Below are 109,245 nucleotides of genomic sequence, written 5' to 3'. Positions count from 1 at the left end.
AATAAAGGTTCAGTCTATTATCAGGGTTCAGAGGCTGATGTGACTTAAATAATAAAGGTTCAGTCCAGTATAACTTTTTAAATCTGAAGATGTTCAACTCTATGTGTGAGTGTTTTTAAATAATATAGTTGATTAAGCTAAAATTTGTCTCCTTGGACTGTAAAGTTCCGAGGTCTAGTTGAGATTGTGAGGTTGAAGCAGAAGTCTCTCAAAGGGTTAACAGCAGCAGGCGGGAGTTGAAACAGACAGTGCTTCTCACTCAGGCCTTGAGATAACAGCACCAGTCTGCAGTGTAATCGGATACCTTTCCTTTGAGTCAGTGAACACCAGCAAAGTTACGTTTTGAATTAATTAAAGGAAACCAGTGGGTTTCTCCACCTCTTTGATAAAAGTTATTATTTTCGAAAGCAATTGATTGAAATTGCCAGAATTCTTAAATTTTACTTACTTGAAATAAGGTTTATCTCATTTTATCTGGAGATTAATAGAAACTTAAAGAAGATCATGGTCACCATTTTAAAAGTGTCAATCTGGAGATGATAATTGATTTTGCTAATACTTATGATAGTTGATTTTGCTAATACTTATGTGTATGTAACAGAAAAAAAACTTGTTAAAAGATAAATTGTTAAGATAAAAGAAATAATTAAGTTGTAAATGTTATACAAGTTTGTGTTAAGCAAATTGTAAATTTAGTTCTGAGTTGAGATCAGAGCTAAGCTTGCAAGTTGCAGTAATTCAATTTGGAATTTTCAAACATTTTTAAGTTTAAAAAAAAAAAGAGAGCAAATAGAGAAAAGAAGGACACAGATCTTGAATGCGTTGAATAGCACATTTCAAAGGCCCATAAATCTTTCTGTTATCTTAGACCTAAAACCTAGGAAGATTGTCGAGCCATAGGAATGTCTGGGGCGTTTTAATGAAATCTACCGGGGGCAGTCAGGCGATTTGCGTATCAAAATGGTCAGAATTTCCCTCAATACTGTGCTATGTTAATGCATTGCTACCACTTCTGTGGTTACTGCTGTGAAATGTAATAACATGAATTGGACAGAGAACGACCCTCCCAGATGGCAAGGGCAGTCAGATTTTACTGGAAGGAGGGTGGTAGGCCAAGAAGGAGGCTCAAGTTACAAAGGTTAAGACTGAGTATGTAATGAAAAAAGGATGATCTGCGATCCCAACAAGCGGCAGAAATGGTTGTTTACCAGCAGGAGCTCCAATATAGTGACTTTGGGTGGGTGGATCAGCGAAGAGGAGGATGAGACAACAGTGCTATATTTCTATCACCCCCCAGTGGTGGACGTTAGACATTGAACAGTCACTCCATCACGTTACCCTGGCCTATGACAGAACTGGACGAAACAGGGAGTTGGAGGACAAATTACCGGCCATTACTTGAGACCGAATGGCCAGTCAAGTTACAGCCACAGTCACGGGAAAAGAAGGTACAGCCGATTTTTGATTACAATATCACCACATTTATGGCCACAGTCAGCTTCGGTAAGCCCTCATATTACACGTCAGGTCACCGATGAACCAGTACCATGCCAGGGATATGGGGCGAATGGTCAGCATCTTACCGCAGCTCGTCAGAATAGGTATGAGATATACCTTTTGAACAATCCACGTCTGACATTTAAACACTGTACCACTATCAATCCAGCCTGTTTTCTTAGTGGTCCCCCTGTCCATGAAGACGCACCTGGCCACGACTGTTTAGCCTTGATTCAGGAAACTACCACAATAAGGGGCGATTGAGTGACATTTCGTCAGAACAACCTGACATGATTATGTGTGGTCAAATATCCCACCGGGGTTTAGTAATGACCTACTGCAGGCCCTCCTTCTGCCAGCGCAGATTTCCGTTATTAAATGCGCTGCCCACACGAATGGTACAACCCCAGTTGACGTTGGTAATGAACGAGCAGATTGGTGCAGCGCGCACAGCCGCACAAATTCAGCAAGTGATTGGTGCCTAAAATGTTAAGTCAGACTAAACGATCTACTATGAATGTGTCTGCTTCTGACAAGCCAAATGCAGACGTCATAAGGTTTACAGGAGGACGCTCCTGAGAGTGATAAACAAATGTGGAAACGGTTAGGTTGTACATATGATTCTGTTTCCTCTTTATGGACCACGCCTGCACATCAGACTTGTATGTCTGATGTACTGGCTTTATGGTCATCCGAATGTGTACACTTTGCAACTCATTGTGGGGCTCGAGGGACTAGTGATTTGTTGCTGGACACTTGGTGGCACCCTAAAATGCAGGGGTTGGCCCAAAGTATCAGTAATCGGTGTTTGATTTGTCAGCAATATAACACCGGAAAAGGTATCCCTTGTGGGAAGGGGCAAACCCCGTTGCCCAGTGGTCCTTTGAGACGCTCCAAATGGATTTACATTGAGTTGGAAAGGTGTCAATGTTATAAAATATGTTTTGGTCATTGTGGATGTGTTCAGCAGATGGGTTGAGGCGTATCCGACTATCTATAGTAAAGCTGTACTGTGGTTAAAGTCTTGATGAGGGAAATCATTCCCCGGTACGGTATACCAGCTCAGTTAAGTTCTGATAATGGGCCTCATTTTATTGGACAAATTAACAAGGAGTTTTGCTCCAGTTGGGCATACGCAGCAGTTACACTGTGCTTACAGACCGCAGGCAGCCGGGGTGGTTGAGAGACACAATCAGACCTCAAAACTAAATTGGCTAAATTAAGAGCAGACACGGGACTGACATGGCCTTAAGTTGCTCACCGTTGCCCTCTTCCAGCTGCGGGTTACACCTGCGGGACCAGCCCGGCTCTCTCCCGCCGAGATTCTTTATGGCAGGCCCTCTTAGAATTCCTTGGAGCCTGCAGGTTCCCAGACGGGTTCAGTTTCATCAGATGACTGAAGAAATGACCACCTATGTTCTAGCCCTTTACGCAAGTGCTCAAGGAACTCCATGGCCCAGTCCGTGCGGCTCCACCAGCCATTGCCCAGTACCTAGCTCACTTTCAGTCCAGCCCGGTAGTTATGTCATGGTCAAAAATTGGACTAGGGAAGGGGTCGGAGCCGCGATGGGAACGGGCCCTTCCAAGTTCTTCCTTACCACCCCCACAGCAGTAAAGTGGAGGGCGAAGTGCTTGGGTCCACCTACATCACTGTAAATTGAGTCCATCTCCACTACTGTAAAGGGTCGGATACTAACCTGCCTCCCTTCTCCAGTGCTATTTTACAGGTGTGGAGCATGATGGAGTGGCTACGCATCGTCTGTCTGATATTTGGCCTCACTTCGCTTGCGTGTTATTGGCGATGGACATGGAAAAGGGGAATATTATGTATCTGTGTAGCCCCAACCAATCTACAAGGATACATCACCTATGCAAAGGTGATGTTCTTCACTGCCCTCATATACGAGGACATGGTATCGACTCATGGAAGGTCATCAAAGTTAAGGAGAATGCAGGAGTCATGAAGCAGCTGCACCGGCCCCCGGTGATGGAAGGAACATTATATGGACATTGCCTTGTTTTTGGAATACATGTAAATTGATTTTGGATGTGTTAAAAGTGGTACAATAAATGTAACATCAGGCTGTCAGAAGAGTGTAGGAAGAGACCATGAGAAAGAGAAAGGGACTAGAAGAGAGGTCGGGGCGTCTGTGAGAAGGGAAGTACAGCTAGAACGTAGGTTACCGGGTAGATGCACTTAAGTTAATTAAAGCCAAACTGAGGAAAACCCGGGTAGTATGAATCTCTTCTACCAGATTTACCACCGTCTGTATGGCCAGGGACGGGTTGTCTGCTACCCAAACCCCGCAGCGGTGGTCTAGGTTATTTTCTGTTTCACCGCTTTGGGGCACTCCCCAAACGGTGGTTCATTGTCAGCGTTCCGAGCATTTGCCCCAGCAAGTCACTCTTCCTTACGATCCGGATTCAGCACCACCGGCTATTGGCCTTCCCCTTCCTCGGATAATCCCACTCACAGTACGTAGGCTGCGACGGTGGAGGGGCGTACATACCTAGCCACTTCACTCCCCAATAGTGGATTCCCGGTCGTACGAGAATTGCTTCAGCAGTGAAGGATATGGCTGTTTGCTGGTAGAGGTGGGACACAAATATAACATGTCTGTTTCCCACCTGTACGGACAGGAGGTGGCCATATCACCCAGGCGTCTGGCCAATGCGTTTGTTACAACATCACTTGCGTTTCCATTGAACGCTGGCCTCCAGCTCCTTTTGTGGCTGGGCGAATGTCTCTCATATCACTGTTGGGAAATAGGGCTTTCTGCATTGCTGGGGCGGCCCGAATGGGCATTTCAAAATTGGATAAACTGGGCTACTGGGAGGTCCTTACGCAACCGATATGCTGATTGTGATGCTAGTCTCCACACGGAACAAGGATACTACTTTTTATTTAATGGTACGGCGACCAACGTTTTTGTCACCCCATTTCCCCGCCCGAATTGCTATAGGGGACTCTAGTCACTACCACAGTCCCCTGCCCTTCGGCGTGGAACCTGCATAATCAGTTAGCACGCCGGGCAGTCTCTGCTGAATTTTGCGAGAACTGGAAAAAACCTCAGGTTCTTGCACCCAACCGGGGCCACTCAGCCGGGTGGGGCATTCTGAGCGTATTGACACTGGGAGGTGTGGGGGGTTCCTTGGCTGTTAGTGATCGGAATTATTTTATTTGCGGCCTTACCATCTTGGGAAATGAAACCTTGGGAGCCCTCGGGGCAATAACCAAGGAGTTGCCTCAGCTACGGTTGTTTGCAATGCAGAACCGGTATGCTCTTGACTATCGTCTGGCCCGTGAGGGTGGGGTATGCGCCATAGTACAGGGCAAGTGGATCATGGGTGTTCAGGACTTGACCGCTAACATTACTAAATTTATGGATCGCATACGGGATCACTTGGACGGGATGCAGGATCCTGACTCTTGGGGTAACTGGGGATCTGGAGGATGGAAGGACTGGTTGATAAATATGGCCATGTATCTAGTGGTAGCTATCGGCTGCATCTTTGTGGGCCTGGCCATCCTTAAATGTGTGATGGGTAGAATGCGGGGTGCACTAGATCAGATCACCGCCCCAATCACCGAGAAAAAAAATTTAACTGTTAAAATCCATGAGGGTGAGGCAGATGAAGGGGGGCTAAGACAGGAATTGGAAATGCAGCGACGGATCTTTTTAGATGAGGAACCGTAGCTATAGATTGGATAGTTCGGTTATCATGGAATGATAAAAGGAGGGAATGACGAATGTGATATAAAATAGTTACTTTAGAGTTACTAGTTAATGTAATGTAGAAATAAGCCACTTTGATTCTTGCAGTTAGGGACAAAGGAATTTGAGACCGCATGGAAAAAGCAGGAAGAGGTGTGTCTATGAGAGTGATGCTTCATTGATAGGGGCCAGAGAAAGGAATTGGAAGTGAGCCAATCAGAATAGATCGAACAGGTCAGGAGGGACCTAGGCTGACCTATGTCCGTCGAGTATGTGAAACTTGATACCATTTGAACTGATTTTGCAGAGATCCCTTTGTCTTTTAGTCAGTCGTTTTCTGGAGTGTAAGAGGCTGGATGTCCTGTTACATTTCTGTAAGATGATTCAAGCTTGCAAGCTAAATAAATAACTTCTGTTTACGTGCGAATCCGTCTCAACTTTTATTGAGGCCAGACTGACAGGGAAAGAAATTTGGAGATCAACAACCACATCTGCAGCAAGTGTTGGCTGCTCGAGGAATTTTGGCTCAGAATTGATGAGCTGGAGACCGAGCTGCACACACTGCGGCACATCAGGGAGGGGGAACATTACCTGGACGCTTTGTTTCAGGAGGCAGTCACACCCGGTAGAATAAGTACTGTTAATTCGGACAGTGGTCAGGGACAGAGTGGTGTGACTGCAAGGGAGGCAGGTAGGGGGATCCTGAGTTTAGGAGTTGAGGAGCCTCAGCCCTTGACCTTGTCCAACAGGTATGAGGTACTTGCTCCCTGTGTGGATGAGGAAGAGGGCTGTAGGGAGGATGCGTTGACTGACCACTGCACCGTGGTACAGGAAGCCATTCAAGAGGGGGGAGCAAAAAGACAAGTGGTAGTTGTAGGGGATTCTATAATTAGGGGGATTGATGGCATCCTTTGTAAGCCAGATCGAGAGTCCCGCATGGTATGTTGCCTGCCCGGTGCCAGGGTGAGGGACATCTCTGATCGGCTTGAAAGGATTTTGGAGAGGGAGGTGGAGGATCCAGTTGTTGTGGTCCACGTTGGGAGTTACAACATAGGTAAGACTAGGAAAGAGGACCTGTTTGGGGATTATCAAACACTAGGGACTACATTAAAGAGCAGGTCCTCCAGGGTTATAATCTCTGGATTACTACCCGTGCCACGTGCCAATTGGCATAGGTTGAGAAAATTAGAGAAGTTAACACGTGGCTAAAGGAGTGGTGCGGGAAAGAGGGATTCCATTTCATGGGGCATTGGCATCAGTACTGGGGCAGGAGGGACCAGTACCGTTGGGACAGTCTTCACCTGAACCATTCTGGGACCAGTGTTCTAGTGAATAGGATAAATAGGTTGGTCACAAGGACTTTAAACTAGCAAGTTGGGGGGAAGGGAAGTGTAAAGCTATGAACAGTATAATGGTTAATGGAGATCAAGGCAGCAGGTTACGTGACAGGTTATTATGTAGAGATATGGGTTCAAAGACAAGGAAAATTAGGAGAAAGGGTAAGAGGAAAAATAAATTGCGAAAAGTTACTGATCAAGGTGTTAGGATTCATAACAAAGACATAAAAAACAGCATAAGTGTACTTTACCTGAATGCTGGTAGTATACGAAATAAGGTAAATGAGTTGATGGCGCAAATCATCGTGAATGACTATGATTTAGTGGCCATTACTGAAACATGGTTAAAAGATGGTCACGACTGGGAGTTAAATATCCAAGGGTATCAGACTATACGAAAGGATAGAATGGACGGTAAGGGCGGTGGTGTAGCTTTGTTGTTTAAGGATGGCATCCGGGCAATAGTAAGGGATGATATTGGTGCTATGGAGGACAAGGTTGAATCAATTTGGGTGGAAATCAGGAATAGTAAGGCGAAAAGGTCACTGATAGGAGTAGTCTATAGGCCACTAACAGGATGGTAGGGCAGGCAATAAGCAAAGAAATAACGGATGCATGTAGAAATGGTACAGCGGTTATCATGGGAGATTTTAATCTGCATATCGATTGGTTTAACCAGGTTGGTAAAGGCAGCCTTGAGGAGGAGTTTATAGAATGTGCCCAGGATAATTTCCTGGAACAGTATGTAATGGAACCTACAAGGGAACAAGCGGTCCTAGATCTGGTCCTGTGTAATGAGGCAGGATTGATTAATGATCTCATAGTTCGGGATCCTCTTGGAAGGAGTGACCACAATATGGTGGAATTTAAAATAGAGTTGGAGGATGACAAGGTAAAATCAAACACTAGTGTTTTGTGCTTAAACAAAGGCGATTACAATGGGATGAGAGAAGAACTAGCTAAGGTAGACTGGGAGCAAAGACTTCATGGTGAAGCAGTTGAGGAACAGTGGAGAACCTTCCGAGCGATCTTTCACAGTGTTCAGAAAAGGTTCATCCCGACAAAAAAGAAAGACGGTAGAAAGGGGAAAAATCGACCGTGGATATCTAAGGAGATGAGGGAGAGTATCAAATTGAAGGAAAAAACATACAAAGTGGCAAACATTAGTGGGAGACTAGAGGACTGGGAAGTCTTTAGGGGACAACAGAAAGCTACTAAAAAAGCCATAAAGAAGAGTAAGGTAGACTATGAAAGTAAACTGGCTCAGAACATAAAAGCAGATAGTAAAAGCTTCTACACATATATAAGACAAAAAAGAGTGGCTAAGGTAAATATTGGTCCTTTGGAAGATGAGAAGGGAGATTTAATAATAGGAGATGGGGAAATGGCTGAGGAGTTGAACAGGTTTTTTCACAGTGGAGGACACAAATAACATGTCAGTGACTGATGGAAATAAGGATATGATAGGTGAGGCCCTTGAGATGATTGTAATCACTAAGGAGGCAGTATTGGGCAAGCTAATGGGGCTAAAGGTAGACAAGTCTCCTGGCCCTGATGGGATGCATCCCAGAGTGTTAAAAGAGATGGCTAGGGAAATTGTAAACGCACTAGTGATAATTTATCAAAATTCACTAGACTCTGGGGTTGTCCCAGAGGATTTGAAAGTAGCAAACGTGACACCACTGTTTAAAAAAGGAGGTCGGCAGAAAGCGGGTAATTATAGGCCGGTAAGCTTAACTTCGGTTGTAGGGAAAATGCTGGAATCTATCATTAAGGGGGAAATAGTGGGGCACCTGGAGGGAAATTGTCCCATTGGGCAGACGCAGCATGGGTTCACAAAGGGTAGGTCGTGTCTGACTAATTTGGTAGAGTTTTTTGAGGACGTTACCAGTGCAGTAGATAACGGGGAGCCAATGGATGTGGTATATCTGGCTTTCCAGAAAGCTTTTGACAAGGTGCCACACAAAAGGGTGCTGCATAAACTAAAGATGCATGGCATTGAGGGTAAAGTGGTAGCATGGGTAGAGGATTGGTTAACTAACAGAAAGCAGAGAGTGGGGATAAATGGGTGTTTCTCTGGTTGGCAACCTGTAACTAGTGGGGTCCCTCAAGGATCAGTGTTGGGCCCGCAGTTGTTCACAATTTACATAGACGATTTGGAGTTGGGGACCAAGTGCAATGTGTCAAAGTTTGCAGACGACACTAAGATGAGTGGTAAAGCAAAAAGGGCAGAGGATACCAGAAGTCTGCAGAATGATTTGGATAGGTTAGGTGAATGGGCTAGGGTCTGGCAGATGTAATTCAATGTTGCCAAGTGTGAGGCTATCCATTTTGGGAGGAATAACAGCAGAATGGATTATTATTTAAACGGTAAGATGTTAAAACATGCTGCTGTGCAGAGGGACCTGGGTGTGCTGGTGCACGAGTCGCAAACCGTTGGTGTGCAGGTGCAACAGGTGATTAAGAAGGCTAATCGAGTTTTGTCTTTCATTGCTAGAGGGATGGAGTTTCAGACTAGGGAGGTTATGCTGCAATTGTATAGGGTGTTGGTGAGGCCGCATCTGGAGTATTGTGTTCAGTTTTGGTCTCCTTACCTGAGAAAGGACATATTGGCACTGGAGGGAGTGCAGAGGAGAGTCACTAGGTTGATCCCAGAGTTGAGGGGATTAGATTATGACGAGAGGTTGAGTAGACTGGGACTGTACTCATTGGAGTTTAGAAGGATGCGGGGGGATCTTATTGAGACATATAAAACTATGAAGGGAATAGATAGGATAGATGCGGGCAGGTTGTTTCCACTGGTCGGGGAAAGCAGAACTAGGGGGCATAGCCTCAAAATAAGGGGAGGTAGATTTAGGACGGAGTGTAGGAGGAGCTTCTTCATCCAAAGGGTTGTGAATCTATGGAATTCCTTGCCCAGTGAAGCAGTTGAGGCTCCTTCTTTAAACGTTTTTAAGAAAAAGATAGATGCCTTTCTAAAGAATAACGGGATTCGGGATATGGTGTACGGGCCGGAGAGTGGAGCTGAGTCCACAAAGATCAGCCATGATCTCATTAAATGGCGGAGCAGGCTCGAGGGGCCAGATGGCCTACTCCTGCTCCTAGTTCTTATGTTCTTATGTAGTTGGCATCCGGTCCAGGCTGGCAGCGCATGTGCCTGCGGCACCTTGTCCTCTGTAAAGATGGCGGCCGGTAACCCGGGCCTGTCACCGCTCAGCTCTCTCTCTATTCGGTGCTGTTTAAGACGGGACCGTTAACATTTTCCTCGGGAGTTGAAGCCTCCACGGGGTATTTATGAAGCCTCCCAGCTCACTCTGCAGCTTCTATCACTCCCCGGTCACCCATCGGCTCCAATCCTGAAAGTCGCTCAATTGTTTATATCCCGCCCCTCGCACCGTCAGCGACAACCTGAACAGCGCATGCGCGGGCACAGCCGGACTCTGTGCATGTGCGAGGACCATCTGTAATGTGGATAGAGCACATTCTCAGCTGCTATGCATGATGAGTAATACCCCAGCCATTGAAATCGATATTGCAGATAGAAACTATGCTTTGCCAACCGATTACGATTGGCACCATTTGGCCAAGGTAAGAAATTTATTACATAAATTAATAAAGCAACTAAATAGTACAGGCCGTCCACCACAGGTCTGTCCTGGGTGTGATTGACAACAGACCAAACACGAACAGGGAGTTGTTAACGTGTTGGGGTCTGAGCAGGTTCAGGTGAACAGTGATTTTTGTCTCCCTGGACAGAACAGTTAAACTGCCCCTCGCCAATAACAATGTGCTGAAATCGGATCAAATGGCCTGGGCATTTAAAGCTGGAGTGTTAACCAGTGGGAAAACTGAGGAAATCCCTTTGCACACGTGAAATGTATGAGTGAAATCCGTCTGAACTGCTCTTGAACTGCACATTCGATTAACTAATGACTAACTCCTATTTATTCTTATCCAGTGGAAACATTTTCCACTTGTCTATCATATCAAACCTTTTCATAATCTTACAGGATCAGGTCATCCTTCATTCCCTTTTCCAGTCCAAAAGGTTTTTTTTGTAATTTTCTTGAAATGAAAATTGAAAATCGCTTATTGTCACGAGTAGGCTTCAATGAAGTAACTGTGAAAAGCCCCTAGTCGCCACATTCCGGCGCCTGTTCGGGGAGGCTGGTACGGGAATTGAACCGTGCTGCTGGCCTGCCTTGGTCTGCTTTAAAAGCCAGCGATTTAGCCCAGTGAGCTAAACCAGCCCCTTTAAACATTTCTCTTCAGCGGATATAAAAATATTGAAAATGGGATAAAGGTTGTTTGGCTGACAGTCAATCACTGTCCTGCTAGCTCTCTGGAGCAATCCAGTCAGTCCCATTCTCCTGCTCTATCCCTGTATCCTCGTAGGTTTATTTCCCTCAGACGTCTATCAAATTTCCTTTTGAAATCAAATCACTCATTGTAACTATTTTCAAACTCCCTCATAGGCAGCAAGTTTCAGATCATTGCCGCTCGCTGTGTAAAAACATATCTCATATCACCTCATATCTCCTGTACCTTTTACATACAAACTAGGAACAGGCCACTTGGCCCCTCGAGCCTGCTCCACATTCAATAAGATTGCGGCTGATCTCATTCTAACCTCAACTCCACATTCCTGCCTACCCCTGATGACCTTTCACCCCCTTGCTCATCAAGAATCTATCCTGCTCTGCTTAAAAATATTCAAGGACTCTGCTTCTACTGCCTTTTAAGGACGTGAGTTCCAAAGTCTTACAACCCTCAAGAGAATAAAAAATCCTTATCTCCATCTGAAATGGGCGACCCCTTATTTTGCAACAGTGACGCCTCGTTCTCGATTCTCCCACAAGAGGAAACATCCTCTCCACATCCACCCTGTCAAAACCCCTCAGGATCTAATATAGTTCAATCCAGGTTTTACCCCAAACTTTAAATCTGTGTCCCGGCTGCTTGTACGATCAGTGAATGGAAACAGAGTTTATTTGTCCACCTGATGGAAATCTGGCATAATGTTGTGGCCCTCGATCAAATCTCCCCTCAACCTCCTTTGCTGGAACCATTCTGGTGAATCGCCTCTGCACCTTCTCAAGAACCTTCAGATCCTTCCTGAAGAGTGGTGACCAGAGCTTTATAAAGATTCAGAGAATAGAATTAGAACCATAGAGTTCCTACAGTGCAGAAGGAGGCCATTCGCCCCATCAAGTCTGCAACGATTCTCTGAAAGGGCACCTTGCCTAGGCCCACACCCCTACCCTATCCCTGTAACCCCATAGCCCCACCTAACCTGCACATCCCTGGACACTAAGCGGCAATTTATCAAGGCCAATCCACCTAACTTGCCCGTCTTTGGACTGTGGGAGGAAACCCACGCAGACTGGGAGAAAGTGCAAACTCCACACAGCCAGTCACCAAGGCCGGAATTGAACCCGGGTCCCTGGCGCTGTGAGGCAGCAGTGCTAATCACTGTGCCACCAGAAGCATAGTTTCAGTATCAATATTACTCTTGATGATGCTCAGATCGAATTTGCTTTGCCAACTGCTCTCTTAATATGTCTTGTAGATATACAAAATCCCTCTTCACCTCTTTCTCCTCCCAAAGAGGTCAATTGGGTTTTATAACAATTCAACCATTTTCATGGTCACTTTTTCCAAGTGTCGGCCCCACAAGTGACCAGATTCATTCAGTTCAATTTCACAACCTGCCTTTATGTTTTTGTGGGTTCTCTCTCACTCCCTATTTTCTGTTTTTAAATCCGTTTCACAGGGTGTTCGAAGTGGAGGCTTCAAAGTCTGGAAACTCAAACCAAGCACCAGACTCCTCAGTTTATCGTATCCTGAATATCAACGTACTTTGAACATGGAAGGAAAAAACATTGTTCACAGTGGAGGGAAACCGTACACGTGTTGTGTGTGTGGACGAGGATTTGCTCAATCATCGGGCCTCACAAGCCACAAATGCAGTCACACTGAGGAGAAACCGTGGAAATGTGCGGACTGTGGGAAAGGATTCACTTACCCATCCCAGCTGGAAACTCATCGACGCAGTCACACTGGGGAGAGACCATTCACCTGCTCCAAGTGTGGGAAGGGATTCACTCATTTAACAGCCCTGCAGAGTCACCAGCGAGTTCACACTGGGGAGAGACCGTTCACCTGCTCCAAGTGTGGGAAGGGATTCATTCAGTCATCCGACTTGCAGAGACACCAGCGAGTTCACATTGGGGAGAGACCGTTTCAATGTCCAGACTGCGGGAAGTGCTACAAAAGTTCTGGGAATCTGATGTGCCATCAACGTGTTCACACTGATGAGAGACCATTTAGGTGCTCTGATTGCGGGACTGGGTTCAGACACTCATCTCACCTCACTGTACATCAGCGAGTTCACACTGGGGAGAGACCATTCACCTGCTCCAAGTGTGGGAAGAGATTCACTCAGTTATCCCACCTGCTGAATCACCAGCGAGTTCACACTGATGAGAGACCGTTTCAATGTCCAGACTGTGGGAAGTGCTATAAAAGTTCTGGGGAACTAATGAGCCATCAACGTGTTCACACTGAGGAGAAACCGTTCAGGTGCTCTCACTGCGGGACTGGGTTCAGACGATCATCTGACCTCACTGAACACCAGCGAACTCACACTGGAGAGAGACCATTCACCTGCTCTCAGTGTGGGAAGGGATTCACTCAGTCATCCTCCCTGCTGAGACACCAACGAGGCCACAAGTAATGACAGTGATTGGATTTTGCTGTTTCTCACATTCAGGACAGAACCATGTTCATTTGGGTCTCTTTCTGCTGATAACAAACTCCAGCCCATTTACAGGGGCTAATATTCTGGCTAAAAGTCAAATAAATTAGATTTGTGTTAAATATGCAGTGTGTTAATGGTAAAAGGTGCGATTTATGAGCATGGGGAGAAGGCCAGTAGAATGCTTGCGCAGCAACTGAGGAAGAGGGAAGCGGCCATGGAAGTAGGGAGGGTTGTGGATGGGGAAGGTAATCTAGTGGGTGACCCGGCAGGGCTGAACAAGGTCTTCAGCGACTTTTATAGGAAGCTGTACACTTCGGAACCACCCGGGGGACCTGGGGGGATGAGGCGATTCCTGGACGGACTGACCTTCCCAAGAGTGGGGAGGGGGTTGGTGGATGGACTGGGGGCCCTGGTCAGGATTGAAGAGGTATTGGGGGGCCTGAGGGTCATGCAGCCGGGTAAAGCCCTGGTGCTGGACGGGTATCCGGTGGAGTTTTACAAAAGATTTGCCGGGATAGTGGGGCCGGTGCTGGTCAGGGTCTTCAACGAGACAAGAGACAGAGGGAGTTTACCCCCGACGATGTCGCAGGCCACCATCTTGCTCATTCTGAAACGGTATAAGGACCCGGAGGCTTGTGGGTCACACAGGCCGACCTCTCTGATCAACGTAGATGCCAAGTTACTGGCCAAGAGTTTGGTGACCAGAATTGAGGACTGTGTACCGGATGTAATTGTGGAGGATCAAACCGGGTTTGTAAAGGGGAGGCAGCTGGTGGCCAACATAAGAAAGCTGCTCAACGTGATTATGATGCCCCCGGAGAGTAGGGAGGTAGAGATAGTGGTAGCCATGGATGCTGAAAAGGCTTTTGACCGGGTCGATTGGGAGTGGGAGGCACTAGGACGGTTCGGGTTCGGGGTGGGGGTCATCGACTGGGTTAGGCTATTGTATCAGGCCCCGGAGGCGAGTGTAAGGATGAACAGGACGACATCGGATTACTTTAGACTGCAACGTGGGACAAGACGGGGCTGCCCTCTCTCCCCACTACTGTTTGCACTGGCCATAGAGCCGCTGGCAATTGCACTGAGAGCTTCTAGGGGCTGGAAAGGGCTGGTCCGGGGGAGAGTGGAACCAGAGTCTCGTTATACACGGATGATCTGCTGTTATATGTATCAGACCCAATGGTGGGATGACCGGTATTATGGCAACCGTTCAGGCTGGTGGGAGAGAGTTTCCGATATTTGGGGATTCAGTTGGCACGGGACTGGGGTTGGTTGCATAAGCTCAACCTGTCCCGACTGGTGGAACGAGTGAGGGAGGAGGTCCAGAGGTGGGATGCGCTTCCGCTGTCATTGGCGGGGAGGGTGCAGACTGTTAAAATGATTCTCCCGCGGTTCTTGTTTGTTTTTCAGTGTCTCTCCATCTTTATTTGTGGTCCTTCATTAAGAAACTGAATAAAATTATTCTGGGATTTGTATGGGCAGGGATGTCCCCACGGGTGAAGAGGGCGATGCTTAAAAGGAGCAGAGAAGAAGGGGGGCTGGCATTGCCGAACTTCAACTATTTATTTACGGGCAGCACGGTAGCCTTGTGGATAGCACAATTGCTTCACAGCTCCAGGGTCCCAGGTTCGATTCCAGCTTGGGTCACTGTCTGTGCGGAGTCTGCACGTCCTCCCTGTGCGTGCGTGGGTTTCCTCCGGGTGCTCCGGTTTCCTCCCACAGTCCAAAGATGTGCAGGTTAGGTGGATTGGCCATGATGAATTGCCCTTAGTGTCCAAAATTGCCCTTAGTGTTGGCTAGGGTTACTGGGTTATAGGGATAGGGTGGCGGTGTTGACCTTGGGTAGGGTGCTCTTTCCAAGAGCCAGTGCAGACTCGATGGGCCGAATGGCCTCCTTCTGCACTGTAAATTCTATGATAATCTATGAAACTCTTACTGGGCGGCCAACATAGTGATGATAAGGAAATGGATGGTGGGTGCGGGGTCGGTTTGGAATCAGATGGAGGCTGCTTCGTGAAGGGGCACTAGCTTAGCAGCCCTGGTCACGGCACCTCTGCCGCTTCCGCCGGCACGGTACTCCACCAGCCTGATAGCGGTGGTGGCTCTTCGGATCTGGGGCCACTGGAGGAGGCATGTAGGGGAGGTAAGAGCATTGGTGTGGACCCCAATCTGCGGCAACCACCGATTTGCCCCAGAGAACATGAACGGGGGGATATCGACTGTGAAGGAGGGCGGGGATTGTGAGGATGGGGGATGTGTTCCTGGAAGGGAGCTTTCCGAGCATGAGGGCGCTGGAGGAGAGGTTTGGGCTGACGAGAGGGAACGACTGTAGATACTTGCAGGTGAGGGATTTTGTACGCAGACTGGTGCCGTCCTTCCCATGTCTCCCGCCGAAGGGGAGGCAGGACAGGGTAGTTTCTAGGGGAGAGGCGGGAGAGGGTAGAGTTTCAGATGTCTACAAGGAACTAATGGGAGCTGAGGAAACGCAGACCGAGGACCTGAAACTTAAGTGGGAGGAGGAGCTTGGGGAGGGAGCTGGAGGACGGTATTTGGGCAGATGCCCTGAGCAGAGTAAACCTGACCGCAACATGCGCCAGGCTCAGCCTGATCCGGTTTAAGGTCGTGCACCGGGCCCACATGACGGTGGCCCAGGTGAGCAGATTCTACGGGCTGGAGGACAAGTGTGCTAGATGCGCCGGAGGGCCGGCTAACCATGTACACATGTTCTGATCGTGCCTTAAACGTGCGGTATTGGCAGGGATTCGCAGATGTCATGTCCCGGGTATTGAAAACTGGGGTGGTAATGAGCCCGGAGGTGGCAATCTTTGGGGTTTCGGAAGACCCAGGAGTCCAGGAAGAGAGGGAGGCCGACGTTCTGGCCTTTGCTTCCCTGGTAGCCCGGCGACGAATACTGTTAGCATGGAGGGACTCAAGGCCCCCGAGGGCTGAGGTATGGCTATCGGACATGAATAGCTTTCTTCGCCTAGAGAAAGTCAAGTTCGCCGTGAGAGGTTCGCTATTAGGGTTCGCCCGAAGGTGGCAGCCATTTATTGACTTCTTCGCAGAGGAGTAAGCGTCAGCAGGAGAGGGTGGCGGGGGGTGGCTAGGGTAGAGTAGAGTAGAGTAGGGGGATATTGAGGCAGGTCCGTGCGTGAACAGAGCCGTGGTTTGCACTATGTTTAATTTGTAATTTGTGTCTTGACTTTTTTTTTGTACTGTACAATGTCACTTTTTCTATATGCCTAAAATACCTTAATAAAAATTGTTTGTTTAAAAAAAAATAAGCAGTGTGTTGAAACATTGTTTTTAACAAACAATTTTAATTAGGTATTTTTCGGCCTTGTAAACAGAGGAATTCCAGCACGAGAAAACAAAAGGGCTGTACAGTAAACAAAGTACATAGTGCAATTGCCGTAGCCCACCCCACCCAGAGCCGCCTAAATGACCCCCTATACCACATTCCCCTAACCCCCACGCCGCCCCTGCTGATGATTAATTCTCTGCAAAGAAGTCAATGAATGGTTGCCACCTCCGGGCGAACCCTAACAACGACCCTGTCAAGGCGAACTTGATTTTCTCCAAGCCCAGGAAACTCGCCATGTCTGACAGCCAGGCTTCCGACTTCAGGGGCTTCGAGTCCCTCCAAGCTAGAAGTATCCGTCTCCGGGCGACCAGGGAAGCAAAGGCCAAGACGTCGGCCTCTTTCTCCCCCTGGACTTCCTGGGCCACTGAAACCCCAAAAATCACCACCTCTGGACTAATTGCCACCCTTGTGTTCAATACTCTAGACATGACGTCCTCGAACCCCTGATATTATCTCAGAAGTTTTGGACACGCCCAAAGCATGTGGACATGGTCTGCCGGTCCTCTCAGACACTTTACACACCTGTCCTCCACGCCGAAGAATCTGCTCATCCGGGACACTGTCATGTGGGCCCGGTGGACGACCTGAAATTGAATCAGGCCAAGCCTGGCACATGTTGCAGTCCCATTAACCCTGCTCAGCACGTCCACCACAGGCCTTCCTCAATCTTCCCTCCCAACTCCTCGTCCCATTTATGCCTCAGCTCCTCGGTCTGCATCTCCTCTGCTCCCATGAGCTCCTTGTAAATTATCCGAGACACTTCCCTCTCCCACTAGACACTACCCTATCTTGGATCCCGCTTAGTAGCAAGAGTGGAAAAGATGGATCTGGCTGTGACAATATTGAATTCTTTACCCGTCAGTCTGGCCTCAATAAAACTCGAGATGGATTTGTAGGCATAGTATTATTTATTTTTAACCAACTTGCAAGTCTGACTTGCTTCATAATGAGCCTCAGAACACAAGGTTTCTTCTGAAACCCTAGGAGCCGAGTGCTATCCGAGACAAAGGAATCTCTACAAATACATTCAAATGGCATCAAGTTTCACATACAAGATTCCTATAGGCCATCCTATACACCTCCTGACCTGGCCATATATCCTGATTGGCTCACTTCTCATTCCTTAACCCTGGGCCTCTTGTTACCCAGCATCCTTTTCCCATCCTCCACCAGACACCCCTCCCTCCTTCCTTGCCATGCTTTCTGAAATCCTTTGTCTGTGAACTCAGTACTATTAGACTGATCACATCCACATTACTGTAACTAATATTTGAACTATCTATTTTATATCACATTCGTTTGTTCAATTCCTCAATCCCTCCTTTTATCATTTCATGATGACCTATCTGTCCAACCCGTAGCTATGGCCCCTCATCTAAGAAGATTTGTTGCTGCATTTCCAATTCCTGTTGCAGCACTCCGTCATCCGCTGCACCCTCGTGGATCCTAACAGCCAAGATTCTAGGGGCGTCTATCCGTTCCAGTGCACCCTGCATTTTACCCATCACGCATTTAAGGATGGCCAGGCCCACAAAGATGCAGCCGGGTGCCACTGCTAAATACATGGCCATATTTATCAACCAGTCCTTCCAACCTCCGAATCTCCAGTTACCCAACGAGCCAGGGTCCTGCATTCCATCCAGGTGATCCCGTATGCGATCCATAAATTTAGTGATGTTAGCGGTTAGGTCTTGAACTCCCATGATACACTTGCCCTGCACTTATGGCGCATACCCCACCCTCACGGGCCAGAAGATAGTCAAGAGCATACCGGTTCTCTTTTGGGAAGTCTCATTCCAGGTGTGATTCTGGTGTACCCCATCCATACCTTTATCCAGGACTTGACATTTACTTTTTCAGCTTGCTTTGCCAACTGCTCGGCCCAAGATCGCAAGAAAGTGCAAAGTGTGATGAACTCAGCTCAATGCATTACACAAGCTTGCCACATGCATATTGATTTTGTATACAACTCCCGCTGCCTCAGGAAGGCAGACAGCATTATCAGAGACTCCTCCCACCCAGGCAGTGCCTTCTTCCAGATCCTTCCATCAGGCAGAAGGTACAGAAGTCTGAAGACCCGAACATCCAGACATATGAACAGCTTCTTCCCCACAGCTACTAGACTCCTCAACGACTCCCCCTCGGACTGATCCGTTCCCTGTAAGAACGCTATTCACGACGTCCTGTGCTGCTCTTGCTCGTGTATTTGCTTTGTTTGGCCCCATGTTCCACACTGTAACCAATCACTGTTTGTCAATATACCATTTGTCAATGTTCTCTGTCGATTATTCACTTTGTCTACTAAGTACGGACTGTGTACGTTCCCTTGGCCGCAGAAAAATACTTTTCACTGTACTTCAGAACATGTGACAAGAAATCAAATCAATCAATTATTGTTTTCCTGATGTATAACCGCTGACGTATTAACATCGTTTTCCAGGATAAATATCAAGAAAAAACAAGATTGCGTTTGTCACCTTCAATTTAGGTTTCTGGGAGAGAATATTTAACATTGTGTTTTGATGTGTATTTCAATAAACCCACTCAGTAGTTCTAAATTGGAGTGAACAAAATCCGTCAGCAGGGGGCGGCAAGCAGCAGTTTGCTAATTAGAAATTAGATCAATGCCAAAGCCAATAGGAATGGTATCCTGAGTGATGTCACAATGGGCCTGGCCCCTGCAGTGTGTGGGTGGAACAATGAGCTGAACAGAGCCCGGGTTCCCGCTCTCCTCTCAATCTCTGCCTCATCCCATTCACATTCACTGAGAGATTCAGTCAGACATGTCTCTGTTAATACTGGCGACGCTGTGGGACAGTAAGTATACGATTAGGTTCATCATTGGGGGACTAGAGGACTGGGAAATCTTTAGGGGGCAACAGAAAGCTACTAAAAAAGCTATAAAGAAGAATAAGATAGATTATGAGAGTAAACTTGCTCAGAATATAAAACAGATAGTAAAAGTTTCTACAAATACATAAAACAAAAAAGAGTGGCTAAGGTAAATATTGGTCCTTTAGAGGATGAGAAGGGAGATTTAATAATGGGAGATGAGGAAATGGCTGAGGAACTGAACAGGTTTTTTGGGTCAGTCTTCACAGTGGAAGACACAAATAACATGCCAGTGACTGATGGAAATGAGGCTATGACAGGTGAGGACCTTGAGAGGATTGATATCACCAAGGAGGTAGTGATGGGCAAGCTAATGGGGCTAAAGGTAGACAAGTCTCCTGGCCCTGATGGAATGCATCCCAGAGTGCTAAAAGAGATGGCTAGGGAAATTGCAAATGCACTAGTGATAATTTACCAAAATTCACTAGACTCTGGGGTGGTCCCGGCGGATTGGAAATTAGCAAACGTGACACCACTGTTTAAAAAAGGAGGTAGGCAGAAAGTGGGTAATTATAGGCCAATGAGCTTAACTTCGGTAGTAGGGAAGATGCTGGAATCTATCATCAAGGAAGAAATAGCGAGGCATCTGGATGGAAATTGTCCCATTGGACAGACGCAGCATGGGTTCATAAAGGGCAGGTCGTGCCTAACTAATTTACTGGAATTTCTTGAGGACATTAACAGTGCGGTAGATAACGGGGAGCCAATGGATGTGGTATATCTGGATTTCCAGAAAGCCTTTGACAAGGTGCCACACAAAAGGTTGTTGCATAAGATAAAGATGCATGGCATTAAGGGGAAAGTAGTAGCATGGATAGAGGATTGGTTAATTAATAGAAAGCAAAGAGTGGGGATTAATGGGTGTTTCTCTGGTTGGCAATCAGCAGCGAGTGGTGTCCCTCAGGGATCAGTGTTGGGCCCACAACTGTTCACAATTTACATAAATGATTTGGAGTTGGGGATCAAGGGCAATGTGTCCAAGTTTGCAGACGACACTAAGATAAGTGGTAAAGCAAAAAGTGCAGAGGATACTGGAAGTCTGCAGAGGGATTTGGATAGGCTAAGTGAATGGGCTAGGGTCTGGCAGATGGAATACAATGTTGACAAATGTGAGGTTATCCATTTTGGTAAGAATAACGGCAAAAGGGATTATTATTTAAATGATAAAATATTAAAACATGCTGCTGTGCAGAGAGACCTGGGTGTGCTAGTGCATGAGTCGCAGAAAGTTAGTTTTCAGGTGCAACAGGTGATTAAGAAGGCAAATGGAATTTTGTCCTTCATTGCTAGAGGGATGGAGTTTCAGACTAGGGAGGTTATGCTGCAATTGTATAAGGTGTTAGTGAGGCCACAGCTGGAGTATTGTGTTCAGTTTTGGTCTCCTTACTTGAGAAAGGACGTACTGGCACTGGAGGGTGTGCAGAGGAGATTCACTCGATTAATCCCAGAGCTGAAGGGGTTGGATTACGAGGAGAGGTTGAGTAGACTGGGACTGTACTCATTGGAATTTAGAAGGATGAGGGGGGATCTTATAGAAACATATAGGATTATGAAGGGAATAGATAGGATAGATGCGGGCAGGTTGTTTCCACTGGCGGGTGAAAGCAGAACTAGGGGGCATAGCCTCAAAATAAGGGGAAGTAGATTTAGGACTGAGTTTAGGAGAAACTTCTTCACCCAAAGGGTTGTGAATCTATGGAATTCCTTGCCCAGTGAAGCAGTAGAGGCTCCTTCATTAAATGTTTTTAAGATAAAGATAGATAGTTTTTTGAAGAATAAAGGGATTAAGGGTTATGGTGTTCGGGCCGGAAAGTGGAGCTGAGTCCACAAAAGATCAGCCATGATCTCATTGAATGGCGGAGCAGGCGCGAGGGGCCAGATGGCCTACTCCTGCTCCTAGTTCTTATGTTTTTATTATGTTCTTATGACAGTTTAGCATATTGATTGCAAAGTGTTTGCACTAAACTTTAATATCGTTAACGATAAGATATATCCATATTATGTGCAGCTTGGCAAATGAGAGTTTACACACTCAGGTCTCGATAGACACACGTTTCGCTTTATTCTCTTTAATCTCGTGCTCTTTTGTTCATCTACTTTCACAGGCGGATTATGTGCAGCGAATCAGTCTCCAGTGACATTAACTATTAGAAGGATGTTCAGCGCAGTTAATTTGCGAGTATACAGATCAGGTTATAAGCACTATGCAATGGTATCGGCAGAAACAGGCACAGCCTCCAATTTGCATAATTTACAAAGTAGCAGGACTGAAGAAAGATGAAATCTTAGGACGATATCTGGCGACTGATGATGAGTCGACAAAGTCTGGTTACCTGAATATAAGCGCCCTGAATGTGGCGGGCGGAGAGGTTTATTACTATACAGGGAGGCACAGTGTCAGATAAAAGACAAAAACTCGTACAACAACCTCCGCGACTATTTTTTTCTCGGCTGAGTGTTTTTGATGCCTCTAACTGCGAAATGAGTTCGTTACCGTGTTCTCAGTGAACAAAACTAACAGGTTTATATAAGACACATTTGAATTCTGTCTTTATCCTTGGCCACATGAACAGAAAGCCGGTATAGGACACGCTGAGAATTATCTCCATGATCCGAGTTATATCACCTCGGTAATTATTTCGGAGCTTACCTTGAATATTGATGTTCCAACAGAGGCGATCCAGGAGTAGTGAGTCTATTACTTGTTGCGGCAACAGAACACAGGCTGTGTCAAAGTCTGGGATGGATTCTAACACATGGAATAGACAACGTCCCTTTGAACATAGACTTACCATTATCAGAAACGGCCGTGGAGAGAACACGGTGTCTAATGTAGACTTAAGTAGAAAAAGAATAAACGGAGATCAGAAACAGATTTCACTTCGGGCGACTGAGGGACGTTTTCCAGCGACAGTGTTACAAAAAGGTCCGTCTCAGCAGCTTTTTGCAGAGCTAACCGCTGTTCCACCGCAGCCCAATGATGCTTTAGCATCTGAACCTGGGGAACTGGCTGTCAGTGAATCTAAAGAACCCGAACAGAGATCTAGTCAGTATCCTGATAAGAATACAGGTTTCATTGTTAGGCACGGGGTAGGAATGGCCCCGGTCATCTGGTTATTGTCAGGGGGAAGAATTGGACTGTGAATTGTGTCAGAAAACATTCAACCAGAAGGTAAATAAACATTGAGGTAATTCTGAGCTCCCGGCTTGTTACCAGCAAAATACTCTAGCCAAATAGACACCATGTGTCGGCTGTGGTCTGAGAGACCTACAAACTGAGAGTGTAAATGGAGAAAGGATTTCATCTTGCTTTCGAAAGACATGACAAGATCACAAAACGGCAAAACGTGAGTGAAAGCGCCATAAATTGATTTGTGAAATTGATTTACAGTATAGCTGCAAGTTTTTTAAAAAACTAACTAATAACATTCCTCAGCTGCTGCTCACCTGTTATTGTTGGGTGTTGTGTTTTTGGATTGGATTGGATTTGTTTCTTGTCACGTGTACCGAGGTACAGTGAAAAGTATTTTTCTGCAAGCAGCTCAACAGATCATTGTGGTGGTATGTATTAGGGGTCATGTGGGACCTGTGAAGCCGAGATGCTATTGGCTGACAGATCCCGGGTCCTGGTTGGATCTGCCGACTTCTGGCTCCGCCCTGAAGGCGGAGTATAAGAACCCGAGCTTCTCCCCGCAGCTTCATTCTGTTGCTGAGCTGCTGGGGACAAGCATCGCTTAATAAAGCCTGGATCGACTTCATCACTTCTCGTCTCTCGTAAGTCATTGTGCGCTACAATTTATTAAGCGAGCTTAAAACACTATGGAGCTCCGGATCGCCCCGGAATGCCTGCGGATCAGCCCCCACGCAGCGAACTCGGCAGCAGTATTCAAACACTGGCAAGCATGCTTTGAAGGCTACCTCCGAATGGCTCCCGGCCGGATCACAGAAGACCAGAAAATGCAGGTCCTGCATTCGAGGGTAAGCCCGGAAATTTACCCTCTCATAGAAGACGCAGAGGATTTCCCGACGGCGCTCGCATTGCTAAAGGGCATCTACGTTCGGCCTGTTAGCCAGGTCTACGCGCGCCACCAACTCGCAACGAGACGGCAAAGTCCCGGAGAATCGCTAGAGGAATTCTACGCCGCGCTGCTAATTTTGGGGGGGCCCGCTGCTATTTCTGCGGACAAGCAAAACACCCCCGGCAGCGCTGCTCGGCCTGCACAGCTATTTGTAAAAGCTGCGGCAAAAAGGGCCATTACGCGGCAGTGTGCCGGTCCCGGGGGGTCGCCGCAATCCCCGGAGAAGAACGAGCCCAGCACATCCCAAACACCCCCCCAACCCCCCCCCAGCGCCCCATGTGCGACCCGCGGGCGCCGCCATTTTGGGTCCCGGGCACCATGAGGGGAGGATGGGCGCCGCCATCTTGTGACCCCCCAGCCACGTGCGATTCATGGGGGTGGCCATTTTGTCCACCCCCGACCACGTGCGATCCATGGGGCGGCCATTTTGTCCACCCCAGGCCGCGTGCGATTCATGGACCACCATCTTGGTTGACATCAAAGGACCCCAGCATCGACGGCTCCACGGGGTCCGAAGAAGACGCCGCGACACTACTACCACGACTGGCTTCGGTGACACTGGATCAATCGCGGTCCCGGATGCTCCAGACGACGACAACAACGGTGCTGGTCAACGGATACGAGATGCCATGCCTGATCGACTCCGGGAGCACTGAAAGTTTTATTCACCCAGACACGGTAAGACGCTGTTTTCTGATCATCCATCCAAGCACGCAAAAGATTTCCCTAGCTGCAGGATCCCATTCCGTAGAGATCAAAGGGTTCTGCATCGCAAACCTAACGGTGCAAGGGAAGGAGTTTAAGAACTATAGGCTCTACGTCCTTCCCCAACTCTGTGCGCCCACATTACTGGGATTAGATTTCCAGTGTAACCTGCAGAGCCTAACATTCCAATTCGGCAGCCCAATACCCCCACTCACTATCTGCGGCCTCGCAACTCTCAAGGTTGAACCGCCGTCCTTGTTTGCAAACCTCACCCCGGATTGCAAACCCGTCGCCACTAGGAGCAGACGGTACAGCGCCCAGGACCGGATATTTATTCGATCTGAAGTCCAGCGGTTGCTGAAGGCATAATCCAGGCCAGCAATAGTCCCTGGAGAGCCCAGGTGGTAGTAGTAAAGACCGGGGAGAAGCAAAGGATGGTCGTAGACTATAGTCAGACCATCAACAGGTACACGCAGCTAGATGCGTACCCTTTCCCCGCATATCCGACATGGTCAATCGGATTGCCCAGTATAAGGTCTTTTCCACCGTGGACCTCAAGTCCGCCTACCACCAGCTCCCCATCCGCCCAGGTGACGGCAAGTACACCGCCTTCGAGGCAGACGGGCGTCTATACCACTTCCTAAGGGTCCCGTTTGGCATCACGAACGGGGTCTCGGTCTTCCAACGGGAGATGGACCGAATGGTTGATCAGCACGGGTTGCAGGCCACATTCCCGTATCTCGACAACGTAACCATCTGCGGCCATGATCAGCAGGACCATGACGCCAACCTCCAAAAGTTCCTCCAGACCGCTAACGCCCTGAACCTCACATATAACGAGGAAAAATGCGTTTTTAGCACAAACCGGTTGGCCATCCTGGGATACGTAGTGCGCAATGGAATAATAGGCCCTGACCCCGAACGCATGCGCCCCCTTATGGAATTCCCCCTCCCCCACTGCTACAAAGCCCTGAAACGTTGCCTGGGTTTCTTTTCATATTACGCCCAGTGGGTCCCCCAGTACGCAGACCAGGCCCGCCCGCTAATACAGTCCACTACCTTCCCCCTGTCGACAGAGGCTCGCCAGGCCTTCAGCCGCATCAAAGCGGATATCGCAAAGGCCACGATGCGCGCCATCGATGAGTCCCTCCCCTTCCAGGTCGAGAGCGACGCATCCGACGTAGCTCTGGCGGCCACCCTTAACCAAGCGGGCAGACCCGTGGCCTTTTTCTCCCGGACCCTCCATGCCTCAGAAATCCGCCACTCCTCAGTGGAAAAGGAAGCCCAAGCCATAGTGGAAACTGTGCGACATTGGAGGCATTACCTGGCCGGGAGGAGATTCACTCTCCTCACCGACCAACGGTCGGTAGCCTTCATGTTCGATAATGCACAGCGGGGTAAAATTAAGAATGACAAGATCCTAAGGTGGAGGATCGTGCTCTCCGCCTTCAACTATGAGATCTTGTATCGTCCCGGAAAGCTGAACGAGCCGTCCGATGCCCTATCCCGCGGCACATGTGCCAACGCACAAATAGACCGCCTCCAAGCCCTCCACGAGGACCTCTGCCACCCGGGGGTCACTCGATTCTACCATTTCGTAAAGTCCCGCAACCTCCCCTACTCTGTGGAGGAGGTCCGTACAGTCACCAGGAACTGCCACATCGGCGCAGAGTGCAAACCGCACATTTTCAGGCCGGATAGAGCGCCCCTGATCAAGGCTTCCCGCCCCTTTGAACGCCTCAGTTTGGATTTCAAAGGGCCCCTCCCCTCCACCGACCGCAACGCATACTTCCTGAACGTTCTGGACGAGTACTCTCGTTTCCCCTTCGCCATCCCCTGCCCCGACATGACAGCGGCCACAGTCATTAAAGCCCTTGGCACCATATTCACACTGTTCGGTTGCCCCGCGTATATCCATAGCGACAGGGGGTCCTCCTTCATGAGTGACGAGCTGCGCCAGTTCCTGCTCAGCAAGGGCATAGCCTCGAGCAGGACGACCAGCGACAACCCCCGGGGGAACGGGCAAGTAGAGAGGGAGAATGGCACGGTCTGGAAAACCGTCCTACTGGCCCTACGGTCCAGGGATCTCCCAGTTTCCCGGTGGCAGGAGGTCCTCCCGGACGCTCTGCACTCCATCCGGTCGCTGCTGTGTACCACCACTAACCAAACGCCTCATGAGCGCCTCCTTGTCTTCCCCAGGAAGTCCTCCTCCGGAACGTCGCTGCCGACCTGGCTGGTGGCCCCAGGACCCATCTTGCTCCGGAAACATGTGCGGGCGCACAAATCGGACCCGTTGGTCGAGAGGTTTCACCTTCTCCACGCGAACCCGCAGTACGCCTACGTGGCGTACCCCGACGGCCGACAGGACACGGTCTCCCTGCGGGACCTGGCGCCCACCGGAAACACACACACACCCCCGACACCGATCATCCCCTCCCTGCCACTGGCGCACCCCGCGACCGCCCCTTTCCCGGGGGGGATCGGTCCTCCTCCCGTGCCCGCCCAGGAGTAAGACAGGAATAAACAGCGAAACGCTCCCGGAGACGACAACGCCCGAGCAAGCACCTGCACCACCACCGGGGCTGAGGCGATCGACGAGGAAGACCAGACCGCCCGCTTGACTCGGGGAATCCGCATGACACCAAGAATGTTGTTGTAACAAAAAAAAAATGTTTTTTGCTCATATTGTAAATAGTTCTCACAAACTTGTACATAGCCCAGTGTAGGGCTAAAGCTGTAGTAACAGTTTCCGAAATTTGTTCCAGGGCCAGCCTTGTAAACCCCTACCACCATGCGAAGCACCACCCCGCCGGGTTCCTTTTTAACAAGGGGTGAATGTGGTGGTATGTATTAGGGGTCATTGTGCACTACAATCTTTTTTTTTTTTTGAAATATATGTTATTAAAGTTTTTCGATCAAAAAGAATTTTCCATTTTTACAACTTTGTAACAAAATGTACATTGACCGTTATTTAAACAATATATTAAACTAACAAGTGCAGAAAAAGAGCAAGAAAAGAGAAATAATAATACTGAAAAAATAAATATAAACAACTAGCATGGAAAGAAAAGAACAAGAAACCCAAACACCGAATACACCCCCCCCCCTCCCCTGGGTTGCTGCTGCTGTCTTTCCTGTTTTCCCTTATCGCTCTGCGAGATAGTCAAGAAACGGTTGCCACCGCCTGGTGAACCCTTGAGCCGAACCTCTCAGTGCGTATTTTATTCGCTCCAATTTTATGAACCCTGCCATGTCGTTTGTCCAGGCCTCCACGCCCGGGGGTTTGGCTTCTTTCCACATAAGTAGAATCCTTCGCCGGGCTACTAGGGACGCAAAGACCAAAACATCGGCCTCTCTCGCCTCCTGCACTCCCAGCTCTTCTGCAACCCCAAATATAGCTAACACCCAGCTCGGTTCGACCCAGACCCCCACCACCTTTGAGATCACTCTTGCCACACCCACCCAGAACCCATGCAATACCGGACATGACCAAAACATGTGGGTGTGGTTCGCCGGGCTTCCCGCGCACCTCCCGCACCTATCCTCCACTCCAAAAAATCTACTCAGCCTTGCTCCCGTCATATGTGCCCTGTGTAGAACCTTGAATTGGATCAGGCTAAGCCTGGCATACGAGGACGAGGAATTTACCCTACTTAGGGCATCTGCCCACAGCCCCACCTCAATCTCTTCCCCCAGCTCCTCCTCCCATTTACCCTTCAGCTCCTCTACCATCGTCTCCCCCTCGTCTCTCATTTCCCTGTATATATCGGACACTTTACCTTCACCGACCCATGCCCCCGAAATCACTCTGTCCTGGATCCCTTGCGCCGGGAGCTGCGGAAATTCCCTCACCTGTTGCCTCGCAAATGCCCTCACTTGCATATATCGGAAGGCATTCCCAGGTGGCAACCCGTATTTTTCTACCAATGCTCCCAAACTCGCGAACGACCCGTCCAAGAACAAGTCCTTCAACTTCCCAACTCCTGCTCGCTGCCAAGATTGGAATCCCCCATCTATCCTCCCCGGGACAACCTGTGATTGTTCCTTATCGGGGACCACACCGAGGCACCCGTCACTCCCCTATGTCGTCTCCACTGCCCCCAAATCTTCAAAGTCGCCACCACTACTGGGTGTGTGGTGTATTTTTTCGGGGGGAATGGTAACGGCGCCGTCGCCAGTGCTTTTAAACTTGTTCCCTTACAGGACGCCATCTCCAGCCTTTTCCACGCCGCCCCTTTTTCTTCCCTCATCCACTTACATATCATAGACACGTTGGCGGCCCAATAATAGTCACTCCGACTCGGCAGTGCCAGTCCCCCTCTGTCCCTACTGCGCTGCAGGGACCCCCTCTTTACCCTCGGGGTCTTTCCAGCCCCCACAAAGCTCATAATACTCCTGTCCACTTTCTTGAAAAAGGCCTTTGTAATCAGTATGGGGAGGCACTGAAACACGAAAAGAAACCTCGGGAGGACCACCATTTTAACCGCCTGTACTCTACCCGCCAATGACAGGGGCACCATGTCCCACCTCTTAAAGTCCTCCTCCATCTGCTCTACCAGTCGCGTCAAGTTAAGTTTATGCAAGGTTCCCCAGTTCCTGGCCACCTGGATCCCTAGATATCGAAAATCCCTTGCTGCTCTCCTCAGCGGCAGATCGTCTATCTCCCTGCCCTGTTCCCCGAGGTGCATCACAAAAAGTTCCCTCTTTCCCATATTCAATTTATATCCCGAGAACTCTCCCAACTCCCTGAGTGTCAGCATTATCTCTGGCATCCCCTCCACTGGGTCCGCCACATATAGCAGCAAATCATCCGCATATAATGACACCCGATGTTCCTCTCCTCCTCTGAGCACCCCCCTCCACTTCTTAGAGCCCCTCAGTGCTATGGCCAATGGCTCGATTGCCAACGCGAACAGTAACGGGGACAGGGGGCACCCGTGTCTTGTGCTCCTATGTAATCGGAAATAGTCGGATCGTTGCCTATTTGTAACCACGCTTGCCACCGGGGCCCCGTACAGGAGCTGAACCCATCTGATGAACCCCTCTCCAAATCCAAATCTCTTCAGTACCTCCCACAGGTAGTCCCCCTCCACTCTATCAAATGCCTTCTCTGCATCCATCGCCACCACTATCTCCGCCTCCCCCTCCGGTGGGGACATCATCATCACCCCCAGCAACCTTCGTATATTGGCATTCAATTGCCTCCCTTTAACAAACCCTGTCTGGTCGTAATGTACCACCCCTGGGACACAGTCCTCTATCCTTGTCGCCATCACTTTGGCCAGTAACTTGGCATCTACATTTAGGAGGGAGATGGGCCTGTATGACCCGCACTGCAGCGGGTCTTTGTCTCGTTTCAGGATCAACGATATCGTCGCCTCCGACATTGTCGGGGGTAGTGTCCCCCTTTCCTTAGCCTCATTGAAGGTTCTCGTCAGGAGTGGGGCCAGTAGGTCCACATATTTCCTGTAAAATTCCACCGGGAACCCATCTGGTCCCGGGGCCTTTCCTGCCTGCATGTTCCCAATTCCTTTAATCACCTCCTCCACCTCGATCTGCGCTCCCAAATCTGCCACCTCCTGCTCCTCAACCCTCGGGATCTCCAACTGGTCCAGGAAGTGTACTCAGAGAGCATTTTAAGGGTCAACCAGCTGACTGTGGATCTGGAGTCACATGTAGGCCAGACAAGGGAAGGATAGATTTCCTTCACTGAAGGACATGAGTGAACCAACAATCGACAATGGTTTCAGGGTCTTTGGTCAACTTTAAATGAATTCAAATTTTACCTTCTCCCTCATAGGCAGCAAGTTTCAGGTCATTGCCGCTCGCTGTGTAAAAACATATCGAACATAGAACAGTACAGCACAGTACAGGCCCTTCGGCCCACGATGTTGTGCCGACTATTTATCCTAATCTAAGGTCAACCAAACCTACACTCCTTCAATTTACTGCAGTCCATGTGCCTGTCCAAGAGTCGCTTAAGTGTCCCTAATGACTCAACTCCACCACCTCTGCTGGCAGTGTATTCCACGCAACCACCACTCTGTGTAAAGAACCTACCTCTGACATCTCCCCGTACCTTCCTCCAATCACCTTAAAATTATGTCCCCTCGTGACAGCCATTTCCGCCCTGGGGAAAGTCTCTGGCTCTCCACTCTATCCATGCCTCTCATCACCTTGTACACCTCTATCAAGTCACCTCTCTTCCTTCTTCGCTTCAGTGAGAAAAGCCCTAGCTCCCTTAACCTTTCTTCATAAGACATGCCCCTCCAGTCCAGGCAGCATCTTTGTTAGTCTTCTCTGTACCCTCTCCAAAGCATCCACATCCTTCCTATAATGAGGCGACCAGAACTGGACACAATATTCCAAGTTTTATAAAGCTTCAACAAAGCCTCACGGCTCTGAAACTCAATCCCCCTGTAAATGAAAGCCAACACACCATACGCCTTCTTAACAACCCTATCAACCTGGGTGGCAACTTTGCAGGATCTATGTACGTAGACAACAAGATCGCTCTGTTCCTCCACACTTCCAAGAATCCTGCCTTTAACCCTGTATTCAGCATTCAAATTCGACCTTCCAAAATGAATCACTTCACATTTATCGAGGTTGAATGCCATCTGCCACTTCTCAGCCCAGCTCTGCGTCCTGTCAATGTCCTGTTGTAACCTGCAATAGCCCTCAACACTAGCTAAAACGCCACCAACCTTAGTGTCTTCGGCAAACTTATTAACCCACCCTTCCACTTCCTCATCCAAGTCATTGAAAAACTACAAAGAGCAGAGGTCCCAGCACGGATCCCTGCGGGACACCATTGGTCACCGACCTCCAGGCGGAATACTTTCCATCCACTACCACTCGCTGTCTTCTTTCGGCCAGCCAATTCTGTATCCAGACAGCCAAATTTCCCTGTATCCCATGTCGCCTAACTTTCTGAATGAGCCTACCATGGGGAACCTTATCAAATGCCTGACTGAAATCCATATACACCACATCCACTGCCCGACCTTCATCAATGTGTCTCGTCACATCCTCAAACAATTCAATGAGGCTTGTGAGGCATAACCTACCCCTCAAAAGCCATGCTGACTATCTTTAGTCATACTATGTTTTCCTAAATAATCATCAAATCCTATTTCTCAGAATCCTTTCCAACATTTTGCTCACCACAGACGTAAGACTGATGGGTCTGTAATTCCCAGGGATTACCCTATTCCCTTTCTTGAACAAGGGAACAACATTTGCCTCCCTACAATCATCCGGTACTACTCCAGTGGAGAGTGAGGACACAAAGATCATCGCTAACGGCTCAGCAATCTCCTCCCTCGCTTCCCGTAGTAACCTTGGGTAAATCCCGTCAGGCCCAGGGAACTTATCTATCCTGATGCTTTTCAAAATTTCCAGCACATCCTCCTGTTTAATATCAACCTCTTTGAGTCTATTAACCTGGTTCACATTGTTCTCATGAGCAACAAGGTCCCTCTTGTGAATATTGAAGCAAAGTATTCATTTAGTGCCTCCCCCATCTCCTCAGACTCCAGGCACAAGTTCCCTCCACTATCCCTGATTGGCCCTACTCTAGTTCCCATTCCCCTGCCAAATTAGTTTAAACCCTCCCGAAGACTACTAGAAAATCTCCCTCCCAGGATATTGATGCCCCTCTGGTTCAGATGCAACCCGTCCTGCTTGTACAGGTCCCACCTTCCCCAGAATGCGCTCCAATTATCCAAATACCTGAAGCCCTCCCTCCTACACCATTCCTGCAGCCACGTGTTCAGCTGCACTCTCTCCCTATTCCTAGCTTCGCTATCACGTGGCACCGGCAACAAACCAGAGATGACAACTCTGTCTGTCCTGGCTTTTAACTTCCAGCCTAACTCCCTAAACTCATTTATTACCTCCACACCCCTTTTCCTACCTACGTCGTTGGTACCAATGTGCACCACGACTTCTGGCTGCTCCCGCTCCCCCTTAAGGATCCTGAAGACACGATCCGAGACATCCCTGGCCCCCGGGAGGCAACATACCTTCCGGGAGTCTCGCTCGTGACCACAGAATCTCCTATCTATTCCCCTAACCATTGAATCTCCTACAACTATTGCTGTTCTATTCTCCCCCCCTTCCCTTCTGAGCCCCAGAGCCAGACTCAGTGCCAGAGACCTGGCGCTAGGGCCTTCCCCTGGTAGGTCATCCCCCCCAACAGCATCCAAAACGGTATACTTGTTTTGAAGGGGAACGGCCATGAGGGATCCCTGCACTGTCTGCCTGTTTTTTTTTTCCCCTGACTGTAACCCAGCTATTCTTGTCCTGTACCTTGGGTGTGGTTACCTACCTGTAGCTCTTCTCTATCACCCCCTCTGCCTCCCGGATGATCCAAAGTTCATCCAGCTTCAGCTCCAGTTCCCTAACTTGGTCTTTGAGGAGCTGGAGTTGGGTGCACTTCCCGCAGGTATAGTCAGCGGGGACACCGGTGGTATCCCTCACCACCCACATCCTACAGGAGGAGCATGCAACTGGCCTAGCCTCCATCCCCTCTTACCTTACAGAATATAGCTGCCCTGTGGACCAATTGGATCTCCGCCCTCCGACTCTGCTCCCAGTCAGCTGCACTCTCTGTAAACTGCTGGCTCTCTTCTCACTCTTTGCGGAAATGTAGGAAACAAAATGAAAGGAGCACCTTACTCCCTCCTCACCTAACTCTCTGTCACCAAACTCTCACTATAGCACTCAAATGCACCAAATTCAGCACTCCCTCAGTCACCAAACTCTCACTATAGCACTCAAATGCACCAAATTCAGCACTCAGTGCAAACAAAGTCTGCACTGTAGGGGATCACTTTTATACTGTGAATCTAGCCTCTGAAAACTGGCCTAATCCAATTAACTAATTAACAAGCTCCAGCTGCAAGTGCCTACAAGTAGAAGCTTTGTTTAAAGCTGATTGAAAATTCACCTTCTTCTAAACCAAACAGCAACTTTTAAGTTAATTAACTAAAGAAAAGAAAGTCTAGACTTTAGATAAAAATGAAGCCTTATACTCCCTCAGTCACCAAACGCTCACTATAGCACTCAAATGCACCAAATTCAGCACTCAGTGCAAACTTCTCTTGTCATCCAAGGCTCCTTCATCTTACCATTCCTTCCTCGTCTCACTGGGACAAAACTATTCAGCACTCGCAGCAAGTGCTCCTTAAACATCCCCCACATTACTGTTGTGCATTTCCCCCAAGAACAAATGTTCACAATTTATGCTCCTCAGCTCCTGTCTAATAGCTGTATAATTTCCCCTCCCCCAATTAAACACCTTCCCATATTGTCTGTTCCTATCCCTCTCAATGACTCTGGTAAAGGTCAAGGAGTTGTGGTCACTGTCACCAAAATGCTCTCTTACCGAGACATCTAACACCTGGCCTGGTTCGTTGCCGAGCACCAAGTCCAATATGCCCCCCCCCCCCCCCCTAGTCGGCCTATCTACATATTGAGTCAGGAATCCTTCCTGTACATACCTGACAAAATCTGCTCCATCCAAACCATTTGCACTAAGGAGGTTCCAGTCAATATTAGGGAAGTTGAAGTCACCCATGACAACAACTCTGTTACTTCTGCACCTTTCCAAGATCTGCTGCAGTAATGTTTCCGTAATGGCCACAACATCGCCGATCAACATACTGATCCATGCTCTAAGTTCATCTCCCTTATTCCTGACACTCCTTACATTGAAACAGACGCACTTTGACCCATTCCGCTGAGTGCAACTTTGCCCTATCAACTGTCTATCCTTCCTCACCGACTCGCTGCATACGATTTCTGCCTGTTCAACAGCTACCCTGTCCTCTGATCCATAGCTCTGGTTCCCATCCTCCTGCCAAACTAGTTTAAATCCTCCTGAACAGCTCCAGAAAACCACCCACCCAAGACAGTTTATGTGCAATCCGTCCTTCATGCACAAGTCCCACCTTCCCCAGAAGCTATCCCAGTGATCCACATATCTGAAGCCTTCCCTCCTGCACCAGCCTTGTAGCCACGTGTTCAGCTGCACTCGCTCTCTGTTCCTTGCCTCACTTGCACGTGGCACCAGTAGCAATCCTGAGATCACTACTCTGCTTGTCCTGCTCTTTAGCTGTCAACCTAACTCCCTAAAATCACTTTTTAAATCCTCATCCCTTTTCTCAGCTATGTCATTGGTGCCTATGTGCACCACGACTTCTGGTTGCTCCCCCTCCCCCTTAAGAATCCTGTAGACTCGATCCAAGATATCCCTGGCCCTGGCACCCGGGAGGCAACATACCTTCCGGGAGTCTCGTTCGTGACCACAGAACCTCCTATCAGTTCCCCTAACCATTGAGTCTCCTACCACTATTGCTTTTCTATTCTCCCCCTTCCCTTCTGAGCCACAGAGGCGGGCTCAGTGGCAGAGACCTGGCTGCTAGGGCCTCCCCTGGTAGCATCCAAAACGTTATACTTGTTTTGAACGCACGAGGGATCCCTGCATTGTCTGCCCGTTCCTTTTCCTTCCCCTGACTGTAACCCAGCTACTCTTGTCCTGCACCTTGGGTGTGGCTACCTCCCTGTAACTCCTCTCTATCACCAACTCTGCCTCCCGGACGATCCGAAGTTCATCCAGCTCCAGTTCCCTAACGCAGTCTCTGAGGAGCTGGAGTTGGATGCACTTACCGCAGGTGTGCCGGTGTCCCTCACCACCCACATCCTACAGGAGGAGCAAACAACTGCCCTAGCTTCCATCCCCTCTGATCTGAATTCCCAAAGAGATTTAAAGGGGAAAAAAAAGATTAAACATGCGTTAGGCCCTTAAAAATAAAATACATATATACTGCTGCTACTCTCTCAAGTGAAGCCTCTAAAATTGGTGATTCTGCTAAACGATACAAAGATAGCTTGCTGCCCCCAAAAAACAAAACAAACACAAATAAAATAATTTAAAAAAATTAAAAACCCAAAATCAAACAACTGTTATCTTCTAGAATGTCGCTGCCCTGTGAACCAACTGGAACTCTGCCCTCCGACGCTGCTCCCAGGCAGCTGCTCTCCCAGCTCCCTTTACACATTTTGAGGAAATGTCGGAAATTAAATGAAAGGAGCACCTTGCTCCCTCCTCACCGAACTCCCTCACTCACCAAACTCTCACTTTAACTCCACATACCTGTCTACCCCTGATGCACGCGACCTGGTTCAGTGGACGAATGTAATGTCCTTCCAGCAGTTCCATGGCTTTATCATAGTTCGCCGCCCCTTCGATCAGGGGGTAGATCGCCGGGCTGACCCGCGAGCGTAGGAGGTGTATCTTCTGCCTTTCCGTGGGGGTGTCGGCAGCCGTATCGAGGTAGCTCTGGAAGCATGCCAGCCAATGCTTAAAAATCGCGGCAGAGTTTTCTGCGTGCGGGCTGAGCTGAAGGCACGCCGGCTTGATGCGGAGGTCCATCCTTCAAAAGTACTTATCTGATTAAATTGATGCACAATCAATACACTTGAGACCACGAGGAGTCATATCGATTCAGCTTTAATCAGATAGAACTGTACCCAGCAGCGATGTTACAGAAATGGAGGCTGCTGGGACGGCATCTGTTCTTATACCCCGCCTCTCAGGGCGGGGCTATGTACATTGCCCAATGGTAGACCCCGCGGTCTAGCCAATGGTCATTCCTCTCTCAGGTACTGCAATACCTGGTATTACCACAACCCCGATAACCTTTCACCCCCTTGCTCATCAAGAATCTATCCAGCTCTGCCTTAAAAATATTCAAGGTCTCTGCTTCCACTGCCTTTTAAGGACGTGAGTTCCAAAGTCTTACAACCCTCAAGAGAATAAAAAATCCTCATCTCCATCTGAAATGGATGCCCTCGTTCTAGATTCTCCCACAAGAGAAACATCCTCTCCACATCCACCCTGTCAAGACCCCTCAGGATCTTATATCGTTCAATCCAGGTTTTACCCAAAACTTTAAATCTGTGTCCCGGCTGCGTGTACGATCAGTGAATGGAAACAGAGTTTCTTTGTCCACCCGATGGAAATCTGGCATAATCTTGTGTCCCTGAATCAAATCTCCCCTCAACCTCCTTTGCTGGAACCATTCTGGTAAATCTCCTCTGCACCTTCTCCAAGAACCTTCATATTCTTCCTGAAGAGTGGTGACCAGAGCTTTATAAAGATTCATAGAATAGAATTAGAACCATAGAATTCCTACAGTGCAGAAGGCCATTTGGCCCATCGAGGCTGCACTGATTCTCTGAAAGGGCACCCTGCCTAGGCCCACACCCCTGTCCCTGTAACCCCATAGCCCCACCGAACCTGCACATCCCTGGACACTAAGGGGCAATTTATCAAGGCCAATCCACCTAACTTGCCCTTCTTTGGACTGATGGAGAAATCCTGAGCACTGGGTGGAAAGCAACGCAGACACGGGGAGAAATTGCAAACTCCACACAGACAGTCACCAAGGCCGGAATTGAACCCGGGTCCCTGGCGCTGTGAGGCAGCAGTGCTAACCACCGTGCCACCAGAAGCAACGTTTTGGTATCAAGATTACTGTTTATGAATAAAAGCAAATTACTGCAGATGCTGGAATCTGAAACCAAGAGAAAATGCTGGAAAACCTCAGCAGGTCTGGCAGCATCTGTTGGGAGAGAAAAGAGCTAACAAAGGGTCAGCGGACTCGAAACGTTAGCTCTTTTCTCTCCCTACAGATGCTGCCAGACCTGCTGAGCTTTTCTAGCATTTTCTCTTTGGTTACTGTTTATGAAACTCAAGATGAAATGAATGAATGAATGAAACAAAATGAAAATCGCTTATTGTCACAAGGAGGCTTCAAATGAAGTTACTGTGAAAAGCCCCTAGTCGCCACATTCCGGCGCCTGTTCGAGGAGGCTGGTATGGGAATTGAACCGTGCTGCTGGCCTGCCTTAGTCTGCTTTCAAAACCAGCGATTTAGCCCTGTGCTAAACAGACATTTGAATTGATGTAACTTAAAAAGCTTCAGACCACAATCTATCTCTCTCCTCCCAAAGAGGCCAGTTGGGTTTTTATGACAATCCAGCAGTTTTCATGGTTACTTTTTCCCAGTGCCGTCCCCACAAATGACCAGATTCATTCAGCTCAATTTCACAACCTGCCTTTGTGTTTTGTGGGTTCTCTCTCATTCCCTATTTTCTGTTTTAAATCAGTTTCACAGGGTGTTCGAAGGGGAAGATTCAAAGTCCGGAAACTCAAACCAAGCATCACATCAGGATCTGACAGAGTCCTCAATTTATCATATCCTGAATATCATCGTACTTTGAACATGGAAGGAAAAAGCATCGTTCACAGTGCGGGGAAACCGTACACGTGTTGTGTGTGTGGACGAGGATACAGTCAATCATCAGGTCTCACAAGCCACAAATGCAGTCGCACTGAGGAGAAACCGTGGAAATGTGGGGACTGTGGGAAAGGATTCACTGCCCCATCCCAGCTGGAAACTCATCGACGCAGTCACACTGGGGAGAGACCATTCACCTGCTCACAGTGTGGGAAGGGATTCACTGAGTCATCCGGCCTGTCCGCACACCAGCGAGTTCACACTGGGGAGAGACATTCCCCTGCTCCAAGTGTGGGATGGGATTCACTAAGTCATCCCACCTGCTGAGTCACCAGCGAATTCACACTGGGGAGAGGCTGTTCACCTGCGCCAAGTGTGGGAAGGGATTCACTCAGTCATCCAACCTGCAGAAGCACCAGCGAGTTCACACTGATGAGAGACCGTTTCAATGTACAGACTGCGGGAAGTTCTATAAAGGTTCTGGGGAACTGATGGTCCATCAACGTGTTCACACTGATGAGAGACCGTTCAGGTGCTCTCACTGCGGACTGGATTCAGACATTCATCTCAGCTCACTGTACATCAGCGAGTTCACACTGGGGAGAGGCCATTCGCCTGCTCCAAGTGTGGGAAGGGATTCACCACTTCATCCCACCTGCTGAGACACCAACGAGGCCACAAGTAACCATAGTGATTGGATTTTGCTGCTCCTCACATTCAGGACTGAACCATGTTCATTTGGGTCTCTTTCTGCTGATAACAAACTCCAGCCCATTTACAGGGGCTAATATTCTGTGTAACAGTCAAATAAATTAAACTTGTGTTAGATATGCAGTGTGCTGAAACTTTTTAATATCTCCGACATAAGTTAGTTCCTTTTGAAGTACTCTCGCTCTCCCCCGTCTCTTCCATCCTCACCTCCAACAAGAAGTGTGAGGAGCTTGTGGAGCTTCTTTGTAACTGAGATTGAGTAAATCCGATCAGCTGCCTCTGCTGCTTCCCTCCCTCCCACGAGCCTTTAATTTTCCTGATATTGAGTGGAGATCCATTAGGGCGAGGGGTCTGGATGGTGAGGAATTTGTTAAGTGTGTCCAAGATGGTTTTTTGGAGCAATATGTGGGTAGTCCGACTGGAGAGGGGGCTGTATTGGACCTAGTACTAGGGATCGAGCCTGGCCATGTCATCAAAGTTGTAGTGGGAGAACATGTGGCGAACAGTGACCACAATTCCGTAAGCTTTCAGATATTCATGGAAAAGGATGAGTGCTGTCCTCGGGTTAAGGTGCTAAATTGGGATCAGCCTAACTACAACCAGATTAGGCAGGATTTGGATGCTGTTGTTTGGGAGAGGCTGTTTGAGGGTAAATCCACATTTGACATGTGTGAGTCTCTTAAGGAGCAGTAGATGGGAGTGCAGGACAGGCATGTGCCGGTAAAAATGAAGGACAGGAAAGGCAGGGGGCGCGATTCTCCACTCCCGCGCCGGTTGGGAGAATCGCCTGGGCCGCCAAAATTTCCCGCGACGCCGGTCCGACGCCCACCCACGATTCTCCCAAGTGGCGGGAACGGCCCCGTTGAGTTCCGTGGGCCGCAGAATCGCCCGAGACACCCAAAATGGCGATTCTCCGGCACCCCTGCTATTCTTAGGCCCGGATGGGCCGAGTGGCCAGCCCAAAACGGCGGGTTCCCCGCGGCGCCGTCCACACCTGGTCGCTGCCGTAGGGAACAGCGCGGGAACGCTGGGGGGTGGGGAGGGGGGGGCGGCGGCCTGCGGGGGGGGGGGGGGGTGGATCCTGCACCGGGGGGTACCTCAAATGTGGGGTGGCCTGCGATCGGTGCCCACTGATTGCCGGGCCATCCTCTCTGAAGGAGAACCTCCTTCCTTCCGCAGTCCCACAAGATCCGTCCGCCATCTTCTTGCGGGGCGGACTCGGGGAGGACGGCAACCACGCATGCGCGGGTGACGCCAGTTATGCGGCGCCGGCCGCGTCAGGTATGCGGTGCCGCCTTTACGCGATGACAAGGCCCGGCGCGTGTAGATGACGCGGCCCCGCTCCTAGCCCATTATCGGGCCCTGAATCGGTCTGGATAGGGGCCGTTTCGCGCCGGCGTGAACCTCGACGCCGTTCACGAGGGCGTGGGCACTTCGGCGCGGGAGTGGAGAATCCCGCCCACGATTCGGGAACCATGGATGACCAGGGAAATTGAGAATCTTGTCAAAATGAAAAAAATGCATATGTGAGGTAAAGGCAACTAAAAACAGATGAAGCACTTAAGGAATACAAGGAAAGTAGAAAAGAGCTCAAGCAGGGAGTTAGGAGGGGAAAAAGGGGTCACCAAATGTCCTTGGCCAATAGGATTAAGGAGAATCCCAAGGCATTTATACATATATTAGGAACAAGAGGGTAGGTAGAGAAAGAGTTGGTCCACTCAAGGACAAAGGAGGGAAATTATGTGTAGAATCAGAGGAAGTAGGTGTGGTCCTTAATGAGTATTTTGCATCGGTATTCACAAAGGAGAGGGACATGCTGATTGGTGGTGTCTCAGAGATGTGTAAACACTTTAGAACAGGTCGTTATCATGATTGAGGAAGTGTTACGTATGTTAAAAAGCATTAAAGTGGACTTCCGGGTGCGGCGATGACCAGCTAAGTCGCACGTTTCGGCAGCTCCCGGTGGAACGGACCTTTGGGCTCTTGATAGGAGCCCCAACGGCAATTTTAACGGCTAAAAACACTGTGCGGTAAACCAGAAGGGAATCCCCCCTGGATACGGATGGAAAAAGGAGGGGAAAGTGGCCAGATTGCGGTGGATCCTCTAGAGCAGCGGCAAGTAAGGCAAGCAAAAACCAAGATGGCGTCGGAAGGTGGTAGTTTAACATGGGGCCCTGAACAACAAGAGTTCTTGAAATGTTGTGTGGAAGAACTTAAAAAGGAAATGAAGAAAGAGCTGTTGGCCCCGATATTACAGGCGATCGAAGGGCTAAAGGAGGAGCAAAAGACCCAGGAGCGGGAGCTTCAGGTCGTGAAGGCAAAGGCTGCCGAGAATGAGGACGACATACAGGGCCTGGTGGTGAAGACGGAGATGCACGAGGCACACCATAAACGATGTGTGGAAAGACTGGAGATGCTGGAGAACAACGCGAGGAGGAATAACTTAAGGATTCTTGGTCTTCCTGAAGGTGCGGAGGGAGCGGACGTCGGGGCATATGTGAGCACGATGCTGCACTCGTTAATGGGAGCGGAGGCCCCGGCGGGTTCGCTGGAGGTGGAGGGAGCATACCGAGTGATGGCGCGAGGACCGAGAGCAGGAGAAATTCCTAGAGCCATAGTGGTGAGATTCCTCCGTTTTAAGGATAGAGAGATGGTCCTTAGATGGGCAAAGAAAACTCGGAGCAGTAAGTGGGAGAACGCGGTGATCCGCGTATACCAAGACTGGAGTGCGGAGGTGGCGAGAAGGAGGGCGAGCTTTAATCGGGCCAAGGCGGTGCTTCACAAAAAGAAGATAAAATTCGGAATGCTGCAACCGGCAAGACTGTGGGTCACATATCAAGGGAGGCACCACTACTTTGAGACGGCGGATGAGGCGTGGACTTTTATTGTAGAAGAAAAATTGGAATGAGCGGGATATTAAAAAAGAACGTTTGAAACAAAGTGGTGGGGCGAGTATGGGGGGCGAAGAGGGGGGTAAAAAGGGGGGAAAGAGGAGTTTTATGTCATTACTCCTGCGATGTGGTAACTTTTCTCTCTTCCACAGGTGGTGATGGGGGGAGGAGGGGAGGTGGAGGAGATGGGGCGTTGGCCATTGGGGGCGGGGCCAAGGGGGAAGCGCAGGCTTAGTTCCCGCGCTAGGATAATCATGGCGGGAATAGGGAAGCAGGAAGGAGGGGGCGTCGCACGGTGCGAGCCGAGGTCACGGGGGGAAGCCGAGGTCGGCCAGAGTTTGCTGACTTCTGGGAGCAACATGGGGGTGTAACTACGCTAGTGGGGGATCTAGCAGGGGGGGGGCACCGCCTGGGGGGGACACAGCTGCGTGGGAACCGGGTGAGGAGCTGGAAAAAGGGGATGGCTAATCGACGAGGGGGGGGGGGGGGTAAAAAGCCCCCTAACCCGGCTGATCACGTGGAATGTGAGAGGGCTGAACGGGCCGATAAAGAGGGCACGGGTACTCGCACACCTTAAGAAACTTAAGGCAGACGTGGTTATGTTACAGGAGACGCACTTGAAACTGATAGACCAGGTTAGACTACGCAAAGGATGGGTGGGGCAGGTGTTTCATTCGGGGCTAGATGCGAAAAACAGGGGGGTGGCTATATTAGTGGGGAAGCGGGTAATGTTTGAGGCAAAGACTATAGTGGTGGATAGCGGGGGCAGATACGTGATGGTGAGTGGCAAACTGCAGGGGGAGACGGTGGTTTTGGTAAACGTATATGCCCCGAACTGGGATGATGCCAATTTTATGAGGCGTATGCTAGGACGCATCCCGGACCTAGAGGTGGGAAAGTTGGTAATGGGGGGAGATTTCAATACGGTGCTGGAACCAGGGCTGGACAGGTCGAGGTCCAGGACTGGAAGGAGGTCGGCAGCAGCTAAGGTGCTTAAAGATTTTATGGAGCAGATGGGAGGAGTAGACCCGTGGAGATTTAGCAGACCTAGGAGTAAGGAGTTTTCGTTTTTCTCCTATGTCCACAAAGTCTATTCGCAAATAGACTTTTTTGTTTTGGGAAGGGCGTTGATCCCGAAGGTGAGGGGAACGGAGTATACGGCTATAGCCATTTCGGATCACGCTCCACATTGGGTGGACTTGGAGATAGGGGAGGAAACAGAAGGGCGCCCACCCTGGAGAATGGACATGGGACTAATGGCAGATGAGGGGGTGTGTCTAAGGGTGAGGGGGTGCATTGAAAAGTACTTGGAACTCAATGATAATGGGGAGGTCCAGGTGGGACTGGTCTGGGAGGCGCTGAAGGCAGTGGTTAGAGGGGAGCTGATATCAATAAGGGCACATAAAGGAAAGCAGGAGAGTAGGGAACGGGAGCGGTTGCTGCAAGAACTTCTGAGGGTGGACAGGCAATATGCGGAGGCACCGGAGGAGGGACTGTACAGGGAAAGGCAAAGGCTACACGTAGAATTTGACTTGCTGACAACGGGTACTGCAGAGGCACAGTGGAGGAAGGCACAGGGTGTACAGTACGAATATGGGGAGAAGGCGAGCAAGTTGCTGGCCCACCAATTGAGGAAAAGGGGAGCAGCGAGGGAAATAGGGGGAGTGAGGGATGAGGAAGGAGAGATGGAGCGGGGAGCGGAGAGAGTGAATGGAGTGTTCAAGGCATTCTATAAAAGATTATACGAAGCTCAACCCCCGGATGGGAGGGAGAGAATGATGGGCTTTCTGGACCGGCTGGAATTTCCTAAGGTGGAGGAGCAGGAGAGGGTGGGACTGGGAGCACAGATCGAAATAGAGGAAGTAGTGAAAGGAATTAGGAGCATGCAGGCGGGGAAGGCTCCGGGACCGGATGGATTTCCAGTTGAATTTTATAGGAAATATGTGGACTTGCTCGCCCCGCTACTGATGAGGACCTTTAATGAGGCAAAGGAAAGGGGACAGCTGCCCCCGACTATGTCTGAGGCAACGATATCGCTTCTCCTAAAGAAGGAAAAAGACCCGCTGCAATGCAGGTCCTATAAACCTATTTTCCTCCTAAATGTAGACGCTAAGATTCTGGCTAAGGTAATGGCAATGAGGATAGAGGTTTGTGTCCCGGGGGTGGTCCACAAGGACCAAACTGGGTTTGTGATGGGGAGACAGCTGAATACGAATATACGGAGGCTGCTAGGGGTAATGATGATGCCCCCACCAGAGGGGGAAGCGGAGATAGTGGTGGCGATGGATGCCGAGAAAGCATTTGATAGAGTGGAGTGGGATTATTTGTGGGAGGTGCTGAGGAGATTTGGTTTTGGAGATGAGTATGTTAGATGGGTACAGCTGTTCTATAGGGCCCCGATGGCGAGTGTGGTCACGAATGGACGGGGATCTGCATACTTTCGGCTCCATAGAGGGACAAGGCAGGGATGCCCTCTGTCCCCATTATTGTTTGCGCTGGCGATTGAGCCTCTGGCAATAGCATTGAGGGGTTCCAGGAAGTGGAGGGGAGTACTCAGAGGAGAAGAACACCGGGTATCTCTGTATGCGGACGATTTGCTGCTATATGTAGCGGACCTGGCGGAGGGGATGCCAGAGATAATGCGGACACTTCGTGAGTTTGGAGAATTCTCAGGATATAAACTGAACATGGGGAAAAGTGAGTTGTTTGTGGTGCATCCAGGGGAGCAGAGCAGAGAAATAGACGACTTACCGCTGAGGAAGGTAACAAGGGACTTTCGTTACTTGGGGATCCAGATAGCCAAGAATTGGGGCACATTGCATAGGTTAAATTTAACGCGGTTGGTGGAACAGATGGAGGAGGACTTCAAGAGATGGGACATGGTATCCCTGTCATTGGCAGGGAGGGTGCAGGCGGTTAAAATGGTAGTCCTCCCGAGATTCCTTTTTGTGTTTCAGTGCCTCCCGGTGGTGATCACAAAGGCTTTTTTCAAAAGGATTGAAAAGAGTATCATGAGTTTTGTGTGGGCCGGGAAGACCCAGAGAGTGAGGAAGGGATTTTTACAGCGCAGTAGGGATAGGGGGGTGGGGGGCTGGCACTACCGAGCCTAAGTGAGTACTACTGGGCCGCCAATATCTCAATGGTGAGTAAGTGGATGGGAGAAGTGGAGAGAGCAGCGTGGAAGAGATTGGAGAGGGCGTCCTGTAGGGGGACTAGCCTACAAGCTATGGTGACGGCCCCATTGCCGTTCTCACTGAAGAAATACACAAGCCCGGTGGTGGTGGCTACTTTGAAAATTTGGGGGCAGTGGAGACGGCATAGGGGAAAGACGGGAGCCTTGGTGGGGTCCCCGATAAGAAATAATCATAGGTTTGCTCCAGGGAGAATGGATGGGGGATTTGGAATATGGCAAAGAGCAGGAGTAACACAATTGAAAGATCTGTTTGTGGATGGGAAGTTTGCAAGTCTGGGAGCGCTGACCGAGAAATATGGGTTGCCCCAAGGGAATGCATTCCGGTATATGCAACTGAGGGCTTTTGCGAGGCAACAGGTGAGGGAATTCCCGCAGCTCCCGACGCAGGAGGTGCAGGACAGAGTGATCTCAAAGACATGGGTGGGGGACGGTAAGGTATCAGACATATATAGGGAAATGAGGGACGAGGGGGAGATTATGGTAGATGAGCTGAAAGGGAAATGGGAAGAAGAGCTGGGGGAGGAGATTGAGGAGGGGCTGTGGGCTGATGCCCTACGTAGGGTAAACTCATCGTCCTCTTGTGCCAGGCTAAGCCTGATACAATTTAAGGTGTTACACAGGGCGCATATGACTGGAGCATGGCTCAGTAAATCTTTGGGGGTAGACGATAGGTGTGCGAGATGCTCGAGAAGCCCAGCGAATCAATGTTCTGGTCATGTCCGGCACTACAGGGGTTTTGGGTGGGGGTGACAAAGGTGCTTTCGAAAGTAGTGGGGGTCCAGGTCGAACCAAGCTGGGGGTTGGCTATATTTGGGGTTGCAGAAGAGCCGGGAGTGCAGGAGGCGAGAGAGGCTGATGTTTTGGCCTTTGCGTCCCTAGTAGCCCGGCGCAGGATACTGTTGATGTGGAAGGAAGCCAAGCCCCCGGGGGTGGAGACCTGGCTAAATGACATGGCAGGGTTTATAAAGCTGGAAAGGATTAAGTTCGTCCTAAGGGGATCGGCTCAAGGGTTCACCAGGCGGTGGCAACCGTTCGTCGAATACCTCAGAGAAAGATAGAGGGAATGGAAAAGAAGAAGACAGCAGCAGCAGCCCGGTGGGGGGGGGGAAGAGAGGGGGAGGGGGGGAAAGAGAGGGGGAGGGGGGGGAAGAGAGGGGGAGGGGGGGGAAAGAGAGGGGGAGGGGGGGAAAGAGAGGGGGGGAAGAGAGGGGGGGAAGAGAGGGGGGAAGAGAGGGGGAGGGGGGGAAGAGAGGGGGAGGGGGGGGAAGAGAGGGGGAGGGGGGGAAGAGAGGGGGAGGGGGGGAAGAGAGGGGGAGGGGGGGAAGAGAGGGGGGGAAGAGAGGGGGAGGGGGGGAAGAGAGGGGGAGGGGGGGGAAGAGAGGGGGAGGGGGGGAAGAGATGGGGAGGGGGGGAAGAGAGGGGGAGGGGGGGGAAGAGAGGGGGAGGGGGGGGAAGAGAGGGGGAGGGGGGGGAAGAGAGGGGGAGGGGGGGGAAGAGAGGGGGAGGGGGGGAAGAGAGGGGGAGGGGGGGAAGAGAGGGGGAGGGGGGGAAGAGAGGGGGAGGGGGGGAAGAGAGGGGGGGAAGAGAGGGGGAGGGGGGGGAAGAGAGGGGGAGGGGGGAAGAGAGGGGGAGGGGGGGGAAGAGAGGGGGAGGGGGGGAAGGGAGGGGGGGGAAGAGAGGGGGGGGGGGAGAACCAGAAGGACTCTCAGGGTTGTTAATATATATGTATAATATGTATAGGTTGTTGTTATAGATAATTGTATATTGGACCGTTAAATCATATTTTTGGAGAGTGTTTATCTGAGACAAGGCAGTTGCCATTTAGTTTTAGTTTTTGTTATATATTATTTATTTTTTGTTTATAAAACAGGCCATTGTTATTTGTACTGTTATATTACTGTGTAAAGGATACACAATGTACGGTGATGTTTGGCCAAACATTTTCAATAAAATATCTTTTTTTTTTAAAAAGCATTAAAGTAGACAAATCCCCATGGCCAGATGGCATCTATCCCAGATTACTGAGGGACATAAGAGATGAAATCGCTGGGTCTCGAACATAAATCTTTGTGTCCTCATTGGTCACTGGTGAGATCCTAGAGGATTGGAGGATAGCCAATGTTGTACCGTTATTTAAGAAGAGTTGCAAGGATAATCCGGGTAATTATGGGCCAGTGAGCTTGACTTCAGTGATAGTGAAATTGTTGGAAAAGATTCTCAGAGATAGGATCAATGCACATTTGGATGCGAATGGTTTTATTAGCGACAGACAGCATGGTTTTGTGCGAGGGAGATCATGTCTCACTAATTTAATTGGGTTTTTTGAGGTGACAAAAATGATTGACGAGGGAAGTCTACATGGACTTTAGTAAAGCATTTGATAAGGTCCCTCATGACAGGCTGGTGCAAAAACATAGATCACATGGGGTCGGGGTGAACTAGCTGGATGGATCCAGAAATGGTTTGGCCATAAAGGGTAGCAGCAAAAGGGTGTTTTTCCGAATGGAGGTCTGTAACTAGTGGTGTTCCACAGGGATCAGTACTGGGACCTCTGCTCTTTGTAATATATATATAAACGACTTGGAAGAAAACATAGCGGGTCTGATTAGCAAGTTTGCGGATGATACTAAGATTGCAGGAGTTGCGGATAGTGATGAAGATTGTCAGAGAATAGAACTGCAGAGATAGGCTGCAAAATTAGCTAGAGAAATGGCAGATAAAATTTAACCCGGACAAATGCAAGGTGATGCAGTTTGGTAGATCCAATTCAGGTGGGACCTATAAAATAAATGGCAGAACCATCAGGAGCAGAAACACCGAGAGATCTGGGCATGTAGGTCCACAGATTCTTAAAAGTGGCAGCACAGGTGGAAATGGTGGTAAAGAAAGCATATGGCATGCTTGCCTTCATAGGACGAGTATCGAGTAAAAGCTCGAAAATTATGTTAGTTATATAGAACTCTCGCCCACACAGAACACATGTAGGGTTTCTCTCCGCTGTAAATGATGTGATGGTTTTTCTGTCTGTGTAACTGCTTAAAGCTCTTTCCACACTCAGTTTACTGGAACACTCACTGTGTATGTGTGTCTCTGTGCTTTTCCAGTTACACTGATGTTTGAAATCTTTTCCAACAAACAGAACAGACATAGAACATGGAACGATACAGCGCAGTACAGGCCCTTCGGCCCACGATGTTGCACCGAAACAAAAGCCATCTAACCTACACTATGCCATTATCATCCATATGCTTATCCAATAAACTTTTAAATGCCCTCAATGTTGGCGAGTTCACTACTGTTGCAGGTAGGGCATTCCACGGCCTCACCACTCTTTGCGTAAAGAACCTACCTCTGACCTCTGTCCTATATCTATTACCCCTCAGTTTAAAGCTATGTTCCCTCGTGCCAGCCATTTCCATCCACGGGAGAAGGCTCTCACTGTCCACCCTAGCTAACCCCCTGATCATTTTGTATGCCTCTATTAAGTCTCCTCTTAACCTTCTCTCCAACGAAAACAACCTCAAGTCCATCAGCCTTTCCTCATAAGATTTTCCCTCCATACCAGGCAACATCACGGTAAATCTCCTCTGCTCCCGCTCCAAAGCCTCCACGTCCTTCCTATAATGCGGTGACCAGAACTGTACGCAATACTCCAAATGCGGCCGTACCAGAGTTTTGTACAGCTGCAACATGACCTCCTGACTCCGGAACTCAATCCCTCTACCAATAAAGGCCAACACTCCATAGGTCTTCTTCACAACCCTATCAACCTGGGTGGCAACTTTCAGGGATCTATGTACATGGACGCCTAGATCCCTCTGCTCATCCACACTTCCAAGAACTTTACCATTAGCCAAATATTCCGCATTCCTGTTATTCCTTCCAAAGTGAATCACCTCACACTTCTCTACATTAAACTCCATTTGCCATCTCTCAGCCCAGCTCTGCAGCTTATCTATGTCCCTCTGTAACCTGCTTCATCCTTCCACACTGTCGACAACACCACCGACTTTAGTGTTGTCTGCAAATTTACTCACCCACCCTTCTGCGCCTTCCTCTAGGTCATTGATAAAAATGACAAACAGCAACGGCCCCAGAACAGATCCTTGTGGTACACCACTTGTAACTGAACTCCATTCTGAACATTTCCCATCAACCACCACCCTCTGTCTTCTTTCAGCTAGCCAATTTCTGATCCACATCTCTAACTCACCCTCAATCCCCAGCCTCCGTATTTTCTGCAATAGCCTACAGTGGGGAACCTTATCAAACGCTTTACTGAAATCCATATACACCACATCAACTGCTCTACCCTCGTCTACCTGTTCAGTCACCTTCTCAAAGAACTCAATAAGGTTTGTGAGGCATGACCTACCCTTCACAAAGCCATGCTGACTATCCCTGATCATATTATTCCTATCTAGATGATTATAAATCTTGTCTCTTATAATCCCCTCCAAGACTTGACCCACTACAGACGTGAGGCTCACCGGTCTATAGTTGCCGGGGTTGTCTCTGCTCCCCTTTTTGAACAAAGGGACCACATTTGCTATCCTCCAGTCCTCTGGCACTATTCCTGCAGCCAATGATGACATAAAAATCAAAGCCAAAGGCTCAGCAATCTCTTCCCTGGCTTCCCAGAGAATCCTAGGATAAATCCCATCGGGCCCCGGGGACTTCTCTATTTTCAGCCTGTCCAGAATTGCCAACACCTCTTCTCTACGTACCTCCATGCCATCTATTCTAATAGCCTGGGTCTCAGCATTCTCCTCCACAACATTATCTTTTTCCTGAGACAAACAGTACTCCTTCCACATTCAAATACCGATGATATTCAGCTTAAAAAAATTGAGTGACTCTGTCAGACCTTGATGTTTGGTTTGAATTTTCTGTCAGCCAATTCTCCACTTCCAATATCCTGTAAAAGGAGTTTATAAAAGTCATCACTGTAAGTCCAGGATAGCAATTCTGAACAGACAATTCTAGTTTCTCTGGAACATTTTTTCCTCTCTTGTTCCCCCAAAGCTGTAAATCCCAGTCCCACACACTCTCCCTGGGCTGAAATCCAAACCCATCTCACCATCTGCACCATTTCTTTCCTCCACTCCCAGTTTTCTCCCTCCCTCTCCTCTGCCTGGGTTCAGTTCTCCAGCTCCTGGCTGCAGACTGACAACAAATCAATGGGTCTTATTGGGGGGATTTGGGGCCTCTACTCACCCGCCTGAGTCCAGCTTCACACCCGCACTGTGTCTGCTCCAACTCATAATGGCTGGGGAGTGATTGACGCCGATAGGAAGAAAGTAATCCGGGTCTGGATTTTCCCTGCAACCGGTCGCCATCTTGGGAAAGGACGTCGGGTCTTTTGTTCTTGGAGCGGAGCGCTGGGGCGGCCATCTTAGTATGGGAAGAGGGTATGGGCAGGGCTTCCTCCACTGTGACAGGCGCGGGTCAACCGGCGACCACCACCATCTTGGGAATGGAAGTCGGGTCTTTTCTTGGCGCGGAGCGCTGGGATAGCCATCTTGGTTAGGGAAGACGGGGTGGGCGGGACTTCCTCCCCGGTGACAGGCCCCGGATCAACCGGCGAACGCCGCCATCTTGGGAATGGAAGTCGGGTCTTTTGTCCTTAGAGCAGTGCGCTTGGGCGGCCATCTTAGTACGGGAAGAGGGAGTGGGCGGGACTTCGAGGGAGTGGGCGGGACTTCCTCCCCGGTGACATCACCCAGCGGCCGCCGCCATCTTGTGGCGGGATTTTCTACCCGGGTCTTTAGTGAAGGACAATGAGCTGGAGCTGAGGTTGAAAAGTGTTCAGAGGAAGGTCTGAAATCAGATTTACAGCCAGATATCTGTAAGAACCACAAAGTTCACATTCAGTATGTTTGGCAAATGAAATCACAATGCTGCAAACACTCAGTTCTGAAGAAGAATCAGGTTGCATTGGAAATGTTAACTCTCTTTCTCTCTCTTCACAGAAGCTGCCAAACCTGCTGAGGATTTCCACAACTTTCTGTTTTCACTTCACATTTCCAGCTTCTGCAGTGTTTTACTCAAATTATCATTATGGTTTTGAAATTGTGTTACATTACCAGTTCAGAGTAATATAATTGTCACTATTTAAATGTCCAAATCAATAATTATTTGTTTAACTGAGACTGGGCTGTTCAGCAGCAATGTCAGAAATCACTTCACAAAATATAGTGAAATCTGGAATTCTGTTCAGATTCAGTCAACAGAAACTATAAAAACTGAGATTGATAGAAGTTTGTGACATGAAAGTATTAATGGTTATAGAATCAAGGGAGATGGATGGATTTAACAAACAGATCAGGCATCTGCAAACTGGAGCTCAATGTTTGCGGTTGAACCGATTCTGTTTTTGTTTTGAAGGTGGTGTTCGGTTCCTGTCCTGTCGATTATCTCCACACCCATGGGTAATTTGCTGGAGGTGGGATAATAACCTTTATTGGTGTCACAAGTAAGCTTTCATTAAGTAACCTTGCAGACCAAGGCAGGCCAGCAGCACGGGTCAAATCCCGTACCAGCCACCCCGAACAGGCGCCGGAATGTGGCGACTAGGGGCTTTTCACAGTAACTTCATTTGAAGCCTACTTGTGACAATAAACGATTTTCATTTTCATCCATTTCATTTCAAGTAACTTTCAAGCTTGAAGGGCCAAAAGGCCTCCTCCTGCTGCTATCTTCTATGTATCTTCTATGTAACACTGCAATCAAGTTATTGTGAAAATCCCCCAATTGCCACACTCCAGCGCCTGTTGGGGTAAATTGAGGGAAAATTCAGAATAATAATGAATGTCCAATTCAATTTACAATTCACCTCACGTCTTTTGGGACTTGTGGGAGACCCAGACAGACACGGGGAGAACGTGCAGACTCCGCACAGACAGTGACCCAAAGTCCCTGGTGCTGTGAAGCAACAATGCTAACCACTGTGCTACCGTGAAGGGGGAGAGGGTTTCTGCAGTGACACAGTCTTGTCTGATCCCAGTCTTCATTGAGATAGTGTCTGGGGTGTTTCCATTGATGAGAATATGGCTTGTGTGTCATCGTGGTGGAGGATGGTGGACAAGTTCTGAGGACAGCCACATTTGAGGAACATACTGAATGAAAGATCACTTTGACAGTGTGAAGTGTTTTTGTGATGTCAGAAAAGACCTGTGAGGGGCAGCATGTGGCACAGCGGTTAGCACTGGGACTGCTGCGCTGAGGACCCAGGTTCGCATCCCGGCCCTGGGTCACTGTCCGTGTGGAGTTTGCACATTCTCCCCATGTCTGCGTGGGTTTCACCCCCACAACCCAAAGATATGCAGGGTAGGTGGATTGGCCACGCTAAATTGCCCCTCAATTGGAAAAAAAAAAGAATTGGGTACTCTAAATTTATTTCAAAAAAGGAAAAGACCTGTGATTGGTGCTGTTCCTTGTATTTTGCTTGAGTTTGTCACATATTGTAGAATGTCTTTGGTGCCTCACGAAGTGAGAAAACCTAACTGTGACTCTTTGCCGCTAAGATGAGATCATTGAGGAGGATCCTGGCAATGTTCTCTTTTAAAAAAAAATAGATTTTGTGTACACAATTCATTTTTTCCAATTTAAGGGGCAATTTAGCGTGGCCAATCCAGCTAACCGGCACTTCTTTGTGGTTGTGGGGGCGAAACCCACGCAAACACAAGGAGAATGTCCAAACTCTTCATGGACAGTGACCCAGAGCCTGGATCGATTCTGGGACCCCGGTGCCATGAGACAGCAATGCTAACCAATGCGCCACCGTGCTGCCCTGGCAATGATCTTCTCTGGCAGACAGCAGCGAGTCCCCTGTGTAATTACCACAATCTGACCTGACTTGTCTGACTTCAATACAGTCACAGTGTCTGAGATCCCCGGCATGCATCCTTCTTCCCAGGTGAGGAATATGAGATTGTGTAGCTATGCCAGGAGTGTAACCCTGCATGCTTTAGAATTTCAGCAGGGATTCATTCTGCTCCAGAGGCCGTGGTGTTTTCCAGCTGTTGAATGGCTTTTTCACTCACGGGGTACCACGGGGACAGGATACTGAGGAATTGACTTGAGGACGTTGAAGTCAAAGACTTCAAAGTCTCGGTCGAGGGATTCTTCAGAATGTTCCCTCCAGTGAGCACTGACTGACTGTCTGTCCTTGATGAGTTCCCCTCCACACTTTGCTCTCAGTGGGGTGGGCCATTGACTGCTTAGGTCATCAATTGTATTGGCAGCGCTGATAAAACCATGCATGCCATTGCTTTCCATGAGCTGTTGGCTATCCCTCACTCTACCCTCTAAAGGCTTTAGAATCATGAAAAACCTGGAGCAAACAGCTCAAAAGCACTGGAGCGGAACTTCTAGCAGTGCCTTCACAAGATGCTCCAAATCCAGGGGCAGGAGGGCAGTTCAACAGAGGAAAGGGAAAACTGGGAGTGGGGGAAAGAAAGTCGGGGGCAGAGGTGAGTTGAATCACTAAGGAGAAGGTGCTGGGGAAGCTGAAAGGTCTGAAGGTGGATAAATCACCCAGACTGGATTGAGTACACTGCAGGGTACCGAAGGAGATAACTGCAGAGGTTGTGGAGCCATTGGTGATGATCCTTCAGGGATCACTGTAGTGAAGGGCCTCACAGAGGACAAGGAAATGACTAATGTAACACCCCAATTTAAGAAGGGAAGGAGGTAGAAGATGAGAAATTATAGGGTTGCGGACAGATGATGGATTCCCCTTTCCGCCTGCACCCAATGAGGGATACAGTGCCGGAGCGTCTGCCACTTTAACTGGCGCACGTTCAACTTTCTTTTCCGCATAGGATTTTACGTCATCTCTTTTCGCGAAACTAAACACGTATTTTGGAAATTTGAGACAAATGGAAAGTAGAAAGTTCGAAGCAAAGATTAGATTGTAGTTGTATTAAGGAGAAGGTTGGGAGGATGGTGCATTAAAAAAATGTAGAAGTTGTTGGGTTAGGGTTTTAAAATTTTAAAAATTTATTAACTAACATCCCAAGTGAAAAAACATATATAGTTTATTAAGTTAAAATATTTATTAAGTTATTTGAATTTTTGAACAGATTCAATGTCCGAACGTGTAGCTGGGAAGATTTTGCAGCGAGGAGACCACCCTTTATGGGGTTAAGTAGCACCAAGTAAGCGTTCCTTGCACCAGTTCACTCCACACATTGCCGTTCATACAGATATATCTGTTAGTTTATTCACTTCAGAGAATTTTTTTTCTAATATGGGATAGTAGTGAGCTAGGGTTAAGTTGTAGTGTTGTGGGTTTCTGAGGGTAAGACAGTGGTTAATATTTAGGGGTATGGTCCTGGAAAATGTTTTGATGCGCGATCAATTACACTCAAGACGAAGTGATTTCATAACCGAAGGCTTTAATCTACTAGAACTTGTTCCCCAGCAGCTTCGATACAGAAATTGAAGGCTGCTGGGAGGGCACCATCTCTTATACTCCGCCTGTCAGGGTGGAGCTACGTACAACAGCCAATGGTAGACCCCTGGGTCTAACCAATGGTCATCAGCTTCTTGGGTACCGCAATACCTGGTACTACCACATTCACCCCCTGTTAAAAAAGAGTCCGGCGGGGGTGGTGGCCAGTGGTAACAGTCGCCTTTAGCATGGTATGACCAGGTATGGAGGTACCGTGGTGTCGAGGATATTTACAAAGTGTTCACAGTGAAGCAATCAGTCGATCGGGTGGCCTGGTCGTCCTTTTGGAGCGTCTGTGCTTCGGTGGTGATTCTGGTGGGCGTCCCGGTGGTTGCGACTCCGGGACCATGGTTTTGGCCTCCCGGGCAGCTTCGTCAACCCTAGGCGGCGCTGTTGGGGCAAACTGTTGACACGCGGGGGGGGGGGGGGGGGGGTGCCTGTAGGGGGCATTGGTGGGTGGGCGGGCCTAGGCAGGAGTGGTGGGGGTAATGGTTCGGGTGCGTGTGGGGTTCCGGCGGGCGCCAGGTCCCGAAGGGAGACTGTATCTTGCCGGCCGTCAGGGAATGCCACGTAGGCGTACTGGGGGTTAGCGTGCAGCAGGTGGACCCTCACGTGCTTCTGAAGCAGGATGGGTCCGGGTGTCGCTAGCCAGGTTGGGAGCGAGGTCCCGGAGGAGGACATCCTGGGGAAAACAAGGAGACGTTCATGAGGTGTCTGATTTGTGGTTGTACAGAGCAGCGACCGGATGGCGTGGAGGGCCATCGGGAGGACTTCTTGCCAGCGGGAAACTGGGAGATTCCTGGTCCGTAGGGCCAGTAGGACAGTCTTCCAGGCCGTTCCGTTCTCCCTCTCTACCTGTCCGTTTGCCCGGGGGTTGTAACTGGTCGTCCTGCTCGAGGCGATGCCCTTGCTGAGCAGGAATTGACGCAGTTCGTCGCTCATAAAGGAGGACCCCCTATCACTGTGTATGTACGCGGGGAAACCGAACAGTGTAAAGATACCCCGGAGGGCCTTGATGACGGTGGTTGTGGTCATGTCTGGGCAGGGGATGACGAATGGGTTTGCAATCCGGGGTGAGGTTCGCAAACAGGGAAGGCGGGTCGACCTTAAGGGTCGCGAGGCCGCAGACAGTAAGGGGAGGTATAGGGCCGCCGAATTTAAAGGTCAGGCTTTGCAAATGGCATTGGAAGTCCAGCCCCAGGAGGGTAGCCGCGCAGAGGTGCGGCAGGACATACAGGCGGAAATTGTCGAATTTCCTGCCTTGGACAGTGAGGTTTGCGAGGCAAAACTCCTTTATCTCCACCGAGTGTGACCCGGAGGCCAGGGAGATCCTTTGGTTTACAGGGTGGGTTACAAGTGAACAGCTCCGTGTCGGGGTGAACAAAGCTTTCCGTGTTCCCAGAGTCAATCAGGCAAGACGTCTCATGGCCGCTGATGAAGTCCGTCGTTGTAGCTGTTGCGAGTGTCCGGGGTCGACTTTGGTCCAGTGTCACCGAGGCCAGATGAAGCAGTTGCGAGTTCTGATCGGGCAGCCTGTAGTCGGCCGTGCTGGGGACCTGGGGCCCCATCCAAGATGGCGTCACCCATGGGTCGCACATGGTGTCCGTGGATGAACAAGATGGCGGCGGCAATGGACAAAATGGCGGCGCCCACCTGTCCAGCGTGGTGTCCAGGGGGCAAGATGGCCGCGTCCGTGGGTCGCACGTGGCCCTAGGATAGGGGGGTGGCGGTGAGCGCTGGCCGGTCGGGGCCTGAAGGGGGGTTGCCGCGGCACTCTGGAGTCGCTGGAGACCGCGACCACGGCGCGGGCCAAGCAGACCCCCACAAAGTGGCCTTCTTGCCGCACCCTTTGCAGGTGGCGGTGTGGGCCGGGCAGTGCGGGCGGGGATGATTCGCCTGCCCGCAGAAGAAACCGGGGCCCGGCGGCGATAGCGGGCCGTCTCGTAGTGCAGGCCTGCGGGGTCAGGGAGAAGGTCTGCAGGGTGCTACGCAGCCCAGGGGGCCGTCGCGTGGTCGGGCGCATAGGACTGCGCGTTTTTGTAGGCAACGTCCATGGACCCTGCCAGGGCCCGTGCCTCTCTAAGTCCCAGGGTGTCCCTTTCTAGAAGTCTTCGGCGGATATCTGAGGAGCTCATACCTGCTACGAAAGCATCTCTGATTTAAAGTTCCGTGTGCTCGCCCCCCAAAACGTGCGGGCAGCCACAGTTTCGGCCCAGCACCAGTAGCGCCCGGTAGAAATCTTCCAACGATTCCCTGGGGCATTGCCGTCTAGTTGCAAGCAGGTGACGTGCGTAGACCTGATTTACAGGGCGGATATAATGTCCTTCTAGCAGTTCGATCGCGGCATCATAGTTCTCCGCCTCCTCGATAAGTGGGTAGATCCCAGGGCTGACCTTTGAGCGCAGGAGATGCATTTTCTGTCCAGTGGGGGTGCCTCCGGCCGTCTCGAGGTAGCCGTTAAAGCACGCCAGCCAGCGTTTAAATATTGCAGCCGAGTTCTCCGCGTGGGGGCTGAGTTGAAGGCACTCCGGTTTGGTTCGGAGATCCATCCTGCCAGCTTAAGTCTAGTAGATTAAATTGATGCGCGATCAATTACACTCAAGACGAAGTGATTTCATAACTGAAGGCTTTAATCTACTAGACCTTGTTCCCCAGCAGCTTTGATACAGAAAGTGAAGGCTGCTGGGACGGCACCGTTTGACAGGCGGAGCTACGTACAACTGCCAATGGTAGACTCCTGGGTCTAACCAATGGACATCAGCCTCTTAGGTACCGCAATACCTGGTACTACCACAGTTCCCATTAAGGGACTTGGGGTTAGGGTGTAGGGTGTGGATTGATGGTCTAAAAGTTGTAATTGAAGCACCAGGTTAGGATCCGAATAGATGTTCCCCTCAAGGGACTTGGGGTTAGGTTTTAGGGTGTGGATAGGTGATGTAAAAGTTGTAGTAATTTTAGGATGAGGGAAGAAATTACGGTTAGGGTTAGCCAAGAATTGGGGTTAGGTTAGGTTAGGGTTATGGTTCGGGTGATTATGGTCAGGTTCGGGTGGGTTAGGGTCAGGTCTTAGGGTGTGGATAGGTAATGTAAAGGTTGTTGTAATCCAGGGTTAGGCTCAGTGTCTGGATAAATGTATCCCTCAAGGGGCTTCGGGTTAGATTTTAGGGTGTGGATAGGTGATGTAAAGGTTGTTGTAATTTAGGGTTCGAGTCTGGATAAATCTACCCCTCCAGGGACTTAGGGTTGTGTTTTAGGGTGTGGATAGGTGATGTATAAGTTATTGTTGTATTGGGGTTAGGGTTTGCGTATGTCATATAACATACATATGAACATATATTTTGGTGTTATGAAAAGATCATAATTTACCTTGTTTTTGTTCCCTGTCCCTTACCTGGGGCTACAACTTCAAGCGACCAGGTTTTTGGGGGGGGGATTGGGGGGGGGGGCGGTGGTTTAGGGATAGATTTGTGTTTACTATACCCTAGTTAGGGTTAAGATTAGGGATAGAGTTAGGGTTAAGATTAGGGTGAGGTCCAAGATACAAAGCTCAAGGCCCAAGGTGTTCGGGTGGGGATCAAGGGCCGGGGTCAGGGTTTAAGGTTAAGGTCGAGACTCGGGGTCAGGGTATGATGAAAGACTGAATAAGCGTTGTTATCAAGGGAATATGTATTCATGTTTGAAAATTCTGTTCAATTTTCATTTAGACTGTTCGGGGACTTTGTTCTAAGATTTAGAATCCAATGTCTTTCACGTCTTTTTCTTTGTGGAGTTGACCATTTGCTATTTGCTTCTTAGCCTATAATTTGTAATGCATCAAGGCCAAGCTCTACAAAATGTATGTTAATTAATTGATGTATTTTCTAAGTACGGATCTCACTGCAATGTCCTGTCAGTCTGTTTCGCCGATGTACAAAATATTACACCTTTTACACCGTATAGCATAGACCAAATTTTTATGTTGGCATGTTATTTTTTGTTTTATTGAGGTACTTTTCCTACTCTGGGATTGTGAATTATAGATGTGATTTTAAAATATTTACAGCTTGTGCAGTTGGCACGTCCACAATTGTAGGTCTTTTCCAAGGGTAGTTTGCTCTTGACCTAAAGGTCTTTTAGGTTCTTGCTTCTCTTGTCGGCAGAGACTATATCCCAATGGGCTAATGGAACAATGTCCTGTTTAAATTTCTCAAATGTTTTTTGATGAGTTTATTTATTTGTGTGGTTTTACTGTTGTACTGTATTACAAAAGGTATTTTTGAGGACAAAGTTTTATTGCTGGAGGGATTATGTAATTCTGCGAGAAAGTTTGACTTAAAATATCTAAGAAATCTTTTTGTGTATCCTCTATGTTGTAAAGCTGTAAATAAAGTATGTACTGCAGTCTCAAAATCTGAGTTTTCTGAGCAAATGCGGTGGAACCTTGTCAATGGCGATTTGATGAGGCCCCGAAAAACGTGTTTCGGGTGATGGTTGTTCGTGTGCAGAAGTGCATGAGTGTCTGTCGGTTTAAAGAAAACGTTAGGAGCTAATTTGTATTCACCATTTGCCTTTATATACAGTGGTGTCCAAAACATCAATTGTGTGTTCATGTGTAATGACTTTGATTTTAATAGATGGGTGATGATTGTTCAGGATATGTACAAATTGGTCAAATTCCAGTTGTGTGTGTGTCCAAATGCCCCACATATCATCTAGATATCTGCAGCAGCATCATGGTGTCTTGGGGCACTTTTTGAAGACAGTTTCTTCCCATTCGGCCATGTAGATATTGGCATAAACCGGTGCAGATTTTTTGCCCATTGCTGTACCCTTAATCTGTAGATAATGTTTGTTATTAAATTGAAAGTCATTTGTTGTCAGTCCGAAGTGTAATAGTTGAACAAGGATTGCATCCGGTCTATCAGGTTGCCACTATTTCTTGAAAATATTTCTCACCGCCTCAATTCCTCTATCCGTCTCAATGTTGGTGTAGAGGTTATCGACGTCCATGGTGAATAGTATTGTGTTAGAAGTGATAGTTAGGGATCTAACAATTTCAATGAAATGATGTGTGTCTTTAATGTAACTCGGATGTTTTGGGGCTAAGGGATTTAAAAATGAGTCAATGTATTCCGCAATCCAATAGGACTCGCTCCCACAGTCTGAAACTGTGGGTCTACCTGGGGGAATTTTATGTGGTACAGTCCATGTTTCCGGATTTTTATGTATTTTTGGGAGGAGGTAAAATATTCGTGGTAAAGGTTGAAATTGTTTAAAATAGTCCATTTGTTTCTCAGTAATACAGTGTAAATTGTATAATTGTACTAACAAGTCTGTGATCTGCTCATATGTTTGGTGGTATATTGGTGCTGGTAATTTAGTATAATATTTAGTGTTGTTGAGTTGCCGATAAGCTTCAAAAAGGTATTGTTGCCGATTCATAATAATAATATTATTCCCTTTGCTAGTTTTATAATGATATCTTGAGTTAGATTTAAGCTGCATGATTGCTTGCCTCTATTCTTGTTAAGTTTTGTTTATCGTTTACTTGTTTGATCTTTGTAATGTCTGAGTTAATGTTTTGGATAAAACTTTGCATTTTCGGGTCGATTTTCTGTTCCGGTGGGTTCCAATCCGATTGGGGTAGGAAGGGTTGTTCATCCTCTGATGTTGAGTATTCAAAGAAACTCAGAATTTTAATTCTTCTGTAAAATCTTTCAAGATCTATTTGAATTTGTGTATTGTCTGGCTTTTGTACTGGGACGAAGGTTAAACCTTTATTTAAAATCTTTTCTTGTATGGTGGTGAGTTTGAATGTGTTTGATATGTTAACTATTGTATTGTCGAGATTAAGTGGTTCTTTTTGCAGGCTTGTTTTGTTATTGTGTAAATAGAACAAAGAACAAAGAAAAGTACAGCACAGGAACAGGCCCTTTGGCCCTACAAGCCCATGCCGACCATGCTGCCTGACTAAACTACAATCTTCTACACTTCCTGGGTCCATATCCCTCTATTCCTATTCATGTATTTGTCAAGATGCCCCTTAAATGTCACTATCGTCCCTGCTTCCACCACCTCCTCTGCCAGCGAGTTCCAGGCACCCACTACCCTCTGTGTAAAAAAACTTGCCTCGTACATCTCCTCTAAACCTTGCCCCTCGCACCTTAAACCTATGCCCCCGAGTAATGATCTATGAGGTGGTTAGTTTTACCGTGTCCTGTAGATCAGTGGCCCCGTTTTCCAGCAGTCGCTGCCGAACGTAGTTCGACCGGACCCCAGCCACGTAGGTGTCCCGGATCATCAACTTCATGTGCCCATCGGCCTTCACATCCCTGTAGTTGCAGTTGCAGGCGAGTAGTGTCAGGTTCTCTAGATACTCGTCCAGCGATTCCCCGGCGCATTGACAGCGGGCAGTGAGGAGGAGCCGCGCGAACACTTCGTTCTCGGGCTTCACAAAATGTCTCTTTAGAATCGCGACCGCCGCTTCGTGTGTGACTGCGTCCTCAATCATACCCGAGATTCGGTGGCTCACCCGGGCGTGGGGGAGGCACAGCTTGAGGGCGTCGGACGGAGGCGTTTCAGAGGAGTCGAGGTAGGCCTCAAAACAGTGGAGCCAGTGGGTGAAGATTTCTTTAGCTTCTGCTGCTCGTGCGACGAGTTCATCAGGCTTCAGAGCGGCTTCCATCGTGATGTCTTTGGATAATAAATTGAGGTACCATCAATTCACTACAAGACGATGAGAACGAGTGAACATAGGCTTTATTAGCCAAGAACTTTCCTGCCTGTGACTGCTGTAACAATGAGCACCGCCCACAGGCGGCAGGTCTATATACCTCCCTGGGGGGAGGGGGGAGCGGAGCCAGAGGCAGAGCCCACCAGGGTTCCATAACAATACGTGGAAGGAGATCATATTACCATTCCCTGGCCAGAGGCCACTGTACGATACAGACAATTTATATTATGGTGAATACATTCACCACATTTGATATACGTGGGATAAAACATTTTTTTCTAATAAATTCTTTGAGGGTGATAATTGTATTTGTTTTTTTGGAAGACTCTGGCTATAATTAATTTCCGTGATAAAGATTTTAGTTTTGGGGAATTTTTGTGTGGCTACTTTTAAAAGAATTTGTAATTGTTTGATTGCAGTGGTAGCTCTGCGTACGGTTAAAATGCCAATTGAAAATATAATTGTGTTTACTATGGGTGGAATTTTAATTTATTTAGAATGGAAGTAATGTGGATGAATTTAGCTCGGGGAAAACTGTCAAATTGAATGTTAGGGATTGGACAACTCTTAATTGTGGACAGATTGGAGTCTCCTATGATTAGAATGGATTTTTTTGGGACTAAGCCACTTTTAATATGTATGAGATATCTGTGGTTGTGTTATTTGTGGTAGTGGGTAAAGTCCTTTTTTTGGTGTTTGTGTAGCATTGATTTTCTTTTCAATTGGGCTATCAATTGTGTCGACCCATGATTGTGCCTGGACCGGAGCTGTTAATGGGTTGAGATATGCGGGGTTGAGATATGCGGTACAAGTTGGAACTACTGGTGAGGGTGAAATCCTGTTGTTGTGACGAGGCATTGTATGATGGAAATCTGAATCCATGTCCTGTGTCTTAGGTGAATCAATGATGTCAGTATCCTTGGGTGATACATTTATTTTTGAGTTGAAAATGAAGTTTTTAAAAAAAATTATATTGAATTTAGCATTTTCCTTAAAGTTTTTCTTGTACCATCTTTTTGCTGTGCAGAATGCTTCTTGTGATCTATCCTTATTATCAATTCTTTCTAAATTTATTAAGTATTATTTTTAAATTTGTTATATAATGGTCCATTAGAATTATTTGAGTATTTTGGGCCCAATTGTTTGCATTAGTAATCAATTTTGTACTTATTTCAGGGGTGTCTCCTATGGGTCGGATTGAATTAATTAATGTTTTTGACAATTTTTTGATACTTTTGGGGATATCTCCTATTATTGTAAGATGATGCATAGATTGTAGCATTTTATATATAATTTTGGTTGTTGAACCAATATTTTCTTCAGTAGGAAGACTGGTGGTATTCATCCTTAAAAGAAAACAGAAAAAATTAAATTCTTATATAATTTTAAACGTTTTATATGTGAGTAATAATTACCTATAAATTATTTTTGAAAAAACCGAGAATGAATGCAATCTAAAATCAGAACAATTTTTTGAGAAAGATAAATGAAAAATGATTTGTTTTAAAAAATATATCAAAATATTAATGCAATTATTATTACACTTTAACCTATTTTAATGTGATAAAGATAGAGAGCCTGAGATCAATCAGATGTGAGACTGTAAAGGAACTTTAAGAAACAAATTAATAAATATAAGATGATCAAAGAGGAGTTTTTCTCTAACAAATTGCGACAGACCTGGAAAGTGGTCCTGTTGAAATTTTGGATCAGATGGTAGTCTAACACTCGACTGTCTAGCGGAAGGAATCATTTTTTGTTTTAGACTTTATTTTTAGTTTTATTAAAAATATTTGAATTGAAAAATGCTACCTGAAGAGTTGTCCTATTGAAATTTTGAATCGGATGGTAGACTAACCCTCGATTGTTTAGCGATGGGAATCGTCCTTTGTAAATATTCAAGTTTTTTTTATATTAAAAAAACGACAGAATTTAAAAATGTGCTATCTGCATCAAAGTAGAGAGTACAGTTCTTTATGTGGGCTACTAAAACCTGTTTTTTAGGCAAACATTGGTCCCTACATGTTTCGCAGACAGTACTGCTCCTCAGGGGACTGTTTTTCGTCCACTAAGAGCCTTCCTCTCACTAAGTGTGCAGCACCAATTTCCAAATTAAAAAAATCCTTATAAAAAATCAAATTAAGTGAGTAAATCTTACAACTATGAAAAAATATTCAATTATTGAAATGGTTTTACCTCAAAAAAGTCAAAAATAGCAAAGCTGTTCTGAGAAATGTCTCAAATTGTGGACAACTTGACAACGCCAGTGGCTCCTGATTGTGTCTGGAACCTGCTGGCAAACTGCCAATCAGCAGCTGCAGAAAACCGCTTGTTACAACTGTCTTTGCCAATGGTTACTGTAAAAGCCTCCTATACCTTTGTGCTATATTGCCACCCTGGAAAACTATGTATATCCCATGGAAAGTAATAGGTTAAAAATTCAAAACAAAAAATTAAAATTTGACATTTTTTTTTTAGCATTAAGCCAACTAAACTGTAGAGATATATTAAATAAGGGGTTAAACTAAATTAGGACAAAGGTAGGAGTCATTGAGGTTTGGGATAGGGTCGGAACCACAAAAACCATCAGGGGACTGAGGGCTAGTCCCTGGGTCAGGTTAGGGTTAAAAATAATTTAATTGTTGTTTGTTTTCTGGTTGTATGTTATTTTATCCAGTTGTTTAGGATTGTAATGGCAGTGTCACTTGTCCAATGTATGTTGTTATGTGACACTCTGAAAAGCTCATTTGGTATACTTGGGATGAACATTTTACTCCTGATGAATTGATTTGGGCGACAATTGTCTCCATTTGTTTTTTGGGGAGACTGGCTGTAATTAAATTCAGTGATGAAGATTTCTGTTTTGGGGAATTTCTCTTTTGCTACTTTTAATAGTATTTGGAGTTGTTTAATCGCAGTAGTAGCTCTCTGTGTCCGGTTAAAAATACCAATTGAAAATATTATCCTCTCTATTTTGGGATAATGTTTTAGTTTATTTAAAATGAATATAATATGGATAAATTTGGCTCTAGGGAAACAGTCGAATTGGATGTTGGGGACTGGGCAACTGTTAATTTTGGAGAGATTGGAGTCCCCTATGGCCAGTGTGGATTTTTTGGAACTAATAACAATTTTTTATTTTTGTAGTATGTTTGAGGGTGTTGAGACATCATCAATGTGGTTTTTCTGTGTGGTAGAAGATACGTCCATTTTGGGTGTTTGTACAGGACTGTTTTTATTTTCAACTGGGCTGTCAGCAGTGTGGAACCATGGGCGGAATTCTTCCCCCCCCCCACGACAGGTGGGAGAATCGCCGGGGCACCGCGCGAGTCCCGCCACACCGCCCCGACACCTGCACGCGATTCTCCCACCCACCCACACCCCCAAACCAGCGCCGCGGGAATCATGCCTGGCCGCTCGGAGAATCGCCGCTCGCCTAGCGGTGATTCTCCGGCCCGATGGGCTGAGCGGCCGGCCCAACACGACAGGTTCCCGCTGGCGCTGGCCACACCTGGTCGCTGCCGGTGGGAACTGCGCGGGAACGCTGGGGGGGGGGGCCTGTGGCGGGGGAGGGGTGTTCCTGCACCGGGGGAGGCCTCCGATGGCGCCGGCCAACCCGCGCAAGCGCGGGTGATGTCATTTGCACAGCGCCAAGGCCCAGCGCGCGTAAAATACTCGACGCCTCTCCTAGCCCCCCGGGGGTGGGTGAATAGGGGGCTGGGAGCGGGCGCTGACGCCGGAGTGAAACACTCCGGTTTTCACTCCGGCGTCGGCACTTAGACTCCCGTTGGGAGAATCGCGCCCCATGTTTGTGCCTGGACCGGGGCTGCCAGTCGGGTCATATCTGCGGTACAGGTTGGTGCACCTGATGGTGGTGAAACTATGTGACTGTGACCAGTAATTGAATTCAAAGAATTAAATGAGGCCATCACATTTGGTATTAAATGTATTGGTGTTTTGTTCGCCATTTTCAATGATGTTGCTGAATTCTTAGGAATTATGTTTTTTGAGGAATTGTTGTGAAATCCTCAAATTCTGAGCTACTGTAGAACATAGAACATTACAGCGCAGTACAGGCCCTTCGATCCTCGATATTGTGCCGACCTGTGAAACCACTCGAAAGCTCTTCTACACTATTCCCTTATCATCCATATGTCTATCCAATGACCATTTGAATGCCCTTAGTGTTGGCGAGTCCACTACTGTTGCAGGCAGGGCATTCCACGCCCTTACTACTCTCTGAGTAAAGAACCTACCTCTGACATCTGTCTTATATCTATCTCCCCTCAATTTAAAGCTGTGTCCCCTCGTGCTAGACATTACCATCCGAGGAAAAAGGCTCCCACTGTCCACCCTATCCAATCCTCTGATCATCTTGTATGCCTCAATTAAGTCACCTCTTAACCTTCTTCTCTCTAACGAAAACAGCCTCAAGTCCCTCAGCCTTTCCTCATAAGATCTTCCCTCCATACCAGGCAACATTCTGGTAAATCTCCTCTGCACCCTTTCCAATGCTTCCACATCCTTCCTATAATGCAGCGACCAGAATTGCACGCAATACTCCAAATGCGGCCGCACCAGAATTTTGTACAGTTGCAACATGACCTCATGACTCCGAAACTCAATCCCTCTACCAATAAAAGCTAACACACCGTACGCCTTCTTAACAACCCTCTCAACCTGGGTGGCAATTTTCAGGGATCTATGTACATGGACACCGAGATCTCTCTGCTCATCCACACTGCCAAGAATCTTACCATTAGCCCAGTACTCAGTCTTCCTGTTATTCCTTCCAAAATGAATCACCTCACGCTTTTCTGCATTAAACTCCATTTGCCACCTCTCAGCCCAGCGCTGCAGCTTATCTATGTCCCTCTGTACCTTGTAACATCCTTCCGCACTGTCCACAGCTCCACCGACTTTAGTGTCATCCGCAAATTTACTCACCAATCCTTCTACGCCCTCCAGGTCATTTATAAAAATGACAAACAACAGTGGCCCCAAAACAGATCCTTGTGGTACACCACTAGTAACTGGACTCCAGTCTGAACACTTCCCATCAACCACCACCCTTTGTCTTCTTCCAGCTAGCCAATTTCTGATCCAAACTGCTAAATCTCCCTGAATCCCATGCCTCTGTATTTTCTGCAGTAGCCTACCGTGGGGAACCTGTTGGAATCTTTAATTGAAGGATCTTAACCTGCCGAACTACGCCAAGTTGGGGGAAGCTTAGTTGATGAATTAAAGTCTTGGCGCACTACGACAAGTTGAAAGATCTGTAATATTTCTGGGCTATGCCAAGTTGATGGATTCCTAGTATTATTTGACTGTGTAAAGTTGAAGGAATTTATATTATTTCTACTATTCGGTTACCAGTAGCACTTTGCGATTACTGGGACTGAGCAGAAATTTGCAGTTAAAACTTCTCAGGTGCCAAAAGGAATTCTTTTATTTTGTCTTCTATTGATTACAATTTGAAAGTCATTTAAAAGGCAATTCGTAGACAATTTGAAGCTTTCAGAGAATTACAGACATTATCTTTCTTTGCTTAGGCAGACAGCACGAAAGTAACTTTTAAAAGGTCAAAGTCTGGAAATGAAACATGAAGAGAGAGAGAGAGATAATCTTCAACTAAACTCAAACTCAAAGTACGAAACAGACTAACAGACTGACAGAATCAAAGACAGAACCCCCAAAATTAAAGAAAACTAAAGACAAACTATTAAGGACAGATTATTAAGGACAGACAATTAAGGACAGACCAACACACTGACAGACTACATCACTGACAGAGACTAACACCCCGAAAAAAGACTAAAATGGCGGGCGGAAACTTTTCAGTTAAACACTTTCATATCTGTCTTAAGTCATCTAATCACACCCCAATATAATCCTAATTGGTTTGGGTTAGACACAAACACATTTGATTTGATGGCAAGCCGTCCATCTTCAATGTGCAACATTAGCTTTTAATTGTTTCATGTCTGCATGTTATGGAATGCGATATTCTGCTAATCTTTACCAGCAGTAAACTGGTTTTAAGCTAGCTTGGCTAATGTAACAATGGAGACTTCATATCGAGATTGATTGAGTAAAATATATATTTGATTCAATGCTCTACAAGCTGCACTGGACTCCTGCCACCTCGTTGCCATGGAACTCAGCCCTTGTCCTTGACAATTAGCACAAGCAGTGTCAAATCATCTTGCAACTGTGCTGTTTTAATCTATGATGGAATTTTATGCTGTTTCATGTATCTATTGAAGACCTGAATTTATGGGTGCTGAAATTCTCATTTTTAAATGAGTATTTAAAACTGGGGCTTAATATTTATGCTTAAACAGCTATCTTTTACCTATACGAGTTGTATTCGAAATACCTGGCTTCTACAGTCGGCCCTTTGATAAATCGAAAAATTAAGTGAGATATATCACCATAAGATAAAATACATCATTAATGCGATAGGATAGGTAAAAGCGCAAAGAATAACTCATTCATATTGTCATTGCAGTTTTAAACAATAGAATGGACACTGAGCATTGCAACAGGCATTTTCAAAATAATTATTATAATTAATAAATTAATCAAATTTGATCCTACTGATTCTGTATTAATAAATTATACAATATGTTAATACAGTCAACAGGCATTTCAAAATAAGTATTATAATTAATAAATTAATCAAATGTGATCCTACTGATTCAGTATTAATAAATTATACAATATGTTAATAATACAGTCAAATAGTTGATTGATCAGTAACATTTCAATAATAGTATTTCAGCTCAAGTTCATCAATTGGGGGTGCAGTTGGGTTAGTTTGAATCATTCTGATAGTTGGTCCCCTGCGTTTAGCGAATAGTTTTTTTATGCACTTAGCACATTAGTATGTTATGTAAATGATGAATACAGCTACACAGGAGAATAAGATTATTCTTATTGTGGACATTCCAGTGTGTCCAAGCCACCCGCAATTTTATCCCAGAGAGAGATAAATTGGGGTGTATCAAGTTTTTTGATTTCTTTTTGGATATGTAATGCCAAATCTTTAACTTCTTTAAAGTTATTGGGAATGAAAGTGCAACACTCTGCACCAATCAGGGTGCAGGTGCCACCTTTTTCAGCTAGCACATAGTCAGGTGCCATTCGATTTTGTAATACTACGGTTAATCATTTTACAGATCTTAACATTGATATACTGATTGAAAATTGATATCATGATTACATAATTCAGCAATAAACAATTAATAATAATTTCATGTATACAAATAAAATGATTATACAATAAAAGTTGAACATATGATCTCGTAATAAATGGTAAAATGATTATCAAAATTGATGTCAAGTCTTTGACATCTTCTGGATTATACACAAAAGCTTGTTGAAAGGGTTAATTTTCTTGCAGAGACAAAAAGAGGCGTATAGCTTGGAATGATGCCACTCGCATCTCTAAACTTAAAAAAAAATATTTGTCACTCAAATGGACTGGGAATAAAAGTTGGATTGCTGCCAAATTCCCGTTATCGAATGTCAGTGAACGATCTGTTCTTTTGGAATATAGATTTGCTTTTAATCAAAGTTGTTGTTTTTTTTTTTTAAAAACCAGCTTCCACATTGTTTGAAGTTTTAATTTCCAGGCTAATTTTAAACATTTATTTTAAAATATCAAATACAATAACTTATTAAATATATAACTGAACCAATCTTGTGCTGTATCTTGATTTTCTGTAGATGAATTTGTCGATTTTGTTAAAGGAAACACAGCTAACAAGATATGTTAATTTCTTTAAATTAATAAAGCAACGTTCAGAATAATGAGTTTTCTTAAGTTGACAGTTCTTGGCAATTTTTTAGTGATACTTTGAGGGTTCTTTAGCTGCTTTGATGGCAGCCCTTCTGTTCTGAGTAAGTTCCCTTTTTCGTTTGGAAATTTTCTGTCTCAAGTAAACATCTTTCTGGGCAATTTGTGCTTTGTGAAAGCTAGCTTTGTGACTATTAATACTGAGGTGGTTCAAGACCACCCTTAAGTCTTTGTCATGATCATCTTTATTGATGGAGGTTATCAGAACATCATCTTCATATTGGATAATGGTGGAAGGCCGAACAGGCAGTTGCCTGAGATGATTCTGTAAAGCCATGTGGTAAACAGTTGGGCTATTGTGATACTGTTGCTGATTAACTGTGAAAGCAAACCATGGTTGTAGTTGCTTAGCCAGTGATGCTGACCAGAAGCCATACTGGGTGTGTCTTGTTGGTACGTGTTACATGGTTGACCACGAAGTGGAAATTTATTGTAGTGAACATTGTCTACTTCATTATCATCTCTCGAATCCATCCGTTGTTTTTGATAGCATTTTGCCATCCAGTGTCCTACTCTACCACAGAAAAGACATTGTGGTATTTTCTTACATGATTTTAATGGAGCAAGGGTACATGTTTGCCCTGGCGTTGGTGGTGAAATTGTAGCTACTGCTGATATTCCTGCAGGTGCTGCAACAGCCCCCGCTGGAGCATCAGGTAACATGGGCTGGATTTGAGCAATAGGCTGCATTTGTGCAGCTGCAGTGTTAAAAGTTGCCTGATTGTGCAAACCACGATCTATCTGAATGCATCGGTCAACTATGTCTCGGTATGTGCCAGCTGTGGCCCAAGCTGGTAAAACCCAAATTCAAGGCAGCAGAAACTTCAGGTTTAACACCGGCTATAAAAGCCGTTTTTAATGGACTTAAAGTGCTTGCATCCCATGTGTCATTTTCCTGGTCGAGTGTCATCCCTGAATATTCCATCCAAGTATGTAAAAAATCTTTCCTCAAAATCCTGAATACCTTCATTATTATTTTGAATGCAAGATGTGATCTTAGACCAATTGGTCCTCAGGGGGCGAAATTTTAACAGCCAACTCTTGACTGCTAGCCAAGCAGCTTCTAAATTTTGCAAATCGTCTCCAAGGGCAACTTCTACTTCATTTCTAAGGGTTGAAATTACACGAGTACCTAGCATGATCATCAGAATTTGTACTCCATCAAATGGGTGGATACTGTAAATGGATTGTAATCTGTGAATTCCATCCCATGTGGTCATACCACCCTTTTTAGGGTGTGGAAGATCTTTGGACCATTCGTCAATTTTTGAAGGATCAATTTGTTCATGAACCCATTGGTGGTCAAATATGTTTCTAGTGATAGCTTCACCGTCTTCTATTTTTTTGCTTCCAACTCTAACCCGTTTGCGTTTTAAAGGGGCTAGTCGAATTACTTTAGTATTTTGCATTGTAGGAACACTATCTTCGTCTGATTCATCTGACAAAGGAACTGATTTATTCTTGACAATTGATTTTGGCTGTGTAATTGCTGATTGTGCCACTAGGTGGGATGCTTGGGCTGCTTTCTGAGTTTGTTCAAATTTCTGCACAGAAAGCCTGTTTGTCAAACAATTGCAGTGTTCAGTTTACGTTGTTTATATCTCTTTCTAAAACACATCTTTCTTCCATTAACTTGCAATTTTCAAGTTCAATTCGCTCAGTTTTTAATTGCAATTGTCGGTATTTTGACTCCACTTCAAAAACTTGATTTTGGAATTCTGTTATTTGAAAAGATAACTGCTGGAGTTCAGAGGTTTTGTTTTGCAAATCTGTTTTAATTTCATCATAATGCTCAAATTTAGATTTTGCAACTCATGATCACTTTTATTTTTAATAATGATCTCTTGCTGACTGTATCTGTCCCGTAATTACCAGGGACCATTTTACACGTTCTGCACCGTGTAATCGTGTGCATTTTCCCCATGCTCTGTTGATATTATTGGAGGACCACTGTTTTAATTTCATCATAATGCTCAAGTTTGGATTTTGTATCTTGCATTTCTTAAACAACTGCAATTAGTTGGTTTTTGGTGGACCTATACTCATCATCACTTCGCTCAGTATTTAATTGCAACTGTTGGTATTTTGACTCCACTTTAAAAACTTGAATTTGGAATTCTGCGATTTGAACAGATAACTGCTGGAGTTCAGAGGTTTTATTTTGCAAATCTGTTCTAATTTCATCATAATGCTCAAGTTTGGATTTTGCATCTCGCAAATCTTCAACAACTGCAATTAGTTGGTCTTTAGTGGACTGAAGCTGATGATCACTTTTATTTTTAATAATGATCTCTTGCTGACTGTATCTGTCCCGTAATTACCAGGGACCATTTTACACGTTCTGCACCGTGTAATCGTGTGCATTTTCCCCATGCTCTGTTGATATTATTGGAGGACCACTGTTCTCTGGGGATATCATACTTTGATTCAATTTTTTTAAAAGTTTCACATAGGTCAAATTTTCTACTAGTGAAAGATCGACAATCCCCCAACATATCTTCAACAGAAACATCTGGTATTCCAACACCCCCCTTGGATGTAGTGGGGAGTAATTTTCTGCCTGCTAAAGGCTCTGAATCTACACTTTGATTTGGATCAACCATAAATTTTCTTGATCACTGACTGCCGTGACTATTTTTTTTCAGTCCCGTTTTATTTTAGTTTCAACGACCGGCACCTGATTGATTTAACACAGTCTATAAAAATGTTCTTTTCAGGGGTCGAAGTACTGATTGATGCGGCTTTAAGACTTTTAATGGGTGAAAAAGATATTTCTTACCCTAGTCTAGCCGTGGGTTCCGGCTGTCTTCTGGGCCTCCTCCGATTATTTCCGAAGCTTCCCGGAGGTTCCGGACCTCCTCCGGTTATCTTCGAATCTTTCCGTCGTCACCTGGGCCTCCGAAGGTCGTTCTCAGTACTCCCCCCAGCTGCCAACTACGCCAAGTGTTGGAATCTTTAATTTGAAAGGATCTTAACCTGCCAAACTACGCCAAGTTGAGGGAAGCTTCGTTGATGAATTAAAGTCCTGGCGCACTACGACAAGTTGAAAGATCTGTAATATTTCTGGGCTATGCCAAGTTGATGGATTCCTACTATTATTTGACTGTGTAAAGTTGAAGGAATTTATATTATTTCTACTATTCGGTTACCAGTAGCACTTTGCGAATACTGGGACTCAGCAGAAATTTGCAGTTAAAACTTCTCAGGTGCCAAAAGGAATTATTTTATTTGTCTTCTATTGATTACAATTTGAAAGTCATTTAAAAGGCAATTCGTAGACAATTTGAAGCTTTCAGAGTATTACAGACATTATCTTTTTGCTTAGGCAGACAGCTCAAAAGTAACTTTTAAAAGATCAAAGTCGGGAAATGAAACATGAAGAGAGAGAGAGAGCTAATCTTCATCTAAACTCAAACTCAAAGTACTAAACAGACTAACAGACTGACAGAATCAAAGACAGAACCCCCAAAATTAACGAAAACTAAAGACAAACTATTAAGGACAGACTGTTAAGGACAGACTGTTAAGGACAAACTATTAAGGACAGACTGTTCAGGACAGACAATTAAAGACCGACAGACTAACACACTGACAGACTACATCACTGACACAGACTAACAACCGAAAAAAGACTGAAATGGCGGGGGGAAACTTTTCAGTTATACACTTTCATATCTGTCTTAAGTCATCTAATCACACCCCAATATAATCCTAATTGGTTTGGGTTAGACTCAAACACATTTGATTTGATGGCAAGCCATCCATCTTCAATGTGCAACATTAGCTTTTAATTGTTTCATGCCTGCATGTTATGGAATGTGATATTCTGCTAATCTTTACCAGCAATAAACTGGTTTTAAGCTAGCTTGGCTAATGTAACAATGGAGACTTCATATCGAGAAAGATTGAGTAAAATGTATATTTGATTCAATGCTCTACAAGCTGCACTGGACTCCTGCCACCTCGTTGCCATGGAACTCAGCCCTTGTCCTTGACAATTAGCACAAGCAGTGTCAAACCATCTTGCAACTGTGCTGTTTTAATCTATGATGGAATTTTATGCTGTTTCGTGTATCTATTGACCTGAATTTATGGGTGCTGAAATTCTCATTTTTAAATGAGTATTTAAAACTGGGGCTTAATATTTATGCTTAAACAGCTATCTTTTACCTATACGAGTTGTATTCGAAATACCTGGCTTCTACAGAACCTTATCAAACGCTTTACTGAAATCCATTTCCACCACATCAACTGCTTTACCCTCATCCCCCTGTTTGGTCACCTTCTCAAAGAACTCAATAAGGTTTGTGAGGCACGACCTACCCTTCACAAAACCGTGTTGACTATCTCTAATCAAATTATTCCTTTCCAGATGATTATACACCCAATCTCTGATAAACCGTTCCAAGATTTCTCCCACAACAGAAGTAAGGCTCACTGGTCTATAGTTACCGGGGTTGTCTCTACTCTCCTTGAACAATGGGACAACATTTGCTATCCTCCACTCTTCTGGCACTATTCCTGTAGACAAAGATGACTTAAAGATCAAAGCCAAAGGCTCAGCTATCTCCTTTCTAGCTTCCCAAAGAATCCTCGGATAAATTCCATCCGGCCCAGGTGACTTATCTATTTTCACACTATCCAGAATTGCTAATACCGCCTCCTTATGAACCTCAAGCCCTTCCAGTCTAGTAGCCTGAATCTCAGTATTCTCCTCGACAACATTGTCTTTTTCCTGTGTGAATAGTGACGAAAAATATTCATTTAGCACCTCTCCTATCTCCTCAGACTCCAAGCACAACTTCCCACTACTGTCCTTGACTGGCCCTACTCTTACCCTAGTCACTCTTTTATTCCTGACATATCTATAGAAAGCTTTAGGGTTATCCTTGATCCTACCTGCCAAAGACTTCTCATGTCCCCTCCTGGCTCTTCTTAGCTCTCTTTTTAGGTCCTTCCTAGCTAACTTCCTAGCTACTGTGTTGTGTCATAGGAGAAGTCATGGTGTTTGTGTTTGTCTACTGAGGTGGTAGGTCCAATTTTGAATTGAAAATGTATTTTTGGGTTTTTAAAATTATTTTGAATTTTGAATTCTCTTTAATGTTTATTTTATACCAGTTTTTTGCTCTGCAGAATGCTTCTTCTAATTTGTCCCTATTGTCAATTTTTTCTAATTTATCGAGCAATATTTTTAAATTTGTTGTGTCATGAACAATTAGAATCATTTTAGTGTTTTGGGCCCAATTGTTTGCGTTAATAATTCGAACATAGAACAGTCCAGGCCCTTCAGCCCACGATGTTGTGCCGACCATTTATCGTAATCTCAGATCAACCTAACCTACACCCCTTCAATTTACTGCTGTCCATGTGCCTGTCGAAGAGTCGCTTAAATGTCCCTAATGACTCTGACTCCACCACCTCTGCTGGCAGTTGATTCCACACACCCATCACTCTCTGTGTAAAGAACTTACCTCTGACATCTCCCCTATACCTTCCTCCAATTGCCTTAAAATTATGTCCCCTCGTGATCGTCATTTCCACCCTGGGGAAAAGTCTCTGGCTATCCACTCTATCCATGCCTCTCATCACCTTATACACCTTTCCCAAGTAACCTCGCTGCCTTCTTCGCTCCAGTGAGAAAAGCCCTAGCTCTCTCAACCTTTCTTCATAAGACATGCCCTCCAGTCCAGGCAGCATCCTGGTAAATCTCCTCTGTACCCTCTCCAAAGCATCCACATCCTTCCAATAATGAGGCGACCAGAACTGGACAAACTATTCCAAATGTGGTCGAACTAGAGTTTTATAAAGCTGCAGCAAAACCTCGTGGCTCTTAAACTCAATCCCCCTGTTAATGAAAGCTAACACCCCATACGCCTTCTTAACAACCCTATCAACCTGGGTGGCAACTTTTGAGGGATCTATAAGTACCCAAGATCCCTCTGTTCCTCCACACTTCCAAGAATCCTGCCTTTAATCCTGTATTCAGCATTCAAGTTCGACCTTTCAAAATGAATCACTTCACATTTATCAAGGTTGAACTCCACCTGCCACTTCTCAGCCCAGCTCTGCATCCTGTCAATGTCCTGTTGTAACCTGCAACAACCCTCAACACTAACTACAACTCCACCAACCTGTGTGTCTTCGGCAAACCTACTAACGCACCCTTCCACTTCCTCATCCAAGTCATTGAAAAAAACCACAAAGAGCAGAGGTCCCAGAACAGATCCTTGCGGGACACCACTGGTCACAGACCTCCAGGCGGAATACTTTCCATCCACTACCACTCGCTGTCTTCTTTCGGCCAGCCAATCCTGTATCCAGACAGCCAAATTTCCCTGTATCCCATGCCCCCTAACTTTCTGAATGAGCCTACCATGGGGAACCTTATTAAATGCCTTTCTGAAAACCATAAACACCACATCCACTGCCCGACCTTCATCAATGTGTCTCGTCACATCCTCAAAGAATTCAATGAGGCTTGTGAGGCATGACCTACCCCTCACAAAGCCATACTGTCTATCTTTAATCAAACTATGTTTTTCTAAATAATCAGAAATCCTATCTCTCAGAATCCTTTCCAGTATTTTGCTCACCACAACCGTAAGACTGATGGGTCTGTAATTCCCAGCGATTTCCCTGTTCCCTTTCTTGAACAGGGGAACAACATTCACCTCCCGACAATCATCCGGTACTACTCCAGTGGAGAGTGAGGAAACAAAGATCATCACCAACGGGCTGCAATCTTCTCCCTCGCTTCCCGTAGTAACCTTGGGTATATCCGGTCAGGCCCAGGGGACTTATCTATCCTGATGTTTTTCAAAATTTCCAGCACATCCTCCTTTTTAATATCAACCTGTTTGAGTCTATTAACCTGTTTCATGCTGTTCTCATGGGCAACAAGGTCCTTCTCTCTCGTGAATACTGAAGCAAAATATTCATTTGGGGCCTCCCCCATCTCCTCTGTCTCAAGGCCCAAGTTCCCGCCACTATCCCTGATTGGCCCTGCTCTCACTCTGATCATCCTCTTATTTCTCACGTAAGTGTAGAACGCCTTGGGGTTTTCCCTAATCCTTCCCGCCAGGGCTTTTTCATGCCCCCTTCTTGCTCTCCTCAGTCCATTTTTGAGTTGCTTCCTGGCTACCTTGTAACCCTCTAGAGCCGAGTCAGATCCTTGCTTCCTCAACCTTATGTAAGCTTCCTTCTTCCTCTTGATTAGAATCTCCACTACTCTTGTCATCCAAGGCACCTTCACCTAACCATTCCTTCCTCGCCTCAGTGGGACAAAACTATCCAGCACTCGCAGCAAGTGAACATAAACATAAGAACTAGGAGCAGGAGTAGGCCATCTGGCCCCTCGAGCCTGCTCCACCATTCAATGAGATCATGGCTGATCTTTTGTGGACTCAGCTCCACTTTCCGGTCCGAACACCATAACCCTTAATCCCTTTATTCTTCAAAAAACTAGCTATCTTTATCTTAAAGACATTTAATGAAGGAGCCTCTACTGCTTCACTGGGCAAGGAATTCCATAGATTCACAACCCTTTGGGTGAAGAAGTTTCTCCTAAACTCAGTCCTAAATCTACTTCCCCTTATTTTGAGGCTATGCCCCCTAGTTCTGCTTTCACCCGCCAGTGGAAACAACCTGCCCGCATCTATCCTGTCTATTCCCTTCATAATCTGATATGTTTCTATAAGATCCCCCCTCATCCTTCTAAATTCCAACGAGTACAGTCCCAGTCTACTCAACCTCTCCTCGTAATCCAACCCCTTCAGCTCTGGGATTAACCTAGTGAATCTCCTGCACACCCTCCAGTGCCAGTACGTCCTTTCTCAAGTAAGGAGACCAAAACTGAACACAATACTCCAGGTGTGGCCTCACTAACACCTTATACAATTGCAGCAGAACCTCCCTAGTCTTAAACTGCATCCCTCTAGCAGTGAAGGACAAAATTCCATTTGCCTTCTTAATCACCTGTTGCACCTGTAAACCAACTTTTTGCGACTCATGCACTAGCACACCCAGATCTATCTGCACAGCAGCATGTTTTAATATTTTATCATTTAAATAATAATCCCTTTTGCTGTTATTCCTACCAAAATGGATAACCTCACATTTGTCAACATTGTATTCCATCTGCCAGACCCTAGCCCATTCACTTAGCCTATCCAAATCCCTCTGCAGACTTCCGTTATCCTCTGCACTTTTTGCTTTACCACTCACCTTAGTGTCGTCTGCAAACTTGGACACATTGCCCTTGGTCCCCAACTCCAAATCGTCTATGTAAATTGTGAACAGTTGTGGGCCCAACACTGATCCCTGAGGGACACCACTAGCTACTGATTGCCAACCAGAGAAACACCCATTAATCCCCACTCTTTGCATTCTATTAATTAACCAATCCTCTATCCATGCTACTACTTTCCCCTTAATGCCATGCATCTTTATCTTATGCAGCAACCTTTTGTGTGGCACCTTGTCAAAGGCTTTCTGGAAATCCAGATATACCACATCCATTGGCTCCCCGTTATCTACCGCACTGTTAATGTCCTCAAAAAATTCCACTAAATTAGTTAGGCATGACCTGCCCTTTATGAACCCATGCTGCGTCTGCCCAATGGGACAATTTCCATCCAGATGCCTCGCTATTTCTTCCTTGATGATAGATTCCAGCATCTTCCCTACTACCGAAGTTAAGCTCACTGGCCTATAATTTCCCGCTTTTTGCCTACCTCCTTTTTTAAACAGTGGTGTCACGTTTGCTAATTTCCAATCCGCCGGGACCACCCCAGAGTCTAGTGAATTTTGGTAAATTATCACTGGTGCATTTGCAATTTCCCTAGCCATCTCTTTTAGCACTCTGGGATGCATTCCATCAGGTCCAGGAGACTTGTCTACCTTTAGCCCCATTAGCTTGCCCATCACTACCTCCTTGGTGATAACAATCCTCTCAAGGTCCTCACTTGTCATAGCCTCATTTCCATCCTGAAGTGCTCCTTAAACAATCCCCACATTACTGTTGTGCATTTCCCCAAGAACAAATGTTCACAATTTATGCTCCTCAGCTCCTGTCTAATAGCTGTATAATTTCCCCTCCCCCAATTAAATACCTTCCCATATTGTCTGTTCCTATCCCTCTCAATGACTCTGGTAAAGGTCAAGGAATTGTGGTCACTGTCACCGAAATGCTCTCCTATCGAGACATCTAACACCTGGCCTGGTTCGTTGCCGAGCACCAAGTCCAATATGCCCCCCACCCTCCCTGCCCCTCCCTCCCGAGTCGGCCTATCTACATGTTGAGTCAGGAATCCTTCCTGTGCACACCTGACAAAATCTGCTCCGTCCAAACCATTTGCACTAAGAATGATTCCAGTCAATATTCGGGAAATTGAAGTCACCCATGACAACAACTCTGTTACTTCTGCACTTTTCCAAGATCTGACGCCCAATCTGTTCCTCTATCTCTCTGCTGCTTTTGGGGATCTATAGAAAACACCCAATACAGTGACTGCTCCTTTCTTGTTTCTGACTTCCACCCATACTGACTCAGTAGACAAACCTCCTCAACTACCTCCTTTTCTGCAGCTGTGATGCACTCCCTAATTAACAGTTTTGTAATTATTTCAATGGTCACCCCTATGGGTCGAATTGAATCAATTGATATCTTTGATAATTTTTAAAACACTTTGAGTGTTGTTCGGTGATGCATGGCTTATATCATTTCAGAGATAATTTTGACTGTTGAGGAGAAAATGTTTTTTCGATTAGAAAGTGGATTAATGGTGATATTCATCCTGATGAGAAAACAGAAAAAATTTAATTCTTATATACGTTTAAAAGCTTCATATATTGGGGGGGGGGCGATTCTCCGATATGGAGGCCAAGTGTTCGCGCCGTCATGAACGCCCGGGCACGACCTGGGCCAGCACGGCGCTGGAGCGGTTCACGTCACTCCAGTGTCCTTACGCGACGCCACATGGGCGCCGCGCCAACATGCGCAGTTGGGGCAGCCCTATCCTGTGCATGCACAGTTGGGCCGCGCCATCCTGCACATGCGCGGGGAACGTCTTACGCATGCCAGCCCCTCACCAAGTTGGTGCTGGTATTCTGGGGCTGCGCGCGGAAGGAGGTAGGCCCGGGGGGGGGGGGGGGGAGAGGCCCGCCCGCCGATCTGTGGGCCCCGATCCACCTTCAAGGAGCTATGAACCTGTACCCCTAGATCTCTTTGTCCTCTAACTTTCCCCAACTCCCTACCATTAACTGAGTAGTCCTGCCATGATTTGATCTACCAAAATGTATCACCTCACATTTCTCCAAATTAAACTCCATCTGCCATTCATCGGCCCACTGGCCCAATTGATCAAGATCCTGTTGTAATCTTATAGAACCTTCTTCCCTATCCACCATGCTACCAATCTTGGTGTCACCTGCAAACTTACTAACCATGCCACCTACATTCTCATCCAAATCATTAATAACAGATCAATAACAGTGGACCCAGCACCGATCCCTGAGGCACACCACTGGCCACAGGCCTCCATTTTGAAAAACAACCCTCCACAACCACCCTTTAGCTTCGGTCGCCAAGCCAATTTTGTATCCAATTGGCAACCTCACCCTGGATCCCGTGAGATTTAACCTTTTGCAACTACCAACAGTACCGTGTCAATATTGGTGCTGGTCATTTATAATCTTCAGTATTGTTGAGTTGCCGATAAGCTTCAAAAAGGTATGGTTGCCGATCCATAGTAACAATATTATTCCCTTTGCTGGTTTTGTAACAAAATGTGAGTTTGATTTTAGCTGCGTGATTGCTTAGCTCTCTGTTCTTGTTAGGTTTTGTTTATCTCTTACTTGTTTGATCTTAGTAATGGGTCTGCCTGGGGGAATTTCATGTGGGACAGTCCATGTTTTGAGATTTTGATGTATTTCTGGGAGGGGGTAAAATTTTCTGGGTGAAGGTTGAAATTCAGTAAAATAGTTCATTTGTTTTTCATTAATGTGGTGTGAATTGTATAATTGTATTAATAACTCTGAGATTTGTTCATGTGTTTGTAGGAATATTGGTGCTGGTAATTTAATATAATATTCAGTATTGTTGCCGATCCATAATGACAATATTATTCCCTTTGTCTGCTGGTTTTATGATGATATGTGAATTTGATTTAACTGCGTGATTGCTTGTCTTCCTGTTCTTGTGAAGTTTGGCTTATCCTTTATTTGTTTGATTTGAAGAGTGTCTGAGTCAATTTGGATGAAATTTAGTATTTTTGGGTGTATTTTCTCTTCCGGTCGGGTCCAATCGGATTGGGGTAGGAATGGTTGTTTGCCTGATGTCGTATATTCAAAGAAACTCAAAATTTCAATTCTTCTATAAAATTGATCAAGATCTATTTGGATCTGTGTTGTTTGGTTTTTGTACTGGGACGAATGTTAAACCTTTATTTGAAATTGTTTAGCAGCTGTCTTGCGTTTAGAAGACTTTTCTTGGAGATGTCTTAGGTTTTAAATCTCTGCCGTTGTTTAATCGTCCTAGTCCCCGGCTTCTGAGTGCTTTGAAGCCAATTTACTGCGCTAACAGTTGACTGGAAAGAATCCACCAAAAAACCTCCAAATAATCCTTATTAAAAAATGATGAAGAAATCTTTTAACTATAACAAAAACTCTTTAACTGTGGGAAAAAAAAGAAACAGAAACCATCTCTGTTTCTTCGTAGAACAGGAAAACCCGCAAGAACTCGGAGACCAGGGGCTGAATTCGGAGTGAATCCCACCCCCGCCAGCCATCGAATTCTCCGGCGGGGGCGGGAATCGTACCGCGCCGGTCGACGCCCCCCCCCTCCCCCCGGCGATTCTCCGGCCCGCGATGGGCCGAAGTCCTGCTGCTGTAATGCCGGTTCCGCCGGCGTGAATTAAACCACCTCCCTTAATGGCGGGACCAGGCGGCGAGAGCGGGCTCCACGGTCCTGGGGGGTGCCCCCACGGTGGCCTGGCCCGCGATTGGGGCCCATCGATCCGTGGGCGAGCCTGTGCCGTGGGGGTACTCTTTTACTACGCGTCGGCCGTGTAGGTCTCCGCGATGGCCGACGTGTAGGTGACCCCCCCCCCCCGCGCATGCGCGGGGATGACGTCAGCAGCCGCTGATGCGCAGACTTCCGCCAGCCGGCGGAGTCCCTTCGGCCCCGGCTGGCGTGGCGCCAAAGGCCTTCCACGCCAGCCCGCGGGACGGCAACTATTCCGGCGTGGGCCTAGCCCCTAAAGGTGAGGGCTTGGCCCCTAAAGGTGCGGAGTCAATGGATGGGAGGCAGGGTTGTGTGATGGACTGGGCTGTGATTACGACTCTCTGAAGTTTCTTGCGGTCTTGGGCCGAGCAGTTGCCATACCAGGCTGTGATGCAGCCCGATAGGATGCTTTCTATGGAGCATCTGTAAATGTTGTTAAGAGTCAATGTGGACATACCGAATTCCATAGTTTCCTGAGGAAGTATAGACGCTGTTGTGCTTTCTTGGTGGTAGCGTCGACGTGGGTGGACCAGGACAGATTTTTGGTAATGTACACTCCTCCGAATTTGAAGCTGTTAACCATCTCCACCTCAGCTCTATTGATGCAGTCAGAGGTCTGTACAGTACTTTGCTTCCTGAAGTCAGTGACCAGCTCTTTAGTTCTGCTGGCATTGAGGGAGAGATTGTTGTCACGACACCACTCCACTAGGTTCTCTGTCTCCCACCTGTATTCTGACTCTTCGTTATTCGAGATCCGACCCACTATGGTCGTATTGTCAGCAAACGTGTAGATGGAGTTGAACCAAGTTTTGCTACGCAGTCATGTATGTACAGGTAGTAGAGTAGGGGGCTAAGTATGCAGCCTTGTGGGGTCCTGGTATTGAGGACTATTGTGGAGGAGGTGTTGTTGTTGTTCATAAATAAGAACATAAGAACTAGGAGCAGGAGTAGACCATCTGGCCCCTCGAGCCTGCTCCGCCATTCAATGAGATCATGGCTGATCTTTTGTGGACTCAGCTCCACTTTCCGGCCCGAACACCATAACCCTTAATCCCTTTATTCTTCAAAAAACTAGCTATCTTTATCTTAAAGACATTTAATGAAGGAGCCTCAACTGCTTCACTGGGCAAGGAATTCCATAGATTCACAACCCTTTGGGTGAAGAAGTTCCTCCTAAACTCAGTCCTAAATCTACTTCCCCTTATTTTGAGGCTATGCCCTCTAGTTCTGCTTTCACCCGCCAGTGGAAACAACCTGCCCGCATCTATCCTATCTATTCCCTTCATAATTTTATATGTTTCTATAAGATCCCCCCTCATCCTTCTAAATTCCAACGAATACAGTCCCAGTCTACTCAACCTCTCCTCATAATCCAACCCCTTCAGCTCTGGGATTAACCTAGTGAATCTCCTCTGCACACGCTCCAGTGCCAGTATGTCCTTTCTCTGGTAAGGAGATCAAAACTGAACACACTACTCCAGGTGTGGCCTCACTAACACCTTACTCAATTGCAGCATAACCTCCCTAGTCTTAAACTCCATCCCTCTAGCAATGAAGGACAACATTCCATTTGCCTTCTTAATCACCTGTTGCACGTGTAAACCAACATTTTGCAACTCATGCACTAGCACACCCAGGTCTCTTTGCACAGCAGCATGTTTTAATACTTTATCATTTAAATAATAATCCCTTTTGCTGTTATTCCTACCAAAATGGATAACCTCGCATTTGTCAACATTGTATTCCATTTGCCAGACCCTAGCCCATTCACTTAACCTATCCAAATCCCTCTGCAGATTTCCAGTATCCTCTGCACTTTTTGCTTTACCACTCATCTTCGTGTCGTCTGCAAACTTGGACACATTGCCCTTGGTCCCCAACTCCAAATCAACTATATAAATTGTGAACAATTGCGGGCCCAACACTGATCCCTGAGGGACACCACTAGCTACTGATTGCCAACCAGAGAAACACCCATTAATCCCCACTCTTTGCTTTCTATTAATTAACCAATCCTCTATCCATGCTACTACTTTACCCTTAAAGCCATGTTTGGCGATATGTAGGTTCCGGTAATTTTGTGTAATATTCGTTATTGTTCAATTATCGGTAAGTCTCAAAATGATATTGTTGTTGATCCATTAGAACAATATTGTTGCCTTTTGCCGATGAGTTTATTATGATATTCAAATTTGATTTGAATTGTCTGATTGCCTGTCTTTCTGCTCGTGTGAGAGTTTGTTTGTCCCGTATTTGTTTAATCTTACCAGTGTCTAAATCGATCGTTTGGATAAAGTTCAGTATTTTTGGATCAATTTTCTTTTCGGGTGGAAGCCAATTTGATTGGGGTGTGAACGGTTCCTTGTTTGATGTCTTATACTCAAAGAAACTCGAGAGTTTGATTTTTCTGTGAAATTTATCGAGCTCCATTTGGATCTGTTTATTATCTTGCTTTTGCACTGGGATAAATCTCAAGCCCCTATTTAAAACCCTTTCCTGAATGGGAGTGAGTTTAAAGGTAGTCGAGATGTTGACTATTGTCTTAGCTAATTTTAACGGCTCCTTTTCTAGGGTTTCCATGTCTCTCAGATTAAATAGTTCATCCAATTGTTTATAATAGATGTAGCCGTGTCATTTGTCCAGTGTATGTTATCCGGTTCCACTTGGAAAAATAGGTCTGTTTGCCAGAATAAAAGTCTGTTGTTTGATATATTGGTTTAAGTCAGAATTGTTTCCTTCTGTTGTTGTGAAAGACTTTCTTCATAATTTAGTTCAGTGTCCCAAAGTTGGACCTTTATATTTGGGAATTATGATTGGCTGTTTTTAATCTTTGAAGTTGTTAAATTGCAGTAAAAGGTTTTTGCGTACGATTATTTATTCCGATAGAGAATATTGCCATCTCCACATTCGGATGATGTTGCAATTTATTGAAGATGGCAGTGATGTGAATCTATTTGGCTCCTGGAAAACAGTCAAATTGAATTTTTGGATTGGTGCAATTCTTATTTTGAAAGGTTGGAATCTCCTATTCTGAGTGTAGATTTTGTCTGGAAAAGTGACCAGTTTTTATTTTTCTGACTTATATTGGGGTGTTGTGTCACCGTATTGGTTGTTTTATTCTGTATAGTGGATCTCCATTTGAATTTTGTTCGTGATGCATCAGATGATTGTACGTCTGTGTGGGATACTTGTGTGTCATTCCTTTTATTATTATCAGGGCTCTGAAATTTATATGACCCAAGTGAGTGCTTGGGTTGGGGTTCTTAACAAACCTATTTAGAACATAGAACTTTACAGCGCAGTACAGACCCTTCGGCCCTCGATGTTGCGCCGACCTGTGAAACCACTCTAAAGCCCATCTACACTATTCCCTTATCGTCCATATGTCTATCCAATGACCATTTGAATGCCCTTAGTGTTGGCGAGTCCACTCCGGTTTTCGCTCCGGCGTCGGCACTTAGACTCCCGTTGGGAGAATCGAGCCCCATGTTTGTGCCTGGACCGGGGCTGCCAGTCGGGTCATATCTGCGGTACAGGTTGGTGCACCTGATGGTGGTGAAACTATGTGACTGTGACCAGTAATTGAATTCAAAGAATTAAATGAGGCCATCACATTTGGTATTAAATGTATTGGTGTTTTGTTCGCCATTTTCAATGATGTTGCTGAATTCTTAGGAATTATCTTTTTTGAGGAATTGTTGTGAAATCCTCAAATTCTGAGCTACTGTAGAACACAGAACATAGAACATTACAGCGCAGTACAGGCCCTTCGATCCTCGATATTGTGCCGACCTGTGAAACCACTCTAAAGCTCTTCTACACTATTCCCTTATCGTCCATATGTCTATCCAATGACCATTTGAATGCCCTTAGTGTTGGCGAGTCCACTACTGTTGCAGGCAGGGCATTCCACACCCTTACTACTCTCTGAGTAAAGAACCTACCTCTGACATCTGTCTTATATCTATCTCCCCTCAATTTAAAGCTGTGTCCCCTCGTGCTAGACATTACCATCTGAGGAAAAAGGCTCTCACTGTCCACCCTATCCAATCCTCTGATCATCTTGTATTCCTCAATTAAGTCACCTCTTAACCTTCTTCTCTCTCACGAAAACAGCCTCAAGTCCCTCAGCCTTTCCTCAGAAGATCTTCCCTCCATACCAGGCAACATTCTGGTAAATCTCCTCTGCACCCTTTCCAATGCTTCCACATCCTTCCTATAATGCGGCGACCAGAATTGCACGCAATACTCCAAATGCGGCCGCACCAGAGTTTTGTACAGCTGCAACATGACCTCATGGCTCCGAAACTCAATCCCTCTACCAATAAATGCTAACACACCGTACGCCTTCTTAACAACCCTCTCAACCTGGGTGGCAACTTTCAGGGATCTATGTACATGGACACCGAGATCTCTCTGCTCACCCACACTGCCAAGGATCTTACCATTAGCCCAGTACTCTGTCTTCCTGTTATTCCTTCCAAAATGAATCACCTCTCACTTTTCTGCATTAAACTCCATTTGCCACCTCTCAGCCCAGCGCTGCAGCTTATCTATGTCCCTCTGTAACTTGTAACATCCTTCTGCACTGTCCACAACTCCACCGAATTTAGTGTCACCTGCAAATTTACTCACCCATCCTTCTACGCCCTCCTCCAGGTCATTTATAAAAATGACAAACAGCAGTAGCCCCAAAACAGTTCCTTGTGGTACACCACTAGTAACTGGACTCCAGTCTGAACATTTCCCATCAACCACCACCCTTTGTCTTCTTCCAGCTAGCCAATTTCTGATCCAAACTGCTAAATCACCCTGAATCCCATGCCTCCGTATTTTCTGCAGTAGCCTACCGTGGGGAACTTTATCAAACGCTTTACTGAAATCCATATACACCACATCAACTGCTTTACCCCCATCCACCTGTTTGGTCACCTTCTCAAAGAACTCAATAAGGTTTGTGAGGCACAACCTACCCTTCACAAAACAGTGTTGACTATCTCTAATCAAATTATTCCTTTCCAGATGATTATACATCCTATCTCTAATAAACCTTTCCAAGATTTTGCCCACAACAGAAGTAAGTCTCACTGGTCTATAGTTACCGGGGTTGTCTCTACTCCCCTTTTTGAACAAGGGGACAACATTCGCTATCCTCCAGTCTTCTGGCACTATTCCTGTAGACAAAGATGACTTAAAGATCAAAGCCAAAGGCTCAGCAATCTCCTCCCTAGCTTCCCAGAGAATCCTAGGATAAATCCAATCTGGCCCAGGGGACTTATCTATTTTCACATTTTCCAGAATTGCTAACACCTCCTCCTTATGAACCTCAAGCCCTTCTAGTCTAGTAGCCTGAATCTCAGTATTCTCCTCGTCAACATTGTCCTGTGTGAATACTGATGAAAAATATTCATTTAGCACCTCTCCTATCTCCTTGGACTCCAAGCACAACTTCCCACTACTGTCCTTGACTGGCCCTACTCTTACCCTAGTCATTCATTTATTCCTGACATATCTATCGAAAGCTTTAGGGTTATACTTGATCCTACCTGCCAAAGACTTCTCATGTCCCCTCCTGGCTCTTCTTAGCTCTCTTTAGGTCCTTCCTAGCTAACTTGTAACTCTCGAGCGCCCTAACTGAACCTTCATGTCTCATCTTTACATAAGCCTCCTTCTTCCTCTTGACAAGTGTTTTGACTGCTTTAGTAAACCACGTTTCCCTTGCTCGACCACTTCCTCCCTGCCTGGCAGGTACATACTTATCAAGGACACGCAGTAGCTGTTCCTTGAACAAGCTCCACATTTCCATTGTGCCCACCCCCTGCAGTTTTCCTCCCCATCCGATGCATCCTACGTCATGCCTCATCACATCATAATTGCCTTTCCCCCAGATATAACTCCTGCCCTGTGGTATATACCTATCCCTTTCCATCACTAAAGTAAACATAATCGAATTGTCGTCACTATCACCAAAGTGCTCACCTCCCTCCAAATCTAACACCTGTCCTGGTTCATTGCCCAGTACCAAATCCAATATGGCCTCGCCTCTCGTTGGCCTATCTACATACTGTGTCAGGAACCCCTCCTGCACACATTGGACAAAAACGGACCCATCTAAAGTACTCGAACTATAGCGTTTCCAGTCAATATTTGGAAAGTTAAAGTCCCCCATAACAACTACCCTGTTGCTTTCGCTCCTATCGAGAATCATCTTTGCAATCCTTTCCTCTACATCTCTGGAAATTTTCAGAGGCCTATAGAAAACCCCTAACAGAGTGACCTCTCCTTTCCTGTTTCTAACCTCAGCCCATACTACCACAGTAGACGAGTCCTCATCAAACGTCCATTCTGCCACCGTAATACTGTCCTTGACTAACAATGCCACCCCTCCCCCTCTTTTACCACTTTCCCTGAGCTTACTTAAATATCTAAACCCCGGCACCTGCAACAACCATTCCTGTCCCTGCTCTATCCATGTCTCCGATATGGCCACAACGTCGAAGTCCCAGGTACCAACCCATGCCGCAAGTTCACCCACCTTATTCCGGATGCTCCTGGCATTGAAGAAGACACACTTTAAACCACCTTCCTGCCTGTACACTCCTGCTACTTTGAAACCTTACTCATGACCTCACTACTCTCAACCTCCTGTATACTGGAGCTACAATTCAGGTTCCCAAGCCCCTGCTGAACTAGTTTAAACCCTCCCGAAGAGCATTAGCAAATTTCCCCCCCAGGATATTGGTACCCCTCTGGTCCAGGTGTAGACCATCCCGTTTGCAGAGGTCCCACCGACCCCAGAATGAGCCCCAATTATCCAGAAATCTGAAACCCTCCCTCCTGCACAATCCCTGTAGCCAAGTGTTCAACTCCTCTCTCTCACTATTCCTCGTCTCGCTATCACGTGGCACGGTTAACAACCCAGAGATAATAACTGTTTGTCCTAGATCTAAGTTTCCACCCTAGCTCCCTGAATTCCTGCCTTAGGTAGGAAAAGGGATAGGGATCTATGTCGTTGGTACCTATGTGGACCATGACTTGGGCCTGCTCCCCCTCCCCCTTAACGATCCCGAAAACACGATCCGAGAAATCACGCACCCTGGCACCTGGGAGGCAACACACCAACCGTTCGAACAAGCTGGTATTGGTGATGGAACTATATGGTTTGTATCTTTGGTTTGATTTGGACGACTGAGTGGTGGTTGAGTTAGAAATTGTGTGTGTTGGTGGTTGTATCTTGTTCATTATTTGTAACGGTGCCAATGGATTACTAATTGAATTGTGAATATCTTTTAAGGACATCGATATCCATTGTGAACCCATCACATCTGAAGGGAATTAACTGTTTCTGTGAAATGATATGTATCTTTGATGTAGCTTGAATGTTTCTGAGCCAATGGGTTTGAAAATGAATCTATGTATTCTGCAATTCTATAAGATTCACTGCAGAATCCAAAACTATGGTTCTACCAGGAGGTATTTCATGGGGTACGGTCCATGTCTTTGGATCCTGGTGTATCTTTGGAGGAAGGTAGAATTTCCTTGGAAGAGGTTGTAATCCGGTAAAGTATTCCATTTGTTTTTCACTGATACAGTGGGATTTATAAAGTTGTGTTAATAGGTCTATGATTTGGATTTGTTTATTGTCACGTGTACCGAGATAGAGTGAAAAGTTTTTTTCTGCGAGCAGCTCAAACAGATCATTTAGTACATGAAAAGAAAATTAAATTAAACGTAAATACTAAAAGGGCACCACAAGGTCCACAATGTAAATACAAAGACACCGGCATCGGGTGAAGCAGACAGGATGTACTGACTATTAATCAGGTCAGTCCATAAGAGGGTCGGTTAGGAATCTGGTAATAGCGGGGAAGAAGCTGTTTTTGAATCAGTTTGTGCGTGTTCTCAGACCTTTGTATCCCTGCCCAATGGAAGAAGTTGGAAGAGTGAGTAAGCTGGGTGGGAGGGATCTTTGATTATACTGCCCGCTTTCCCCAAGCAGCGGGAGGTGTAGATGGAGTCAATGGATGGGAGGCAGGTTCGTGTGATGGACTGGGCTGTGTTCACGACTCTGAAGTTACTTGCGGTCCTGGGCCGAGCAGTTGCCAAACCAGGCTGTGATGCAGACAGATAGGATGTTTTCTATGGTGCATCTGTAAAAGTTGGTACAAGTCAGTGTTGACATGCTGAATTTCCTTAGTTTCCTGAGGAAGTATAGGTGCTGTTGTGCTTTCTGGTAGCGTCCCAACCAGGATAGATATTTGGTGATGTGCACTCCTCGGAATTTGAAGCTGTTAACCATCTCCACCTCGGCTCTGTAGATGCAGACAGGGGTGTGTACAGTACTTTGCTTCCTGAAGTCAATGACCAGCTCTTTAGTTTTGCTGGCATTCAGGGAGAGATTGTTGTCGCTGCACCACTCCACTAGGTTCTCTATCTCTTTTGTGTATTCTGACTCGTCGTTATTCGAGATCCGACTCACTATGGTCATGTCTTTAGCAAACATGTAGATGGAGTTGGAACCAAATTTTGCCACGCAGTTTGTACAGGGAGTATAGCAGGGGGCTAAGGGTGCAGCCTTGTGGGGCCCCGGTATTGAGGACTATTGTGGAGGAGGAGTTGTTTTTTGGCGATATGAGGGTTCCGGTACTTTTGTGTAATATTCGATATTGTTCAATTGTCGGTAAGCTTCAAAAAGATATTGTTGTCGATCCATTAGAACAATATTGTTGTCGTTATTTGCTGATTTTATTATGATATTCAAATTTGATTTGAATTGTCTGATTGCCTGTCTTTCCGCTCGTGTGAGAGTTTGTTTGTCCCGTATTTGTTTAATTTTACCAGTGTCTAAATCGATCGTTTGGATAAAGTTCAGTATTTTTGTATCTATTTTCTTTTTGGGTAGAAGCCAACTTGATTGGGGTGTGAACGGTTCCTTGTTCATTGTCTTTTACTCTAAGAAATTCAAGAGTTTGATTTTTCTGGAAAATTTATCGAGATCCATTTGGATCTGTTTATTATCTTGCTTTGCACTGGGACAAATGGCAAGCCCCTGTTTAAAAGCGTATCCTGAATGGGAGTGAGTTTAAAGGTATTAGAGATGATAACTATTGTCTCAGCTAATTTTAATGGCTCCTTTTCTAGGGATTTCATGTCTCTCAGTTTAATTGGTTCATCCAATTGATCATAATATTTTGAAAGGTTGGAATCTCCTATTCCGAGTGTAGATTTTGTCTGGAAAAGTGACCAGTTTTTATTTTTCTGACTTATATTGGGGTGTTGTGTCACCGTATTGGTTGTTTTATTCTGTATAGTGGATCTCCATTTGAATTTTGTCCGTGATGTATCAGATAATTGTAAGTCTGTATGGGATACTTGTGTGTCATTCTTTTATTATCAGGGCTCTGAACTTTATATGGCCCAAGTGAGTGCCTGGATTGGGGTTCTTAACAAACCTATTTGGTTCGAACAAGCTGGTATTGGTGATGGAACTATATGGTTTGTATCTTTGGATGGATTTGGACGACTCGTTAGGTGGTTGAATTAGAAATTGTGTGTTGGTGGTTGTATCTTGTTCATTATTTGTAACGGTGCCAATGGATTACGACCGACTGTATGGTTTGAGGTTATATTTTGTGAATAAAGTGGCTTGAGCTATCATGTGGTATTTGTGGTGGCATAAACTGAAAGGGTTTTAATTTAGGTGTTTTTATTTGATTGTGTGAAGTCGATTGACCATGGTTTCTTGTTCAGGAAGTTTGTGTGTTCTGTTCTTTTTCCTTGGTTGATGTAGTAATTTGTGTTCTAAAATATGTTCCTTTATCTACAGAGTGTTTTGAAGTACCAAATTGTGAATGAATTGTTAGTGAATCTTTACGATTCTGTATTGCTAAAATAGAAATATGGTTTGGATAATAGGGATAAGTCTGAAGAATACTTTTATTGGGCAGTTTAGAAGAATTGTCTATTCTGAGTGTAGATTTTGTCAGGAAAAGTGACCAGTTTTTATTTTTCAAGGAAAGGTTGCCACCGCCAGGAGAACCCCATCAAGGAGAACTTTATTCGCTCCAGGCTAAGGAACCCCGCCATGTCGCTAACCCAGGTCTCCACACTCGGGGGTTTCGAGTCCCTCCACATTAACAGAATCCGTCTCTGGGCTACCAGGGAGGCAAAGGCCAGTACCTCGGCCTCTTTCGCTTCCTGTACTCCCGGATCCTCCGACACCCCAAATATCGCTACTGTTGGACTCACCTTCACCCGAGCGTCCAAAACCCTAGACATCACCCTTGCAAACCCTTGCCAGAATCCTTTAAGCGCCGGGCATGCCCAAAACATATGGGCATGATTCGCCAGACTCCCCGCACATCTCGGGCACCTGTCCCCCACCCCAAAAATCTACTCATTCTTGCCGCCGTTATATGTGCCCGATGCACCACCTTAAATTGGATGAAGCCGAGCCTGGCACATGATGAGGAGGAGTTCACCCTGCCCAGGGCATCGGCCCACAGGCCCTCATCCAGCTCCTCGTCCCACTTATCCTTCAACTCCCCCACTGAGGCTTCCTCTACCTCCTGCAGCTCCTGATATATGTCCGACACATTCCCCTCCCCTACCCAGACGCCAGACACCACCCTATCTTGGATCCTACGTGGGGGCAGCAGCGGAAATGTCCCCACCTGTTTTCTAAGAAAGTCCCGAACCTGGCGGTACCTGAACACATTCCCCGGGGGCAGGCCGAACCACTCCTCCAGCGCCTGCATGCCAGGGAAAGTCCCGTCTACAAACAGGTTCCCCATCCTTCTAATAACTACCCTATACCAGCCTTGGTACCCCCCATCCACTCTACCCGGAGCAAATCTGTGGTTATTCCGTATCGGGGTCCACACAGAGGCCCCCTCCTCTCCCCTGTGTCTCCTCCACTGCCCCCAGATGCTCAGTGCCGCCGTCACCACCGGGCTTGGTGTATCACGCCGGCGAGAATGTTGTGCGGAGCCGTGACAAGTGCCGTGCTAAGTTGAGCCTGTGCAGGGCATCCCAGTCCCCGGCCACTTGTATCCCCAAGTATCGAAAGCTCCTCTCCACTATTCTGAGCGGGAACTCCCTCGGTCTCTCCTCCTGGCCCCTACCGTGGACCACGAACAGCTCACTCTTTGCCACGTTCAACTTATACCCGGAGAACCTCCCAAAGTCCCCCAGGATCCGCATGGCCTCCCCCATCCCCTCTAACAGGTCCGAAATATACAACAGCAGGTCATCCGCGTAGAGGGAGACCCGGTGTTCCCTCCGATCCCTCGAAGTCCTGAGCGCAAGGGCCAACGGCTCAATTGCCAGGGCAAACAGCAACGGGGACAGGGGTCACCCCTGTCTCATCCCCCGGTGCAACCTGAAATATTCCGACCTTAGCCGGTTTGTGGACACACTCGCTACAGGGGCCTGGTACAGCAGCTTGACCCACCCTATAAATCCCTCCCCGAATCCAAACCTGCCTAGCGCCTCCCACAGATACTCCCACTCCACCCTGTCAAAGGCCTTCTCCGCGTCCATCGCCTCCACCTCCGAGGGCATCATGAAGATATTCAGGAGCCTCCCGTCTGGCCCTCCCCAATCACTCCCGGGACACAGTCCTCTATTCTGGTGGCCAGAATTTTTGCCAACAGCTTGGCATCTACGTTCAGGAGCGATATCGGCCTGTAGGACCCACACTGAAGCGGATCCTTCTCCTTCTTCAGGATGAGCGAGATCAATGCCTGCGGCATTGTCGGAGGGAGGGGTCCCTTTCTCCTTTGCCTCATTGAAGGTTCTCATCAGGAGCAGGCTCAGCAGCTCCGAGAACTTCTTATAAAATTCCACAGGTAAACCGTCCGGGCCCGGGGCCTTGCCCGTCTGCATGCCTGCCAGCCCCCTGACTACCTCTTCCAACTCAATCGGAGCCCCCAGTCTCTCCACCCGCTCGGATTCCACCCTTGAGAACCTCAACCGGTCCATGAACTGCCTCATCCCTTCCCCCTCCCCGGGGGGGTTCCGACTCGTATAACTTCCCGTAGAACTCCCTGAAGACTTCATTAACCCTCTCTGGGCTCAGCACCATGTTGCCTTCCCTATCCCGCACTTCCCCAATCTCTCTGGCTGCCGCCCTCCTGCAAGCTGGTGCGCCAGCATCCTGCTCGCCTTCCCCCCATACTCATAAACTGCCCCCTTCGCTTTCCTCAGCTGCGCCTCCACCTTCCCCGTGGTCAGCAAGACAAACTCCGTCTGTAATTTCCGGCACTCTTTCAACAGCACCCCTTCTGGGGCCTCCGCGTACCTCCTGTCTACCCTGAGTATCTCTCCCACCAGTCTCTCCCTCTCCTCTCTATGGGACCTAATGGAGATTAACTCTCCCTTAACGACCGCCTTCAGAGCCTCCCAAACTACTGTCACCGTCACCTCTCCTGTGTCATTCGCTCCCACCTAAGTCTCAATACTCCTCATCCACCCGCACACCTCTTCGTCCGCCAGCAGCCCCACATCCAGTCGCCAGAGAGGGCGCTGACCCCGTTCTGCCCCCAGTCGCAGGTCCACCCAGTGCGGGTCCGAGACCGCAATGGCCGAGTATTCTACCCCCTCCACCCTCAGGATCAGCGCCCTACTCAACACAAAGAAGCCTTTTCATGAATAGACTTCATGGACATGGGAGAAAAAGGAAAACTCCTTCGTCCTTGGCCGCGTAAACCTCCAGGGGTGTGTCCCCCCCCCCCCCAATCTGGCCCATGAACTCCTACAAGGCCCTGACCGCCGCCGGCCTCTTTCCCGACCTGGACTTGGAACGATCCAAGCTCGGATCCAAGACCGTATTAAAGTCCCTTCCCATTATCAGGTGACTTATCTCCAAGTCCAGGATCCTACCCAACACGCAGTCCACATCGTCCCAGTTCGGGGCATATACATTCACTAACACCTCCCGGGTCCCCTGCAGCTTGCCACTCACCATTATATACCTGCCCCCCTTGTCCGCCACGATGCTCCCCGCCTCAAATGCCACCCGTTTACTGACCAAAATGGCCACTCCTCTGGTCTTGGCGTCTAACCCCGAGTGAAACACCTGTCCCACCCATCCTTTCCTCAGCCTCGTCTAGTCAGCGAGCTTTAAGTGGGTCTCTTGCAACATGGCCACGTCCGCCTTCAACCCCATCAAATGCGAGAACACGCGGGACCGCTTGACCGGCCCATTCAGGCCCCTCACGTTCCACGTGATCAGCCTGGTTGGGGGGGGGGGGGGGATCCCGCCGACTAGCCATCTCCCTTTTTCGGCCAACCGCGTGCCCCCGCCTCCCTCCTCCAGCTCTCCACCCGGCGGCCACCCCGCCTGACTCTCCATCCATACACCTCACCTGGCTCCCCTTCAGTCAGCAAAGCAGCACCCCTTCCCCCCCCCCCCCTCCACCCCCAAAACCCCCTGCACCCCCCCACCCCCAAAACCCCCTGCACCCCCCACCCCCAAAACCCCCTGCACCCCCCCAAAACCCCCTGCACCCCCCCAAGCATCCACTTAGCTCTTGTTTCCCCGCCATTGTGCTTCCGTCAGTCATCTCACCCATGTTGACCCTGGCCGCTCCCACCTCTATATACCAACTTTTAACTTGTTGCCTCCTTTGGGTCCCCCCCTCCCCCCCCCCCCCCCGTCCCCACAGCGGTAGAGGGGCAAGTGCCCTCTGGGACCTCCCCGTGCGCCGGACAACCCGTCCCGGGCATTTCCCACCCCCTAGCACCGAACACCTGGAGAACAAAACACCTGGAAAAGAAACAACAAAACCACCAACCAAACTAGGGCAGACAAGCCCATAAACTTATGCTTTACCCGCCGTCCTCCCCTCAGTCCCTCCCCACCCGCACATTTCACCCTCATACAAGTGTCCCTTAGTTCAGGTCCAGCTTCTCCTGCCTGATCAATGACCACGCCTCGTCCGGCGTATCAAAATAGTGGTGCCTGTCCTGGTATGTTACCCACAGTCTCGCCGGGTGCAGGAGCCCAAACTTCACCCCTTTACCATGGAGGACCGCCTTCGCCCGGTTGAAACCTGCACGTCTCCTCGCCAGCTCAGCTCCCAGATCCTGGTAAATTCGGATCTCGCCGTTCTCCCACTTACTGCTCCGCTCTTTCTTCGCCCACCGCAGGACTCGCTCCCGGTTTGCCAAGCGCTGGAACCGTATCACCATCGTCCTTGGTGGCTCGTTTACCCTCGGCTTTCTGGCGAGAGCCCCGTGCGCCCCATCCAGCTCCAAGGGCCACGGGAAGGCCCCCGCGCCCATCAACGTCCCCAACATTGTGGCCATGTACGTGCTCGCGTCCGCCCCCTCCACTCCTTCGGGAAGGCCCAGGATCTGCAGATTATGGCTCCGAGACCTACACTCAAGGTCATCCAGCCTCTCCTGCCATCTCTTATGGAGCGCTTCGTGCGCCTCCACCTTCACCGCCAGGCCCAGGATCTCGTCCTCGTTCTCCGCCACCTTCCTCTTCACCTCCTTGATCTCCTTCTCCTGCGCCTTCTGGGTCACCACAATTCTTTCCATGAAGGCCAGCATCTCAGTTTTCAGCTCCATAAAGCAGTTTTTAAGGAGCTCCTGCTATTCTCTGGCCCACTGGGCCCACACCTCCCGATCTTCTCCGGCCGCCATTTTGTCCTTCTCGACCTTCTTCCCCGGGTTCGCGCGTCTGCTGGCTCCGCTCCTGGTTCTCTCCATGCACCGCCGAGGAGAGCCTCTCCCACGTCCGTTCCTGCGCCGGTCCCTCCCGTCAAGTACCGCCGCCGCTCCTTTTAGCGGCCCGAAAAACCTATCCCGGCGGGAGCTGCCGTTCGTGCGACCTAGCAGGTCATGGCCGCTACCGGAACCTGCTTATGTGTGAATGATATTCATGTGTGTCTGTTTCAAGTGTTGATGTTTTTCTGTCAAAATTGCAATCGCTGAGCAAACAGCTTACAAAACCTGGAGTCATGTTTTTTCTGGCCAGAGGCATGCTTCCAGGATATTTGTGATCAACATGTGGGAATATTAATCCAGATACAAATTCACACATGTAAGAGTGAGATAATTTTAGTTTATTATGATTTATTGGAATTTGGGATATCTAAAATGATTATGGCAAATCCTGTGTTGGATAGATTATGTGTTAAAACTTCTTGTCGGGTTCAAAAAATAATTATTCCTGATGCAAGAAGAATGACAGAAAAAATTCTGAGATCGAGAGAAATAAAAAGTGTGTACAATAGAGAATATTAAAGAAAAGGGGTCCCATGTTTCTTACTCGGTCAAAACAAAGAGAGGCGGTGACGTAATGGTGTCCAGTTGAAAATTTTTACCCCACCCTTTTTTCAAAGAAGCAGAGAATTAATCCATGCCTGTTAACAGCTGAAGATGTATTTATATTTTTACACGAATTGGGAATTACAAATTTTAAGTTTGAATTGTCAGATATGTTCCGATTAATTAACCCATTTTGCCCCAAGCAGAATGGATCTTTTGTGTTTTACTTTCCAGGTAACTGCAAGTGGAACAAGATTTGCAGCAGCTTCAGGAATTTGCGAATTTATTTGATAGAATCATTGCATCGTAGAATCACAATAGTGCGGAAAGAGGCCATTTGCCTATCAGTCTGCACTGACCCTCTGTGGGAGCGCCCTCCCCAGGCCCCCTCTATCCCCATATACCTACCTAACCTACACATCCTTGGATCGTGACCAACACACCTACCCTGCACGTGTTTGGGCTGTGGGAGGAAACCTACACAGGCACAGGGAAAAAGTGCAAGCTCCCCACGGCTAGAGTGGAGCCCGGGTCCATAAGACCATAAGACATAGGAGCGGAAGTAAGGCCATTCGGCCCATCGAGTCCACTCCACCATTCAATCATGGCTGATTTCAACTCCATTGACCCGCTCTCTCCATAGCCCTTAAATTCTTGATTTCTCGAGGAATTATCAACTTCTGTCTTAAAGACACTCAACGTCCCGGCCTCCACCGCCCTCTGTGGCAATGAATTCCACAGACCCACCACTCTCTGGCACTGTGAGGTGGAAGTGTTAAACACCGTGCCGCCCCCTTTGTAAGACTTTCAATTTTGCAGCAATAGTCGGCCTGATTTAAAATCCAGTCAAAGGGTGGGTGGGCATTCAGTGAGAAGTTGTAACACAGAATTGATGGAGAAGCGCGAGGTTGCATTCACCAGTCTTAGACAAGTCTGAGCAACAGCGTCAGCATTAGGTTTGCCAGATTTTACTTGCTCCCTTCCACATACATGGCCATAATAATGGGAATTATTACTTTGCCGTACCAACCCAACAATATGGAGATTCTAAATGATCTGAAGTCTGTTACTCCAACAGGCAATCAGCAGTTGCTGCTGGATAGAGGATATTCTGAACATGGGAAGATTGAAAATGATCTCAGATGCTAGAAGGGCTCCAGGGGAGTGTCTATTACTCAAATGGGCGGCTTACAGTAGTTCAGGACAAGAGGGACAACCAAGTGGGATATATGAACATTGAGGCAGATTGGAGTTGAGGGAGTAAGTAGGGTTGGGGAAGAACGATTAGAGGAGGCCAATGTGACGACGGGATACGGCAGAGTGAATGAAGAGCCAAGAACAGGATGGGCGATAGGTGAACAAGGCGGGATGAAATTAAAAATGAAATCTATTTGATGGGTAACAAAAACAACGATGATGTAAAAAAAAACATCCAGTTTAGCTGGTGTCCATGGACATAAGGACAAAGCCTATTTTGAAGAAGAGATCCTACAACTTCAGACAAAGAAGAGATGAACTGGACATTAATACAAATCTGAAAGCCAACAACATTGTTGTTCGAATTTGAAACACTTCTGTGATGTGAAAAGACAATGTAATTGAGCAAGTTACCGTAAAACAAATGGGTAATTTAAGACAAAGAACAAACAATCACAATGTTACTGTCTGGAACCAAATGGAAATGTTGATTTCTGTTATAAACATGAAGATATATCATTGGACTGCTAGATAACTCCAGGGCTCATGGTTGGGGTAGGATTAAGTAATTGAGGGTAGACGAATGAGACAGGAAATCAAACCAGGAAATGGGAATTGGAATATTGGGTGCAATTCAATGGAATATTTCAATCTGGCCTTAATATGAAGGGGAAAGTTCAGAGGAGGCTAATACATTGATAAATTTTCTCTTGGTAATGCTTGTGTCCTTGTCTATGCTTTTATTTAAGAGAACAAAAATTTGATACTCTGGCCACCACCCAAGGCATCTGGATCATACGTGGAGAGATGAGCAACAACTTTGAGATCTTTTGATAAGATCACAAAAGGTTCAAGAATGTGTGGTTATGACATTGGGGGCACTGCGTACGTGTGCAGATGAGTTACGTGTGAAGAAACTAATAGGCAGGCTTGCCATTATGCATTGAAGAGCAGGCCCCATGCAGGCACACTACTTGACATGGCCGGAAATGGTAAATGGGGCCAACAGAGAGAAACACCATCATTAAGTGATCAAGGCACTGACACACATTCCATAGAGAAACTGACTTAAAATAATTGGGATAGAATCAAACACACTGTTACCTGTCGAAACGAGCACAATTGAAGTGACAGGGCAAATTATTTGGATAAGAACAAGTAAGGGGCTGCTAGCAAGTAAACCCGATGAGGAATATCCATAAGGTGGATACAGACAATTTGGAGAGCTGGAGAATATTTTAAGTCCATGCATGATGTTATTTTGAATGATATTTGAGTGAGATGATTTGCAAATGGAGAGTGTCCGAGAGAAAGGGGTATCAATCCAATTATTCAGAGATCACATTCAAGTTACAATAGATTGTGGAATAAGATGGAATTTATCACAAGTTATGAAAAGAAAAAAATCAGATTAGAAAAGAAAAACAAAGTGAATTTTCTCCCTGCACAGATCACCCCACTCAAGGGCTAAAGAAAGAAGTGACCAAGAACAATAATGAGATAAGGGGTGGAATAGTAAGATCTCACCCTGCGACAACTGGAACCGTATTATACATCACTCACAAGTTGAAATTACATTTATTTTAGTTTAGTTAACACATAATCTGTGTATGGCAACTCAACATGATTTTATAGTCAATTTTGGATCAAAAGCTTATCCCATGACCCGGTCTTAGCATCACGCTCAAAATTGACAAGGAAGAAAGAACATATGGCCTTAAGACAGTGATGTGAGACGTCAAGGATGAACAATTACTGGTGCAAACTATCAGATCAAAGAAGTAAACGTGCCATTACTGCACGACAAGTTTTTCGCTTTGTTTTTTTAAAAAATGGTGCTGCAAAGACAGCCAAAAAGTTAATAAACTGGCAGTCATCATGGAAAAGGTAGCAAATGACACCTCAACAGCCTTGTTCAGGATTTCCTCTGAAATGCGAGCTATCCGACCTGTGGCCTTGCAAATTCGAATAGCTCTGGATTATATTCTCACCAAGAAAGGTGGACATGTGCCCTGATCGGATCGGAATGTTGTACTTAGATTCCAGATCACTTCAAAGAGATCATTAATTTGGCAAAATACATTAAAAGTGAGGTTGAAAATCTCAAAAAACCCGAGTCCAGCACTCTTCGAGTTGGGATGTGGAGTGGTTGGGATTCTTAGGAGTTTCAGTGGTACAAAGCCTGGTTATGTTCTTTGTAGGTTTTTTTGCGATATATCTTGTATTTGTGATAATCAAATGTATCTGTAAAAGAATGTCAAAAACGCCGAGTCAGAAATGAAGGGTGCTTACTATTAATTTCTCATCAAATACTGCAAATGTGTTCATTTTTATGGCACTTGTTTCTGTGCTTTACTTTGTACTATTGTAATTGGTCTATTCGATTTTTATTTTGAATAATCGAAAGGGGAGAAATGATAGATTACAGATTTATTGATTCACTGATTTATTTAGTTGGAACCATTAAGAATTGATGCAGTATAATTTTTTAATTCAGTACTTAGACAGAAAATGGAATGTCCAAAAAGCCAAATCCCGAGTCGCCACACTCCGGTGCCTGTTCGGGTACACGGAGGGAGAATTCAGAATGTCCAATTCACCTAACAGCACGCCTTTTGGGACTTGTGGGAGGAAACCGGAGCACCCAGAGGAAACCCACTTAGACATGGGGCGAACATGCAGACGTCGCACAGACAGTGACCCAAGCCGGGAATTGCACCTGGTTACTGCCGCAGTGAAGCAACATTGCTAACCACTGTGCTACCATGCCACCCTGAAACATGGGTTCAGATAAAAATATGAGAATTGCTGTACAAAGCTCACATTCTTTCAAAAAAATGTGCATAAAAGCCTTTGTAACGTAGAGACCATTGTTCCACAATACATTTAGTAATAAGAAAGTATTGTAGTCTTAGCAACAGGAGAAGAATGTACAAGAGTCTTAGAAACAAGCAAGGTTAATGCAGAACACCTTATCTTTGTAGAATTGGTACACGTGACGGGCACATATAGACATTTAATTAAGTTGATAGACAATGAATCTTAAGTACTGACCAATGCCCGGATAACAAATCATGTTCTGTGACAGATAGTTGTTTGAATAAATCAGAGAGCCTCACTCAGCTGAGAATTAGAACCAATGAGTGTAAATAAGGGGTTCGACCATTGATAAGAATTTCTTTAAAAATAAGGATTCATGATTAAAGTTTTTGTTCTGAATCTATGCTCTTAATAAATTCTGAACCATCTATTGATTTTTGAATGTTTTCGTTAAACTCTCTTTATGTTTTGCTGTATTATTTGATCTGAGTTTTGATTTATTTTTATTTAAGAGAATCAGGGTGAATAATTAGCAATAAAGTTGTATTTTTTGGACACCTCCAATTCTTATTTTGAAGATAAATAAAAGATTGTAACATGGCAAGTTTGATCAAAGTATTCAAAGTGAATTGAATTTCTATCTGAAAAGAAAGAATATACAAGGTTACGGGGATAAGGCAGGGAGTGGGGCTAGGTAGAATGTTCTTTCAGAGAGTCAGCACAGACTCGATGAGTCGAATGGGCTCCCCTTGAACTGTAACGACTCTGTAGTTCTGTCAGCACAGGTCCTCCCTCATCAGCACTGGAATTGAAACTCCGATCATGACATTAACACCAGAACCACAATGGAATTTCAGAAAACTGGGAAATCCTCTGAAAGGCAACTGACACCAACATCAGGTGAATTTCACCAACCAGCCAAAGTCTTCAACAGATTGATAGGATTGATGAAAGCTCGGAGTTTAATCTGGGAGACGGTGAACCAGAGGAAAACAGAAACCAACCTGACTTGGACTTACATCGGCATTAATTCATTGTTGCCGGGTGATAATCCTGTAACTCGTTAGCTCATACCATTGTGAGAGCACCTTCACCACTCCGATTGCAGCAATTGACTAAACATCACCATCAAGGGAAACTGCTGATTATCAGTCGATTGTTTCAATTCTTTCATGGGATGTGATCATTTGTTGTCCATCCCTAATTGTCCTTCCAAAGTTGGGGATGAGCTTCCTCCATTAATCGCTGCAATCTAAGTATTGTTGGTGTACCTATAGTGCTGCTAGGAAAGGAATTCAGCCCAGAGACAGTGAAGGCGCAACAAAATACCTCCAAGTCAGAATGGTGTGTGGCTTGGAAGGGTAATTGCAGGTTGTAATGTTCCCGTGCTCCTGCTGTCCATATTCTTGTAAGTTAGGGGGTTTGGAAGGTGCTTGCAGAAGAGGCTTGGTGAGTTGCTGGTTATGCTAGCGATGCCCATTTCCCAATAATAAATTTTCAAAATATTGTAGACATAAAAAGTCTCAACAGAAATAGATTTGCTGACTTTAAACACAGCCTTTAATTGGTCTGTGTTTTTAGACTCAGTTCTCAGAGCAACATCTGTAACAAAACAAAATAAAACACGATCAACATCTTGGGGCTGCCATTGACCAGAACCTGAATTGGACTAGCCATATAAATAGCATAGCTACAAAAGCAGGTTAGAAGCTAGGAATTATGTGGCAAGTAACTGTCCAACGTCTACAAGACACGAGTCAGGAGTGTAATGGAATACTCTCCACTTGCCTGTGTGAGTACAGCTCCAACAACACTCAAGAAGCTTGATACTATCCAGAACAAAGCAGTCCATTTGCTTGGCACCTAATCCACAAACATCTACTCCCTCCAGCACAATGGCAGCAGTGTGTACCATCTACAAGATGCATTGCAGAAATTCACCAAGGCTTATGCAGCACTTTCCAAACCCACATCCACAAAGGATAACGGCAACAGACACAACGAAATCCCCTCTCCTGGAAATTCCTCTCCAAGCCACTCATCCTAAATTAGAAATATATCGCTGTTCCTTCACTGTCGCTGAGTCAAAATCCTGGAACTCTCTCCCTAATAGCACTACGGCTGTACCTACACCATATGGACTGCAGCAGTTCACCAAGGAAGCTCGCCACCACCTGCTCAAGGTCAATTATGGATGGGTAATAAATACTGGCCTAGCCAACGACGCCAACATCAAATGAATGAAATTTTAAAAAGCAGAAACACTGCAGATGTTGGAATATCAAAATATAAAGAGCGAATGTTGGACATACTAATCAGATTAGACCGCATCTTTGGAGAGAAATGAACAGAAACGAGGCCTTCTGTGCTCAATGGACACCAAAGGGCTTGGACTGCTTTATCGACCCGTCAGTTTTCACGTTTTGATTTGATGTTTTAAGTTTCTGTTCCTCTTTTTGGGCTATGCTCCGTTTGTTCTTTGTAGGAACGGCCCCCTTTAATTTATCTCTAAATTAATTTAGTTCTTCTATTTAGTTGATTGGGCCCTAAAATAAAACAGCAATATTATAGGTTCAGGTCTGATCTGCGGTCAGCCTCCAATAAAACAGCTGATGAATGGTAGCCACAGTCCCCACAATCCTCCGCGGCCCAGTAACCGCTCTATCCAGTTTGCTCATTGCCCAGGCGCTGAGTGCGCATGATCCAGGGCCAGCCAGCCGCGAGGCATTCTGGGTGATCCTATTGTTCCAAGTCGGAAGGAACCGGGAAACTGGCGCAGATGGGCTGCAGTAAACTGGTAAAGATATGGAACCCCAGTGGGATCGATGGAGCCAGCTCTGGACGGGGAGAGTTTCTCAATCCCGAGTGAATGCCGCAGGCCGAAATAAGACCCTGCGGTACCGAGTTTGTGGCTTCGGGTCCGGTGCCTCTGATCAGGTCCGGGTGAACGGCCGCCATCTTGGTTCAGCGAGGAGAAGAGCGCATGCGCTGGCGTCAGGGTGACGTAAGAGAATGAGCAGGACTTTCAGGGGTCTCTTTTCCAACTGGGTCCTAATGCCCGGGCGAGTCCTAATGGCGACCGGTTTTTAAGAGCTTAAATCGATAATTGGCAGCACGGTAAGCACCGTGGTTAGCACTGCTGTCTCACATGTTCGAATCCGAGCTTGGATGGCTGTCTTTGTGAAGTTTTCACTTTCTCCCGTGTCTGCTTGGGTTTCTTCCCACAGTCCAAAGATGTGCAGGTTTGGTGGGGTTGTGCAGATAGGGTGGGGGAGTGGGCCGAGAGAAGGAGCTCTTTCAGAGGGTCGGGGCAGACTCGATGGGCCGAATGGCCTGCACGGTGGAGATGCTAATGTGGAGGTTACAGCCCCAGTATCGTTACCGGAAGAGGCTGCTCCTAAATGCTTTGTGATACGTTAACTCCACATTCCTAGCTTTGCTGCTCAGAGGGGACTGTGCTAGTCGGAGCAGAGGGTCTGCTCCTGGATCTGTTGAAAACAGCAATTTGTAAATCCAGATGGGTGAGCTCTATGGGGGAGAATGTAGGGCTTCCTCTGACTGCTGGCCTCTCTTCCGTGGTCTTTTCCATGTTTACGTAGCCCTGGAACGGAAACATGAGGTGTCCACCAGTACACTTGATACCTTCCACAGCTGTTGGTACCTCAGGGTGCAGAGTGCTTCTGAGACACGGAAAACAACATTCTGGTTTAGTGAAAAAGTTTTCCATGTTTTTGTTGTGATTTTGCCTTCTTTTACTTTCATTGGGCAACATATTTGGGGAAATTAGAATTATTTGTTCTGAATTTCTATCCTGGGCAGACAGTGATACTGACACAGTCAACTCCTTTTACAGGGGATTGGAAGGAGAGGATTTGACACATTCATCATGAGTTAGCCTTTGAATGTGGGAAAGGATCTGAAACATCAGTGTGACTGGAAAAGCACCGAGACCCACACAACACACACCCGAGTGAGAGAGTTCCAGTGAACTGACAGTGGAGAGAGCTTCAACTATTACACAGCCTGAAAAAAACATCACATCATTCACAGTGAGGAGACACTGTACAATTATTCTCTGTGTCCACAAGGCTTTAACTGATTACCCAATCTAGTGGCACCATGGTGAAACAGTGGAAATGTGTAGACTGTGGGAAGCGTTTCAGATCCCCATCACAGCTGGAAATTCATAAACGCAGTCACACTGGAGAGAAGTTATTCACCTGCTCCACCTGTGGAAAGGAATTCACGCAGTCATTCTGCCTAACGACACACCAGCGAATTCACACCGGAGAGAAACCCTACGATTGCTCTCATTGTGGGAAGAGCTTCCGGTCTTTATCCAACCTCACTGAGCATCTACGGGTTCACACTGGAGAGAGACCATTCCACTGCTCTGAATGCGGGCAGAGATTCACTTGTTCTTCCCACCTCACTCTACACAAACGTGTCCACACTGGTGAGAGGCCGTTCGTCTGCTCAGTGTGTGGGAAGGGATTTATTAAATCGGCGACCCTTCTTGAACACCAGCGTGTTCACACTGACGAGAAAGCATTCACCTGCATGGAGTGTGAGAAGAGTTTCAGTCGTGCAATTAGTCTTCGGGATCACCAGCGAATTCACACAGGGGAGAAACCCTTTACCTGCGCTGAATGTGGGAAGGGATTTGCTTTGAAATCGCAGCTTCGGTCACATAAACTTGTTCACACTGATGAGAGACCATTTCAATGTTCTGACTGTGAAAAGAGCTTTAAAAGCAGAAGAGATTTGACGATTCACCAGCGAATCCATTCCGGGGAGAAGCCGTTCACCTGCCCCGTGTGTGGCAGAGGATTCACTCGGACATCCGGTTGTCTCAGACACCAGAGAGTTCACATGTGATTACAGGGATTGGATTTCTACACCCAGGAATGAACCATGTTATTCTGACAGTTCAGATTTATTTCCTTTGATGTTAAACTCCAGCCCAGTTAATGGAATTAATAGAATGGACCTGAATTGTCTTTGATTTGTCGAAGATAAGAGGAGACTGATTGATGTCCTCTTGCCGACTATTCCATTGTTGGGTCTTTTTTCCTTTGTTAATGGAAGATTTGTATTTATAAAGCGCCTTTCACAACTTCAGGCTGTCCCAAAGTGCTTTACAGACAATGACGTTCTTTTGAAGTGTAGTCACTGTCGTAATGTAAGAACAAAGAAAAATTACAGCACAGGAACAGGCCCTTCGGCCCTCCAAGCCTGCGCCGATCTAGATCCTCTATCTAAAACTGTCGCCTATTTTCTAAGGATCTGTATCCCTCTACTCACTGCCCATCTTAAATGACGCTATCGTAGCCACCTCTACCACCTCTGCCGGCAATGCGTTCCAGGCACCCACCACCCTCTGCGTAAAGAACTTTCCATGCATATCTCCCTTAAACCTTTCCCCTCTCACCTTGAACTCGTGACCCCTAGTAATTGAGTCCCCCCTCTGGGGGGAAAAAGCTTCTTGCTATCCACCCTGTCTATACCTCTCATGATTTTGTAGACCTCAACGAGGTCCCCCCGCAACCTCCGTCTTTCTAATGAAAATAATCCTAATCTACTCAACCTCTCTTCACAGCTAGCGCCCTCCATACCAGGCAACATCCTGGTGAACCTCCTCTGCACCTTCTCCAAAGCATCCACATCCTTTTGGTAATGTGGCGATCAGAACTGTACGCAGTATTCCAAATGTGCCCGAACCAAAGTCTTGTACTGTAACATGACCTGCCAACTTTTGTACTCCATACCCCTTCCGATGAAGGAAAGCATGCCGTATGCCTTCTTGACCACTCTATCGACCTGCGCAGCCACATTCCAGGTACAATGGACCTGAACAGCCAGATCTCTCTGTACATCAATTTTCCCCAGGGCTTTTTCATTTACCGTATAGTTCGCTCTTGAATTGGATCTTCCAAAATGCATCACCTCGCATTTGCTCGGATTGACCTCCCATCTGCCTTTTCTCCGCCCAACTCTCCAATCTATCTATATTCTGCTGTATTCTCTGACAGTCCCCTTCACTATCTGCTACTCCACCAATCTTAGTGTCATCTGCAAACTTGCTAATCAGACCACCTATACCTTCCTCCAGATCATTTATGTATATCACAAACAACAGTGGTCCCAGCACGGATCCCTGTGGAACACCACTGAGCACAGTTCTCCATTTTCAGAAACTCCCTTCCACTACTACTCTGTCTCCTGTTGCCCAGCCAGTTCTTTATCCATCTAGCTAGTACCCCATGAGACTTCACTTTCTCCATCAGCCTACCATGGGGAACCTTATCAAATGCCTTACTGAAGTCCATGTATATGACATCTACAGCCCTTCCCTCATCAATCAACTTTGTCACTTCCTCAAAGAATTCTATTAAGTTGGTAAGACATGACCTTCCCTGCACAAAACCATGTTGCCTATCACTGATAAGCCCATTTTCTTCCAAATGGGAATAGATCCTATCCCTCAGTATCTCCTCCAACAGCTTCCCTACCACTGACGTCAGGCTCACCGATCTATAATTACCTGGATTATCCCTGCTACCCTTCTTAAACAAGGGGACAACATTAGCAAATCTCCAGTCCTCCGGTACCTCACCTGTGTTCGAGGATGCTGCAAAGATATCTGTTATGGCCCCAGTTATTTCCCCTCTCACTTCCCTCAGTAACCTGGGATATATCCCATCCGGACCTGTGGACTTGTCCACCTTTAATGCCTCTAGGAATACCCAACACATCCTCCTTATGCCGACTTGACCTAGAGTAATCAAACATCTATCCCTAACCTCAACATCCGCCATGTCCCTCCCCTCGGTGAATATCGATGCAAAGCACTCGTTAAGAATCTCACCCATTTTCTCTGACTCCACACATAACTTTCCTCCTTTGTCCTTTGAATGGGCCAACCCTTTCTCTCGTTACGCTCTTGCTCCTTATATATGAATAAAAGGCTTTGGGGTTTTCCTGTAGGAAATGCAGCAGCCAGATTGTGCACAACAGGCTCCAACAAACACAAATAAGATGCTGGAAATACTCAGCAGGTCAGGCAGCATCTGTAAAGCAAGAAAGTGAGTTCAAAACCGAACTATGATTATGACCAGATTATCTGCTCAGTGCTCATCACCGAGGGCTTTATATTGAGCAGTCAACCCGAGAGAACTTCCTCCTTTGAAATATCATCAGCAGAACTTTTACGTCCAGCTGCAAGAGCAGATGGGGTGAAATTGGAAGGTTTCCTCTGAAAGACATTGCAGTATTCCCTCAGTACAGTGCTGTATTCCCTCAGTACATTGCTGTATTCCCTCAGTACATTGCTGTATTCCCTCAGTACAGTGCTGTATTCCCTCAGTACAGTGCTGTATTCCCTCAGTACAGTGCTGTATTCCCTCAGTACAGTGCTGTATTCCCTCAGTACATTGCTGTATTCCCTCAGTACATTGCTGTATTCCCTCAGTACATTGCTGTATTCCCTCAGTACAGTGCTGTATTCCCTCAGTACAGTGCTGTATTCCCTCAGTACAGTGCTGTATTCCCTCAGTACAGTGCTGTATTCCCTCAGTACAGTGCTGTATTCCCTCAGTACAGTGCTGTATTCCCTCAGTACTGTGCTGTATTCCCTCAGTACAGTGCTGTATTCCCTCAGTACAGCATCGGAATACCAGCTGGATTTTATGGTCATGTTTCTGGAGGTGAAGTTGAACCCACATCATCCTCACTCAGAGATGGGAATGTCACCACTGAACAATAACACCTCGTCATTAACTCAAGATTATTTCCGTTCTCACATATTTGGTTGTTCTCCTGAAAACATTAACCCATTGGGCTCTCGGACAAAGCCAAATGGATTTGACAGGCGATGCTGGTTTCCAGGGTTTGTGCTGATGCTACAGCAAGAGATCAAGAAGGTTTTTATTTCTGAATTCAAGAACTGGCATCAAGTATCATAACATGGTGACAATTTGAACTCAAGGCTTTGCCTTTCAAAGACTTTGGCCTTAACCATTCAGGCCATTTGTTACTTTCTGAGAGAAAGAGCTTGAGATGGGAGAGATGGAACTTGCCTCCAAACCAATTGCCAAGACTTCTGATTCTGATGTAAAAATACCATTTAAAATCAGAGTCTGCATAATTGTTGCCAAAATTGATAAAGTAAAATTATAGCTTTTCTATTTCAAACTTCGAAAGGGAGATTTACCTGAAGCTGAGGGGGATTATCAAATATTCAGAACAAAACCTGATGACAAACGGTCTGGGTGGTTCCCGGGAATCGGAAAAGAAAGTTTCATTTGGGGAAATAAATTGAAGATTAAGAAAACCCGCCAGCCCCACAATACTGCAAATTGAATTTGAACTAATTTTGAAAATAAAAAACATATAAACTGTTGATACCTGGAATCAAATTGGAATGTCTGCTTCCTGTTTTAAAGATAGTAGGAGTATTGGATAGTAACGTTTCTCTAAGCCTCATGAATGAGATATCTAATGGGATGTGTAAAATTGTATAAGAGGAAGTGATTGAGCACAGGAATAAAGTTAAGGAAAAATAACCCCACTGAATGGGAATTGGAATACCTCACTGTGGGTGTAGTTCAGTGGAATATATCGATGTGGTATTGATGTACATTTTAATGAAAGGAAAGTGTAGATGAGACTAATAAATTGATGGCTCTCGGAGATGTTGTATCCTCGTGGATGAACTTTCAAAGAGAATTGCATTTGATAAACTGGCCACTGCCTAAGACATTGAAGCATTCAGGGGGAGATGAGCAAAGATCTTTACAGACACATATAAGTGGGACTGGGCAGTAAGTTTCAGTAGAAATGATACATTTTCAGGTGAGCTACATTTTATATTTACTGAAGTAAGCTAATAAGATCAAGGAAGCCATTGTGAAACTTAACATTTAAATGAAAAGGGCATTTTGTATTCAGCAATTGATCGATTGTATTAATCAATGATGTGTATTAATTATTCACTAGTCAGAAACAAATTATTAATTAAGTAGTGTGCCTCAGTTGATTTTAATTGATGATTTAATAATCTGTTAGTGGTTGTGTTAAAAGACTTGGTTGTACCTAAAACTGTGTAAGCCTGTTTTAAATTCTATATTACAGCTTCTGTGAGAAGGAATGTATGATCTGACATGGTGGTTAGCAACGAGTCTTCATACCCTTGGTAACCTTATTTGGTGATGGGAGGGATACATTAAACATTCCCATTGTATCCCGATCTGCGACATTTACCCAAATGGTTGAAACCCAATCAAACCGATTCAGGTATGAAATTGACCAACCATTGAGTTCTAATCAGTTTATTCAAACTGTGGGAGGATCTACTTAGGTACTTCAAACCCGAGGAGAAGGTCTGTTGCCAGCCAAGTACTGGAATCCCCAAAGCAAGGTTCCCATCAGAATTGTTGTCTAAGAAGGGGTACAAGAGGGATTA

At 46.6% G+C, this 109,245-nt stretch overlaps 1 protein-coding gene and 1 long non-coding RNA gene across 2 annotated transcripts; one reads left to right on the top strand and one right to left on the bottom strand.

The window, feature by feature from the left end:
* The first annotated feature begins 10,051 nt into the window (after positions 1-10,051).
* On the top strand, positions 10,052-108,942 carry LOC140417854 (uncharacterized). Its single transcript, XM_072501298.1, has 4 exons — positions 10,052-10,138; positions 12,324-13,283; positions 100,640-100,837; positions 103,890-108,942. The coding sequence occupies exons 1-4, from the start codon at positions 10,052-10,054 to the stop codon at positions 104,658-104,660; spliced, it is 2,016 nt and encodes a 671-aa protein (XP_072357399.1). The 3' UTR covers positions 104,661-108,942.
* Positions 98,037-102,889, bottom strand: LOC140419417 (uncharacterized). The gene is made up of 2 exons (XR_011945772.1): positions 100,802-102,889; positions 98,037-99,206 (listed from the first exon to the last, which is right to left on the bottom strand). It is a non-coding gene; the product is annotated as an uncharacterized lncRNA (long non-coding RNA).
* Positions 108,943-109,245: the final 303 nt, after the last annotated feature.

Source organism: Scyliorhinus torazame, chromosome 5 (assembly GCF_047496885.1).
Source record: "Scyliorhinus torazame isolate Kashiwa2021f chromosome 5, sScyTor2.1, whole genome shotgun sequence".
Taxonomy (NCBI): domain Eukaryota; kingdom Metazoa; phylum Chordata; class Chondrichthyes; order Carcharhiniformes; family Scyliorhinidae; genus Scyliorhinus; species Scyliorhinus torazame.
This window is presented reverse-complemented; position numbering and strand designations above follow the sequence as displayed.

Excerpts from the sequence above, each read along its gene's own strand:
- LOC140417854 (XM_072501298.1), top strand. The coding sequence starts at position 10,052 with ATGAGTAATACCCCAGCCATTGAAATCGATATTGCAGATAGAAACTAT. Across the intron at positions 10,139-12,323 it reads ATTGGCACCATTTGGCCAAG|GGTGTTCGAAGTGGAGGCTT; the intron begins GTAAGAAATTTA and ends TCCGTTTCACAG. Across the intron at positions 13,284-100,639 it reads GACACCAACGAGGCCACAAG|AAAACTGGGAAATCCTCTGA; the intron begins TAATGACAGTGA and ends ATGGAATTTCAG.